The 105,048-nt window shown below is 41.0% G+C and overlaps 25 protein-coding genes across 25 annotated transcripts; 11 read left to right on the forward strand and 14 right to left on the reverse strand.

The window, feature by feature from the left end:
- Positions 1–746: 746 nt before the first annotated feature.
- PCOAH_00002470 (Adapter-related protein complex 4 beta 1 subunit) lies at positions 747–3,887 on the forward strand (the record flags this gene model as incomplete). Its single annotated transcript, XM_020057062.1, has 4 exons — positions 747–776; positions 891–1,098; positions 1,235–2,043; positions 2,232–3,887. 4 exons carry the CDS (start codon positions 747–749, stop codon positions 3,885–3,887), a joined length of 2,703 nt encoding a protein of 900 aa, XP_019912609.1.
- A 712-nt stretch (positions 3,888–4,599) lies between these two features.
- On the reverse strand, positions 4,600–7,230 carry PCOAH_00002480 (Uncharacterized protein; the record flags this gene model as incomplete). Its single annotated transcript, XM_020057063.1, has 1 exon — positions 4,600–7,230. The coding sequence occupies one exon, from the start codon at positions 7,228–7,230 to the stop codon at positions 4,600–4,602; it is 2,631 nt and encodes an 876-aa protein (XP_019912713.1).
- Positions 7,231–7,947: 717 nt separating this feature from the next.
- PCOAH_00002490 (Uncharacterized protein) lies at positions 7,948–8,481 on the forward strand (the record flags this gene model as incomplete). The annotated part of the gene is made up of 2 exons (XM_020057064.1): positions 7,948–8,050; positions 8,252–8,481. 2 exons carry the CDS (start codon positions 7,948–7,950, stop codon positions 8,479–8,481), a joined length of 333 nt encoding a protein of 110 aa, XP_019912776.1.
- Positions 8,482–8,819: 338 nt separating this feature from the next.
- Positions 8,820–23,926, reverse strand: PCOAH_00002500 (Dynein heavy chain-like protein; the record flags this gene model as incomplete). Its single annotated transcript, XM_020057065.1, has 2 exons — positions 8,820–9,065; positions 9,260–23,926. 2 exons carry the CDS (start codon positions 23,924–23,926, stop codon positions 8,820–8,822), a joined length of 14,913 nt encoding a protein of 4,970 aa, XP_019912674.1.
- A 1,776-nt stretch (positions 23,927–25,702) lies between these two features.
- Positions 25,703–25,996, reverse strand: PCOAH_00002510 (Dynein light chain; the record flags this gene model as incomplete). The annotated part of the gene is made up of 1 exon (XM_020057066.1): positions 25,703–25,996. The coding sequence occupies one exon, from the start codon at positions 25,994–25,996 to the stop codon at positions 25,703–25,705; it is 294 nt and encodes a 97-aa protein (XP_019912653.1).
- A 1,831-nt stretch (positions 25,997–27,827) lies between these two features.
- On the forward strand, positions 27,828–30,206 carry PCOAH_00002520 (Uncharacterized protein; the record flags this gene model as incomplete). Its single annotated transcript, XM_020057067.1, has 2 exons — positions 27,828–28,968; positions 29,101–30,206. 2 exons carry the CDS (start codon positions 27,828–27,830, stop codon positions 30,204–30,206), a joined length of 2,247 nt encoding a protein of 748 aa, XP_019912720.1.
- A 149-nt stretch (positions 30,207–30,355) lies between these two features.
- Positions 30,356–31,888, reverse strand: PCOAH_00002530 (Uncharacterized protein; the record flags this gene model as incomplete). The annotated part of the gene is made up of 6 exons (XM_020057068.1): positions 30,356–30,512; positions 30,635–30,738; positions 30,902–31,016; positions 31,142–31,208; positions 31,408–31,619; positions 31,693–31,888. The coding sequence occupies 5 exons, from the start codon at positions 31,571–31,573 to the stop codon at positions 30,473–30,475; spliced, it is 492 nt and encodes a 163-aa protein (XP_019912695.1).
- A 986-nt stretch (positions 31,889–32,874) lies between these two features.
- On the reverse strand, positions 32,875–35,283 carry PCOAH_00002540 (Uncharacterized protein; the record flags this gene model as incomplete). The annotated part of the gene is made up of 1 exon (XM_020057069.1): positions 32,875–35,283. The coding sequence occupies one exon, from the start codon at positions 35,281–35,283 to the stop codon at positions 32,875–32,877; it is 2,409 nt and encodes an 802-aa protein (XP_019912766.1).
- A 1,086-nt stretch (positions 35,284–36,369) lies between these two features.
- Positions 36,370–37,716, reverse strand: PCOAH_00002550 (Brix domain; the record flags this gene model as incomplete). Its single annotated transcript, XM_020057070.1, has 1 exon — positions 36,370–37,716. One exon carries the CDS (start codon positions 37,714–37,716, stop codon positions 36,370–36,372), a length of 1,347 nt encoding a protein of 448 aa, XP_019912747.1.
- A 1,320-nt stretch (positions 37,717–39,036) lies between these two features.
- PCOAH_00002560 (NMD3-like protein) lies at positions 39,037–41,607 on the forward strand (the record flags this gene model as incomplete). The annotated part of the gene is made up of 1 exon (XM_020057071.1): positions 39,037–41,607. One exon carries the CDS (start codon positions 39,037–39,039, stop codon positions 41,605–41,607), a length of 2,571 nt encoding a protein of 856 aa, XP_019912636.1.
- Positions 41,608–42,439: 832 nt separating this feature from the next.
- PCOAH_00002570 (Antioxidant protein) lies at positions 42,440–43,279 on the reverse strand (the record flags this gene model as incomplete). Its single annotated transcript, XM_020057072.1, has 2 exons — positions 42,440–42,946; positions 43,073–43,279. The coding sequence occupies 2 exons, from the start codon at positions 43,277–43,279 to the stop codon at positions 42,440–42,442; spliced, it is 714 nt and encodes a 237-aa protein (XP_019912613.1).
- A 1,102-nt stretch (positions 43,280–44,381) lies between these two features.
- PCOAH_00002580 (Uncharacterized protein) lies at positions 44,382–51,938 on the reverse strand (the record flags this gene model as incomplete). The annotated part of the gene is made up of 1 exon (XM_020057073.1): positions 44,382–51,938. One exon carries the CDS (start codon positions 51,936–51,938, stop codon positions 44,382–44,384), a length of 7,557 nt encoding a protein of 2,518 aa, XP_019912710.1.
- A 1,522-nt stretch (positions 51,939–53,460) lies between these two features.
- On the reverse strand, positions 53,461–54,156 carry PCOAH_00002590 (Signal recognition particle; the record flags this gene model as incomplete). Its single annotated transcript, XM_020057074.1, has 4 exons — positions 53,461–53,510; positions 53,650–53,770; positions 53,927–53,995; positions 54,115–54,156. 4 exons carry the CDS (start codon positions 54,154–54,156, stop codon positions 53,461–53,463), a joined length of 282 nt encoding a protein of 93 aa, XP_019912688.1.
- Positions 54,157–55,109: 953 nt separating this feature from the next.
- PCOAH_00002600 (Uncharacterized protein) lies at positions 55,110–57,716 on the forward strand (the record flags this gene model as incomplete). Its single annotated transcript, XM_020057075.1, has 8 exons — positions 55,110–56,219; positions 56,472–56,525; positions 56,657–56,701; positions 56,852–56,917; positions 57,034–57,126; positions 57,260–57,320; positions 57,434–57,483; positions 57,663–57,716. 8 exons carry the CDS (start codon positions 55,110–55,112, stop codon positions 57,714–57,716), a joined length of 1,533 nt encoding a protein of 510 aa, XP_019912648.1.
- Positions 57,717–57,817: 101 nt separating this feature from the next.
- PCOAH_00002610 (Uncharacterized protein) lies at positions 57,818–59,271 on the reverse strand (the record flags this gene model as incomplete). The annotated part of the gene is made up of 2 exons (XM_020057076.1): positions 57,818–57,850; positions 58,045–59,271. 2 exons carry the CDS (start codon positions 59,269–59,271, stop codon positions 57,818–57,820), a joined length of 1,260 nt encoding a protein of 419 aa, XP_019912670.1.
- A 1,996-nt stretch (positions 59,272–61,267) lies between these two features.
- PCOAH_00002620 (Uncharacterized protein) lies at positions 61,268–63,936 on the forward strand (the record flags this gene model as incomplete). Its single annotated transcript, XM_020057077.1, has 4 exons — positions 61,268–61,318; positions 61,677–62,435; positions 62,670–62,770; positions 63,063–63,936. The coding sequence occupies 4 exons, from the start codon at positions 61,268–61,270 to the stop codon at positions 63,934–63,936; spliced, it is 1,785 nt and encodes a 594-aa protein (XP_019912692.1).
- A 499-nt stretch (positions 63,937–64,435) lies between these two features.
- On the reverse strand, positions 64,436–70,651 carry PCOAH_00002630 (Uncharacterized protein; the record flags this gene model as incomplete). Its single annotated transcript, XM_020057078.1, has 6 exons — positions 64,436–64,459; positions 64,627–64,708; positions 64,818–65,162; positions 65,462–65,711; positions 65,832–70,119; positions 70,175–70,651. 6 exons carry the CDS (start codon positions 70,649–70,651, stop codon positions 64,436–64,438), a joined length of 5,466 nt encoding a protein of 1,821 aa, XP_019912716.1.
- A 1,908-nt stretch (positions 70,652–72,559) lies between these two features.
- PCOAH_00002640 (Uncharacterized protein) lies at positions 72,560–73,831 on the forward strand (the record flags this gene model as incomplete). Its single annotated transcript, XM_020057079.1, has 6 exons — positions 72,560–72,574; positions 72,829–72,920; positions 73,210–73,352; positions 73,470–73,567; positions 73,657–73,700; positions 73,807–73,831. 6 exons carry the CDS (start codon positions 72,560–72,562, stop codon positions 73,829–73,831), a joined length of 417 nt encoding a protein of 138 aa, XP_019912743.1.
- Positions 73,716–74,780, reverse strand: PCOAH_00002650 (Uncharacterized protein; the record flags this gene model as incomplete). The annotated part of the gene is made up of 2 exons (XM_020057080.1): positions 73,716–74,205; positions 74,559–74,780. 2 exons carry the CDS (start codon positions 74,664–74,666, stop codon positions 73,933–73,935), a joined length of 381 nt encoding a protein of 126 aa, XP_019912761.1.
- Positions 74,781–75,267: 487 nt separating this feature from the next.
- Positions 75,268–75,933, forward strand: PCOAH_00002660 (Uncharacterized protein; the record flags this gene model as incomplete). The annotated part of the gene is made up of 1 exon (XM_020057081.1): positions 75,268–75,933. The coding sequence occupies one exon, from the start codon at positions 75,268–75,270 to the stop codon at positions 75,931–75,933; it is 666 nt and encodes a 221-aa protein (XP_019912608.1).
- Positions 75,934–76,507: 574 nt separating this feature from the next.
- PCOAH_00002670 (Uncharacterized protein) lies at positions 76,508–78,358 on the reverse strand (the record flags this gene model as incomplete). Its single annotated transcript, XM_020057082.1, has 2 exons — positions 76,508–78,090; positions 78,295–78,358. The coding sequence occupies 2 exons, from the start codon at positions 78,356–78,358 to the stop codon at positions 76,508–76,510; spliced, it is 1,647 nt and encodes a 548-aa protein (XP_019912632.1).
- Positions 78,359–79,739: 1,381 nt separating this feature from the next.
- PCOAH_00002680 (Uncharacterized protein) lies at positions 79,740–86,297 on the forward strand (the record flags this gene model as incomplete). Its single annotated transcript, XM_020057083.1, has 1 exon — positions 79,740–86,297. The coding sequence occupies one exon, from the start codon at positions 79,740–79,742 to the stop codon at positions 86,295–86,297; it is 6,558 nt and encodes a 2,185-aa protein (XP_019912660.1).
- A 35-nt stretch (positions 86,298–86,332) lies between these two features.
- Positions 86,333–94,110, forward strand: PCOAH_00002690 (Uncharacterized protein; the record flags this gene model as incomplete). The annotated part of the gene is made up of 2 exons (XM_020057084.1): positions 86,333–88,639; positions 88,678–94,110. 2 exons carry the CDS (start codon positions 86,333–86,335, stop codon positions 94,108–94,110), a joined length of 7,740 nt encoding a protein of 2,579 aa, XP_019912681.1.
- A 1,699-nt stretch (positions 94,111–95,809) lies between these two features.
- On the forward strand, positions 95,810–96,981 carry PCOAH_00002700 (Eukaryotic translation initiation factor 2 alpha subunit; the record flags this gene model as incomplete). Its single annotated transcript, XM_020057085.1, has 2 exons — positions 95,810–95,963; positions 96,146–96,981. 2 exons carry the CDS (start codon positions 95,810–95,812, stop codon positions 96,979–96,981), a joined length of 990 nt encoding a protein of 329 aa, XP_019912601.1.
- An 891-nt stretch (positions 96,982–97,872) lies between these two features.
- PCOAH_00002710 (Uncharacterized protein) lies at positions 97,873–103,260 on the reverse strand (the record flags this gene model as incomplete). Its single annotated transcript, XM_020057086.1, has 1 exon — positions 97,873–103,260. The coding sequence occupies one exon, from the start codon at positions 103,258–103,260 to the stop codon at positions 97,873–97,875; it is 5,388 nt and encodes a 1,795-aa protein (XP_019912753.1).
- Positions 103,261–105,048: the final 1,788 nt, after the last annotated feature.

The raw sequence follows: 105,048 nt of genomic DNA on the forward strand, positions 1-105,048 counted from the left end.
CACAAATGTTCACCGTTATGCTTATTTTTCTTTTCCACTCTTTTTATATCTATCCCGATTACTGTTACTAAGCTTTGCTGCCCAATTGTATATCAAAGGTGATCACATCGGAAAAAAAAAAAAGAAAAATTTTTTTTTTTTTTTTTTTGAATGTATACGTTAAAACACGCTTTTATGGCCAAATGGGGGGAAAATACTCTTCAGTGATCATCTTAGAAGGATTGGTGAGCAATTCCTTTTTGCCAGTCGAAGAAATCGTTAACTATGTTTGTTGATGTTTGGTGCTTAAAGAATTGCCCCCTTTTTTTTTTTTTTTTTTTTATTTTCATACCAAGGATATACCAACTGGTATCGTGTTACATTCTGAACGGAAAGTTTGGCTTCTTCTTTTTTTCGTTTCCTTTTCTTCTGATTTGATTTAAAGTAGTTCTGCGGATATTAATAATTGACCAGCTGGCCTTCCTTTTTTCTGTCACTATGTCTCCATGAAGCCCTGCTACTATGTGACCGCACGACTGCGATAAGGATCGCCGTACCCCCTAGGAGCTAACTCCTTTTGAAGCACACATACACGTGAACATATCTACCCACTTATGTGTGTACAAAGTAAATTTCGCAGCAACGCCTATTTGTTGTTATAAGTATACTCAAGGAGCACTTCTCGTCTTTTCGCTTGCAACGTTCGTTGACATGTCTCCTGGCCAAGTAAATAAGAAAAATACGCCCATTCCACAATGTTTTGTAGAATGCAAAAGAGTAAAAATGACATGTCCACCGTATTTTTCTTTTTTCTTTCAAGCCATGTACCCCACGCAGCAGTAGCTGCGAGTATATGCGCCTGTCCACATGCACACACGGATGACATTTGCACCCCCCCACCCTCACTGCAGAGCGAGATAAACAAGCTAAAAGAAGTTTTAAAAAAACTCCCACAAGAAAAAAATGAAGAAAAGAAAAGAGAGGTGCTAAAGAAGGTAATAGCGTACATGACCCTCGGGGTCGATGTATCAAAGCTATTTCCGGACATTATAATGATATCAAACACTAATGATATAATACAGAAAAAAATGATATACCTCTACCTGAATAACTACGCAGGTGAGTTGTTTTGTTACGTCTCGCCAGGAGATGTTTATAACGCATAGTTGTTAGTTGCATCCAATTTGTTGCATTTTTAGAGTCACCCCTTTTATTACACATTTGTACGTCACACACACCACTGTGACCACCGCAGAGACCAACTCGGAACTTTCCCTGCTCACCATAAACACCCTGCAAAAGGACAGCAAAGATGACGACCCAATTATAAGGGGACTAGCCTTACGGAGTTTCTGCAATTTGCGAATTAATAATTTGTTTGAGTATATAGAAGGGCCTTTATTTAACGGACTGAACGATAAAAATTCCTACGTCCGAAGAATCGCCATAATCAGTTGTGTCAAGCTGATTAAAATGAACCCACAAATAGCTATAAAAAACGATGTCATAAAAATTTTGAAAAATAAACTTCTAGACAAAGACTCACAGTGTATAATAAACGCAGTGCATGCATTGAACGAAATATTGGTAGATGAAGGAGGACTAAAAGTAAATAAAGAAATTATTTTTAACATGCTAAATAAAATATCCACCTTCAACGAATGGGGAAAATGCGTTGTTCTAAATATCGTAAGTACCTACATTCCAGAAAATGAAGACGAAATGTATGACATTATGAATATACTAGAAAATCACATAAGAGATTTTTCCTCCGCTGTATTTCTCTCCTGTTTAAAATGTTTTTTAAATTTCTCTGCCAATGATACAAATTTACAAATTCAAATTTTTCAAAGAATGAAGGATCCTTTGCTTACGTTAATTTCCACCTCTTCTTACGAAATTTCTTACATCGTTCTGTTGCACACGAACTTGTTGCTACACGAGGCTAATAAGCTGAACTACAACATATTCGACTATGACTACAAGCACTTCTTCTTTCGATATAATGATCTTACCTACATAAAGGACATTAAGTTGGACATCCTCGTGTCGGTGGCCACGAAGGTGAGAAACTCCTATAGTGGAGTTTATACTCTCCCTTGCTCCTCATAACACCATTGGGAAGTTTCTCCCCTCGCATTGTACATTTTGTGCACCTATCCGGTTGTGACGCGAAAGGGTTCCCACATGATGAGAATCCCCCCCCTCAAACGTGCACTCAATTTGCGCATTTTTTTACCCACACTCCGCAGAACAACTTGGTCATGATAACGAACGAACTGAGCGAATACATCTATGACCAGAACGTGGACATCGCACGGAAGGCCATTTACTCCATCGGGTGCATAGCTCTGAAAATACCCAAAGCAATTTCGAAAATAGTGGAGTTAGCCCTGTCTTCCTTTCTCCCCATGAACCATTCCTACATTTGCAGCGCCACGATAGAAATGCTAGCCAATATACTGAGAAAGTACGAAGAATACACCAAAGTAATTATCGAAGAAATTATAAAACATGATAACAAACTGATAGACAATGATGGAATCAGGTCCTACATTTGGATTGTCGGGGAATATTCAGAATACATAGAAAATGCACCCTACATTTTAGAAGAATATGTTACTCTAACCGACTGCTCCTATTTATTCATGCTGGAATTGTTGACGGCATGTGTGAAGGTCCTATATAGGAGACCTTCCGAAATGGTAGTCATTATTGCCTCCCTTTTTGACAACATTTTAAAAAATTATAAATACCCAGAACTTACGGACAAAGTGCACTTTTATTACAAACTGCTAAGTTATAATTATGAAGAAGCCTTCAAAATTATCGTTTGTAAAAAAAAACTTGTAAAAAATTTCTGCGAATCGAATGAAAATATTTTATTGGATAAATTGTTCAATGAATTTAACACCCTCTCTGTATTGTATAAGCAGCCTATATACAAATTTGTGGAGTATTCTAAAATACGTTTCGGCGGAACGTACGACCCGGAGGAAAATGAACATGACCCGACCCGTGACCATCGTATTCATATGGACGACGCTGGTGTAGAAAATGGTGCAGGTAACATTCCACATGTTAGCGACACGGACAGGGAAAGCTTTGTGAACTCCCCAGAGGAGGATGCCCGAATGGGTGGTAAGTACCCTTTGTCTAGCAGTGACACCCACACAAATCACTATAACAACAGAACCAGTGGAAACCTTCCCAACATGAACGAGGATATGCTCCTAATGGGAGATGATGACACAGATCCTTATCACCACAGCGGGGACAAGCATAACGCGAACGGTCACACGCACGATCATCGAGAAGGCGACGACCTGGGGAACGACCACCTCTCTGCAGAAGCGCCAAAACACCTCAACAAGATGAACACCCCCTTTAGTGGAAATGTAAAAAAATCACTCGTCAGAGGTTCTGCGAACAACGCAACCACAACCACCGCTGGTAGTAACCCCCCCAATAGTAAAAAGTTGGAGAAGAAAAAGTCGCATGAATCGATCAACGCCACGAATTCAGACCACTTGAACAAACTGTCTGACATTTTAATCGATGCAGAAAGTATAAACCCAGAACACTACCAAGAGCAGTGGAGTATTTTACCTGAACAGAATAACGAAAAATTATTTTTAAGAAAAAATTACTACAACTTACAGTTAGAAACCATTGACGAATTTATATCCAAATACAACATTGTAACACTTGCATCTGGGGAAATCGATCAGTGCCTAAAGTTCTACATGTACGCGCAATTCTACACGAAGCAGTACATTTTTATTGAGATAATTTTCAACAAGGCCGAAAATTCGATCAACTGGATACTGAAGTCCCAGTGTGAAGACTCCAACATGCTCGATCGCTTCACCGATTATTTCAGGGACATATTCATGGATTTCATGTGACGTCCTTCCATTTCGTGCGAACCATTCTTGCGCCACGATATTCCCCTTCAGTACCCTCCAATCAAGCGTTGCTATCCCCTGTTTGATGTAATTTTGCCTTTTCCCGAATACTCCCCCACGTGACTGGCAAAATTGCACGCACAATGAATTGTAACCGTCCCCGATGTGTGCTCCCCGTACACACCTCCCCATCTGCCCAACTGCAGCAGTGCAGGGGAGTCATGTCTATATGTACCTCATGTGTATGAAAGCATGCATATGTTGCTGTGCATAATTTTTTTTATTTGTCTGACCACTTTAATTAATATCATCATCGTTTATATATCTTCTTACATGGGAACAGTTTCATAACTCCCCCCCATGTATACGAACTGTCTTTTTTTAAAACCACTTCCCCAAATGATGTGTTTTAAAATGTGTTCCCATGCCGTTCCAAATGGAATGACAAAACAGATTGACGCGCTGTGCACTTTTCTTAAAAGGAAATGCTCTTTTATTTTTTTTTTTTTTTTTGTTCCACGTAATGCAGCGGAAAATGTGAAGCAATATAAAAAACAGATTTGACATGTTTACAAGTCTGCCCTGTGTGGGCGAGGATTCCCTTACATTTTCCCCCTCATTAGTAATATCAAATTATCTAGCACACGAATACCCTATGGAACGCTTTATTATAACCTGCGCAACGAATATATGACGGGGGGGAAAAAAAACGCTACCATATTTTCGTCTTCCCTAGTTGATTTTCCATTCCGTTGTCTTTTCCCATCTCACCCAACATTCCAACTTCTTCATCATACTTCTCACAATTTTTAATCAAATTGTAAACCAACAGCTCATTGTGTTTTCCGTACAACTCCCGCACCAACATGGTGGCATAGGAGGAGGAGTTCAAGCTAAAGCTTAATATCAGGGCACTCAAATTTCCCTCGCATTTTGTCATTTTCTCTTTACTGTTTCTATGACTGCTTGTATCACTTTGAAATTGTTCACTGCTCCTATTTTCCTTTTTCTCTTCTGGGGAAGTATTGTTATGCCCACTTGCAGCCACATTATGTGAATACCTCCCTTCCTTATCCCTGTTTGTCTGTTCAGCTTGATCACCACGTGCAGATATTTCGTTACACAGATGGGCATGTACTTTCCCTTTTGAATTTTCATTTTTCCCAAAATTAGACGCGGCATACAAATCGGAGAGGAATTTCCTCTTCGGCTCCTTATACTGACAAAAGCAGAAATACATATTTGCTGGCCGCGTGACTATGTTTCTAAAAACGCAAGTCATTCCATACTCGTATTCAAACGAATTGACGTAAGTGTCAAACTTTTTTATTGTATGTAAGACTTGTTTAATCGGAATGGAATTACTTAATATATTATCGCTAGCTATCCGAATGGACTGGTTAACATTTTTCTTTTCATCTTTTTTTATCAAATGCTGTAGGAACGCTGTTACTACCTTATCGTCATGCACCCTGAACAGCTTATCTTCGTGAAGGGTATACATCAGGTAGAGTAATATTTCTAAGAAAACGAGTCTTACTTGGCTTCCCCTATACTTTCTGTATAACCTTTTGAAGACGTTTAGGTAGGATAGCCTGGGGGGCATGCTCCCCAGGACGGGCAAGACGACATTATAGATGCTTGCACCGTCCAATTGGGTATCCCTGCTATCCATTTCGCCGCTTTCCTCCTTACCATACAACACAGTTATGTAATTATGCTGCGCTTTTGCTTCCCCCCCTTCCGACTGCATCTCCTTCACAAAAACATAGTCCCCCTTTCCAGGTGCAGCACCGAAATTTTCCAACCGGTACGAGGTTAACATGTTGAAAATCTTCGCGCTGTAAGAGTGCATGTGAAATCTTCTTGTCTCCATGCTTACCCCCTTAACGCATGTCTTCTCGTTCTTGTAAAAATGGGTTTCTCCCTCGGGCAAGTTAGTGTGCTTTCTGTCGCGTTCATTCTGTGCATTGTCGACCAAACGTTTCTGATTCTCCGTTTCAGCGGGTTCATCCGCCTTGCTTCGTCCATCAATCCGGTAGGTGAGATTGCCATCGCCGCTATCACCGCGGCTGTTCCTCTCGCACATGTACAAATTCCGAAGGAGGATGTACGCCTCGTACTCCGAATTGGTCAGATACGAAAAGAGGTGCTTGTTCACGTTAGTTGGGTTGCCCAATTCATCACGTGGAATTGCGTCCCCCCTTCGGAGCAACTTATTCGTTTTGTGAGACAAATAACGAAAAGCAAAGGTGGCGTTTTTCTTATGATATATATCGCATGCATTTTTCAAAAAAATAGTCAGATTATCTTTTGTAACATTTCCATAAAATCTTTTATTTTCAAAAATGAGAGGATCTAAGACATGCCCTATGTATTCCTTATAATCCCTGCGTATTAACGCCTTCCCTTTATTGAAGGTATTTTTATACACTCCAAATCTTTGCATTCCAAAATAATTTATAAACCCATGTTTTTTAATCTGCTCCAATTTATGCCTTAAATAATCCTCATGTCTTTGTACATTTCTCAAAACTACCACAAATCTATTCCCACTATGTGCGCCTAATTCCACTCTTTTGTGTACTTTTTCGAGGCTACAAATTTGTATCTTCTTCATTTTTCCATTATTTGTGTGCCCATTCCTCATCAGGTTCCTTATTTTATGAATGTGCATCATGCTAGTGGAAATGATTTGCGTGGACACACTTCTCTTATCCTTAAAACCTGCGTAGTAAAAATCTTTTATCGGGATGTTGGTACTTTTGCTAATTTCTCTGATGGCTTCCTGTGTGTCCTTGTTCACCTTATACAGAATAAAACTTATCCATTCGTTTTTCTCCTCTGGGGTGTTCACAAAAAAATCCCCATCTGGTTGTGGCGAACTGTAGCACCCATCGTGGTCTCTCCGCTCTTGCACCCAGGCAGGTTTTTTGACAGTTATTTTCTGCTTCCGTTTAGTCTGATCACCGCCATCGACCTTTTCGAGGCTGTCTCTCGCTTCGCCATTGGGGTGGTCAATCCCACGCTCACATTTTACCCTCTCCCTAACATAGCTCAAATTTAGAACATTTTTATCTTTCCCAATTTCATACACGTGAAAATCTTCACATTTATATTTAAAGATACACACCAGGTCCTTTTTTTCTTCTTCCCCATCGAATCCATTTTCACCTAAAAAGTCGCTCATAAAATGGTTGATCCCGACGTCCTCTTCTAGCAAATAGCTAGCTGCAAAATGACGCACCTCCTTTGTGAAGTTCCATTTTCTTCCTAAAGGTAAAGTTACATTTTTTCTGCTCCTCGACAGCAACTTGGTTGTGTGCCACCCCAGAGACATCATCTACTTCGCCTTCGCACCTGTGTGTCATTACTTCATTTTAAAAGGGGTACATTTTTTTTTTACACCGCTTGGCGAATCGATCGTGGGGAAGAGCAACCCACTGTGCATATGTAATCCCACATGTACTTTTACACGCCACTTAACATTTATGAAAATTTTATCCATTGAGAAGTGGCCACATTTAGTGATCCACTTAAATGCAAATTAAAGGAGTGACCCTCTAAGGAGCAGTGAACCTCGCCAATTTTGCCAAGGCTCACAAATTACGGCCGCGTATACCTCAGGGTAAAACGTCGCAAAAATAGTTCTACGGTGCTCAAACGCATGTCCTTCCTGTATGTACGTATAGGTATATAATTATCCACCTGTTTCAGCACTCCCTTACGCACGTGTGACATATCTGCAGCAGGTAATTTTCTAAACAGAGGCGCCTTCGCCAGTTGTCCCCAATTAGCACTTTTTTAAGTAAACGATCGCTCCAATTATCGCAAACATTCCGAAGGAGAGTTATTCTCGTTGTGCCGCTTATCCTTATCTCTGCCCGTTTGCGCCATTTTGTAACTTTGCTTTTTTTTTTTTTTTTTTTTCCTCTTTTCCGCGTTTTATTTTCACCCTCGTTATGTGACCCCACCCTTCTTCAACCCATCCAATGAACCCCTTTTTTGCTGAATTACTCCCCAAGTGTGAACTCAAATTAACCTCAACTTCCCCACCCCCATGAATAGCATAAAGGACAAGCTTGCGAAGGAAGTAAAAAACTTTAAAAGAACTGCGTTGCTTAGGGGAAGTCCTGCGTTCAGGATTAGCGTATGGTTTTCTGGTAAACCCAAGAACAGAGTGCCAATAAGGACATTCAATCGAAAGCATCCCCACGTCTCAATGTTGTGTGTGCTATCCCACATGCGCTACATATGTAAATGCATCTACGCTGCAAGTGCAGATTACGTTCCGCTGTATTCCGCCTATCAGTTCATATGATGCACACACAAACGCACCTCACCCCCGTCCCTCTTCATTTTAGGAATAACCGTTGGACTCGCCTGGATTCTGATCAGCGAGTACAACAACCCGAAGAGCAACAACATATTCATTAAAAAAAAAAAAGCAGATTTTTTTACCACAGAGGAAATAGAAAAATGGAACAAGCCGTACTACTCCAAAGGTGAGGACAGCACAGTGGTTATGGACTCTAACATGACGGCAGACGAAAAGAGGAAGAAAATACTCAAGGGGATAAATAACGCCAAATGAAGCACACAAAGGGAAAAAAGAGTGATGAGAAGGGACGTGTCCTCCCTGCGGTGCTACAAAGGTGTGTTACTACTAAGTGGTTGAATGTCCCTTCCATTTGACGCATTCTTTGTGGGTACCATCGTTCAGTTTTTCCAAATAGGATGTTCCACAAGGAGGCAAAATGGGCACAAATGTTGGTGCAGCGAAGGAAGACACACTTGAGGAAATAACATCACGTGTGAGAAGAATCACAAAATGATGGATAGCGTAGAACGAAAGGTGGTACGAAAGGCGGTACGAAAGGTGTTGCGAAGCTAGGCACAATAATTAAGAGGCCCTTGTTGCAGCCCCACCCGTCAGTACGTTTTGGATAAAAAGATGGCCACCCCTCGCTGGTACCAATTTTCCTTCAGTACCCCCCGTGAAACGGGAAACTTCCAGAAGCCAATAAACGATCTCCTCGATTTGTCCAAATAAATTGGTAACTCCATAAAGGTGGAATTGGATTTTTCGCTTATTTTTTTATTCAAGATATCCTTCTTTTCCCAGGTGATGGTTACTGGGGGGAGGTCGATGGCCAGTTCGTCGCTCAGGATGAGGCACTGCGGAGGGTAAAAAGGGAAGGGTGATAGATGGTAGGTGGTAGGTGGAAGGGTGCATGTGAGGTGCGTGCGAAGTAATGGCAACAAATTGGGGTAGTAATTCAGGGTAACGAATTGGCCGCAACAAATTGGCCGCAACAAATTGGCCGTAACAAATCGGTGGTGAGGAAATTGCCAAACCGCACATTGCTTACCCCCTCCACGTCGCTCCACTGGGCGCCCTCGATGGACAAACAAGTAATCGTAAAATGAACGGTGTCATCGAGCAGATCCCCGGGGCTTGCCCCAATGGCCACTGACAACTCCAAGTCGTCTAGCGAATTCTTAAATTTAGAAGCAGACAGTTGCCTAGTTGCTGTAATAAACGCCCTTGGGTAAAATAAACCACCCAGCCATATAAAATGAATAGACAATTTCTTGTCCAATTTAAAGTGAGCCGTTATTGTGTCGTTATTTTTCTGATGATATGCTTCCAAGGTGAGGTCATTACTACAGCTACGACTACTGCTCCGGCCCCTACCTCTGTTCATACTTTTTTGTTTGTTCAAATTTGCTTTCCTACTTCCGTTCAGCTCTGTAGTTATGACTATTATTTGATAAAAACGATTAATTAACTCTCTTATCCAATTTGTTAAATTCAAGTTAGTTGCATTCCCATCGATGAGCCAACTAGGTGGCACGTTGAATGAGTTTAAGTCCTTAGCCAGTGCTCTCAATTTATTCGTGTATTTTAATTTTTCCTCTAGCACATTTTTTAGCTGATTTAAGTTACCCCTAATGATTTTTAGAAGATCCCTAAAGAGGTGATTCTCCCTTTCGAAGCACCTAAAAACGGCGTTACTCATATTTTCTTCATTTCTTTCCAATTCGGGAATGTACTCAGGCAGGCTATCCAAAATTTGGTTAATGAATAGGACATTTTCGTTCTGTGAGTATCGATGCGTGACCCTACTTGCGATGGACGATTCGGACAGTTCGCTCTCCTCAGAGGAGGAAATACCTTCCTCGCCTTGATCCATCATGGCACCTTTTGTCACATCACCGTCACCCGGGGAAACCATGGGGAGGACCCGCTTATCCCCTTTTCTGTACAACTCCATGCTAAAGTTGTTCTCCTCCCCTAGTGCCTTCGTCAGAGGAGCATGAGGCAACGGTTCATAAACATCGGAGCAGCTTTTACTATACAAAATGTTCCACTTGCTTAGAATGCTAAAATTCGTTCTGGTGGTTAGCAACCCTTCCGCTTGTTTTCCGAAGCCGAGCCATGCAGGTAAATCAGTGTTACTCATATTACTTGTCCATTTTAGGTAGTCATTCAACTGTCTGAACAGATCTGGTGAAGTTAACAAATCCTTTTCAGAGGAACTGTTACAAATGTTTAATTTAAAATCGGCTTCAAAGGAGTTGGAATTCATCAAATGCTCAATGAAGGTGTCTAAAATTTTGGAGTCCACCAAATTGTCCAATCTACCACCGTAGACCACCTCATTTAGTATTTTTTTTATGGCATCCCAAGGGATGTTAGAAGGATCTATATGCTCAATGACGCTCTTCCCTATTTTTGTGGATGCTCTATCTAACCAATTATCTACAACGGATAAAGCACACGCCAAATCGGAGTCACCAAATTCGTATCCCTTGGTCCATCCGATGGGGGTGTATCTCCTTCTTTCCAAAATTATTGCATGCAGGAAGGAAACAAGGAAGTACAATCTTATCCTGGCAATTTTTGGATCTTCTAAATTTCTGTTTTCTAAAAATAAAGAGAATGTCCTCAGTATGGACGATTTAATACCTACAGGTGGTTCGAACATGAAGGTCAGGGATATACGTAGCAAATTGGGAGGAATTTTAGGGTTTATTTCCATCGTGAGGAATAATCGAAAATTGTGGTTTGTCGTGGCTTTGTGTATGTTTTTCTCCAACTGATGAAGCCATTTAGGCGATAAGTGAATATTTTTTAGTAGAACCCACCCTCCATTTTTTTGAGCAGATGATATGATTTTTTCTGCTGAAATGTACCCTTCTTCCGAACCCATTGCGATGGAAAAGAGGGACACCCTACATTTCTCACTCAGCTGTTGCACCTTGTTGCTCGGGTCAAATCCAGGGGCGCTTATCAGCACTATGGGGATATTCCCACTGGCATTTTCCTTCACATATTTCTCAAATTCGTTAGTCGATAATTCAGGAATCCAGAGGAAGTCCTTCCCTAAAATCACATTTATAAGCTTGTTAAAGCATTTGTCTAATTTATCTGGTCTAACTGCCTTAATAATTAGTGACTCCTTTAAGCAGGCTAAAATTTGTTCATCCTTTGTACCATTTTTCGGGTCTACATTTCGACTGAGGACTTCCCCCGATTCGTCACTCTTCCCATTTTGCACACCAAAAATTGGGCCACTAATTATCGACGAAATTAACTGTTCCGGTTCTGTGGAATGAATCAAATGGATCCACTTCTCCTTGTCATTTTTTATACTCTTCCTCAAATTCGAAAAAGAATTATGTTTTAGCAAATTGTTCAATGTGCTTATCTGTTCATCGGTATAATCTGGCAATAACTCTTTTTCAATTTTACTCCCCTCATTGGAAGATACGGCCTCATCTACACGATGACTAGCGTAATGATCCTTCAGTAAAAAGTGCAAATGATTTGGGTCTATACATATACCCGGATTGATAACACCCTTCACATAACACAACTGCAAGGCGAACACGTATCTATCTTCCTGTAGTAACCCCCGAGCGACCCTGCTATACGTTAAGGAGAATAACAAATTTTCTAAACACTTTAACCTTTCTTCGTACTCATTATTCTTCTTCACATTTGAGGAGGATGCCTCCTTGCGTAACATATCTTTCATCAAATTAAAGAAAAAATTCAAATCGTATTGATATAAAAAATTGATGCTTCCTAAATGTTGTAGAATGAAATATATCCTTGCGGATCCTTGCGCTAGGAATAAGTACTGGTTACTCACGTTCTCTATTTCTACCATCACTTCTTCGGCTATGCTTACTTCTTTAGACGCTTCTGCTGCTTGCACTTTTAGTTTTTCCATTGTGGTTATCACGTTATCATCATCCAGTATGTTTCCCTTCACGTTGGACAATTCTAAAAGTAATGATTCTTCTAACTCCCTTATCTTCACTTTGTATTCTCCCTGCAGTTTTAGCAAATCGCACCTCTTCTTATCAATGTCTGGTCTTTCATTTTTTAGGATCATATTTAAGCACTGGTTCTGCAGTGAAGATGGTGTTAAGGTAAAATTCACGAACGTCACTCGGCTGCACAAATCTGGGGTAAACTGAAAATGTGCATCTCTCGACGTAAGAAACAGGTTAAAGGAGGGAGAGTAATCAATTTCTGAATCTCCAATCGTTATTAATAAACGACCGCCTTGCTTGTGCGTTTCCTGATTTAGCACCGAGTTCAGAATTGCATCCACCTTTTCCACATCATAGACGAGCAATGTCGACCCAAATCGTAGTGCACTCTCCAAATTCTTTATAAAATTTTTATCAGAAAAGGATGTTTTCACGATTTTCTTATCCCTATATTGGTTAAGCAAGAACGTGCTGGCCTGATCTGATGGGTCTATAATCATGGGGTACCTTATATAACTCTTTATAATAATGGCATTTTCTATGGACAACTCATCGCTCGGCAATTCATTTGCTATCCACTGCAACCTTTCCGATGGGTTAGACAAAAATTCTATAAAAGATAAATCGTGTCTATGTTTTATATGATGCATTTTTATAATTTCCCCCCACGTTTTCTTCAATTTCTGCCTTTCATAATGTTCAAAGAAGCCAATGTAAGCACAGAACGCTGCCGCTATGAGACAATCCCCCACAAACGTTTCGGAAGCTTCCTCCAAATTGATGAATGTCTCTGACCACCTTTCCTTCTCAGATTTTAAATTATCAATCAGGTTAATAGATCTCTTTATTTTATTTTCCACATTTTCCATTTCTTGCTTAATGCTCTGCACTTGGCTAATTAGCTGGGCATAATCATTCTTATATTGCACTAATTTTTTTTCCAGCTCCGAAATGATATCCTTCTGCTCATTGTACTGATCTTCCGCAATTCTTGTTTCTTCCTGCAGCTTCTCAATTTCATTCTCCAACGGCTGAACCGTTTCTAATATATTTAAAAACGTAATAACCGATTCGACCCACTTCGCCAATGGCCCTGCTGCGCGAGATGCTTTATTTATCCTATCCACGTCCCAATCAGTATGACTTATTCGCTTCTTAATTTGGGCACTAGTTTGAGGCTTTACCATTTTCTTGTCCAAGTAGAGGACTTTATTTATAAAATCCTGGCCCTTCATAATTTTTCTAGCATCTTCCCATGTGACGCTTTTATCTCCTTCATTCATAATAAGTATGGCAACCGCTTCCACTGCATTTCTTACCAAAATGGGAGGATTCGCCATAGCCCTTAATTCGTCAAAATTTTTCTTAGGGATATTTTTAACGGCTTCTTCTGCTTCTCTAAATTTGGGTTCTACTTCACTTAATTCTTTTCTAACAATTTCTTTTCTCTGCTCTATTATGATAAATTGTTCATCTAACTTTTTGGCTAGAATTTCCGCTTTCTTCTTTTTGTCTTCCGTTTCGGCTTGCTGTTCTATCATCAGTTTCATCTTTTCCTCCGCCTCTGTATCCTTTTCGGCTAAGGTCTTTTTATTTATAGCTAGCGAATTCCTCAATTCTGCCACCTGCACTTCTGTATCCTTTAATTTGTTTAACCCTAAATTTAGGTGCTTCTTCTGATCAGAAACTTCTTCCTTCTTTTCCTCGATAATTTTCAAAAAGTGTTTAATGAAATCGAGAAAGTCTCTCGGGGTCATGTAATTATATTTACTGCCTTTCTTGAGAAGCACACCATTTATCCTCACAACAGAATTGTGAATTTCGACTATAGCTCTGGATAGATAATACGACTTGTTATCCTTATATTGGATCTTCCCTTTTATTGGGACCTCCTCTACATTGTCCATGTGAAAATTCTTATCCGGTAGGTCGAGGTTGTAAATAAATTCACTTGCAACTTGCAGGAGGGCACTATAAGGCCAGTCCCCAAACCAATCTATCACACATCTGTTGAACAAAGCTGGTGAAGTTGCTTGCCTATTTGCAAAATCCGGGTTCGCTGGGTTCATGGTAAAAACGATATGCAAATTTTTCTGAACCTGCTTTGTGAATTTTTTAAATATGTCTGACTCGTCTAAACCTACATTGGACCCATACGCAGCTTTACACTCATTTATTAAGGCGGTGTAATTATCGCCTTCAAACAAGCCGGGCACTTCTCCACTAGCTAGCAAGGCATTCATTCTTTCTAGAAAGGCGGGCCCTAAAACGTTCGACTCGTCAAATATGAATGTTATTTTTTCTTCCTTTATTCCAGATCGTTTCATGACACTTCTTAAATCGGCCTCAAACGATTCAGTGCAGTAATTGCGTCCAGCTCGAATTTGAAAAACGGACAGCCCATTAATCCACGAAACGAAGCGGGACAAAATGGTTTTCCCTGCCCCAGACGCACCGACCAGTAGCAGATGTCCCAAAGGCAATCGCAAAACTCGATCTATCCTTGTTATATGATCCAACACGTCGTCAAAAAGGACCAGCTGCACATTTATCTCCTCTTCATTAAAAACTTTTAACTTTGCCTTTATCAATTCCTTCAAGTCTTTCTTGTCAATTTCCTTGTACTCATTTTGCACGTACGAAGTGAACAGAATTGGCCTCTCCAAATCGGCTTCGCCAATGCCAGGGAAGCAAAATTTGAATATATCATCGATAATTTTATCCGTTTGTTTTTTCTCCTTTTTGTAGATAAGTCTATCTTGAAATATTCTTAGCCCCTCGCAGATGCACAACCGAACCAGGTCTCTTTTCTCTAAGTGATCGCAATGTTCTAACGTTTCGTATAAGGCCAGCTTCCACCTGGTGAGTTCTCTCGGGCTGTAAATATAATGAGGCTGCATATCTATTGTAAACGTTTCAGAAAATTTCGTGTAAAAATTTACCATCGCCAGAGTCAAATTGTCAGCCATGTGGGATGCTTCCCCAAATTTGCGCAAAATCGCTCTATTGAAGGTACCATATATTTGCTTCAGAGATTCATACCCTGGGAAATCTACATACAAAATTGCCGTGTGTCTAAGGAATCGATTACTTAATGGGTTTCTTCCTGCATCTGTTGGAGGGTTACACGCCCCGGCAAAGGTTATTCTCTCTATTTTTACCCAATTCCATTGATTATTGTTAGAGTCATATTTCCAGAAACCTTGCGATTCGTAGATCTGTCTCATGAACATGATAATTCTCTGTGTGTCATACTTGTCTGGGGTTGGCAAATTTATCTCATCAGCGAAAATGATCAACCATTTTCCTGGTTGCACCGGTCTTAACACCAATTCGCTAGTCGTTTTTACATACTCACAATAGTGGTCAAATGTCTGAAGCAACAAATTTGGTAAAGAGCCCGAAGAAAAATTTAACGCAGCGATGTCAAATTCGGAGGATTTCTTCAGTACAGATGTTAAGGTCATTGTCTTTCCGGATCCTGGGGGTCCACACAAAATGAATGGCTTCTTCAAATTTAACCACCCTTCCAAAACGGTTGCATGCCTTATCGTATCCATTGTTTCAATCACAAGAGTCGCATCGGATACTTCTCCTCTGTCTACATCTATCATTTCGACTCGCTCCTTCCAGCAATGCCATTCGCCGTCTTCAATGTTGGGTTCGTAATCTAAAAGCGTCCTTGGCGCATCTGACGAATCATTGTCGTCCATTTGTCTACTTCTCGACAAATCGGCTGGCAACGGAATAGAACATATGGACTCAACATATATGGAAAATTTTTCCCTAGCTTCAAGATTTAAGGATCCACCTATTCCCCACAATATGCTCATGACTAGCCATTTGGAGATATACTTCTCTATATCTCCATCCGTTATGCCGTTATTTGTTTTCTCATTTTTTACCACTAAATTGTCAATCCCCTTTTCTAGCAGCAGAAATGTACTTTCAATAGCCCTTATATATTCATAATCCATCACGTGATCAAATTTGTTAGCACCCAAAAGACACTGGTGCACAAATTCGTTTTCTTCAAAGTAGTCACTAATCAGCTTGATCGCCCTACATGCGATGGTATTAGTAGAACATACATTCAGTTCATCTTCATTTTCATCGAAAAATATGTGAGAATTTTTCTTCATATGGTCCATTAAATTGTCACTCATCCTTATATTTTCGTGACTACTGAGGGAATCGTTTGACGTCCTCTGCACCGTCGTGGAGTCATTCATGTGTGCACTCTCATTCCTAATAGCGCTACTTTCATTGTTGTTCATAATGAAGGCCTTAAATCGGTCCATTTGGCGTGGGTAATCATGATTACCATATTTTAGCTTCGCCAACTTATGCTTAAACAGAAGCGTTGGAGAGAGTATGTCCCTAGAAAACCATATCATACCGCATCTACTGACGGTAGCCAATGTTGCATGCTTCAACGTATCGACTTCGAACAAAATGCGAACACTTTCAGGTATCGGCAAACGCTCTCCATTTGGCAAAGTCAACAATTTATTGTCATCCAAGACGCTGTTCAAATTTTCAGCCCATTCAGGATCTACATCTCCATCGAAAATGATCCAGTGTCTTTTTGTAGCATTCCCAGACTGTGCTGAATTGTAAAGAATTTTCCTCAATATAGCTGTAAAAACTCCATCGGTCCATTCCAAATTTATGTTGTCTAATTTTCCATATATTTCTTCCTTGTCTAATGACTTCGCATCGATGATGTAACTCACCCCTTTGACGTTGTCTAACGCTTCCATGGCATCTAGCAATACTTTCCAGGCGCTACTTTTTCCTGTTCCAACATCCCCCACTAACATAACCCCGTGTTGCAATTTCATTATCTGATATATCTGGCATATTTTCGTTACCCATTTCTCCTCGGGGGTATAAAACCTTGACTTGCATATGCGATGTATTTCGTTCACTAGTGCCTTCTCCTCAAACGGGGCTACATTTATGTTCGGGAATACTCCCGTTAGTAAGCTTCTTATCAGAAGGATGTCACTCGAAACTAGCTTCGGATAAACCGTATCACACACTGATTTGAGGAGTAAGTTCTGCTCCATCTCAACTATACCTTCTGTGGAACTCTCCCCCTTAGCGATGCTCCCCCCTTTACTTATTCCCGTGTCGTTATCTACATTTGTTTCATCTTCCCCCCTACCATGCGCACCCTCCAAAAGAGCCTGCCTCTTCAAATTACCTGCAGAATTTAGCACACTCTTGAGTGACCTCAATCCGAAGTCGTAGTGAGGCTGCTTGGACAACTGCTCAGAACATAATTCAAAGAGAGACACAATTTTACTTGATAAATGCTCTGCACTTATGAAGCCTTGCGAAAATAAAGTCACTTCAACGATGAGTTGCTTATTCGGCTCAATCATGGCAAAGCTTCTAAACAGCTGCTTCAGATTATCAGGCAAATTTGACCTCCCAGCGTATCCGGGGTTCATAGTTACAAAAATCCCCACATTTTTATTTAGCCCTATTTTTTTGTTCAAAATTTCAATTTCACTCTTCCTCTGAGCTAAGCTCATTTGAATCGTTAAAATTTGTTCAGACACAGCGGACAGGATTCTCTCCTCCAGTCTGTTAAACTCATCGAAGCATCCCCAAGCGCCCACTTGGCACAAACCAACGAAGATTCTCCCCATAGCGGTAAAATCAAACGACTCATCACAGTTAAAAACTAGAACGTATCTTCCAAGTTGTGCCCCTAGTGCCTTTACACTTTCAGTTTTCCCTGTCCCAGCAGGTCCAAAGGGGTTCCCCCCCAATTTCATCTTCAGTGCCTGGGTTAGGGTTAAGAAGCACGCATCTGTTAACTTCGTTTGAACTAACTTTTCGCACATGCCCAGATATTCATACCCATACTCAAACGTCGCATCTGCCATTTTTATCAACAAATTTACGCCACTGTTTGTTTTGCTAGAATCCCAATAAAATCTCATATACTGCAGCCAGGTAAAATCATGGACGCTTCGAACGTTCTTTTCTATCAAGACACGTATAACGTCTCTCTGGTGGACCAACTCCGTTATCATTTGCACAATTTTTTGCCTGGTCCTGTGATCCCTCTGTTTGACAACACTCACAGCTAAAAATTCTAGCAGGGAGACGCATATCTTTTCGCTCCTTTGGAAAATGTTCCCCGTAGGTACATGCTCACTGGGAGATGTATCACCGGTTACCGACCCACCTTGCATATCCCCTTCAATGTTAGAGGTCCAAAGAATTTGCAGACAGAGTAAAACAATTTGGTTGGGGTACTTGGATGCCCATTCGATAATTTGATCGTTTCCCCTACTGTTGGCGCATTCCAGCACATCCATCTGTAGGATCTCCTTCGCAGCCTTGTCTAGACAGTTCTGCAGGGTAGACTTCATATAAGTCTCCAACGTTATGAGCCACTCTTTTAACGTTTTATAGGCACTTAAACAAATGGGCTCTTCAAAAAAGATTTCCTCCCCTTCTCTAGACGACATTCCAAGTATCACATCACTGGTATTCTCCTTAATGATGAAGGAGCTAATGCCTGCAAACATTTTGTTCACATTTCTTTGTATTACCTTAGCATCCTTCGAATTTCCAATCATTTCTAGTAAATCTTCATCCCCCACAAAGTAGAACCTTGGGAACTGATTTCTTTGCTTCTCTAGGTACTCCCCCAATGCCTTCTGGATCTTAGACAACGAATCGGATAGTCTATCCAGCTGCTTCTGAAATCCTTCCATTTGAAAAAGTTCCATCAGCTTGGGTTTCTCACTAGTTTTCCTCATTATATTAATAAAATCCGTATCGATAATCTTGAACCTGTTATATTCTTGAGGTAGTAGCGACTTGATATCTGAGGACCCTTTCAACACGCCTTCTAAGTATACCCACTTCCTCTGTACATTCATCCAGACATCTAACAAATTTCGTAACCTATTTAACTTTTCATCCCACGTGAGGGTCTCTTCTTCGAAAATTTTCACGTAGGAAGATATCTTCATCGATTGCAGCGCATTTAGATGATCATCTATGGTCGAAAAAATGTCATTCCATCCTTTTATCAGTTTGCATTTATTTTGATATTGTACAAGTTCCAGTTCGTACTCATTCCAGGTGTCTTTCAACCCCCTGAGGAATTCTTCCAGTGCCATTTCTCCTTGTGACTGATTAAGAATTTCCCGTAGAGCATTCTCATGTGCGCTCAAATTGAGGGACCATAAATTTCCTAACGTTAACTTGTTGTAATATATCTTGATTTGCAACTTGTGCAGTATCAATCTCCAATGCCTATCCTTCAGCGATTCCGACTTCAAATCTAACAACAATCCATACGTCTTTAAATACTGTTGTATTTCTTCCTGCACGTTGTCAAAAATTTCATACTGTCTATACTTTGCGGGTATTCTCTTTATACAATCTAGTAACCCATTCAGGGTGTTCCTAACATTTTTGGGTTCTACATTACACCAGAGCATTTTCTTCATTTCAGAGATGGTCGAATAAATCGACTTTAACTCATCCCATATGCCTTTCACGCAAGCTATTTCTTCTTTCAAAATGTTGGGGGATACGTGGAACCCATTTTCCGCTTCTTCGCTGCGAATCTTCATCAGCTTCTTTATCCTTTCTGATATTTCATACTGCCCATTAGTCACATCAATTCTGCTTTCAAATGCACTTATAATTTGCAAAGCCTTCGTACTGTTTGTATTCCCATGGGATGGTTTATTTTTGTTCCATTCGTCGAATAGGACCTTAATACTATTCTGCACGTTGGCATCGAATTCTAGCACTAAACTTTGTATGTATGGAAAATAATCCTTTACTAACTTTATTTGATAACTGCATATTTGATTTACCGTCTCAACCTTTCCAATCACGCTATCTATGTAGATCCAACTGCCTGGAAAGACGTAGCGTTGCTTCTCCAGAAGCACTTCGCTCTGCTTCAGCACATCACACCTACTGTCCCATTCGGCCCCTTTGGTACTAATCTGATTAATCTTTTCTATAAATTTATACACACTATTGCATATTTTGGAGAGAACCTCCATATCGTGTGTATTGATAATTGCTATGATATCCTTCGGAGCCATGGACAGAATATGCATGGCTGTAATTTCCGACTCGTTCGTCACTTCTGCTTGGAGATTTAATTCGTTCAAGGCCTTTTCTATCTCCGCCTTCAACACCACAATTTTTTCTGATAACTTTTTAGAAAATTCAGATACTATTTCCTTTTGCCAATTTTCAAACTTAGAACTCACCTTCGACTGAAGAATTCTATAATCTATAACAATCGGTCCGAAGTTCTTTTCCGTATCGAGTGTATCAAATGTGTATCCAGTTTGTCTAATTTCGTTCATGAACCCTTTCCACGTTTGTATGTCTTCACCAAAGTTAGTGATGATGTCTCCTATTTCTATTTTCCACAGGGTGTTATACTGCAACCACATGGATTCATATTTCCTCGCCTTTTCAACCATCTCATTAATGCATTCTATCGCATCGTCGTACACTTTCTTGTCTATAAAATAGATGATGTGTCTGTATGTATTATCCAATATGACCTCACTTGGAATGCTAGAATCATTTTCTTTCCCTATTTGGATAGTTTCCTTAGTCCTATCCTTTTTCTGATATATGTTCTTAACCCTAGGAATTCCGCAAATGATGTTTATGGCCTGCGCCAGGTTCGAGTACCACATCTGCCTCATCGTATCAATCGATGGGTGTAGATAAAACTTCTGATTGATTATCTTAAATTCGTGTGTCGTTTCCTTCATTATGAATTTTTTCCCCTTCTGGGAACCACTGGTCCAGTTTACAAATTCGCCTGTCCAGGTTTTTATGACCTCCTCCAATCGATCTGTCAGAATTTTATTCAAAAGTGTGTTCAGCTCATCAATCCAGATATGCACATTTCGGTAATGTTCCAGGTACAGCTCATCTGCTTTCTCCTGAATGGATTTCACCAACTTGGTAACTTCCTCCCCCTCAATTGCTATTTCGCACACTTTTATCCTATCTAGGGTATCCAGAACGAAGGAATTTTTCCGCACGGCTTCATCCACCATGGACTCAAACGTGTTAACCACTTCAGTCAACTTCCTTACATATGTCTCCAGCACGTCTGAATCCCAGTGTAGGCCAATCCCCTCCTTGATTTTCGCCTGCACATTATTATGTATGGACGCCACCAACTTGCTTATAGTCGAATTGAAGGGAACTGCTTTCGCTTCGTTCTCCATGAAGAGGCATATTTTCATGTAACTCCTAAACGTCTTCTGCAAAGTTAGGGCGTACGGGTATATCAGTTTCGTCTCATCTGCCTTCACCTTTATGGAGTAGGGGACCCTCAAATTGATGGACTGTAAGTAGCGAACCTCCTTAAAGAGGTTAAAAAATTCAAAATCGTAGTTTGCCAGAATTTCGAAATTTTTTACCCCCAACTTTTTTATCTTAATGATTTTCTCGTACATGTCGAACTTATCTGCGCTCTTCACCCCCTTGAGCCATTTTTCAAACGTCTTATTTTGCGAAAGGAGAGTCTTAAAATTGTCAATACTTTGCCGTAAATTCTTCCCTTCAGAGTGTTGTTCCCACCCTCTTCCCAGCACATTTTCTATCCTTTTGAGGGAGTCTTCCAATTTCCGTTCAATCTGCTTAGCCCAGATGATGGATCCAGCCACCAAGGGAATGTCCCTAATAGTTGACACCTTTTCGGAGGGGCTTTTCACATACCCATTGATATACACCATTTGAAGTTTCCTCAAATCGTCTACAACAATTTGTATTAAACTGTTTTGGTACTCCTGAATGGCGCCTCTAATTTTGGGTCTAAAAAATAACGGGTTGAATTTAGAGAAGGCGTTAAACATTTCTGTCGACGTTTTGGCCCCTCCTAATTGGTCCCTCAATTTGAACGTAATTTGGGACTCCACTTTATTAATTCTTGATTCGTAGGAGAGTTTCGATTTTTCCCACAGCTCTTCCCCCGTTTTGGACAAGTCCAAAGCGTCCAACGGTAAGAAAATATCATACGCTGAATTTATATCCTTCAGGAGATTCACTCCCACTGTTCTGTCGTCGCCAAACACCTTCGTAATAACCGCCTTAAACTTTTGATGCTGCTTCCTGAACTTCCTTATTTCGTCTAACCTTTCTTGCAGATTTATATGTTCGAATACCATTTTGGCAGGTGCCCTCTCATTGAAACTTCTTTTCTTTATGAGTTCTCTTACCATATCCTTGAACACCCTCATTTCGTCATTCCACAGGCGAAACACTTCCATGCATCCAGAAATGAGCACGTCGAATTCTTGGTAATCCATGCTTAGTAGTGCCTGCGGGGACAGTACCTTCTTCAGGGTGTTTCCCAAATCTCTAGACAAGGCCTCCACAAAATTGTACGATCTAGATAGGGGATATTTTGTTGTATTTTTTAACTTCTTCAAATGGGTGAAGATAATTCTTACAGCCTGGATAATCTGCTGAACCGTCTGTGCACCTAGAAGATCATCTATGGGGAAGTCCTTCATTAAAATGTTCACATTTAAGACGTACTCCTTTGACTGCTTCAGTTGGATGTCACTGTCGAAGGACATTGTTGCAAAGTACCTCTTGGCACTTTTCAAAATTTGTAACGTTAAGAGTACTTCAGGAGTTTTTAGCTGATTTTCCAGCTGAGACAGAGCATTTTCATATCCGATCCAAAAATTTATCTCTGCTAATGCACTTCCACTTTTGAAGTCTCCATTCAGTCTAGTTAGCTTCTGTATTTCTTCAACCCATTTGGTCACATCCTTTTGTAACTGGTTTAGAAATTCTTGGGATTCACACAGTGCCTTTAACTTCTCTGGTTTTATTTCATCCACGTTTGGATATTCCCGTACTAACTCTTTTATCCTTCTGTCCACACTTAAGTTTATGATAGGAATGTTCAAATCGATCTGAGCATTCTTCATGGATATGAGAAGTTCGTTCAGCTTCTTCGACACGTTGGTCATTAGAACGTTCGAAAGTTTATTTTCTCCTTCGTATGTTAAGTATTTATTTCCCCCTGCAGTGGTACTCATAGCAGACGTACCAACAAAACCGCCACTCATTTCAAGCTCCTTCCTACCGTAACCAGTTGGAATGGAATCCTTAGCAGGTGCATTGTGGGCAGCACTGGACGCGGCATCAAATATCGTGTTAAAACCTTGCGATAAATATAAGTATACTAAATCCAGGGGAGTATCGCAATCGTGTTGTCCACAGACAAACATGAGCAATTCGTTCGACAAGTTGGTTTTGTTATTTCCCTTATCTATCTGGTCACGCATGGATAAGAAGTTTTCTTTCTTTCGTTTCATGAAAGCTATGGCAACACTTTTGGTCACGCATTTGTAGTTTATGTTCAGCTCCACGAATAGGACATGCCCTGGTTCCTTCTCCAACTTCGTGCCCCGTTCCGCCCCTGCGGTTGCTGCGGATAGAGGTGCGGATACGGTTGATTCTTCTTCTTCAGCCTCTGGCTGGGTGGCATTTCCTGAGTGCCCATTTCTGTCCGACCCCTCATTATCTGCGTCTTCTTTTTTTTCCTTCCCAATCACGATCAGGTTTACATTCTTATCGGCCATAAATCTTCTTATTTTCTCCTCTTCCTTTTTTGCCAACACAGATTGTAGCTCCTTCCTGGAGCAGTCCAAAACGGTTGGACATATTTCAAGGAAGTAGTTTATCAAGTGCGTCTTCTCCAGTTCCATCTTTTGGGTGTGTGTGTGGGGTTTCCTCCTAAAATAGGTTCGTCTGATTGGGTTACCTACCTATTGCTGCTCTTTCGTTTCTCCTTCGTGAGGAATTCACAAGTCGGTTCTACGAATCGCCCAACAAAGTTGCTGAGCGTGCTTACATAGACACACCTTACTCATTGCAGTGCCACTAATGGGTGAAATTACACACACACGAAGCCGCTTCACCCCGTTTAACTCCACAAAATGAACGCCCCAATAGGGAATTCTCACATATGAAAGGAAAGTCTAAAACGGGGGAAAAAAATAATTAACGCGTGACTAAATGTACATACAGTTACATATGCCCCAATGGACTGCACAAGCAAGGGGGGAAAAAAAATACATTAAATGCCCCCTATAAGCCCACTTCTCATCAGAGCAACGAAGACACAAAAAAATTAATGCCCTGTTGTGCAAATACCAAGTTTATTCTTGCATATCTTTTTCCTTTTTTCCCTTTCGCTGAAACAACAAACGTACAGTGTACAATGCAAAATATATATTAACAAAGTACCTTAGATCAAAAAAAAAAAAGCCTGTCCACAGGGACGTAAAAACTAACACAGAAATAATTTCATTGAATTGTGGACTTTCTGATCTGATCGTAAAGTCTTATATTAACATTTTTGCGCATTTTTTTTTTTACCACAAAGGGGTATACATACAGGAAAAGTATCTTCCTTTTTTGAGATAATATAAATCAGGTAGACAAAATATGCTACATATATATTAAGCACTTTTTATGCAAAAATAAAGGTCTTTTTTTTTTTTTTTTTTTTTTTTTCAGGCGTGTGCAAAGATTTCTACTTACAAAAACAGTGCACGGAATGCACCCGGTGGAAAATAACCTTTTTGTTCTTTTTTTCCTACGTTTAATTTTTTACTCCATTTTTTAAGACTGGCCTGTTACACAAATTGATGAAGACTTCAATTTTTTTGTCGATTAAAAGCAGAATAGATCTTCACAAAATAGTCATTTGTTCTGGCCCACGATGGAAATGTAAAAAGCCCACTGTGCACATGTACATATGCACACCTCTTCTGGAAACTATAAGGGCACATGTTCCCTTACACAGCAGAACATGCATGCATATGCACATGCCTCATAGTATACTTGCGGACGACTTTTTTGAGGAGCGCCTACAACCCTTTTGAGGCAAAAAGTTTTTTCCCTTCAAAGGGAAATTCGCAAAAATGAATTCCCTCACCTTTTACGTGTCGTTATTATTTCTTTGGTTATATGTGCATGAACGGCTTAAAAAAAAAAAATAAATATAAAATAAAGGTGTGTAGGCGTGCAGGCTTCAACCGGTGGAAATGTTTCCAACCTATCCACATTGCGAAAAGGAAATCTTCACCCTGCTCTGGAAAAAAGGACATCGTAACAAACAAGAGTTTTTTATTTTTTTTTTTCTTTTTGTTCTTCTCATTGTAGAGAAGTCCCCCTTACAAAATCTTCCTCTATTTTTTTGCTTATTAACATTTCTTCTTGAAGGGGGGTACATGCACGCATTTATGTATGTACACCCGTGTGAAGTAAATAATCTTCTTCTTAACATCAGCACGCTGCAAATTATATAACCTACAATAAAAAAAAAAAAAGATCATTTTCTTCAAATCGTGTAAACGTACCAGTCATTTTAAGGACCCCCCTACACATGCACACGTTCACACAAACAAGTAAATACCCGTGTGCAACATACATATAGGAAGGACAGCTGCTTACTCACCCAATTGCGCCTCTCCCTTTTAGCCGTGCTTGAAAATGAGAAACTCCACGTGATCTAACTTAAAATGTAACGCATTGTACACTTCGTGTGTACAGAAGAAGCCAAACTTATATCCTATAATAATATGCCACCCCTTTTCATTATATTCGAAAATTTCTTTTATTCTGTCTCGCAAAGCTATCGTTGCGCATCTCCAGGAATTTATTTTATTGTTATTTATGTTGTGGTACACTTCCTTTGCCACATTTATTAGCTTTATTTTTTTTTCCTCGTTCATATGTTCATACAGAATGTTACATTTGGGTTCCTCCATTGTTTTGCAGTGTGTGTGCCTACGCTTCAGCATGCACTTGCGTTGGTAATTGTTTATGACCGTGTTGGCGCTCTGCTTTTTCTTTACCCGTGTATCCACACGCCTGTATTTTTGCATGTGCATACTTCGATCATTTTGGAAGAACAGTACCTCCAAATGTAGGCAAATTGGGGGGAGAATAAAAAAGGATTACCAATCGCGGAAAATTGAACTCGCTAAAAAAAAAAGAAAAAGAATAGTAACTCCCTTGTGTGCCTCATCACTTTTCTTTTTTTTAAAAAAAATTAACATCTGTAGACTTGCAAGACAAGTTCTTGCGTAGCGGTTCGTAAATATGCATAAGCAATTCAAAGCGGTATCATCTAAATTTTTTTCAGTTCACATAATTCCTCCATTTTACCATTATGTGGTGAGTAACTTATGCTCATGTATGTTATTGTAAAAAGGAATGCGCGATGGAAAAAAAAAAAAAAAAAAACGAAGCGAAGCGAGGTGGAATCAGTTGGGTCCACTGTTCCCTTCAAGTGAAACGCTTTTTCTGGGCTCCAAACACATAACTGTAAAAACAGGAATTTCCCTATTTTCCATCAAACACATATCAGATTTGCCTTCTCCATGAGGAATACATACGAAACTAATTCTGAGAAAATTACCCCCTCCCCCCCAAAAGGGGTTCCTAACGGGTGGCTGCCTCTCACCGCGGTTGAAATTGCATGGAAAAAACCTTTTTCCAAAATTAAGTTGCAAGAAAAGGTTATATATTTATTTTTCCATGGGAGTGTACCACAAATGAGTAACAGAGCAACATGATTCGACGCTACCACCACTTCCGAAAGGAATACTTCATGGTTCCTCCATCCATTATGGCCAATTCACGTTTCTACAATGCTTCGTAAACGCAAAAGGGTGTTTCTCCTTTAGCGATAGTGCGTCCTTTTTATGTGTACATGCAAGTTGAATGACTCTCAAAATAGTAAAAAAAAATAAAGGGAAAATTTGTGCCACACATCCCTTCCAGGTGTTGGCATTTTGAAAGTACACCCCCCATTCGACACAACTGTGATACCTTAAAAATAAAAAAGCAGTTATTTCAAATGTAGGAACATTACTGCGAAGCGTGTGAAGGAGTAAAGTTTGTCTTTTGCCTATCCATGAAGTCCGTATTCCTGATTATATCTTGGGGATATTTCCCACTCCGCATACTCCGCCAGTGCTGCCAAAAAGTAATCCTCTTACGCTTTTTACACCTTATTTTTGCGGCACCACACGTGGGTCATAAATAAATGTATTTTTTTTTTCCTCTTTGTCCTGCTCTCTTTCCTTTTAACGTAAAAATATGATATATAGATGAATAAAGCAAAAATGAACGGAAAAAATGGGAAAGAAATTTTTGCCACCTCTGAAACGCAACACCTGCAAAAAAATGCAGCATACAAATATGTGTATATGCCCAGGTGTACACACATAAAACATGTTGTATTTTCATCCACCTGTTTCCTGCACCTTCTGTAAAAATGCGGATGGTCAGTATTGTTCCCGATCAGTGCACGCACTGGTGCTATTCTGCTGGGAAAGGGGAAAATATAAAAGTGGTCATTCCCCATCCGCGCTATGTTAATGCGTCTGTCCATTTTTTCCTTTGCCGTCTTCCTTCCCCATTTGTACTCCAGTGTGATGAGGAAAAAAAAAAAAAAAAAGACGCACATGGCCTCTTCACCCCTCAACTTGCTAAACGCGAAAGTAACAACTTTTACGCACCGCATAAAGGAACAAAATTGCACCCCCCTTGTAACTAACAACTTCGTGACGTAGAAAAGGTCAAGTCAAAATTATGGTGCCCGCACGACATAGCGCTCATGACAGCAAAGCGGTTTTAAACTCCAAGGAAGAAGAGTTATTTTACTTATTGAAAAATCGCAGTACGGCAGAGGATCATAGAAAGAGGGTGAAAATTAAATCCTTGGACGTGCTGATCCGCGGGTTCTTGCGTGACGAAAGGGGCATTTTCGAGAAATACAAACCATGCGAGTTGGATTACCAAAATGGGGAGGATTACGAGGAGAATGGCCCAACGGGTGAACCAAACGAGGCCAACCCAGAGGACGAACCGAACGAAAACGCAAACACAGGAACCCAAAAGGAGAGGAATCCGCCCCCCATACAGATAAATGACGACTACAACGATCTCCTATTTTTAACGAGGAAAGACATGGACAGCGAGCGTTTCCATTTGAAGAAAATCCAAGAGGCAACCACCGAAGTGTGCAACAGGTTAAAATTCTACAAGGCAGAAAATCATGACATACATAAATTTAGGCCAACAAATATAGACGCAGACATAATAAAAATAAAACACGATTTGGAAGTACTCCAATATGGTGATCACACAATTTCCCCCGGTAACGATGTCGAAAAAAAGACCCTACGAATGGTACAGGAAAAATGTAAAAAAATTGTCCAAGGGTTAAATTTTAACTACGATTCGGTGGATGTAAATGAAGTTATCGATATTTTAAATGTCATTACCACTCCAGACTTTGATGAAAGGCTAGACAAATGCAGGTACCTGAAATTATTTTTAAATAAATACCATTATGTGTATCCTTATGAGGACATTCCTCGTTTGAGAAAAATTAGAAAGTACATCAGAACGAAGCACTTAACACGAGCAGATTTTTACATAGACCAGAATGACATTTCCAAATTTTACTTAAAAACTAACTTGGAGAAAATTCTAAAAAATGAACAGTTCATAAATAATATGCTAAATTTGCATATAGACAATGGGAAGTTTTGGGTTCAGCTTGTGCACAACATATGGATTCCTCTCGCCATGGAAATTTTCAACACCACGCGTAATTCCTTTTATTCCTACCTAATGAATTATGAGAGTGATGCCTCTGTGCTGGATCAGTATGTCTACTCCCGTGCGAACGGGAAGTTCTACAAGTTCAGTCACTACATTTTTACAGGTAGGTGACGGTGCGTGCAACCACTGCGTGCTCCTACTCATACAGTGGAATCGCTTTGTGCCGAATTTCTAAACTGATAAAATGGTACACGTTTTCCTTTACAATTCTACCCCCACGTGTACCACCCCGCAGGCGCCCTGTTCAGCGGAGTCCCCAGCATCTACCGACTGCTGATGCGCCTCCACGCATACAAGTACAGCGAAGTCCGAATCAACATGACGCTGCAAAGGAACAGCTGCAACATTTACGACGACATGGTCATATCGAGCTTGAACTACCACATTGACGTGATAAGGAACCTCTTCCCCTTCTTCAAGGAGTACATAAATATCGACATGGAAAAAATCGTCGACAGTTTTTTCGATTCGGCCTTTTTCAACCTAATCATGAATTCGCTAAGAAAAGAAAACATCGAAAAGGTGACGGTCAGCCAAAAGTACCTAACCTTTATCAACTCATTTTTCTTAATGATAACAGAATTCCTATACGGAGTATCCAACAAAAACTGCCTAGAAAAAATAAACGAAAATAAGATCAAACTGCTAGACATATTGAAGGAAATTTTCTACGAAGACATGAACATCCTCATAGGGAGAGACGTTCTCCTTTTCGTCGCAGATTTATTGTGTCTATACAAACTAAGATCCATTTATATAAAAAAAAAATATTGCGAACATATACTACAAATGACAAAAATTATTAAAAATTCGTATTATCATAAAAGTTCCCTAACAAATGAGAATACATGGAAGCAGGTCTACGTAATAGCTGTCAAAATTCATCACTTCGTTTCTTGTGCACTCCAAAGACAACAAACAGTAGGCGATAACATTATGTTGCAAGAATTGACAATAGTAAACAGATACTACTTCAATAATTTAAAACAAGAAAACTCCATAGGAGAATTCTACTTTTTAAAAAATATAAATTATGGTATTTACTGCTGGAATTCTGTATGCAATAAATATCTCAATGTTCACCATTTTGAGCATAACAAACATAACTTCGATTATTGTCCTGGTTGTTACATTGCTACTTACTGCTCAGAAAAATGTAAGTTAACTCACTTAATTTCGTCGCACCATAATGTCTGCGTTTATTTTAAAACCGTTCCTTCCTTCCTCAAGTATAACGATCTGGGGGATGACCCTCCCTTCGACCAAATGAAGTACTTAAACATCTTTCAGCACATTGACACCTTCGACCGGGGGAATGACAAGTACCAGATTATCTACTGAGTTCGTCTGTCCCCCTAGGATGGACGCATCGGTATGAGCTTCTCAAAGCATTCACCCACTGCATCCAACCAATATGACTACCATTTCGCACAAATCCGTTTACCCACTGGTTGCACTTATGCCACCTACGCTTTTTTTTTTCCCAAATTTTACGCAAAACTGCTAGGATTCACACCCCCGTGTGAGAAACTTATGCCCACTCTAGCACGTTCTAACGAATATGCGTAAATAGAAAAAAAAGTTGCATGACCCTCCAGGGAGAACCTTCAATATTGCCTTTCTGGGATCCAGCCCTTTTCTTTATCCCTACAAAATGGAAAAAGAATAACATTTTGGAAGAATGGAACAGCCGCACATTTCGCATCAACGGGAGGGGCACACGCGTGTGTGGCACCCCCCTCATTTTGATATTCCCTTTTTCCCCTTACGTGTAAACAAATCTGTTATATCTGGCCCGCTCGTCCGATCTGTGCAGACTCGTTCCGTTTCTCTTCCGCTCCTCGATAATTTGCCGTTCCCGGAATTTTACATACTTAGGGGGGAAAAAATGGGGATGCGCAAATGTCGTCACGTGGGCACGCAACTATGTGTACGAGGTGTGTTCGCAAATTTTGCGATTGGCATTTTTCTTGCATTTTGCATATATATATATTTTTTTTTTCCACTTTTCGCCATTCGCGTTCCCTTTCACGTACCTCCAAATTTTCATACTTCTTCAGGCACTGCCTCATTTTAATCATCACATCCTTGCATCGCAGAATTGTCCACAGCCTTCCCACCGAGCACTCCACGTAGTCGTCAATTTCGGCCCTACGAGAGGTGTCATGTGGAAAGTGAGCATTTCCATGCGGGAGATTGCACCGTCTACATAAGCATGCACACATGGTTATTTTCACGGTGCCCTTTTAACCCATTAACTGCAGGTCCATCTTTACCTGCACTTGTCTCGTAACTCCAGGGACAATATTTTCTGAGCTTCCTTCTTCTCCTTCTGCTCAATCACTACGGGATTAAAAAAAAAAAAAAAGGGGGAGGAGGAAACGATCATGCGATGGTGTTATATTAACAGGTACGTTTATAAGAACGCACATAGCCATGCGGTGATACTAACACCATCGCATTACAGGCATTGCTCTGCGTATCTGCTAAACGGCAAGCAGTTAGCGACTTTCTGTGGTAATACAAAACTAGGTTCACTCACAAGTGGCTTCCTTAATTTCAAAGTATGGGATCCTGTTGTTCCTGTTATTTTCTATAAAATCCTTTGGGAGCGATTTTTCAAAGTTCTCCTTCGTTTCTTCATCGTAGTTGTTCTTTATCGCCTTCTGATCTTCTGTTCTTCTTATGGGGGTCCATATTTTCCTCATTTTACGATGGCATGCTGGTTTGAATTGTCACCTCGGGGGTCCTCAACGGGAAGGGCTTTACCAATGCGGCATGTCGTGGGGAGATAAGTTTCTCCTCCTAAGAATGAACATACACATACCGGGTAATATTCATTTGGGGAGAAATTCCCACAGAGCAGAAGATCTATTTTGACCTGCCCTCAATTTGCGCTTCTTTCACGAATCTATGTCGGCACGGTCAAATTTAATAGGATACTTGGGGGGAATGAAAAGGGCCCCTCCGATTTTTTATCCATGTGAGAAGGATTCACAGAGCGAAGTAGTTATTCATGCGCATGCGATTAGGAATGTTCCTGTTTGTGCACTTGAGCGTGTGGCTGAGTAATCCGTTTGCATACTTCCCGAGGGGGAAAACCCTCCACAGGGCTACAACTCCCAGCTCGCGCTTTGAATAGGCAAAAATGTGGGGATTTTTCCTCCCACTATTTTTCTACTTTCACTAAGAAGTGCTACCAAAGAAGTGGTAACTAAGAACCTTCCCATGACACAATGATGGAGAAAAAAAGTTCCTTCCTTTTTAAACCTATTTTTTGGGACACACTGGCCATATTATGTATCTATTGCACGCTCTCCTCTTCGGCTGAATTGGATCACGCGGACTTCCCTTTTTTCGCCCTTAAAAGTTGTAAAATTTTGAATTATAAAATTTTCACTTTAAAATGAGAATATGCTAACAAAGTGTTATTTTCAAAACGGAAAAAAAGTGGGCATATATTTGCGCAATGCCTCAAATATGGACAATTTTCTTAACAAAAAAAAAAAAAAAAAAAAGGGACAACAAAATTTAACGCTGACCATTGAAGTGGTGGAACTGTGATAAGATTGGACGGTTACAAAATATGGTTAACACAAAAAAAAAATAAAAGTACGTCACATGCGATGTGCACATAGGTATACGTAACTACATATGTTTTTGCTCACATGTGCGACGACGTGGACACTCCAAACCAATGCCAAGGCAATGGCAACGGCAACTGCGCCTGCACAAATGATGGCTAACGGCGGGGGGCGAAGCAAAATAACAGCGCTCCTCAATTTTAAGCGGTCCGCTTCACCCCCTACCCCTACCATTTTGAGTAATCTCCAAATTAGCATCTTCCTAGTTTGTTCCCAGTGTGCACATCACAATATTCCACACTCCGAATGTTTGCCACCTCGTGGTGACCCCCTAAAAGGGTATTCCTCCAGATGGACTACGTCCTTGCCGTGTGGTACTTACGTCATGCAAATGTAGTTGTGGCCGCGTGTACCACGCATCGGTGCTACTCCCCGCAGAGCGGCATGTTGAACTGGGCGGCTACCTTGTTATACCTCTCCTTAATCTGGGGGTGGTGCAAAACCACGCCGTTCAGCTGGTTCCCCAGGGTGATCCAGTTCCTCCTAATATTGTGGGGCCGCCCGAAAAGTTCGATTTTTAAATTCTGTGGACACATTCTCTCTATAAGGGAGTAAATTTCGTCGGGTTTACGAGAAGTTTCTCTCACTTCCGACACGATCACATTGCAGTCAATATTTCTATTCACAACGGGGTTTCCCTTAATGCCCACTAGGCAATGCTCCTTGGAATGATTCAACCAGTGGCCAGTCCTACCAGTTCTTATAATTCTTTGCAAATGATTCGTTTTAACCCATAAAATTTCTTCCACCCTTTTGTAACCCCATATTTGTAGGCACTCCCTTGCTAGTTCCATTGCCCTACCAGTGACCCACAAAAAGATCATACCTTCATCTTGTATTAGCTGTACAGGTAACAGCTTCATTTCATTATCCGTCATCGTCCCGTAGGGTAAATCCATATGGATATCCCACGGAGGGTCTGCCATGACAACACTAACGTACTGGTTAAATATACTCAAGTCGAAGTTTCTTAAATCGCATCGTATCCACTGAGGTCCATACGTATTATCCGACATGCTAAATATGTCGACTTTCTTCTCAGTCACACATTCTTGGTGGCTACCTACTACCTGATCATCTTTATCCACCGCGTAGTGAACAAATTTGCACGTCTCGATGTGCCTGCAGGTGTCCAAATAGGAACAGTCTCCCAATGACACGTCTGTATGCTCGGATATAATTTTTTTAAAATGAACTTTGTTGCATTCCTTGTTGCAATCTTTGTTATTCTTTTGGCATGCCTTTTTGGTTAAATGTGGACATATAATTTTTACAGAGTCGTCTTTTTTTTGAAACTTTTTTATTCGCATTTCTTCTATCACCGTTGGTGCTTCGATTATGGACAGAATGTTGGTCTTTTCCTGTTTTATTTTCTTTTCCTTCGCTGTTGGTTCGTTTAGTAAATTTTCTAGATAACTTATTTTGTTGCCCCCACTAGTGTTGCTAACATGTGTGGCATCTTCACTCTGATTGTATTTGTTTCCGCCTTGGGTATGATCTGCATATTTTCCTTCATACTCCATGGCATAGTTTTGGCCATGAATTTGTTTTTGTTTTTTTTTTTCATTTTCTTGCAGAAGCGAATTGTACGTGTTACTCCCGCTTCCGTCTGACCCCCCGATGGTTCGATACTCATACGGGATTTGCATACGCCCGCCCTTTTTATCGTCAATACATCCCCTGTCACTCCTCTTTGTGCCTATTCCTACACATGATCCACCTCCCCCTCGGGAACCACCCTTACCCTGTTGGAACAAACACTTGGTGAGTAAATTCTTCACATTCTTTATGTAGATAACTTTTATTATGATGCTTATTCCCACATTTTCTATATCAATGCAGGCCTCCTCTATGTTTATTTCTTTATGTTTTTCCAAACTGGGGTCAGTTGAATTCGTACCAATTTGGTTCCCCCCCCCTCTGCTGCTAAGAGACATATACGTGAGTACTTCATTTAGAATATTTATTTTCAGTAACTTTACATTTTTCCTATTTCTGTTTTTTATTTCTCTCAATATTTCCACCGAAGATAGGGACATATTCATCTTACCTTTATTTTCATTTTCCTTCCCACACATTTGTAGCAATAACTTGCAGGTGTATATTAGCAAACTTGCGCTGTCGTTTATTTCTATGTTAGTTAAATTGGTTAGTAATTCGTAAGAGGTGCTACTCCCTGGGGTGGGTCCCTTTTTGTCCCTCTGCTTGGTAGGTTCTACATCCTTGTTAGACGTGTTTTCATTAAACGAGCGAACGCTATGTGCGCTTTGACTCACATTAGAGGAATCTCTCCCTAGTTTCCCAGGGCGGATGCTCCACTGCTTCGCACCATCTGGCGTGTTGCTTCTGCTGAAGACGGGGTTATCCTTATTCCTCGTGAGAATTGGTTTGCTTTGTTTTGCGTCCAACAGGGGTTCTTTCCTCCCCTGCCACGTAGGTTCGTCATAGTGTGAACGGTCGACGTGGTGCCCCCGATCATCCGGGTACCTCCGATCGTTTTTCCTATGACTTATCTGGTTATAGCTGCCAGAGCTGCTTCCCCCGGGGGGGTCCCTTCTTCCCTTGTTCCCCCACTCATCCTCCACGCGGTGCTCTCTATCTCTCCTTAACGTTTGCTCATTTTTACGATCATAGGAATTCTCTTCATTTTTTCCTTCTCTTTTTCTTTCCTCCAAATTCGGTTCCTTCTTTTCTCCTAAGTTACTGTCAATTATGTTTATGTTCCCAAGCAGTTCTCTTTTCCTTTTCAGATATTTCTCCCTGGCCAACGACATTTTTGGTTTTCTGTTTTTTTTTCTATATTTGAAAGCGCTCTTTACGCCTTACCCATCCAGCAGCTATATGGAGGGTACACGCTGAAGGTACGTAAAAGAGTTCATTCGTTCATGCGTACATAACGTGGGGGGGGACATTCATATTCATACACTTACCATGTTTACCCTTCCTTTTGGGGGAAGGAAAAATTTAAGTTGTCACGTATTCTGCCTTAGCTTCTCCCCTTTTAACGTTCTTTTGCCTTTTCCCTTTTTTTACGCACGCCTCGCGCACATTGGTATGCATACTCACATCATGTATGGGTCATTTTTTTTTTTTTCCCAACGCCCCTTTTGCAAAAAAAAAAAATCATTTTGCAGAAAAATCCTTTTGACACATGCCTATGCGTTGTTTCCTTTTTTACCATCAACTGTGGGGAAAAAAAACTGATTCTTTTTAACCAAGGGGAAAACAAAAATGGGAAAGCGTGAAGAAATTCATTGTTACGATGATAAGGAACATCATGGGAACTTTGCCACATGAAAGGCTACCCCCCTTAAGGGTAAAAAAAAGAACATAATTCAAAATTTTCATAGCATTTTATCCGCCTTCCTATTTATTTTTACCAAACCAGTCGGAATGAAAAAGAGAATGTAGTACCAATCCCTTTAAACGCCACTCACATAAAGCAGCCACGTTGCAAACCACACAAGATGCATGTGCTACTATGCACGCATGTCACTTTTTATGGGGGGTTGAAAAGTTGGCAAGAAAGGAGGGGGGGCGTCTACAAAGGCACGCACAACACATGTGCGGCGTTCCCTTCCTCCATGAGAAGGTTTTTAAGAAGGAATGGCACACATATGTGGGGTGGGGGTATCTTCCCCCGTATGTGTACAATGGGTGACGCGCTCGCGCAGCTGACCCGCTAACGAAAAAAAAAGCACAAATGGGTGTAAACAGGTATAATAAGACGGCGTAATAACGCGTAAAAAAGCAGACAAATGAAAAGGTCGAAAAAGTGAACCAAATATTCACATACAAACAGAAATGCCCATTTACGATAACGAGGGGGGGGGAAGGTCCGGTGAGGTGCGTCCCCCAACCTAATAGTCTATGTCCCTCTTAATCGGCGTCCGGATAAACTTCATCCTTTTAAGAATCTTCTTTTTCTTCTTTAAATTCTGCATTTTCTTATGGGCATTCTTTTTCATGCGCATCTGCTGCGGGGAAACATAATTCTTGTACTTGACATTTTCGTACAGAACCCTCCCTTTGAAACACTCCTCAAAGATGCGTATAATATGTAGGGTAAACTTGGGCCCAATTTCCACCAACTTCTGTTTATTCACATTGTTAGAATCTGCCAATGTGATGGGCATTATTTGGTAATGTCTAAAGTATATAAGATTATTCACATGCACAAAAGAGTAGCAGTGATCGTAGAAGGGTTTGCTTAGCGGATGGTAGTTGGGTGTCCCAAACACTTGAATGAAAACCTCCTTTATTAACTTTAGGTGCTCCAATTCGTCAAATGGCTTACTAAAAATTAGAAGCGGCCTTGAATAGAGTAGGCAGTTTCCAGAAAAGAGTAAACTGTGCAGGGGGATATAATCCAAGATCTCAAAATATAGGGAAGGTCCCGTTCTATTTTTACATATCCACAAACAATATCTTTTTTTTTTTATATCGAAAAAGATTATGTTATTGCAGTTTCTGCTGTAGCTTATGTCACATAGGTCACTTTTTTTGGCCTTTTTGTTCCACTTGCTTTCCGTCTTATGATGCGGCAACAATAGCTTTAAATTTTCGACGAACGATTTGCAGTTTTTTTTCTTCAGCGGCGACCTCACGATCAGCACTCTCTGTCGGTTTCTCCATAGCTCGTTCTTTTGGATGTACGTTGCGTCTTTCAACATGTAGGGGTCTTCATCCGCGCCGTCGTCGACCGCGTCTCCTTCGTCATCCTCCTCCACCTGGTCATCTCCATCTTCTTCATCTTCCTCCTCCTCATCATCTTCGTCATCTTCTTCATCCTCGAGGTCGTCCTCTTCGTCATCATCATCATCATCTTCATTTTCATCGTCATTTTCATCGTCATTTTCATCGTCGTCATCGTCTTGTTCTTCTTCCTCATCAATTTCATCGTCATCCAGGTCATCCTCCTCCATGTCGTCGTCTTCCTCCTGCCCTTCTTCCTCTTCTTCGTCAACTTCTTCACCATCCTTTTCGCCCTCCTCCTCTTCATCTACTTCCTCGTCTGCTTCATCATCCTTCTCATCGTCTTCCCCTTCTTCCTCCTCACCCTCCATTTCCCCGTGGCTGACTTTTTGTTTTTTTCTCGCCTTCATTTCGTCCTCTTCGTCGTACTCGGCATCAATTTCGTCATTTTCGTCCTCCTCTTCAACATCCTGGACTACTTCTATACTTTCCTCTTCTCCCTGTTCACTCATTTTATGTTATGACGATGAGGCAGATTGATAATTCTTCAAATGTGAGCTTACATAAATGAGTGCTCGCTCTTCTTGGTTTTCCCCAAAAGGAAGGGTAAATAAATGTATGCAACAGGCGAATTACTAATTACCCCCTTTTTTACTTTTTTTTTTTTTTTTTTTTAAAGTAGAAAATTGTACCAGTTTCGCGAACAGACTAACGGCACAATTATGCGTTCCTTCAATTTGACACAAAATGTGATTCTTCAAGAGCATGCTTAATCCTTCTCCGTGAAAATATTTTTCTCCGTTCATATGTCGACGAAATCGCGTCGTTTTTTTTAAAAAAGCTAACCCCCATATAAAGGTCGGTAATTTTTTTGCCCCCCATGTATATCACGCTTAAGCCGCAGAATAACGTGCTACAAAATGCAACGTATGTATTTTACTTGCGTACTGACGCATTGGTAACAATTAAAAAAAACTCCATGATTGTGGTTACCCGACAGTGGTACAATTAGCGCTGAGGAGGTAAAACGCTTTGATGCCTACATGAAATAACTAATGCGACGCCGCATTGGGTATAGGAATATCCCGGTGCCCCCACCAACCGCGCACTATGTGGCCTATCCGAAGAATTTTCCTGACGCGGTGGGGGAATAAAACAAGTGCGTGCCCACAACGGGTAAACATGTACAATTTTGTGCATACCCCCTTTTACGAGAAAAAAAAAAAAAAAAAAAAAAAACGGAAGCCACAAAGTAACTCTGGAAAGGTTCACAAAAAATAACCGTCTAAGCAAACAGGGCCTCAAGGCATGCGCCTTTTTAATGCTCCTCCTTAAAGGGCGACCGTCGTAATATAATTTTTCTTCCTTCAGCCCCGCAGAGAAAATCTTGCCTTCCCATTTTTGAAGAAACCACATTGGGATAAAATCCATCCAAAAAGAATGGAAATAAGTTGCAAAAAAAAAAAAAAAAAAAAAAAAACGATAAACGATAAACGATAAACGATAAATGGGAAAAAGTAATAATCATACGTGTACAGATAATACGAGAACAGAATACCAAAAAAACGACGATTTTCGAAATATTTTTTAGAACATCATGACCCCTCAATTTTTAGGGGGAAAAAAAAACGGTGTGGAATCTTCCCTCTACCGGCAATGAACAAACCGCATTATGAAAGAAGGACATTCTCAAGTAGAATATTCTCCTATGCAATAAGCTCCCTTTAAACCCATTGGCAAATTATTCCTTTTTTTTTTTTTGCGACTTTTCTTCCCGCCTTGAATAAATACCTACATAGATTTTCCAAAAGAAAGAAGAAAAACAGAGCAAAATGAGCAATTTAAAAAAGGAAGAAACCTGTCAGAATGGCGAAAAGGAAGTAACTGAACAGGCGGTAGCCTTTACGAATGAAGAAACCTCCAGCGAATCGACGCTAAAGAAAAAAGTCACAAAGAAAGTCAGTTTCCTCCTTGATGAGGATGGGGCAAATGGGAAAAAGGAAGACGTAAAAATGGATGGCGGTTCTTTGGAGGGGCACCAAAATGGGGATGCTTCCCACACGGGTGCAGAAGAGGGGAAACACAATAACGAGCAGCAACGTGACGACTGCAAGGGGAACGACTTTGTGAATATCAGTTTTGCCAAGTGCAGCAGCGTCGGTGAACGAAACGGTGGTGAATATTGGGGAAAGGAAGAAGACACCCCTAATGGCAGTTCATGCAACGGAAACGAGCACAAGCTCTTCTGCAGCGAGGACAACCAGAGTAGGCGCTTCCACACGCAGTTCAAGTTTTTCGAAACGCAGCAGATGCAGCACAAGATGTTCGCCCCCCAGGAAAATCAACACAAGCTATTCGCCACTGGCAGCAAACAGAACGAATACAAAGACAGGGAGAGAGAGCCAGTGTATGTTAAATTCGACAAGCGTGAGTGTGCGAAGAATGAGCAGAACTCCGTCTTCTTGAAGGACCAACTGAAGGGGGGCGAAACTGACGAGGTGGATTCCAATAAAAATAACGATGAAGGGGGGAAAAAAGCGGAAATGCAGATTAAAACGGAAGCCCAAATGGAGGTTAAAACGGAACGCACGGATTTTGAAAAGTCGTACAACGAGAGTTTACATAATTTCCGAGCGTCCTCCTTTGTGGACATTCTGAACTCCATGCAGGGGGGTGGAAAAGGGGGAAACGGGGGAAGCAGCGGGTCGATAACAAATGGGACGACCCCAAATGGGAATGCTCCCCATGAGTACTTCCCCCCAGTTTCTGGGAAGGACTACGAAAACGTGGACTCCCTAGAAAACCAACAAAACGACAACATGCAGCTGATTGCGTGCATCCTCTGCGGAGACAGCATAAAGGCGAACGCGTCCAAAATGTGCAGCAACTGCATTTTGCAAAACGTGGAAAGTAGTAGCATTAATATAAACAAGGACACGTACCTTATATACTACTGCAGGGAGTGTAAGAGGTACCTGCACAACAGGTGGGTATATTGCGAATTGGAGAGCAAAGAATTACTAGCGCTATGCTTAAAAAAAGTGAATAAATTGAAAAAGCTAAAAATATTGGACGCAAAATTCTTATATACAGAACCGCATAGTAAAAGAATAAAAATCCACCTTAGCGTGCAGGAAGAATTAATAAACAATTTCATCAGCGAGATGGAATTAATCCTACACTACGTAATAAAATACACCCAGTGTGATGACTGCAAGAAGACTTATACTCCCTACACATACAACACTTGCGTATCGGTTAGGCAAAAAGTGGAACATAAAAAAACACTCCTCTTTTTGGAAAGCCTACTATTAAAATATAATATGAACGAGAATATTATTAATATAGTTTCCAACCCAGATGGTTTGGACTTTCATTTTTTGTCACGAACAGATGCCCTCAAATTCTGCGACTTCATATTAAGCAAGACAATGTCAAAGTGTAAAAATTCAAAACATTTGATAAATCACGATGCGAATAATAACACGTATAATTATTTGTACTCATTTTCCATCGACATTTGTCCAATTTGTAAATATGACTTGATTTTTTTTCCGAAAGATTTATCCATCAAGTATGGAATGAAGAGCTCCTTCTACCTCTGCCTCCACGTATCCATATTCATCATACTGATTAATCCTTTTTGTTCTTCTAACTCTGCTCATATATCGCAAGAGAGGTACAATAAGCATCCGTTCTTGCCACTGCTCAGCAAGGCAGACTCCAAGGTCTTCCTCATACTCAACGTGGAGTACATCGACAGGGATCCGTATTCCAAGGGTGACAGGAAAAGTGGTGCCTCCACCCAAAATGGCAAATGTGTTGACACTATTGGGGACGATATGCTGGAGGATAATGCATCCCTGAAGGGAACGTCAAACCGGTCCATCCGAACCAAGGGTAAAAATGTTAACCTGAAGAGGAAAACGAAAAATTCGGTCAGCTCAAACATTGTAGAAGAATTCTCCTCCGATGACCTCTTCCAAGTGAACGAAGAGAATGGCTCACTTGCCGACACGAAGAGTTGCAAATCCTCCTCCAGAAAAGTAAAGCTAGACAAACTCGTCTACGCATTCATCGAGTTGTACGACGAATCAGAGGGAAACACAATACTCACCAAAACGTGTAACGCTAGGCATTTAAAACCAGGAGATTACGTAAACGCTTATGACCTAAGAAAACACACCTTCGACAATGACATAAACTTATACTTGGAAAAAGAGGACAACTACAACATAATCATTATTGATAAGGTGAAGCCAAAGGAAAGGCAAAAAATAGAAAACGAATTAGAGGTCCAAAATAATAATATAGAGACCATGAAGAATATTAATGAGGAGGATATTTTTAAGTCCATCCTTATGAAGAACTGTGCCGGTATGGAGAATATTACCATCCTTTGAGGGGGTTAGTGTTTTTGCCCGTCAAGTTGCAGCTGAATGGGTTGGCATTCTTTCCTCCCATCCGATGGGTGTGATATGGAAACGCGTTGATATATTTGTTTACATGCGTGGGACAATCCATAAGCGTATAAAGCGTGTAATCGTCATCTTCACCACACCTCCATATATGTGCATTTTACACACGTATGGATTGTCGTACCTTATGGTGACACCCCATTCACCGCTTAACAAGCCAACCTTTAGCAGCAACTGTCAAATTGGAGTATACACTTTTGGATGCTTTCCATTCCAATTTGCGCTTTAAAAATGGGCCTCCACGTATACCAACCCGCGGCCTGCCCATTGCTGCAGTAATGTTACCATTGCTTGTGGGGAAATGCTCACTAGCCAAACCACAAACAATAAAACTTTTTTTTTTTTTTTTAAAACTGTTTAAGTGAACACTCATTTATGTTTGCCAAATTAATTAAAAATAGTCAACTGAACAAATGAGACTTCGCACAGGCGTTCGGTGAAAGTTACCACCTGGGTCTGGTAGAGCCCCTGTGCACACACAATTTCACTCCACCGGGGGAGAACTCACCTCCCGTCCCCTTATCATATCTGCGTGTCAAATAAAAAATGCAAAAAAAAAAAAAATAAATAAATAAAATAAATACGCTATTGTGAACAAATGACTGACCAAGTTCACATCCATGAACAGCTAGAGAAAGACACTTCGACCAAATGCACCTTCCGTTTGAACCCACAAAAACGGTTGGACGTCCCAAACACTGGGAAGTGTCTGAACAATTCGACAGAGTAAACGCATGCCACTTCTCCTGCCCCCCCCTCAGAGCTGATTCTGTCGAAGGAACTCCTTAACCGCCGCAGCGGACGAAACTTCATACGGGTCCGTCTGTATATTATGCTGCTTATCTTTTTCCTGGAACATTTTTATTAGGATGTTATTTTCCACTATAGCAACAAATCTCCAAGGTCTCATGCCCATAAAAAAGTTGGACTTATCCACAAGCATATTCATACTCTCGGTAAAGGAGCTATTTCCATCACTAACATACTTCACCTTTTTTATATTCATATCCTTAAACCAACTTTTTAACACAAAAATGTCATTGTTGGTGATGCAGTAAATGTCGTCAAATTTGTTTTCCTTAATGAAGAAGTCATATTCGGCTTCATACTGCGGTATCATTTTGGACGTGCATGTGGGGGTGAAAGCTCCTGGCAGGCTTATCAGTAATATTTTTTTGTTCTTAAACAGCTCGTGTGTGTCAATGGCTTTGAAGTCGTTTTCCTCCCCCGGCTGGTCCGTGCCATTCATGTTTTTCACATCGATCTGGGAAAAAAAAAGGGGAAAAAATGAGGCAGATTACAGTGCAGTACTAAGAACAAAGCAACCTAATGTACAAATGGACCGGAGGAATGGCCGCAAATTCTACCGCAGCGTTCACCCTCATTGTACCATAACTTTGACGTTCGGAATCACGTCATTTTCCTTGAGATCATTGGCCAGATCTATGCTCTTAGACTCATGCAACATTTGCGAAGACCTCCTACTTGGGCTCCCCCTTCTGGACACAACATGCATAGCCTGATTGGGCGTGAATTTCTTAAAGCCAAAACAGAGGTGTGCCAGAATGAGGTAAAGGAAAACGATAATTCCTTTCATCTTTCTGTCCTTCTGTTCTGTTGAATAGGGGCTCGTTAAACGTCAATGGGGATGCACCTATGTATCTGTGTGTATGTGTTTATGTATGGAAGGGGGAGAAATCCGAATGCTTTTCTTCTCCTATTTGGGGTGGTTCCCCTTCCGTCGTGCTTCTATCGTGATGTATATATGGCCGCAAAAAATGACAAGAATGCACGCGAGCACATACGTGTGCTTCAAAAAGGAGTTGTACGCGTAGGGACGATAAACATACGGGGGATGTTATCTATATGGCGTAAATAATAATTAACCCTCCAATCGGAAATGCTTTATTTTCCGTAACGTTCCACTAACCCGAATGTTAATACTTCCTCCCGTTTGCAGTGTAGGAGAGGGTGAAAAGTGCACATAACTAAATGTGTTTTCCGCCTGTCACACACTGCCGCTGTGACTATGTTCTTGCTTTTAAGGGGCTACTTCTCTTCCTGCGCTTTGCTATTTTTCATGCTTCAAGGGACCGCTTAATCGCGGAAAATACCTCTACATTGGCAGTTCCACTTTCCTACGTACATGTCGCATTATTTCTCCCCCCGCAAAGTATCAACGTAGCAAACTCACACTGCTCCTTCACCTTTGGAAAAGTCGCCGTTCCAGTTGAGCAAATTGGCAGCTCGTATCCAAGTGGCCAAAAAAAGAAAAACATTTTAATGCTACATAAATGAGCAAATAATTGACACACAACAAAATAATAACACGCTTTAAAAAAAAAAAAAAAAGGGACAAGTTGCAAGAAAAAAAAAAAAAGCCATCGCCATGTGGAACCATTTCAACGGTTCCACGTTCGCACGTAGCCACTTCTTCAACCGTGGACGTGTTTAAAACATACAGGTAAACAAAACGGATCCACATATACCCCTAAGAAGAGTGTTCTAACAGCGGCGTAGTGATCCTGGCGAGAAGGGTAATTTTAATTCAAACAAAGCAGGTTACCCAGGAGCACGTATTTTTCTTCTCTCCGCAGTGAAGCATGTAAGAATGATAAGCGAAGAGTCGTCACGACGTTTGCACCCGATAACGCAGTGTGCATCGTCACGAGCACTTGTTCATTTTCATTATTTTTCCGCTACACCTCAACCACCGTGCCGTACGCCTTAATCGTGTTTATGCCCCCGTCCGGGTATATGTTCAGACGGAGGTGCGAAGACACAACGTCGGGCAAAGGTGCCTCATCAGCGCTGCTCCCATTGACGGTAAAGAAGTTGATGTGGTTGCCCTTAATGTAGGACAGGGGGAGAAGCTCCTTCCACTGAATGTTCTCGATATTTTCGCCAAAAAATTGAATCTGCTTGGACTTCTCCTCCGAGTGTACTTCCTTCATATAGCAATAATCAATCGAAACGCACAAAGGAAAGTTGTATTCATAAAATATGGTGTTAATTTCTATGTACTTAATGCTGGTGATAAAACTGAGCTTAATTATGCAATAATTGTTGTTAAAAAATATCGACGACATGTTATTTACCGTCAAATTTTCAACGTAACGTAGAGGTCTATTTATCAGTCTTCTTGTTTGCCACCCCATAACGTACTCAGAATTCTGATCGATCAATATGTTTTCCGATTTTCCATAGAATTCGTCAGTTGTGTAGACCACGTGGGATCCATCCAGAATATCACACACGTTAATGGTCTTTTTGTAACTTTTTTTTCGAACTTTTTCACTTATTTTTATCTCTCCATATACACGCAATTTGTTTATTCCTCCATCGGGGAGTAGACACACAATGAGGTGCGTAAATATTTTGTTACATGTGTTTATGTTGAAGCAGTTATGATTGTAGTTTTTGAATCCGGGGTTCATCCTTTCATCCTCTAGGATGGATACCCATTGGTACTGCTTGTGCAGGTCGTTGTAGATCTTCTTTTCTATTGAGTAGTCGTTGTCTAGAAACAGCGTGTTCGAGTTGTACGAGTTGGAGAGGAACGCGTTCCCCTCCTCCTCTTCGCTATTTTCATCATTGTGGCAAATTTCACCATTTAAATCACTTTCACGCTGTTCCCCTTCCGCTGCGCTACCCGTGCGGTACTTCGCATGGCGCTCTGCTCCGCCAAGGCCAGCTCCCTCCACTCCGACGAAGCGATCTCCATAACGATTGTCATAACGATTGTCATAACGATCACCACTGGAATAACCCCTCCCTTCGTCCAGTGGGGAAGAGGAACTCCTTAACAAGCACCCCTTGTGGATTCCAGGATACCTACTAGCTATCTCCTTCGTCACATCCACAAGGGTGTACAACTTATTATCTATATAGCGGTACTCATTTCCGTTCGCCACAAAGGAAGTCGACTTCGGGTTAGTCCTCAATTTTTTATACTTATCATTATACCTTAGAATTTCCAAATAATTTTCATACTCCTGGTCCGACTTGTCCAGGGGATCTATCAAAATGGGTTCATAAAAATATTTGTTTCTTTTAAAATACGTTTTCCCGTCTATCACCAATTCTACCTCTTCCCTATTGTTCAGCACATGGTCCTCCAGACTCCTTCGGTCATTGCTCCAGTAGCGGTTTTCCCCGCTGCTGTTTCGGCTCGACAGGAACATATCTTTCCTCTCTGCGTCAGTGCTAATATCGTTATTCCTGTTGTTGGGATTACCTGTCTTTCTGTATTCACCATTTTCCTTGTGCACACCCCCCCTTTCGCCTCTCCCCCCACCAGGGGGGTGGTGCGAAAAAAAGTCCCTCTCAAATATGAAATCGTTTTTTTTTTTGTTGTTGTATTTAACTTGATCCACATATTTAGAAAACGACTCTGCACTCATTAACATGTCGTCCTCGATGTACGCCCCTTCGATAGAAACATACGGAGCGTAGTTTCCCAAAAAATTATTCGTGTCAATGTCGATACCTTTTATGAGGGTCGGTTTGCACAGCTTAACAATGCAAAAATCGAAATATTTTTTTATTCTTCTTTTGGTTAGCCACCCCGGGCATTCCCCCAATTTACCTGATTCTTCTGACAATTTAGGGTAATCGCTTCCCCCCCCGGTTTTCTCCTCAGTAGAACAGTTCACTCGTTCGCCCAGAAAATTGGCAATCTTCCCCCTATCACCTATGTCGTCCAAACGCTCCCTACTATTCCCTATGCCAATGTGCAGATTACTATTCGCCACGTTGTAGAGGTCGTTGGAGTAATCTTCATAGTACCCCCTTTCCACGTTGGCCGTATTGAACGGTTTGTCTTTTAAAATATTTTCGCACTTTCCATACGTCTCATCTGTGACGTATATAATTTCGGACCCTAATACGATTGAGCTGCAATTCACAAAGTTAAAAAACAAAGGGACGTCATCACAAAGGGAGGAAGCATTCGAATGTTTTAATATATATTTGCTCCTCTTCGATACGATGGTGTGGCTACTATTTGTTGTTTCGTTTATGCTGCTATATAAAACAGCTCCCTTGGAGCATTCACTGTTGCCATAGGATAAATGGCTACATTCTATATGGTCAATTTTTTTTATTTTTTTTTTCACATCCTCCAGGAATTCATTATTGTTACGCGGCAAATCAAAATTCTGTTCATCTTTGCTATCATTTATCAGGCTGTCACTTTCGAATATATTCTTCCTTTTCCTTTTGTTTAAAGTGAGCTCATTTTCGTTGCTGCTTTGTTGCATTTTATTATAGTTATTCACTCGGCTTTTCCCCCCTTCATATTTATTGCTATGTTTTCTCCTATTCTTTATGTAGTCCAAATAGTAGTCGTCACATATGACGCTCTTCAAGTTGCTATTGTCACTTTCCTTGTTTCCGCTGGTTTCCATTCTGCATTTAATGCTTTCATACAAATTCATCATGTGGGAGGTTCTCTTGCCACTCCTTCCTTTCCCTACGTAACCATAATTGTAACTATCGCTCATAGAGTCGAATAAATATTCCCTCTCTTTATTTACATCCAACTTCCTCCCATAATGCATGTCTATCAGTTCTTCATTCATGTGGGACTTTCTTTCGTTTGTTTCCCTTTCTTTTTCCTCAAATAATTTGTCCTTATAAATTAGGAACTTCTTATCCTTGTATTTCCAAATGGCGTTATTTTTCTTCTCACCATGAGTTTTTTCGCTATGTTCATGTGTTAACTCATTTTCTGTGTTCGCTGCTCCGTCACTGCTGCGTTGCGCTTTTCTCACCCACGACGTTCTGTGAGGTTGCATGGGATTATCCTCCTCCGTTCGACCTATCCTTAGTTCTTCTCTGATGTTGTTTCTCCCTTCCACTTTTTCCCCTTTTATGTAGTCCTTATAACTGCGGTACTGCCCACCTTGATTGTCCCTCCTTGTTTCATACTTCCCTATTTCCTCGTCTATTTCTTTTCTCTTCCTTTCGCCTGCCTTCTGGTTCACCACAGAGAAGCCTTGTTCATACTCACCAATGTAATGATCATATGCATGTTCGTTTCCTTTTCTCTTTTTTGCAAAGGGTTCATCTGTTCGTTTCCCTTCCTCCTCATTTGGTACTATCTTATTAGCTTCTTCCAGGGCTGCCTTCTCACCCACCCCATCAATGTTGATCATTTCGTTTTCGCTATCCGGTTCTTCCACCCTCATCGCATCGTTACTCTCCCCATATCTGTTTCCTACACCGTCGTAATATTCTCCCCACCCTTCCGTCACAACATCACGCAAATGCATTGCTGGATCCTGTGCTTTGCCTACCGCCACGTGTTCGGACATTTCCCCCGATGTATATCTGCCTTCCTTATATTCGCTCGAAAACTCACCACCATTATGCGTTCGCTTATCGTCTGTGTAATTTGGTGTGTCCTCAACATTTCGCAGACCTTTCTTTTTTAAAAGGGCATCACCGCTACGGTTTCTATCTTTGTTGCTATTGCCCCCTGCGGTGGTGTCCCTAAAGGTAAGAGATTCGTTTTTTGCTCGGCCCATTAGCACACTTGTGTTATAACTACTTTCACTCGTTTTGTCGTTAAACAACGGTTTCGACAAAATCAGGGGGGAGGAATTCTCTTCATACCTTTTAAGCAACGAGTCCTCCTCGTTGGCTAGCTCACTTCCAAACGAGTCCTTTTCCACGCTGTTACTTTTATCCAACTGAGACTCGAACGGCTGGTGAGTACCTCCTCCGATCGGTTTGTTGCTTATATAATTGTCGTACTTACCATCGCTTATCATTGCAGCGTTTTTGTTCGACGGCTCCTTCTCTGTTGTATCCTCGTGTGGGTAATTTTGCGCCTCTTCCTCGTTCGCCTGTTCTTCCTCGGGGACGTTTCCCGTTTCATCCACGTCGTCCCCGCCGCCCATCACATTGCTCGATTCGTTCAGATCATTTTTCAAGCTGGACTCATAATTCGAGCCGAATATCTCCTTCAAAATCATATTCTTGTTTATAAGTTTATTGTTCTTTTTGTTCCCTCCTTCGTGGGATAGCTTATTATTGTACAACTTTAATACGTCCACATGGTAAGTGTCGTTGGAGCTGCACAGGAACTTGTGTTTATCCTCATCCTGCTCATCTGGCTTATCTGGACGATACTCTTTAACTTCCTGATCCCTGACTACTGCGTGTCTGCCTGCGAAGGACTCCCCACCCAACTTATTAAATTGCACAGAACCGTTATGCGCGTCTTTCCCATTTACTGTTAGAAAGACCCTACTAGGAATCTTCGCACTTTCGGGCACGTCGTACAAATGTTCCTTCTCCACTGAGTCCTCATTAAAGCTCTTGTCAAAATAGCCTCTGTTAGGCTCCTTCAGGTGTCCTTCATCCACGTATGACTGTTCCTTTGGGCTACTCTCATCGGGGTGTTTATCATCCGCTTCGTCTTCGTCATCGCCTGGCAGGTCGGTGAGTAGTTCCCCTTTTTCGTCTTCTTTTTCTTCCTCTTCGTCCTCGTTTACCTCATTTTTTTCTTCCATGTCGTCCTCCGTCGATTTATTCTGCGTTACCGATTTATAGTCTTCATCGTCACTGTGTGCATCGCCCTGATTCGCGTTGCCGATGTTTCCCCCTTCGGTCAAATAATTTTTATGCAGAGGAGAAAAGTTACTTCCAGAAAGACTATGATTCGCTTTGCGCGAGCTCGAAAACTCGTAGTCATATGAATTCGCAAGCTCCTTCTTAAGTATATCCTCATTTAGTGCATTTCTTTGCTCCGTTGGGAAATATCCTTCCTGGATCACATTCTCCAAATCGTTTCCACATGTGTGCATCAGCTCGTTTTGCACTGAAGGAGGATCCAATAATCTTTTACCTGATCGTGCAGTGTCACTTTTTTTAGCGTACTGATCGCACGCCCTATCATCTATCTTTTTCATTTCACTAGCTATCATTTCGGGCTCATTATCTCCATAATATGTGTTCACTTGTTTCTTATATTTAATCTCCTCGGCTTCCTTTTGCCCCCCTCTTTTGACATTATTATAACTACTTCGATCGAAGAGGAAATTTTCTCCACTCTGGATGGATGTCCTTGTCATCCCCTTTGGCTCCTCCATTTCGTCACTTTGCTCTTCCCTATATTTGGCAGGAAAATTCTCCTGCATGGATTTTCCTTCATCCATTCGATACTCATTTAAGGAATAATTATCACGCGAGGTGAGACCTTCTTTTGGTCCCCTAATCGTTGTAGTACCATTGTGGGTGTCTTCTTCTTTCCCCCTATTCAGGACAGACATTCCATTTGGTGGGACACCTTTCCCGTTTAACTTGGCAAGCCGCCTGGAAAGCAATTCGTCAAACGTTCCAATGCTGTTTCTAATATTTCCTATAAATTCGTTCACATTTTTACTATCTGTAGGTCTTCCTTCATTTGTTTTTTTTCCAAGTGAGTCCAAATGTGCATATCTAGAAGAAAGAGTTTTATCCGTTTCGTTGTGCACCGCTTGGGACGTATAGTCAGCGCTTCGCAGTTTTTTACTTGTTCCATTTTTTAACTTTATTCTGTCCCTCCAACTTTGATAGTCCTTCTTACTTTGCAAACTGTAATTTGTAGCCGTATCGAGGGAAGAATTATCGTTTAGGCTTATCGATTTTTCTGGGAATTCCTTTTTTCCTGCCCCTGCGTTATTGTTACTACAGATTGGTGAAGCTATCTTATTGGCCTCTTTCTGCAGGGCGCCGTCTCCTCCACTCTCCTCCGGTTCCTCTACGACGGCGATCTCCTCCTCGTTATCCTCATCCGCTGCGTCCTTTTCCTCATTTTCATCTTCTCTAGCATCCGATTCGCACATCTCATCTATTCCACCCTTTTCAACGCCACCTCCACCGTAATGGTAACCATTTGGCAGATTATTTTGCGTGTGCATATGCTCCTCATCTGTTTGTTTATGTTTATGTTGTTGGTTCGTGAAATACATATCCGCCCCTTCACCAGCACCATCATATTCTATCTGTCCAATATCGTTGTCTTCACTTCTCTGACTTTCCAAGGTACCCTCACGTTTTATTTTCCTGTCCTTTACATAGTCGCTTCCTCTATTTTTCATATCATGCTCCTCATAAGATGATACTGCATTTGAGCCTTCCTTTAATTTTTTTTCCATTTTTTTTTCTCCTTCATTTGTGACATGTTTATCCTTATCTGTGTGGTAAAGTGCGACTTGTGCATTGGTTTGTTCCTTCTTCTTTTTGGCTACCTCCTCCTGGGCGATGTTATTCCTTACATCAATCCATTCGTTTTTTTTTACCATTGAGCCGCTTATCTGTGCGTTTTTCCTCAGATGCGTTTCGCTTCTTTCATGACCTGCTGCTCTGCTAGTGATTCTTGTGGAGGATGCTTTCTCCTTCCTATTCTGACCTGCGGTGTCTTCACCGAGAAGTGTTTTCTGCCTTCTCAGTGGAGCATTACTGTTACTGTGATTCGCGATTGCATGCTTGGAAGAAGCATGACTCACCGTACAGCTGCCAAGCTTAGCAGTGGAGGCCGCCCCGCCACCGCCTACGTCGTAGTGCCTGGCAAAGCTTTTGGACCTCTCAAAATTGGTGACCACGTACTGTCTATTCCCCCTCTCTCCTATTCCAGGGAACTTTCTTGCATTTTTCAGAGGCTCCCCCGCTTGGTTATAACCATTCGTAGAAGACGTTTTGTTTCTTGCCGAATCGCACTCTGCGCTTTTGTGTTTTGCGTGGGCGAGTGTAGTTTTGTGTTTCAAATGGTTCACTGGGGTTTTGCTTAAAATGTTCTTATTGCCGTTGTGATTGTTATTACCACTGTTCCCAGGAGTGCCCCCCGTTGCCCTATTTTTTAGTGGGACGGCACCAGAAACTGTAGTGGCCTTCTCCTTCATGTCTTTCTTTCCATCCTTGTGTATATCATAACCCACAACGTGGCTCCTGTTACATGTCTTTTTGGTCTTCAAGAACATGTCGTTCTTTTTGCTTAAGCTAGATATCTTTTCAATGTTTCTTTCTATAAAATTTTTCGATTTACTAAATTTTTTGCTTAAACTATTTGTGTAATTTTGCGAATTCCCCTCCCTGGAAACGGGTTCTTTTCCTCCTGACTCATCGTTAATTGGATTTTTTTGGATGAAAAATTGGCTGCCTAGACTGACGCTTTTCCTTATCCGTTCGATCTTTTTAATGTTCAAATTTTTGTACGGGAACTCGGGGTTATTAATATACGCCCCCTTCCCAGACTTGTCCTCTGCCATTTTGTCAAGCCGGTTGGCCTAACCGTCTCACTATGTGCACAAATTCCTGCTCAGTTATGCTGAACCATGCGGCTGTGCATCCCTTTACAAACGCGCTACACTTTTATGTACGAAAAAAAAATTGCCACCTTTTCCTTTCCTTCCTTTTGGGATAACATTCAGCTGCGCTTTTTCTCGAGATTTAACTCGTTCCTGTTTTTTTTTTTAATATTTTTTTGGCTTCGTCTCTATTCTCCTGCTTATAAACAATGGTTAAGAAATAAACTGGCGCGCATTTGTTACCGCGGTAAACATACAGTTGTGCGGGGGGAGGAGGAACTAATCGGATGGGGTTGGTGGTACTAACGAACATACACGCAAAGGTAAACCTATTGCCATTACTGAAACTTCAGACTACCGTGTGTGTACTTAAAATAACCAACCACACGGTGTATATGTGCATGTACACATTTGAGCACATCTTCTTGCCAAACATATCAGTTGTGCCTCTAAAATTTTTGTAAAAGGAAAAGGCGAAGTAGGGAGTGTGTTCCGGTTTACCTCATCCCTCCGCATGCATATTTCGTTCAATAATTTTTTTTGTCAAACTTAAAAAGGAAATTTACAAAACGGGGGGAAAAGCTGAGGTGAGGAAGGTACTCTTATTGAGAAAAAAATGCTTCTCCTCTTTTGCTTGCCTTTTTTTTTATTTTTTTCTTTGTGCCATTTGCTACATGTCCCGTATTCTCAAATACTTATGGCATAAAATTCGATATCTCCTAGCGATGCGGTCGAAGGATGCTTATGTTTGACTTCTTTTTATTGGCACATTCCATCAGCCAACCCTCCAGCTACGCTTGTACACTTCGCCAACTGAACGAAGCGCATGTTCCAATTTTTCAGCTTCGCATACCACCAGCTGTTGATTTTTTTTCCAGCGCAGATTGCACATCATATGTATGTAAATATGCGCGTACACGTGTAAGCTGCTGCGGAAATGTAGGCAGGCACACTTTACATTTACCCTTTAAGCTAAACAATGCAGGCATAGGAACGTAAAAAAAAAGTATATATGTAAACTTCCAAAAAAGGGCAAATTGCTACGTATATTTATTGCATAAAATTGTTAGCGTTAATTAGTGTATATGAGAAAAAATGGGAAAAAAAAAAAAAGTTATACACTTTACACTTGCAAAAATGTATACCAAAAATTATGACCGTGTTCATATTTCCCATTACACACAAAAAAAAAAAAAAAATAAAATAATAAAATAAAGTAAAAAAAATAACATCGAATTTAGCATACACATGCGCGTAGTCCTATTCAAGAGAACTGTAGGACGGGAAATTATAACCCCTGCTTACTTACACGTAAGCATTCGGACGATCTCCCCAAAATATCTAAGTTCCAAATGAACGTAAAATAAATTACTTTCATTGCAGTGAGGGAATCGTAAATATTTCCCCAACTGTGCAGCAAAAAAGGGTATTTTCCAAATGGGGGCTTTGTCACAATTCACATGTTGGTCTTCTTTTTTTTCCTCTAAGTGGACTTTTTCGCCTTCAGTTCGTTGGTCGTTTTATCCGCACTTCCTGTAGAGGGGGTGAAGGGTTAAAGCGAGAGGTCATTTGGGAAGGCATAATTCACAAAGGGGTAGCTCCATCTATACACATTTACTTATTTACACGAACACACAATTGCATGCATCATTTTGTGTGCACGCATCCGTACTGCTAAGCTTGAGCGGGAAGGCCTCATCCGCGTTTTCGCTGGAACCCCACGTTAGAAATAGTGAATTTAATGCTTCAATCTTTTTTAAGTTGTCATTTTTGCTTAACCGGTACATTATGCTCTGCGAGGATTTCGGAGAGGGAGACACTGTGTAGGTATGCACTGCACAAAATGGACAACCATAACGGAGTGCATATGTTGAACCAAAACACACGCATGATCATGGAATATTTAAGACGTGTGGTTCGTTCCCTTCACGGTGATCAAATGACCTTACGTGTTTATTATCCGTGACTTTCAGAATAATTCCCTCACTGGGCCTATGCAACTTTATCACATATCTTGTCTACAAAAAGGGGAAGAAGTTAACACTTTAGTTGTAGCGTGCAAACACAACTGCATGCACGCTGCGCCTCTCTCCTTGTGCATCATCACATTTTTGCACTTTCCTTCCGCTCCGCATACCTTATCTGGCGATTTCGAAATGATGTCCCTTGACGCCTGCATGAAATCCCCCCACGATATCGCATAAACCACTGCATTGTAAAGAAAAAAAAAAGTAAATACATTCAACATTGTTACGACGTCCATACATGCATACGCATATCTACTTGAAGAGACTGTGCCAGTTTCGGTTTAATCACTCAAATGGCACAAGCACATATTAATGTGCGACGATTGGTGATGATCTTAATCCTTCCACCATTCGGTTTCATCGAACAGCACATTGCTGTCCCAACATCAGACGTTACACGGGGAGGTACACTCATATGCATACATAGTCGTATGCACTCGTTCCTCTCAGGCATTACTTTTTTCTTCCTCACTGCGTTCTCCTTCACGTTAAATTAAGCAGGTTTGGTTTCTCCTCGGTAGATAAATCCCACTCCTCAATTGGAGGCTTGTTAAGAAATATCCCCTAGTCAGCTACTACGCACCTCGCGTATGTATGCATATGTGGCCTTGGTTCAGAAAGTCGCAAAGGAGGAGTATGCCAAACTGAAGTTCACAAAAAGGGAAACTCCTCTATTTTCCTCAAAGTTGGATGTTTTCTCCTCATTCGAGAAGTAACGCATTTTAAAAAAAAAAAAAAATCTACTTCTATTCTATTTATTGAATATTTCTATGCAAAGAGCGAAAGAGATCATTATACGCAACTGCGTCGTCGAAAAAAAAAAAAAAAAAATTAATCAACCAGTGAATCAATCAATGAACCAATGATCCAATCAGTGCATATGATAAAATGGCAACGCGTTCACCAGGGTTGTTCCTGTCGGGAAAAAATTAAAAAATGAAGTGGTCCCCCGCACAGCACTTCGCGCATGGAACAATTGCACTGTCAATCAAATTGCCAATCAAATTGCCAATCACATTGCCAGTCACATTGGGAAACTTTTTAACTACAACTGGAAAAATGTGCCTCTAATAAATTGCACAAACAAGGAAAAAGAAAGAAAATTATGGAAGAGGAAGAGGCGAAGGAAGTGCAGTCCATACACTCCTCCCCCAGAGGCGATAATAACGTTAATCCAGACCATGTAGCCAATGTTCAACGGGAAGACGAACCCACGTGCGTACCAAATGAGGGAGAAGCGAATGAGGATTATAACCCACAAGGGGTGGAAACAAATGAAGGGAACAAGACACACGAAGAGAATAGCCAATGGCTAGTTTACGTAAACAACCAGTCCTATGGGCCCTACAATTTAGACCAGATGAAAAAACTATGGAGTGAAAAAAGATTAAACATCATGTCGGTAATATTTAAAAAGGGAGATCAGAACTGGAAATATGTGTACAACGATGATATATTAAAAAGGTGCCTACCTTTTAACACACAAAGTGGTGATGACACAACGGAGGGGTTCCAGGGGGGCGCCACATCAAAGGAGCATCCTACTATAGTGCAGCAGGACACAAATCGTATCTCCAATGTTGAAGCAAATACGTATACACTAAGCGGTAACACCAGTAAGTGTCCCGACGACAGCGACGAGTGTGACCCACCCGATGGGGCCACCGGGATAAACCCCCTAGAACTAGAAAAAATGAAAAAAAAAGAGAAAAAAAAAAAGTACCTAGAGAGAAAGAAAAAAAAAATGGAGGAAGGCCTATGCGATAAAAAAGTAAAAAATAGCTGCATTTACATAACCGGATTACCTAGTGATATAACAAAGGAGGAAATACATAATGTGTTTAAAAAAGCGGGCATTATTAAAATAGACGCAGAAACAACAGAACCGAAAATCAAAATATACTATGATGAAAACAACCAAGTGAAAGGAGACGCTTTGGTTACATATGTGTACACGCAGAGTGTAGACATTGCCATAAAATATTTTGACAATTTTTACCTAAGACAGGACTGCATGATTCGTGTAGAAAAGGCACAATTCAACAAAAAAAAAGAAGCTTCCAAAGTTTCTAAAGAAGAATTGCTAATTAAAAAAAAAAAAATCAAGGCGGCGAAATATGAGCAACTGAGGTTGCAAAAGTGGGAAGATGGGTACACTGGAACGAAAAAAAAAATCGTCATTTTTAGGAACGTCTTTTCGTATGAAGATGCAGTGGTAAGGCAACCTCCCCGGGAAAATGCCCAAACGTATGGGTACCTACGAACACAGCAATTGTGCATTTCTGCCATGTCCTCATTTAGCTCATTTTTGCACAAATGGGGACAAATAGGGGATAGCTAGCGTGACATTGAAAAGATCAATTTATGCCACCATTCACGCGAGAATAGTACTTACATAAATTTACTTCCTTTATATATTTTCTCCCCTTTGATTTTATACCCTTCCCCCCCATTCCCCCAATTGTAGAAGCACGATGAGGGAGACCCCTTCTACGATTTTATAAAAGACCTGGTCGAAATGGTAACTACGAAATTTGTCCAAGTGCACTGTGTAAAGGATCATTCCCTGTTGCAATCGTGCAAAGGAGCGATCTGTTCATCATCACCGTTATTTATTAATTTTTTTTTTTCTTTTTTTTTTTTCCAAAACAGGAAGTGAAGAAGTACGTGCCCGTGCACAAGGTATATCCCATACCGGTAGGCTAAAACGAAAGTGGCGAAAGGAAAGATTCTCGCAAGATGAAAAAGCGCATTCGTTGCCCCATCTACCGTGTGCACTTTACGTACGTTCTCACGTAGAAATATACACGCCTGCACATGCATGCCCCCTCCATTTCCCACTTTAAGAAACACCCCAACGGAATTGTCTGTGTCAAATTCAAAGGAGTGGAGGAAGCCGAAATGATAGTATCGGTATGAGATCCCCAACAAAAATGAAGAAGCCAACTGTGTATATGCCTAATCGAACAGTAGCACGCTGGGGTGATAAACACGGAGAAATATAAATAATCATTTCCCCTTTCTTACAGTACTTCAAGGACATGGAGCTGAATGGTAAAAAGCTGGAAGTGTATTTTTACGATGGAAAACAGGACCTGAAGGCGCAGTGCCTGCCTGCACAGGTACCCCAAACAAAAATGAAACGCAGTTGGATTTATAATTGTGAAGCGTGCCAATGTGCTACATAGTTTTTTTCCTCTTCCACAGTTTTTTCTAACTTCACCCTGCTGTTATTTTTTTTTTCACCCATATCAGAGTGCTAACAAGGCGCGTGCAGAAGACGCACCCGAAAATGAAGAGCCGGATAAGCATACAGGTAACTGCAACATGGAGTAATGTGCAGACACACGAGGGAATGCCCATCCCCCCTGCATGTGTATATACTTCTGCGCGTAATGTAACGTCCATTTTTTTTTTTTTTATTTGCAGAGGATAACCAACCGTCGTTTTTGCAGAACAACAATTTGCAGGCGTTTCATGTAAGCAACGAAAAAGCAAACAAATAAAAGGAACAAGTTCGATGTGCAATCACACATGTGTACAGACATAACGTCAACAAAAAAAAAAAAAAAAAAGAAGAAGCGCACGCTTTTATAGCCCTAATAAAAATATCAACCCTTCAATTCGTGTGGAAATTTTTTTCTCTTTTTTTCTGCAGGACTGGATTGATAATCAGAGTGAAGATGAGGAACACGAAATTATGGTCGAATGAGTGAAGGTCTTTTTTTTTAACATCACTCCTACATCATATTGAAGATTATTTTATTCCCATTTGTGTCAATTTTTTTTTGTTCATCCGTTCACTTGGTATGATTAAAAGGGGCCATTAATGGACTTTTCCTCGAGCTACAAAGAGGGGGGGAAGGGCGCATGTATAGGTGCACACGTGTAGGTGCATATATACAGTACATGTGCAGAGATGCGTAAAACGTGGAGAATACACGAAGCATTCCACGTAAGGGCACCCCCCAAATGTGGCAGAAACTTCGCCAAGGGATGCCACACTTCCCCCTCTGCAACTGCTAAACTTTTTAAATTACGTTTTTCATAATCAAGGAAAGCACATCTCCGGGGGGCTTTTCAAAATAGGAATTAAAAATTTCTGCCAAGTGGACAACCCCATTTTTGTCATAATTTGTATTGACCACGTCAAAATTCATCACATTATAAAAAACGCTTTCATCTTTCCCTGTTAAAAAGTGATTAATATTAAACATATTTTTACCCTCCCCTACCACTTTATAAGCTGTTGAAACACCTAGGAATTTCCACTTTTTTATCCCCAAAAAGGAATCGATTTTTTTTTTATCTTTCCGAAATCCTGGTATTTTTTTTTCCAAAATGGCTAGTACGTCCTTAACTTGATTCCCATTCATATCGTACACTTTCATATTTGGCGGGATTAACGAAACATCCTCTGCATTGTCATTATTTGCAAGAAATAAATTCCCAAATATTTGGCACGGCATCAAACGAATGTTCCTGTCATTCAGAGCGTTTTTTTTAGACACAAATAAATACCCTTGCAGGATGACCATGTACTTGCTATTCATTTTGTTAACAAACTTTACTGTGCATTCGAAAATATTGTTTTGCAAAAATTTGTTAGACCAGTAGGCCCGCGTCGATGAGGAGGCCGACACGATATTTTCATAGTTATACACAAACATGGGTAGCGGTTGCATCCGTTCCCCTCTCAGTAGGTTCAAATTTGCGTCATCGGACGCGTCTTCATTTGTGGGGCTCTCCGTTTGGCTTGATTCTTCTCCCCCTGTTCCGAAATCTTCCGACTGATTCGCGGCGTCCAATTCGTCCAACTCATCCAAATTGTCGGGATCGTCCAAATCGCTGGCCCTGCCCAACTCTGCTGCCTTCCCCATCTTTTCACTTTCGAAGGACTCCCCCTTTGCCGCCTCAAACTCCGTGTCCATTATAAATACGGGGAAGTAAAACTTCCAAACTCCTTGGATGTCCTTCACGGCATTTCTTTCCTGCTCCTTTAAGTGCTCACCCGATTTGTACTTCTTCCCCAGGTTTACATCGTTGTAAGGAGAAAGGTGTATCCTGGTTTGTTGGTGTTTCACCCCGCCATTTTCACATTTCTGGCGCGCAATTTTCTTTCTGCATAGGCAGTTACAGGACGTGCTAAATCTTCGAAAAAAGAGGTTTCCTTGTTTTGGAATTAAATTGAAGCAGTAGTATCCTTTTTGAAGGTCCCATAAAATTGCGTCACCTAACAATGTAAGAACGAGTGGTATCAACCGCATCGTACGTTTTTAAAAATGCATTTTCGTAAAGCTCGGGTGATGTTTGGGCAGGGCTAATTAGAAGCTTCATAAAAATATATCTCTCCCTGGGTAACATCCAATCTCTGTCAACCTTTTTTCGCGTTATTATACTTTTTTTCAGAGCCGTTTGGGGAATTCTGCTAACCCCTGTATAATGTTTCCCCTGTTCGTGTTTTCTCCAAAATGGGGTCTCGCCCGTTAAAAGAAAAAAAAACAAAAGAACAAAAAAAGGAATATGCACACAAAAGGTGCAAATGTTGAAAACGGACCCGTTGCCTGCACATTTTTGCAAATTTGCTTTAAAAAGAAGCCTCATTTAGCACCACTGCTTTGGCAGCCTAACAGTCAACACTTTGAAGGGAAATGTGTGCCTCTTAAATGGGCAGACCTTACGTGAACCCCCTGATCACGTCACACAGTAGAGAGTACAACATTTTTCCCTTTCTTCATTTTAGCTCGTTCGTCCTTTTGGGATAGTAGCTGACGGATATTCCCATACACCAATGTTTGCAACCAGAAGTGAGCCATTTGTAGCGGCCCCTTAAACTTAAACGGTGCATAATACAGACGCATCGCAACGGTGTGGCGACATACGAAAAAGAAAAGGACTTATTCTTTTTATACTGCTCAGTAGAAGCGAACCCGTGGTTAACAAAATGTGTGCAGCAAGTGGTGAGTACTAAAAATGATCATTCCCCTAATTCGCAAAATCGCCCATTTTGTGTTGCCTCACATGACCTGTTATTTTATTTTTTTTCCTTTTTGACCCTTCCCCTTCAAGTTTTAATTTGCTATAAATGGCTTCGTTGTGTTTTTTTTAAAATCACCATGTGATACTATCTAGCCCTTTAAATATGGGCGTCCCTTTTGACCACATTTGCTTGTCAATCTATGCGCCACGCTGGGCAAATGGTAACATACATGCACACCACGCCGTGTAGCGGTGAGAGGAATGTACCGCATATGCGGGATGGACATGTTAATTAACGAACAAAGGGAGCACAAAAAAGAATGTATACACGTTCCCAGGTGTACATAGCAACACCACCATCTCATTCGCTCAAATTCACCTATGTGCAATGGAATAGCCGTCTCGTTCCCTTCAACACGTTTGCTAATTCCCCACATGCAAAAAAAAAAAATAAAAAATCCGTTTGGTAACACGGCGCTCAACAGTGCCATACAAATGCAACGTTGCAAAGTCCTGTTGTCTTGCAAACGATCTAACAATCCGGCTAGCGAAGCAGCTTCGATAATGTTGGCATAAATAAAACGCAGTTCACCCTGTTGTCCTACTCCTTTAAAATGAAAGCATTTCTATGTGCTCCTGAGGTGGGCCGCATTCAACCTTCTCCCTTTTATCAGGATGAAGAGAAAAGAACTGCTAGCATGCGCACGTACAAACAAAAAAAAAAAAAAAAAAAAAAATGTATACATATACGCATATAAGTACATATATACTTGCCCAAATGGCAATTTTTTTTCACGCCGTAAAACTGTTTGCCTCCCCGGGGGGCATTTTAGCCACTAAGTGGAAATTAAAAAAAAGACGGGAAAAGAGGTGAACGCGCATGTAGCACACATGTACACGTATTATAAACATATACATACTTATATACTTATATACTTGCTTATATATACACCCGCTCACGCGTACGCATTGCACAAATATTACCCACTCGTCAGTCGAATTTTTCGCAACAGAACAACCGCAAAGGGGTTAACGAAAAATAAAACGCTCGCACATGTATACGTACGCAACAAACAAAATTGCAATTGTTTTTTTTTTTTTTTCTTTTTTTGTTTTTTTGGCCTGCCCTCTCTGTCAGCATTTCCCCCCCCCTTTTTCACATTTTTTAAAAACACGCATTCACTAATGTAAAGGGTTTATGATTGTTTTCCCACACCATCTTAACCATAACAAAAATCGGGAAAGGAAAGAAAAACTTAAAAAAAAAAAGGAAGAACAGAAATCATGGGGAATTCCCTGTCCAACACGGCGTTGTTTCGCCCCACCGAGCCAAGTGTCCGTAAAAAAAAAAAAAAAAATAATAAATAAGAATATAAATGCGCACATATATGTGCCGATACGTGTACTGGACAATGTACCCCTGTGCGGCGCTCCCCCCCTTTTGTCACCATGTGCGATGAGGACAAATGGGAAAGGGTGAAGCGAATGCGCCCGCAACTGTACGCCTTCGATCTGTCTACGTGCCTGCACGTGAAAGTTTTCGGAAAGACAGTACATGACGGAAAGCGGCACCACATAACTACCCATCTAGTGTGACGCGCTCGTTTGCTCCTTTTCAATGGACCGTAACTGAACACATATGTGTACCGACACATAATTTGGCATACCTGCACACCCCCCCTACCCCCTGCAGTACGGAGAAGAGCTGCAAAACCTAGTGTACATCCCCGAGCTACTGAACATCGACGTCGAGAAATACTGGGGAGACGAAACGTTCGAAATATTTAACAAGGAGGAAAATGTGAAAGAATTGCAGAAAAGGAAATTTCCAGCCATATTTTTATACTCCAAAACGTTAAGGAGTAAACACACCATTATGTACTTCCACAGTAATTCGTGCGATTTAGGACAGATATATGACGAAATGTGTAACTTGCATGAACATTTACAAGCTAATATACTCGCCATAGAATATATAGGGTTTGGATTGTGTTATTTGTGGGGTTCCCCTAATCAGTACAATATAAACAGGAGAGCCCTAGCAGCGTACAACTTCTTAAGGTCATTAAATTTAAAAAGTGAACAAATCATACTTTTCGGAAGATCCATAGGCACAGGAGTAGCTACAAAATTAGCATACAACCTAAACATACTTGGTGATCACATTGGAGGAATTATTTTACATTCTCCTTATGTATCTATCGAAAAATTAGTAGAAGAATATTTTACCTATTCTTCTTATATTATTGAAAATATCTATGACAATTTTAAAAACTTGTCTGCGCTTAGTAAAGGTGACGATAGTGATACTCCTCTTTTGCTAATTCATGGAAAAGAGGATGAAGTTATTGGCGTCTCTCATTCAGAGTTTCTGATGAAGAATTTGAACAACAAATTCAAGACGGCCTCTTACCCCGCTGACTCCTACCACAATTATTACTACGTCATTGATGTAAGTCACTGCGGGAGGGAAAGGGGGAAATGGGAAAAATAACAAAATAGCAAAAAATCTTCAATAATGGACACAAAATAATCCCCCAATGTGCACAAAATTCCCCCTTTTCCAATTCGTGCGCCTTTTCTTGCCCCCGTATGAGTCCTCAGCGGACCGCATCTACGCACAAACATGATTCACCTTGCCACACATGACACCGGTTGATTTATTTCTTCCCATTTTTTTCCAAAGGACCTCGGTGTGCCGAGCAAGACCTTCTTGGACACCCAGAGCAAATCACGCCACGAAAAGAGTGTGGACATAATTGTGCCCAATTCTTTCTTCAAAAAAGAGTATTGAAAAGAAAAAATGAAAAAAAGGAAAACGTGTGCGACAGCAAGGGTGGCAGCACTTGTGGCGGTAAAACATGGTACCAGATGTGACAGCAAGTGTCACGGTAGGCGTGACACCACATGTAACTCTTCAACATCCCCATGGACTGCGAACTGCCTTGCACTTTCGTCCGTATGGGAACAAATGGGACACCTCTTTCACGCCTGCAAAATTGATTAATACGTATGAGGATTAATGCACATGAATATACCTGCTGGATTTACCAATCACGTGCTGCTTCCCCCTTTTTAGGCTCGAGACACCCAAAGCAGCAACCGCAGGTGCAGCGCGGACGCAACTACAAACAGGCAGAAACAAATCCGTAGGCACATTTCCCGGACGGGACATAGAGCAAAAGAAGAAAAAAAAAAACATAGCAGATAGTGAGAGGAAGAAGAATAGCGTGAGTTCTCTGCCAACAAAACGCACCAATGAAAACGATTCGAAGAAAGGAGAAAAAGAGTATAAAGAAAAATGGGAAGCGAAAAATGATAAGCATGTCGGGGGTGCCACACCACGACGTGGAAAAGACAAAATGGGAACCATCGAAGAGACCTTTTCCAAAAGTAGTGACAAAGAAGAGTACAAAAAAGAACCCCCAAAACATAGGAACAAAATTGACATAATAATATCTTCGCTAAGTGGTAACGGATTAAAAAATTTGAAAAAAAAAGAGCAAAAACATAGGGAAGATCTTAAGGGGACACCTAAAAATGGTCTAAGAACCCCCAGGAGAGATAAACTCAACGCATCCGCACCCCCATCGATATCAGCATGTTCAACGGACAGTGTGAGTGAAAGGAAATGGAGGAAAAAAATACCAAGCGATTCGAAAAATAAAAATGAGGATTATGGCAAGACTGAAAAGGGGGAACATAAACGGCAGGCAGGGGAGAGGAAGCCTGGTGATGAAGAACCATACCGCAAGGAAATTAAAAAAAAGGAAATGCTAAACAATAAAGATACATGTGACAGCACGAAGGACATAAAATATAATAAAAAAATTTTAAGTGGTTGGAAGAAATGCAAAGACGAAAGGAGCCATCGGAAACACAAACCGGATGGACAGCATAAGGATGATACTGTCTCCACAATTGATGAAGAAGGGAAAAGAGAACACACTTAACCAAATGGTGAACAGGGTAACAGTGCCGTGTGTGCCTGATTGTATTCTGAAGGGGCATATATCCCCTTATTGGCAACACCCCGATCTGACACGAACCCCTCGGGGTGGAAGAAGGTTGGAGGGTGTGCTTCGCACCCATTGCGTGTTTGGAGCGAAAAAGCGGTCTCTTCGCTTACATATGCACATGTTCTTATGCGCTTCGTTTTAATTATTGCTGCTTTGATAGGACGAATTTATTTTTTTACTATAATTAAACTAAAAAAATGTGCCAAAGGCTGTCGCTAAATGGCACAAAAGTTGAACAAAAAGAAAAAAATGGCAAAAAAAAAAAAAAAAATTGTTTTGTCTTTACATATTTATAAGCTCAATTTAGCCCATTTTTGGTCAGTGAAAAAATCCTACACATTACACCTTTTTGGTAAATGCTCCATGTGCACTACGGATTGTGCGAGCGAAGTGTTTTCACCGGAAGGAGTAAATATATTTCGGGGGCGGATGGTTAGTTAAAGTATAGCGGAATTATCTGAAGGGAGGTAGAGGTGAACGCAGAAATTATAATGATGGAGATGGATGTGACAGGAGGGCAATTCACACACATGTATGTGCGCAGCTTGGCTTATATATGTGCCTTCTCCCCCACTGCTGCAATTTTAAACAGCATGAAGGGAAGGCACATAGGTGGACTCCTACCTCTATTAAATGCAGGTATTGCGGGCACATGGGGCATTTGAACTGTCTGGACCTCTGCGCGTGAATTTTGTCCACGCAGCTCCTAGGATGGGGGAGTGGGAAAAAAGAAATGCAAGCATGAGTTCGGCAGAAAATGTATATAGTTGTTAAGGAGTGCACCACGTGCGATGCCCCTCGTATTCAGTGCTTACTTGCAAATGGCGTGTCCGCATCGCAGCACGTAGGGCGGATTATCCTTAGACGATTTGTCCCGACTAATGGGGCAGGTAAAGGAGGAGTGAAAAAAAAAACATCCACTCAAATCGACTTCTACCGCCAGGGAGTTTGAAAAGAGAGCACCGTTCCCCTTGTTCTTTTTATTTTTCTCCTTCCCAAATTTATCAAAGGATTTTTCTGCATTTCTCTCGCTGGGAAAAGTTAGAGAGGAGCTATTCTTCGCCTCCTGTAGTCTTCTGTTATTTTCCTTCAGGATGGTCTGGGCCTCTATAAGCTTCTTCGAGGAGATCAGTCCTCCGCATACAAGGACGGACAGGGGGCTAAACGGGGGAGAGGTAAAAAAAAAACACATAAGTACGGCCACCTGTACAAGCATATATAAATGTACTTATGACGGCCCTTTTGATTTTCCTCAGGGGAGGGCATTTCGCAAGCGGCACATTGAATATCGAAAATGCGGTCAAAAATGCAGAAAGATACAACGGGCAAAGACCATACGCTAATCGGTTCTCGGGTAACACCCACAGGACATCCTGTTAAATGAGAACATCGTTTGCTACAACTCTTTCAGGTGCGTCCTATTCGTCCGATCGCTCCTTCGTTTGCTTTCCTTTCTTACCTCTCCAAGTGGATGTAAACCTTTTTCTCCTTGCAGCTCTTTTTTCTTCCCTTCTCCATTTTGGTATCCTCACAACTTGCGATGTTCTGCTCCTTCCCGGGGTCCTTACTATCTTGTGGCTCTCCTTTCTTGTCGTTTTTCTTCTTTTTCTCTTTATTTCTTTTTTTGTCCTTTTTGCTCGAGTCCTTTTTCTTCTTTCCTTCACCGTTGCTGTCGCTGTCTCGGCCTCTTCCACGAGGTCCTCTTTTACCTGCGGGGTGGAATGTGCACACATTAAGCGATCTAGAAACTTTTCACGTGAATGAAAAAGTGGAAAATTCCCTGATTCTGCACGCTTCTCTGCAGGCATGCCTCATCATTTCCACCCTACCTGCTGAGCACTTGGCGCTCCTGGAGCCCCCCCAACCGTCCTTTTTACTCTTAGCGACCTTGTTGTCACTTTTCTCGTTTTTTTTTCTCTTCATCTTGACTTGCATCTTTTCGTCGTAAAAAAAATTGGGGTCATACCTCCTCTTTTTGAAGTTCTTTTTGTAGGACCCCAAGAAAACTCCCTTTTTTTCTTTCCTCATTTTTGCCTCGGCGTTTTCCTTGCGTTTGACCTTTTCTCCGTCCTTCGGGTTATCCGTTTCGTGTGGTTTTTCTTCTGAACCTGCCTCGTTTTTCTTCTGCAAATCCTGCCTTTCCCCCTCGTTCCGGTTCCCTTCGACTGCTTCATCCTTGGGGTGTTCTTCTGCTGGGGGGTCTGTCCTTTGGCCTGCTGCTTCCACCGCTTCTACCAGCGTCACTCCCTCGTTGTGCACTGCTTCCTCCCCTCTCTGCTCAGTAGCATAGTTCGCATTGTTACCAGCACCACTTGAGTTGTTCCTAGTCTCTTCCGTGCTGCCTTCCGGAATGACTCCCTCTTCCTTTAAGGCACCATGCGAGTCTTCTTCCTTTTTGGCAGATTCGCTCTTACGATCCTGCTCTGCGTGCACCTCATCACCATGACCTTCTTTTCCTTCTTCGCATTTTTCAGATAAAACGATTGCATCTTCTTCCATTTTTGGTTCGCGCTCTTGAGCATTTTCGGGGAGGGTCCCTACTTCCGAATGGGTTGGTAAAACCTCGGCGCTTCTTCCTTCCCCGGTAGAAGGGGCACCCTCGGCATTCGAATCCGATGGAGCAATTATTTTTTCCTCCACTTCGACCTTTTCCTGAAGCTTTTCCTCTACAGATGGGACATTCTGCCCCACTTGTGATTGCTCTACAATTTGTTGTTCTTTCTTCTCTTCCACTCCCTTATGTGATGTGTCTGTCTTTTCTCCCTCCTTGTTCTTATTTTCCTTCCCCTTATTCTGCTTACCAATTTCGCTACCCTTTGTACTTTTTTTTTTTTTTTTTTTTTTTTTCTTCTTCTGCTTATCGTCATCGATACGATTGCTCTTGCCCTTTCCCCTGAGTCGCTCCTTTCTCTTCTCCTTCTTGGCTTTCCACTTCAGACAGATACGTCGAAACTCCGCATTGTTTTTATAGTTAGACAGAGAACTATGTAGGGTATACATTTCTCTATTGGTTAAAGCATGGGTGAGTACAATTCTGCTGACATCGGTGGGGGTTTTGTTTGCCCTCGTGTTTTTTGCAGCTAATATGGCCCTATTGTATGCCTGTATATTATTCGTGTTCAGCAAAGCAATGGCAGTGTTTTTTTTTATGAAATCTTCCTTTATCAAATCTACTTGTTCTTTCACTTTGTTCAGGTCTTTTTTTGCATTTTCGTCCGAACTGGCAGAGGTGGAGAAGTGAAACTCGTCTTCACTTGAATCCATCATGGCTCTGTCCGAGCTGGGGGTTTTATAACTTTGTGAGCTACTACCCCACTGCTCTGTGTCTCCCCCCAGATGCTCCTTAAACGACTCAAAATCTTCATCCACGTTTTTAACCTTTGTTGACGGGGTAGCGCTACTGCTGTTCATTAGGTCACCCACTACTACACCATCATCATCATCGTCGTTGTCATCGTCACGGTAATCTTGTTTTTCCTTGTCTTTCCCCCTCGTATTTTTGTTTTTCTTCTGTTTGTCACAGATGGAAAGGTTAGTAACATTCACGGTTTTTCCTTCACCTATGCTGCCTTTTTTCCCCTCTTCTTGTGATAATAACGCTGCACTACTTGGGGAATCCCCCACATGCACGCTGGCTGCACACTCCGTGGAGGATAACGTTGTGTCCATTTTTTTTATCTTCTTTTCGCTCGTCTTTTCACTTCTACCATTACGCGCTAAATATTTACACTTGGCAAATTTCCTCTTCAAACTGTTTGGCTTTTTCATAAAGCACGAGTTCGTTAGCGCACGAAATGAATGTGTTTCCGATATGTTGCAACTGTAACCACTTGGTTGTTTGGAATAATTAACACATTCACTACCTTTATTTTGCAGAAAGCATAAACGGGAACCCCTCTCATAGTAGGAATTGCTCGTACAATATGTGCTACTCACATTTAGGAAGTTTATATAGCCACTATTTAAATTCTTATTAGTGCTTCCCATAATTTTTGTGTCATTATGGTCATAAAACTGTGCTGCTTTTTTTAACGTTTTGTAGGTAATATAGGAGCTATCATTTTGGTACATGTGCGAAAATTCATTTTCGCTCAGTTCGTACAAATAGACAGCTTCTGGTTCCTTCTTCTCATTCTTACATCTGCGATGATGGTAATTGTAATCGTTTTCCCACGTTTGGTTTTCTTCCCTTTCGTTTTTTGAAAAATTGGCTTCTTTTTTTCCTGCATTTACTTCTACAAAAACATCTTTCGTACATTTGAAAACGTGGCTGTACCATCCTTTGTTCAGTTTGTCATCCGCTTCGCTGTCTCCCTGGGAATTTGCTCTTCCAACAGAAACGTCTCCACTGTGTGTTTTCCTTCCAAGACTGGCGTATCTTACATTGGGCAAAATCAATCTCTCTCCATTTACATAATGCTCATCTGCTGGGTCGTAAAAAAATGGGTTGCTCATCCTCTTTTCGTTTCTAATAAACTCATCTATTCGATTTTCTATAAACGTTTCGCTTAACGGGAGAGTGGCATCTTCTTCCTCCCCCGTGTTGCCATACGTATCGTCCGAATCGTAGTGAACGTACTTCTCCTTATATATGTCGTTATGAATTAGTGGCCCCTCAGTACTCCTTATTTTGTTGCTGAGGCGGTACACCTGCTGATGTGTCATACTTGCAGGGTGTATATTTTTTTTTTTTTTTTTTTTTTTCTTCTTGGATTTTTTGCCCATCACATTTTCTTTATTTTTCCTTATTTTTCTCTTCAAAATGTTCTCATTTGTTTTTATTTTTTTCATTTTTTCCTTTCTCTTTTGTACCAATTTGGCCAGTTTTTTTTCCTTTCTTTTTGACAAAGCGGCCACAGTACGCTTATCCCGGCGATCATCATCGGAGGCCTCATCCTGGTTATCCTCACTATGTCGGGAGGTTACTTTTTTTTTTTTTTTTTTCTTCCGTTTTTTCGACATTTGGCTAGCCAAACTGGTTCCTTGTTTATTGTCACGATAATGTGCAGTCCCATCGTGGGGTAGGCCATCCTTCAGACGATTTGGACAATTTGCACAATTTGGACAATATGGATAATTTTGACGATTTTCACAATTTGGGCAATTTTGAAGGTTTTCCCTTGCCCGCTTGTCTTTCTTCGGCACGGGGATGAGGATCCCCTCCTCATTGAAAGCTCTCTTGAAAAAATTGAAAACCTTCGAATGGACATTGGAAAACATACTTTTAAAGAAAAGGTTATCCACACCGATGCAAATGAACGTGCTCAGTCTCGATATGTGTGATTTATTTTCACTGTAGTTTATCATGAGGTCCCTTAAGCAGCTAAGTGCCTTCTCCTTATCCTCCCTCGAATACGTTAAATAATTAATACAGTGTAGTAAATAAATTAGTTTTACATACTTCTTCCTTGTCGTTTCGCTACAGTTATTGTACCACTCGATACATGTGTCCACTTGGAACCTCTTCAGGTTATACAAAATCCTGTGCAGTTTTGTATACCCCTCGAATACTTCCTTCTCAATTAATGCATGCTCAAATTCGATCTTTTCTGTGTCATTTTCAAAAGATATTTTGCTTATATATTCTTTTTTCAGCTGGGAAAATAGATCACTCTTCGAGTACGCAACCTTGGCACTCTTTATGTTGTTAAGGAGGACTGTATACTGTTGTCCCTGGGGATTTTTTTTCTCCTTCTTGGGACAATTCACCCCTGAGGCTTCAGTGGTGTGAAGACTCGAGGGGGAGCCATTTTCGGAGCCATCTCCATGACCATTTTGAAATGTCCCCCCCTCGACGGGCGCACCCGGAAATGGGTTCCCACTATACAACGCTCCGTCCCCCCATGGCGAAGTTGACTGCCCAGATTGGACGGTCCGCTGCGCCTTTCCGCTTTTCCCATCGCCACTGTTAGCTAAACATTCGGATGGCCTATTACTACCGCCCGCCTGCAACCCGTCGGTGGCCACCTTCCCTTCATTGCATAATTGTATCTTTTCATTGGGGACTGAATTCTGACCCAATCCACTCACCACAGGCGTATCCTTTTCCATTTTTTTTTTTTTTCTTTTTTCCAGAATTTCTTTATTTAACACATAGTACATAAAGAAATCGCCCTTCTGCAAAAAGTGCAGTAGAATTAATCTAAGGATCACGCTTTTTTTTTATGTTAACGTTGTTGAAAATTTCTGGGGTTTCCTGTTTTATCAATGATATGATGCCCCTATAAGATGACAACAAAATGTTGTAAAATTTTTTATTTTCTTCACTCACCTTTTCCGTAATTTTCAGTTCTTTGACGTCCTTTACTAGCTCCTTAATATCGTACTTGTTTTTTTCCTCACTTGTAGTCAGATTGGTGAGATTAATCTGGGCAGTACTCCCATTCACATTTGCATTTTCACGCATTTTATCATTCTCCACCTTAATGGTGTCTTTTTTTTTTTTTATTTTTTCTTCTACATTTTTTTTGGCCTTTTGAACTTTTTCCAGCAATTTGTCAATACTGTCTAAATAAAAATTGAACGTCTCGTTTTGCTTAATTTTAAATTCGCTTATTTCCTTTTGAATTTCTCTAAAATCCAGATTCTTTGTGCCACCACTGCTACAGCTGCTAGTGGAACCATCTGGTGTGTAATTTTCTTCCCCCATTTTCGCCTACTTTTAGCGCATATTCGGTGGGGATACATAAACGTGAGCAGAGAATTTTGGTAAATAAAAACCCAACCGATTTTTTTTCAACAGGTATGGGAACTTACCTAAATGTTATGCGAAAAATGAGCAAAATATATCACGCATTTGGGAAGGGGGCGCATCGAATTTTAAAAAAAAAAATCAGCACTGAAATAGTTCGACGGAAAAAAAAAAAAAAATACACATAAATGTATCTAAGCATATGATCAGGCAAAGAGGTTTATATGCTCACATGCGAACATAGGAAAATATGCGCGTAAAGGTACAAGCAAAAAATAACAATTACTCAGGTGTATAATTATCCGAATGCGCTAAGCCCTCTTATTTTGCATACAGGAATGGCAGCCATGCACAAGTAAATCCGTACATACGTAAATATATGCCTTATATGCGCCCCTTCGCCGTTCACTTCTTATTTTTTCTAAACAACCATTAGTGCAGTGACTGACACATTGTCTACTCGCTTGCTCGGGGGAGGCACCTTTCTCTGTCAATATATCGTGCTTGCCAATATTATATCACCAGAGGGGATTTTTTTTTTTTTTTTTACTCTTTCGATTTATGGCGCAGACGAAAGTTCACGGGCGTGTGGACGTCTGCTTATGTAAACAAGTAAGCATGCAAGCCGTCAATCACGAGAGCGCCGCAAAACAAGCGAACAATTGAGTAAACGCGTGGCAATTTTTTCTTCAATAGCAAAAATTGAAAAAATCATTACACCGAAATGGAAGGAAACAAACAAAAAATAAAATAAAAAATAAAATAAAGCAGCAATTCACATCCCAATGTACGTTCTTGTCTATAAATGAATGTAATTGTACATATCGTTAAAAGTGTACTCTAAAAAAAAAATGTCTGTGACTTCTCTTGATACAAACATTATAAGACATGGCATTGCATTAGGAATATAAAAAAATAAATTGCACAAATCTCACAAATTGTGCAAATTGGCGAAGCTGGGCAAAGCTAAGCAAACTCTGCAACGTTAAACAAAATTACACAAAACGCGTGCAGGGGGAAGCATCAAAAAGGTAAAGAAAAAACAGTAATAATGAGGCAATAAAATGTATAAAATAAGAAGAGCACATATCCTTGCATTCGATAATTGCACTTCATTTTTGTATAACATGAGAGGAAAAGCCACTTTCAGCAGAAAGGATATACATATGCATTCCTACAGGAAGCGTTTAAAATGGTTAAGCCCTTGGGGGAAGCATCTCCACACGTATAGGCGTATGTACACTTATAGGCATTTCCATTAACTCCTTTTCCAATTCGTCTCCGCCAAATAGCCATACCACACAGGTAAAAATGAAAAAAGGAATTAAAAAAAAATATATATGACAATTAAACATCCCTTATCACAATGTTACATACGTACAGTATGCACATAAATAGTAAAAATGAGTAAACGATAAAAATCGTGGGACAGTATGAACATATGCACATGTGGGACGACAATTTTGTGGAAAAACTTTGACCAATTTTTTAGACCACGAAGAAAAAAAAAAAAAAAAAAAAAAAAACTATATATTTTTTATCAGCAATAAAACAGGTTAAAGGTTACGCCGTTCACACACACTTGTACACATGAGCCTTATGTATGCAGTGAGTACCACGCATATTTACAATAATACTTACACGCGTGTAAATCTTTTCCCCGTTTATCCTCCCGTTCTATGCGCATACGCTCCGCGCCCCACAGGACTGCAAACGACCTATGAGACCGACTTATACACAACCTGTGACGAACAGCCCCCATTCAAAAAAATAAGATCAAAAATAAAATAAAAAAATAAACAACCAAAAAGTAAAGGAAAAAACGAAAGGGCAAAATAATAGACTCAGGATTTCCCCCTTTGCAGTATGGACGAAACGCAAGTAATATTCCCATTGATTGTTAAAAAAAAAAAAAGAAGGGGATTAATGAGGCCACACTGGAAGGGGGAATGTTCTGCGCAAAATGAAAGAGGCTACCAAGCAGACACATGCATTAACGCTGCGCTAGATTGGGTTTATTCGTCCATGTGTTGCTTTACACGTAACCTTACGTGCCTGCATATGTATATACATCACAGGTGCATAGAACCGTGCTCCCATTCTGCCGCAAACACTCAACACGCCCCGCCGTGCAGAGCGCCAGAATTGTAGACCTCTTTAATTTAAAGAAAAAGGACAAGGATTACGTCGACAAGCAGGACCTAATAGTAATACTGAAATCGCTCGGGTATGTGAAAAAAATAATTTCATCGTATCGGTTGAGGGTTGTCTCTGTCATGTTCGTAGACTAGAGAACTTCCTATTTCTTTCAGTTAGATTGTCACTCCGTTGAGTTGTACGTATGTCGAGAGGTTCCTATCGTCCTAGCGAACGTTCGCAAGGGGTAGCTCCCCCCCTTCGTGTCTTCTTTCTTAGAACAGATGGCTGCACAGTGGTATATTAACAGTGGTATGCACACCTCAGGCCCTGCGCTTCTGACGGTTTTCCGCCCCCAAATGGCCGTCAACAACCCGCAGGTTTAAAATATGCTACGAAATATTTGAAGACAGCAAAAACTGCTACAGCTTTGAGGAGCTGAGCGATTACGTGCTCAAATTTCAGAGCAACTACTACGCGAAGGAGAAGGTGGAAAAGTGCATTAGCTTCCTGAACCCACAAAGTATGCGTGCACATGCACACACGTGTGTGTAGGTACGTATGTACACATATATATTATTATATGCATGTGTGCATGTTCGCTTAGATGCATGCCCGCATAATTGCCCCTCCCCAATAGGCGAAACGATAAGCAAAAATTCGCTAAAGGCTATCCTGTGTGAACACGGGAACAAGTTCACCGAAAGCGAGTTTAAAAAGTTTTTAATTGACCTTCCGGTAATGCAAATTGTGTTTAACCAATTTTACAAAAAAATATTATTAAAGGGAATGGTAATTTTTTTCATTCTTCTATGTTAACAAAATAGGTGGACGCACAGGGAAACATAAGCCACGCCGACTTGGTTCAAATGTAAGGCAAAGACAACACAATACGGAGGAAAAAATGGGAGAGTAACCAGCGGCACGCCCAAATAACTCCCCCACCACCTCTCCGATCCGCTTCACCAATTCTGCAGCTTATCCAACTACGTCGAGTACTGATAAAAAAGTCCAACGAAGAGCAACACCACCAAAGTGGGAACCGAATGATGATCAGGTAAATTTTTTCCCAATTTTGCACTTCTACCCTTTCTCTATATCCATCACGAACGGACAATCTTTTCGTTATTATGCAAAATATCCATTAGCAACTTGAACGTGTCTTTTATTTCCTCCTCGTCTACGTTCTTTAAATACTCTGCTAGCTTTTCCACCTTCTGATTTTCCTTGTTCGAATAAAAATAAAAAAGTTTCAACAAATTTGTTGTGTCGATATCCATCAGATTGTAGAGTAGCTTTGCTTTCTCCTTGTTCATGCTATTTATGTTACTGTTTAGGTAGTTGTTTATCAGCGTGTCTAGCTCGAGCATGCCGACCTGCAGCAAGGGGGGGTGGGAAAATAAGTTCATATATAAAGGAGGTACACGTGTATACATATGTTAACTGGCTACACAATTGTCCTGTGTAGACTCTCTGGAAGAATTCCCTACAGGAACAGAGTACACATCGTTAAGGCCACATTTACGCTCATGGGAGGGCTCTACACAATCGCACCCCTATGCTATGTACACGCCGCTTCGCACTCCATGCGCATTTAAATAAGGTTTGTAATTATTCCCCCTTTTCACATTTTTCTTTCCACAGTTTGGCCCCTCCCCATTTTTTCACACCAAATGGCCATTTTTTTTTTTTTTTTTCTGGCAAACTATATGCCTATTCCTCAACTAACACTTTTAAATTTGCATCTTAGCTTTTTCTTCAAAATGGTGATATCCTCCTCGTTGATGCTCTTCTGGGTGGAGGAAAATTTCCTCAAAAGTCTCACAACCGGATACATATGTGCTCGGCCAGGTTCTACTTTCACGTTGTTACTCTGTGCTATTCTGATTTGTCACCTTTGTTATGCCTGCTTAAATGTGGTAGATGATACAAAGCAGAGCATTCTTTATGCGTTTTTTTTTTCCCTCGCTGAAGGAAAAGCATTCTAAATGAACTTTACTCATACAGGGGTTCCTACACAAATAATATTTCTCTTTCCTCGCCCCACTACACGCAAACATATCATTGCAATCTGACATCAGTCGCTACGCCTTATGCCATTTTCAAGTGTGCAAAAAAAAAATATATTTCCATTTTAACCGCTCCTTTGGGAAAATAAAAGCTAATTTTTCGTGTGACAAATAATGTAAACAGGGAGTTAACAAATTTAGAAAAAAATGGGGAACTCCCATTTGAAGGGGAAAATCGAATTGGCTCACATGACATCTCCAATTGGGGCTTTAATTCCACCTGCGCAACTGGGCGAACGGAATGTGTGAGGGGAGTCAAGAGCCGGTAAGCAAAAGGTTTTATTAATGACACATAATTCGACTGGCGCAGATTGAACCCTACGTCCCTATGTTGCCTAGTAACCGAAGCAGTGCCCCTCACCGACAAACATGGGGAAGGGCGCTGTACACCCAAATGGATCGAACTTCTGCAGGGCCCTAAAGTACAACATCGTGGATAAGATGAGGACGCTGGTGGAGACCAACCTGTACGACCGCCCTCGGTGGCTGGAATGGGCAGAGAGAGCTCCCCCAATAGAAATACACAACATAAGCCTAAAGTCAAGGTACAACAATAACAAGTACATTGACTTGGTGAAATTTCTGCTAAAAAAATATCCTCATCTGAGATTCCAAGACTGTTATGTGGAGGGCAATAACAACGTGAAGGGCTATGACTATTTTAGGAACGATCACATCATTACGCAGATGGCTACCCACCAGCTGTACTATATGAATAGAGGGTATGGGAAAAAGGATGCCCTTGAAAAAGTGGAGAAGGAATTCTACAACAGAAGAATGGAACTGGAAAAAAAGCAAAAAATAAACATGTGCCTGTCCATTGATAAAAAAGTCAAGCCGCTTTACACCAATGGTTACGCTTATCTGTATGAAAAAATGGCAGACAATGAGAAGGCCCATCTGGCTCTTATCCTTAAGAAGCTTAGATCTATGAGGGAAAAATTGGAGAAGGAGCAGCGACCGGCTGCTGAGCAGCCGAACACGAATAGTAGCAGCAAGAATGAGTCAAATGAGGAAAACGCCAAAAAGGATTAACCAAATGGACCGTAGCACTCACCCACGTACACCCTGTGGAATTATCCTTTTCGAAATATTTGCACTGTGGAAAAGAAGCATTCCCTCCGATGACAGAAAATTAAGGGATGACCCCGGATAACTCAACAGAGGTCCAAAAAGGGGACCATTTCCCCCCCTTTTTTAGCCAATTCGAATGGGGCATTTTATATAGGAAGGCCCAATCGAATGCACATTTGTTTTCTTCCCCGTGGAAGAACCCAAAATAAACCATCTTAAGAAATCGTCGTGTGCAAAAATTATTTTATGCTTCCTCCCCTTGGGCTGTTAATGAGCTGAAGCGGGAGGTGCCCCCGCTTGCAGAGGTTCAGACATTTTTTTTCGTCCGAAAAGTGGAGAACGGAAAAAGGTGAAGTCCACAACAGCATGACGAGCTACACTTGTAGGCCCACAACTCCACCTCCTCCAGCGATCCGATCCGAGGAGGTGGCGGGGGTGGCCGTTGTGATTACACTAAATTTTGGATTAACCTGCTTGAATGGCAGATTATCTTCCTTTTTTGTTATTTTTTTCGCGTTTTTTTTTTTTCCCCACGTCACCGCTTAAAGGTGAAGTAGACGTCTTCATTAAGGTGGTCGTACAGCACACTGTTATGAATATGCTCCTGCGTGTAGTCGGGCAAGTTTTCCAAATTGGAGCAGATGGAGGCCCCTATGAATTGGCGCAAATTGGGGGATATCTTTGGAAAGAGAAAGTTGACTTTATTTTCCAATTCTTTGACGGATGTCTTTTTCTTCTCACTTAACGCGTGGAAAAGGGATTGAGCAATTTTCGAAACGATCCCCTTGATGTTACTGCATCCACCAACCAGCAGCACATTGTGGAAAGCGGAAAACTCAAACATGTGTAATTTAGACAGTATACATGCGAACATAGAATTTATATTCTGCTCATAATCTTTCGTAAATAATATTTCGCAGGCCATCCACCTGGTATCCGCTTCTACGACAATTTCGTAATTTTGAAATTCATACAAAACCATTTTCTCGCTGTACAATTTGGCTTGTTCATTTTTTAAATAAAAAAATTTCCTCTTCATATTTTCTATTTCATCATCTGGCATGCTGTCGATGATTTTTAATATTTCCTCCAGTGGGTATAAATCGAGGTAATAATTAAGCAGTCCATTCGACATGTTTATTTCTCCCTCCGTGGGTTTTTCTTCATGGGGGGTTGCCGTATAACCATCATCTGTGCTTTGCCCATTGGTGAGGATGTCCCCATTTCTGACCTGTACAAATGAAGCACTTGAAACTTCACAATTGTGCACATCTTTCCTCCTGTGAGCCCTTCTCATATACTGCTCCTTCAGTAACCTTCTAATTTCCATGTTGATGTAAAATCCCCCGTTGTCTACATACGTGTAATGGTGATATAATGGCATGCCATTCATTACGGGCAGCAACCGACAGCTTAAGTAACCCAAGTCGATCACCACACAAGTGTTGCAGTTGCACAAGAAAAGCGGTGACACTAAGTCGTTTATGTAGGAAATGGAGGCGTATTCATAATTCTCGATCAAACTCTTGCAGAGGGAATATTTAATTACCGTTGGGATGAACATGTTCAAAAGAACGATGACTTTTTTTGCCTTGTTATTCGTCTTTATTAAATTGCGAAATATTTGGAATGTAAACTCCTCGAAGAATTTGCTCCACAGCTTCTCATCCTGATGGAACTTGTACTCGTAGTGGTAGATAACGCTACCTTCGTGTTTGCTGCCCTCCGTGCTGGGGAGGCCATCGTCCCGGAGAACGCTGTTCTGAGGTTGGTCCTGGGGAACACTGACCTGGTTTGGGTCCGGGTTAGCACCTTTCTGACCTTCGTCCTGTTGGTCCGGGTTGGCATCTTTCTCCTGTTGATCCGTGCTAGCACGTTCCTCCTGTTGATCAGGGTTAGCGCCTTTCTCGCCTTGGGCCTCGCTATCCTTGCTCCCACCTGCGCATCCCCGCAAGGAAGTCCCTCCCCCCTCCGAAACAGTTCCCACCACGTTGTATACCCCCTTCTTATCCTCAGCATAATTGTGGAAACTTTCATTGTACCGAAAAAAATCGGGCGTCCTATAAACTGACAGGGGTTTGTGCAGCCCTGAAAATCCTACGTAGGTGTATTTTCGCCCTATAAAAAGGTGGTAAGCAAAATGCGCATGGGTAACTGTAGGTGAAGCATTGCTCACATGTCGGGGTGCACCTTAACATGGATCTTAACACACAGGTTACCTCATTTTGCACACAAAAAAAAAGGGGAGTAAAAAAAAAAAAAAAAAAAACACCCGTTGGGAGACACTCCACAGGTGTATGAACGTCAGTTGTTCTTCCTTACCTATTTGTAACACATAATACTTGTAGTCATTTTCGCTGTCATTTTTTTTAAACCTGCTTTCCATTTTTCGGAAATGTTCGCTTGATTGCTTGATTCCTTGCTTGCGTGTGTGTGTGTGGGGGGGGGCGCGCCTTGTAATTTTGGTAGACGCTGCTATGCGCCTATTACAAAACTAAAAACAGAACGTGGTGTGTATATCTGTATGCATGCCTCCCGATGTTAACCTTTTCGCTTTTTTCGTTCCTTCCATACTGTTTACTTTTTTTTTTTTTTTTTTTCCGTTACACCTTTGTTCTCATGAGTGGAGGGCGCAACGCACCAGGTCTATTTTCACACAATTGCCTTTACAATTAGGGGTGCACATGCACAAGCACTTGCAATTTCCATTCGTAAATACCATAAAAATGTGCAACGGTGGGTATGCTTAAAAAAAAAAAAAAAAAAAAAAGACCAATCGTTTCTCGCAAATCTAGCCGGGGAATATCATTCTCAATTTGGCCCATCCCTCCTTCCCAAGGAATAAAATTTTTTTTCCCTACTTTTCCTTTAGTTAAGCATACACAGGGAGTGTAAACAATTTTGTTAACTCCTAACGTATCGATGTATACCAGTGGCTTATTGCCCTATTTCTCTGGAACCATTTACGCAATTTTTTTTTTTTTTCCCTTATGTTTTTCCGCGCTTTTTCGCGTATTTTTTTTTTGTTGGTAAGCCTTTCGCACAAAATCTATCACCTGACCCTTTCCATTTGCCATCTTTTCCATGTTATTTTCCCTTTAATTTCCCCAACATATTTCTTACCTTCCAAATTGCGCTTGGCATTTGTTCCCATTAATTTTTAAGAGCACAAGTTGGTCCTCTTCCCTTGGCATTTTTGACTTCTGTCAATTGCGTAACTTTTTTTTATCTTAATTCTTGCCCTAGCAGAATGTCAAATGGGGGGGCGTATAAACTGTCACAGTGAAAGGACACACCAGATGGCGCATCCAGTGTAACAACATGGGAAGCACCTAGCTGACACAGGGAAACGCAAATTGTTTCTCTGCGCGTGATATTTTTCCCCCCCGTTTTTAAATTAGCACGTTTCTGGTTGTTAAGACAGTGTCCTCATTGCACGTACACGAATCTTGTACCGTCATGTATATGCACACGCATATGGTGACCTTCCTTTTTTGTTCAAATTGTCAAAGTTTTTTTCTACACTCTGCCGTTCCGTTATGACGGTTTTTATTTCAGCTCATTTTTCCTATAAATAGCTTCCCCTTGTTGTAGGAACAAAATCTTTGCCATTACGAGAGGCAAGATTTCATCCACGAGAAGGAATTTGCAACGAAGGGGGGGGTTACATGTACCTGCACAAGACGTGCAAGTAGAACCCTACGCACTTCACCCACTGTGCCGAGCTGCAAAGCCAAAAATAAGGCACACCGAGAAGTGACCCTAAAATGGTGTACGCTATTATTATAAAAGATGGCGAGTCAAAGAAGAAAGTTAGCAAAAGCAAACAACCCATTTTGGGAAAAAAAGAAAAAATCGAAAAGAAGAAAAGTACCAGTCTATGCAAAAAAGGGGCCGCAAACTCCACATACTGTTACAAGAACAATCAGTATTCAATATTAAACTATTTTGACGTAAAAAAAAAAGAAAAAAAAAAAGACGAAGGGCATAAAGAAGAAAGTACACCCAAGAAAAATGTAGACACGTATATAGACAATTTTTATAGCATCGACGAATGCAAAAATGACTCGAAACAGAACGGACATCACATCTTGACGTACATAAAATGGCTATCTGAAGAAAAAAAAAAAGAAAAGGGAAATATGAAGGAGCACATTTTAAAATTACTAATATTGCTAAAAAAGGAGGACATTTATTTAAAAAGGTACTTCCCCAAGGTGTACAATTTTGAGCAGAAGAGGAAACAAAAAGGAGATACAAGCAGAAAAACAAATTGTAAAGAAAAGATTTACGTTAATAATATTTACAATAGGAATGTCAAAAGGACAAAATTTTATTCCAACATAGTGAATGACGCTTTGTATGAATACAAGCTGACGTACTGCAAGGAAAACAGCTTAATGACATTTCACTATTACGATGGGCTTAGGAAATCATTCCAGCTTTCCAGCGGTACCTTCTTTTACCTCATATCGGATGATAAGAATGTGTTTCGCCGTAGTGTCCTTAACAATGAGGGGGCAGTTGAGCAGGACGACCTACTCCCCCACAAGAACAATTACATATACACATTTGAGCGGAACTGCGAAAATAAGATTAACGTCCAAATAATAGACGTTTTCAGCAAAACAAGGAAGACAGAATTCTCCCTCGGGTATATGCCCCTTCGAGTATTTTACCACAATGATCATTTGTTTTTTGTAAATTTGTTAAGTTCTACCAACGGACGGAAGTACTTCACATACTCCATCTACAAGAACAACGTGAAGGAAAAAATTCGAGTGGTCTACTTGTCGGCGGTTCACCCGTTCTACACGAACATACTTGTAGAAAGGAAGGTCTATCCCTTTTTTCGGAAGTGCAAATATTTTCACCGTGAGGAGAGGGTTTTTATGTGGACCGACCGGCTCTCGCAGGGATCGTCACTCACCCACACGGCGGCATTCCCACCGGATTGTACCACTTCATCCGATGGCTCCTCCTCGGTTAGGGAACAGCCCTGCGAAACGCGGCTGAACCAAATTCCAAACATGAACATCATACATATCAACTCCAACGTGAACATTTGCATCGCGTTCGAAGAAAATACGGAGACGTACTTCTTCTTTTACATCCTCTACAATGTGGTAAAGTACAACAAAAAATACCTGAAGAATTATTTCAAGGCGGAGAAAGTGGACAAGTTTCTCCCTTTCCAGCACTTCCTTAGCATTGAGAAAAAGCAATTTTCTTACAAAAAAGAAACCTACAGAAATATCAATTTTAATACAGAAGCTTACAAACCACAACTTGTGATCACCGCTGGAGGAAATAAAAGCATCCAAAGTAGAATCAAATTGTGTGTCTACGATAATGCCAATAATTTGCTATTTCTTATCCCAATATATCACAAATACGTGAAGGATAAAATTAAGGTTGTCCCCAATGTGTTAAATTTCACCACGGTTAATATAACAAGGGATTTCTCCACCCTTAAGTACTACCCCTACAATATTTGTGCCTCCCTCAACAACCAAATGAACACCACCCATTTGGAGTGCAACCTGAAGGAACGAAATTACGATCACACCATTGTTAACGTTTCTACTGGGGAAAAGAGGATCCACTATTTTAAGAAGCTCCTAAAGCAAAAGAGGGAAATACTAAAGTGGAAAGGTGGCGAGACAGAGAGAAAGGATTCAGAAAAGAACACACAGTTAAATAGACTCATCCTAGATGTTAACAAAATGAACCACTTCATTATCATCCTCAACAAGGATGGAATGCTCTACCTACTCTCCGACGATGTCTACCTATCCAGCATATATCTCTACAATAGCACAGCGCAGATATATAATTTGCAGAACTCAGACCTCTGCCATGTCACTGTTGACACGATAGACTATGACAACAAGAAGAAACTCCGCTTGAAATCTTACAGAGTTCATATCGATATACTACCCAAAAACCCCACCCTCAAATTTGTCCTGTACTTTTTCTACAACTATATATGCAAAAAGATTGCCACTCAGTTTTTTACCCTCTGCGTTTATGAGTGTAGGAGGGGGCAGCAGAACAAGGGCATTTTCCACTTTATCAACATTGACATATACTTTTTGGGTCACCACGATTTGGGGTACTCCCCGAGCAGCATCAATGCTAAAAAGGAAAACGAGAAAAGCGCAAACGGGTTAAACGGGCAGGGGCGAAGGCTAAACGTGTGGAGTTCCAATTCGCAGGTCGGACACACCCAGACAGAGAAATGCCCCCCCCCAATGGCGAAGAACACCTGGGTAAAGAACCAAACGGAGAAGTACGAAATGTTCAACAGAAACTTCTTCGAAGTGGACAATCTGTCCCACGTCGAGTTCAGCCGATTTGTGTACCTCTTCATGCTTATCTGCGTAGAAGACTTAAAAATGTACAGAAAAATGGAAAAATATTTGTACCTTAAAAAAGGGCAGAATCTCATACCGACAGAGGAGTACATCGAATCGAAATTTAACTGCTTCAGGTTTGGAGAAGCGGAAGAAAGTTCAAACAGCGAGGAGGATCATGTGTCTTCTTCTAATTCCTATGCCAGTGATGATAAGGTGGAGAAAATCACACATGGAAGGCTCCTCCCACGTGGTAGCAAAATGAATAAAGACGTGAACATCCCCTCCAACAGCTACTACGCCGTGATTAACAATTTTATTACCTACCTACATGACAAGTACAAGCATATTTACCGCAACAAGTATCTCCTTTTAGCCTATCTACACTCCTACTGTGACGAAATCAGCATGAGCGAGTTGGTGGAACAAAAGATTAAAGACGATATTGTATTTTTAATTCTTGTCCTGTCATACACGTTGAAGCTGTACAACTTTTTGTTTCACTACTTTAACAAGTTGAGTTCATGGCGGAAAAGATACCTGCTCCCCTTCTATCAGTATGTGTGTAGAAGGTACTACAAGGAAGAATTGCTAAAATGGTGTACATACGGTGTAGCACGTGAGAGGTTCCCCCTAACGGTAAGCAGAAGCGATGGATGCTCTCTCAAAATGAAGCAAACGGGGGACCCCATTTGTGGAAAGACACAACGAGTTCATTCCCCCCTCAGTAGAAATACAGTCATAGAGTTAGAACAAAACCACCAATTTGACAAGTACGCATTTTTAAACAACTACCTAAAGGGAAAATTCATCAGACTGAGTAGAATCCCAAACACACTGGAACTCCTCAGCCAAATTGCCAATTGCTGCTATGCAGAGGAGGGGCATAGCCACCTGAACCATTTTCTAAATGCTACCTTCTTTCTTCAACATAATGAGAGCAACACAAAGAAGCTGAAGCTCAAATATGAATGTTACCTGAAAGAGGTGGAGCAACTTTTCAGGGTAATCATGGAGGAAGAGCAAAATAGGAAAAGTAGAAGAAGTAGGAAGAAGAATATTAAGAAAGGGAGGTATAGCCAAAGTAGAACGACCCTTATAGAAACAAACGAGAGTCACATAAAAGACTGCTACGCAAACTTCCAGTCCTTCAAATCGCTCATCCTTCTTGACAACAAAATGAAATTTCTGTACTATTTTTCCCCGCTATATTTTCCGCTGAGGAATTTGATAATTGCCTCCCATTTGAGTCTACTCTATGGACAAAATTTGAAAAAAAAAATAATTCAAGATAACTTTCTCAGGAATGTTGTTAAGAACGAGTTGGACGTAATTTATGTGCCCGCTTTTCCAGTGAATTTTATGAAAAGCGCAGAAGAGTCCCAAGGTAGAGGAAACAGCTGTGTGCATAATTCTCCCCGGGGTGAAGTCGCCAAGGAGGAGGCAACTTATGGAAGGCAGTCCACATATAGGAGGAAACACAATCATCGTAAAGTAGCAGTCGTTCCATCCAAACAGGGCAAAAAAACACTCCGTAATGGAAATTCCCTTGAGAGACCTCACAACAGTAATAGTACGTGCAACTGCCCATCCTCACAGCACTCGAAGGAGAAGCAACAAAGCAGTAATCCCCTCTTTTTTTACCAAAAGCAGATTCACTTTCATACGTCCAACATAAAACACTTCGATTCGCTAAATATAGACGACATGAATCTGGTTAACATACTACTCAAGTGCGTCTTTTACGAAAATTTATATGCCCTGAACAGGTACTCCTATATGTTGTATATCCACCTGCACAGTAGTAACAGTTCTAACCATGTATTGCACAGTGGTTTGACGGGAAGACATGTCCTCAGAGACGCGCTATTGTTAGATGGGCACAAGGTTAGCAAAAAAGGGGAAGTTTTACAGAAATGCGCGAAAGGTGCACTCATTCCAAGTAAAGATCGCCTCCCCATGGAAATGATAAAACTCTTCGACTGCTACGAGATGTTCAATTTTAAGAATGCCAATTTTTACATCTGCATAAACAGGGAGGACCTCTACTTCAACAAATGCTTCGACTCCGCAAATACAAAAGTGAAGAAAAATTTTTACCAAGTTTTAGACATTTTGAATAGAAGTTTCCACAGCGCGCTCCTGAACGATGGTCCCCTCCATCGGTATGGAAAGCACGACTCACGCAGTGAGGAGAAACGGAAGAGGGCCCAGAGAGAAAACCAAGCGAATAACAGCTACGATAAAAAGAACCTGATTGTGCAGAAGAGCTACCTAAGCGAGTACAAAATATTGAAAGATTGCTGCTTTTTCTTCGATACATTTAAAATGGACCGAAATATCTCTTCGTGTTATTTTCCGCACAACAAAGATCCCGTGCTCGTCTACCTGAATAATTTCCACAACTATTACTTCTCCAAGTATTACAAGAAGAGGAAGATACAGCTGTTGAAGGATAAGGAGGGAGACGTTGAGGAGTATGACGATGAGGAGGAAGGAGGTGCACAAAATAAGGACCTAATCGACTTGATAGACCTGGAAAACTCCTCAGACAGTTTAGAAAGCGCATATATTCACAAACACAAGTACAACAGGAAGAATGTAAATAAGCATTTAAAAAAAATCATCAAACTGGTAAATTTAGACAAATTAGAAGAGAAAAAAATACTTATCGACACCAAAATTAACGGAAATATTGACAAGGTTTTAGATTTAATGCACCTTTATTATACCCTAGAAAAATTCTACAAAATGAAATATATCTGTATGTTTAACATTAGCGAAATTAATTTTTTCGATATTATCAATTCGATTCATTACAAGCCGGATATCAATTTTAACATAAAGTATGATTTGTATGTATATTTATTTGAGTACAGACAGAACCAAAGTCGCCTTAGCAATATATCCATTCCGCCAACTGATAGCTTTTCCCTTAATGTACCATCTCGTGGTTATAGTAGGGATCCAGTGGATGGCTCCAATAGGCGTCCCAGCGGGACCCTTTACAACTACGCCAATTCGTTGAATGAAAATGGATTTCCTGTGAATGGGGAGGTCAACAATGGGGCAAATCGTGCAGATACGAACTTAACCAATCAGGTGACGGAGATGAATCCAAACAATGCGGTTAGTGCACCCCACCCCGTTGCTCCCCACAGCGCCTCTAACCCAGCCGGTGAATCCCCAAGGAACAACGCCCCCGGAGCGGGATACCCAAATGGCGCTCCCCCCGCCAGCATGCCCCGTAGGAACAGCAACGTCCTAATAAGGGACAACTCCGAAAATGAAATTCAAAATATTCACCTAAGCAATGCTGCTTCTTATCACTACACACGATTTGAAAACAACCAGAACAACATTAACAGAACCTTTGGGAGCAACATGCGGTTTAACACAGACACCTTCAATGAACCATCCGAGGTCACCATGCTGAACAGGAGAATACGGGAATTCAACAGCTACTGGCATATGCGCACTAATGAGTTAAGGACAAGTCATAATTTAAATTACCGAAGTTTGCTTAACACCTCGAGGAGCATGCAGCGTGAAGGCAACAACTCGGGGAACCGCTTCAGCTACAACCGAAATAGGACACCGGAAAGGAACACAGGGAATGTGGTTTATAGAAATTATGGGAATCACTTAAATGTGCTACCTCTGAACAGTAGAGTTGGTAACTATCGAGACGTGGGTAGAGCCAACTCGTACAATGTAAGTCGGAATGTGTCAGCCAGCATGGAGGAGAGCCCTCCAATCAGTCAGTTTCAAAACAGCCCTGTGCATAGCCACCGAATGAATGGCAACCAGAACCCTCACAACGACAGCTCCGTGCACCTCGCAAGGGAACGCTCCTTTCTTCCCTTTATTCCCACGCACAGCAACAGCGCAAACCTAACAGATAAGCTACACAATTTGAAATACTCCTTAAAAAAAAAAAAAAAAAACACATTAACAAAATCAAACTAAACGTGAATAGCCTGCTGAATTCTCTGAATGTCCACATGAAGACAGACAAAATCGAGAAAATCTTCATCCTAAATAAAAAGCTTAAAGAGTTAGAGGATTGTAAAAATGTATTACGCAATTTTAACACCATGCCTATGAGGGAGCTAGCCAATAAAATAGGTATACCAGCATCTACACACACGGGAGACTTCTTCGATAACTTCCAATTTAATAATAGCACGTCCCAAAATGTGCTGACACATAGAGATTCGCTCAGAAACAACGAAATGGATAACAGGACTGGTGTTCCAAATGAAGTACAAGATTCGACGAGCTCCTCCTCATACCAGGAAAGTGATTACAATAGCGACTTTAATAAAACTTGGGAAGTACCCGAATGTGTGGGTTCACCCAAAAGTGTCATCGATGTGGAAGGTGAAGCAGAAAATGGGCGCCCCAATCAGGATCAACAACAGGGTGATAGAAGCGACGCCCCAGGAGAAGACCCAATTGGGCGAGTCAATACGCACTCGAAAAAACTTAACAATGCCAGTTACAACCCCAACGGGAACGACTCCTCTAATGATGAGTTCTATTCGAGTAATTTTTTATACACGCCGAACAAACCTGCTAACGAGACGACAAGCCAACAGAAAATGAACGACATTTCTTTCGATAACATAAATCGCAGATACAGCTGCAACGGGTCCATTAACGACACGGAAACGAGGAGGGACAGCCAAATATCGTTTCTCTACTACGACAGAAGAAACAGCTTCATGCTGAATAGCCTCCCTAGGAGAGAAAGCAACGGGTCGTTGCCGGTGCTGAATGGGGTCGACTCGAATTTAAATGGTGAAACAAATGGCAGGCATAGCACCGGTGGAGATGATCCAGCTAACTATGCCGGTGAGGAGGACCGCCGAGGAGAGCGAGTCCCGCCCAACCGGCCGTCCATCAACTCCAGCAGGAGCATGCGAAACAGTGCAGTGTCTAGTGTAATTCAGAGAGGAGAACGAACCCACCACACGAACGACGCCATGTCCAGCTACAACAACACACCAATGGAGGAATATGCCAACAACCTGTACGACGTAAACGATTTTAAAAATAAAAAAAAATTAAATAAAAAAATTGATTACTATGATTTCACATTTGATAAAGCCAAGTGTATTAAGTACAATAATTTTGTGAACAGCAAAATCAGAAACGCCTTCAAATTGCAATGCTCCCTATGCCAGACCATTTTGTACAAAAAGTATGACGACATGCAGAAGAAGAAAAATTCCATCCTAGTGAACATTATAAACCATGAGAATTATTTGTTTAAATTTTTGAATAAAAATTATAAATACTGTGGGATGTACTTCCTCGCGGGATTAATATACGGACTAGGATTATTACAATTTTTTAAAAGTTTAAAAATTTCCCTATTTTTACAGTACATTTTAAAGTACAAAAATAGGTGTCTCTATATTTGTTCCATTTTGGGCATATCTCTATCCTTGATATCTTCGAAGAATCGCGAATTGACGTCCATATGTCTAAGTGCTCTCTTCAAAGAATTATATAACGGAAAGAAGAAACTCAACTTGGACAGTTTACTATTTCAATGTTTTAATGAACATGAACAAAGTGATGACAATTACAAATTTGTTTTTTATAAAAAAAAAAAAATTAACAAAACAGACAAGGTGGACATAAAAATTGAGCACCTCAAAAAAGAGGGATACGTGGAAGGGGGCGACTCCCACTATTTTAATCTGCTCTATGCACATGACAACGAGTTATCCGATGAAGACACTTCAACGGTTCCGATGACGAGTGACGATGCGTCGTCCCTTTCGGGCAACACCCTTGATCGAAATATAGGCAGTGGGGTAGGGAATCCCCTTGGTGGATCCACCAGTTTTCAGAACCACCGTGAGGGGTACGTCGAGGAGGGCATTTACAACCTCACAGGAGGAAGCATCGACGTGAATTACTACCCAAATGGGGATTCTAATGCAGACCCGGGGATGCTAATTCGGGCGGACACCCCTCAGAACGGGGACCCGGGGGTTAAACAGGACGATCAGGAGGGAAGTTCAAAAGAGGACTATGATTGGGGTGCCAAGGAGCATTACCATGGGGGTGCTAAACAGGACCACGACAAGACGAATCCCCCACATTATGACCTTACGGGTGGACAGTGCGACAAAATGCAACACCTCAATGAGGGAGTTTTAGCCTCGGAGGAGGGAACACCGCATTACACGTATCGCCCGAGCAAGGGTGCCAACATGGACCCATTCAGTGATAAGTTCAGCGAAGAGTGGGAGGAGCGAAATGAATATATGCGCCAGTACATACGTGACCGGGGGGTAAGGGAGACGACGTTGACCCAAACGATGACGACGAGCAAAGCATACAGGACGACATAGGGGACAACATAGGGGACGACAAAAATGTTTTTTCAGATGATTGCGGTTTGGGGGATCTGCTCCATGGTGACCCAGCAAACCGACCAGATAACATAGACGACGTGTACTCCCTTATGAACTCCCCCATAGGCAATTCGATTTGCTCCGAAAATTCTCAAGAGAAAAAGAAAACCAAAAGGGAAAACCACAAATGGCACAAACTTAAAAGCAGTAGTAGAAGGAAAAAAAAATCTTTAGACAACCTAGTCCTCAGTACGAACTTCCTTTGTCTAGGATACCTCCACATGAATAGCAACAACAAATGTTTAACAAGATACATTTTTAAGCTGTTACAAAAGAGCAATTTGAGCAAGTTAAATTTATTGTGTATTTTCTGGTCCATAGGAAGTATCAATTTTAAAAAAGGGAGTCTTTTCCACACCATAATAATTTCTTTACTATATTTTATAAACGCAAATGTACCCTATAAAATGCACAAGAACGATTTTATTAAAACATTTTCCATGAAAAGTTTACATGCAGATGATATGTCCTACGATATTATGCACATGATTATCTCATCCGCCGTAGCTGTTTCGTTAGCCTTTTTCAAGACCAACAATATTCACGCCTTTAATATGATTTTTATGCCCTCCATAATGGACCACATATACTACTTCAATCAGTACGAAATTATGGTAAAATCGTTTGCCCGCAATATGATCATTTTCGACTTTGTGGATTTATCTCATGAATATATCCTGTCGAACATTCCCCTTTTTTTGAGAATTCTTCCTAACGATTGGAGTAGAAGTAAGAAGAGTAAGCTACCCTATATGCACTTGATTAACAAAAATGGAACCTTCAAGGATAAAGAACTGGAGAGAAAATTCATCCTCCTAAATGGGCACCTAAATATGGACCACGATTTTGTGCGTAACGAGATGAACAAGATGTATGAAGATGGCCGCTATTTTCGTCTAACCAAGCAAAACTTTGTCCATTGCTACAGGGATAAGCTATCCCCGGGGGGCGCCCCCCTGAGGTATTATTTTCATGGCGCAGACACCAGCGTAGATAACATACATGACGTATATAGTGGAGGAACCCACCCCAGAAGCAATGACCACCCCGACAGTCCAAGTATATATGTGGAAGACACAAGTAGCGATCAACAGACAAAAGCAAAAAGGAGCAATCACGAACAGAATTTGCTAAAGGATTACACCTTCGTGTATAACTGCGAAATGCTCAGGTACTACATCATCATGGGGGTGCTGCAAGTCCTCAGTCTAAAATACCTTTCGACGCACCACGAACATTTCAAGAAAATATGCTTCGAATATATCTCCTACTTTGAAAATATTAACAAAGGAATTTACGCCAAAAGGAAGCTGGAAAAACTATACAAAAAGGTAAACTATTTGGTCCAGAAGATTAAGGATAAGGTTACGAGGGAGAATGTTCTGCAGGACCTCCTTCCAGAAGTACAAGAAGTTACGTGCGAGACGAATGGGAAGAAGGCCCAAGAAGGTGTCCCCACAAGTGGGGTGGTTCATCATATCGAAGCGGAAAGTTTAAGCGGCAGGGAAAGCGCAGTTATTGTTAGCGATTCGATAAATGGGCAGCTATGTAGCGATGGTGGTGAAGATGATGATCATCACGATGTGGATCAAAATGAGGATGGCCTATATACGGATCCCCCCCATAGCCTAGAAGAAGAACAGCGAGAAGACCTGGACGACCAAATCGACAACCACCTGCATGACTTCATTGCGCATCTGCAGTGTGACGACTGCTCCAGCGATTTAGAGGGCGAAAGAAGGAAGATCGACTCATCGCACGTTAGAAAAAGGAACGAAACGGATGCAGTAACGCAAGGACAAAGCGCAGATTTGACAAACCTCGTGGTGGCCACGTCCGTTAAAAAAAATTCAGTGTACTCTCACATCTACAAATTAATTCTAAAGTATGTTAAAAAAATAAAGAAAATTAAAAAATGCATACACGATTCGTGCTCCCCCGTGGAGGACGAAAATTACATAACCAGCCGATTGTTAGGACAAAAGTACCCAAATGAGGAGAACCATTTGTACAAAATAAAGGAGGAAGATGTAAACGATATAGTGAATCTGATTTATCAGTGTCTTTCCCTCGTCTTTGTCGGAAGTTGCGACAAAATATTAAATAAAAAAATAAAAAACAAAATAAACAACCTGGTGAATATCAGAGATAAAAACACCAACAATTTATACTACTACTACTTAGGGTATATAAACCTAGGGTGCGGAAAATATGTTTTAAAAAGACACACAGATGTGTCCACCTGTATACTCACCTTAATTCTGTTTAGCTTCTTTCACATCTACGATTTGTCATCCCATTTTATTATTCATCTGATTGAATTTATGTACGTTCTCCTAATTGACAAACGCTTTTTAAAAATTTACGATGTGACGTCAAACCAATTTGTTAGCCTCCCCATTCAGTTAATTTACACGGAGAAGGTCAGCACTTACCATTTGAAGACAAATCGAGACAACCCAAAGCAGGTCAGCAATCATATCCAAAGAAATGCACTTAATAAAAACCTCTATTTGCACAAAACGAATTACACAAGTCTTAACAGAAAGGTAATCCTCTCACCCAGTGCTATCCCCCACTTGGATATCGTAAACATTTCCATCGTGAATAATGAATACTACCACTTGAGCTTTTCCTGCTTCGATACGAAGGGGAAGAAAAGGAACTTGTCCCGGGGCACCGTGGAGGCTGACCCCCAAACAGATACACACATATGCGAACTGAAGAACGGAACGCGCATCACACCTGAACACACCTACGACAAGGACAATATTGTGAGAAAAATAATCAAACGGGGAATCCTCTTCGTTAAGAGGCGGGAATATAACAGTGTGCCGCTAGACTATAAGCATTTATTCATAGCGGAGACACTTCGGGGCTTTTTTGAGGGGGGAGAACAAATAGGTATGAAGGTCATCCAGCGTGAGAACTTCACCAGGAAGAACGACACCACAAGCATTCGCGCATACAAGCAGCCATGTGGAAAACATATCTGTAGTGGGGTGCTCCCGTTGGAGGAGTTTAACCCCATGCGCGAAGAGAGCGCCCTCGTGATGAACCAAAAAGGATTCCTCCTAGAGACCACCGAAAGGAAGAACATCCTTAGGAACACCCTGATGAGGCATAAAGACAGCCAAAGCAGCATAGGGAAATTTTTACTGGAAGTGCTAAAGTACTATGAGAAAATTCCGTTCACCTTTTCGGACGACACAATGTTGCTATTTCAAACGAAGGGAAATTACACACATAAAAATATCAGCGAGCTACTAATGCTAAAGTACTACTTAAAATTGGACGGAGAGAGATCCTCCTCGGAGGAGGCCTACCACGAGGACCACTTACTAACAGAGGGAAAATTTGCAAAGCTCTTTCTACTCTTCAATGAACAATTTAGTAGGCAATTTATCGAAATTGAAAAGTTTAATAAACAAAAGAGAAGTAAAAAGGTGCAGTTCCTTCCGCTAATTTATGGTGTTATTGTAAACTACTACGAGAGGAAGTGGTCCGCCCAGTGGGGTAAACAAATCTATTCATCAGTGCATTCAGAGGAACATAACAAAATGGTGGACACCTATCATAGCAATTTCAATAGATCAAACATTGCAGATGATCATGAAGAGGATAGTAAAAGTGACCTAATCACCACCCATGCGATGTCCCCCGCACCCATCCTCATAAACAATATATACAACAACCAGCGTGCACAAAACAATATATACACCTTTTACTACAAAATAAGGGAGAAGAAGGAAAACATACCGGTCAGTGAGCTGAATCACCTAAATCAGCTGAACCAATTGCTAGTCCAATATGCCCTCAAAAAGTTGAAACCCTTTGTGAAATACCAACTGGTGAAGCAAGTGCAGAACAATTTCGACTACTTTCTCCTGGTCCAAAATTTACACATCGATCGAAGCGTCAATTATTTATATTTCCTCTCAGATGTGTATCATTCCTTTTACCCATTTTATCAATTCTTTTACAAGTACTGGGAAGACCATTACTTTGGCACGTTGGCTTCACCAAAAAGAGCAGAGAAGAAATCCATTTGCGATTTGGAATTCTTCGATTATGTTGCCAATCCGGGGAGGGATACCAAGGTCGTAATAATAGGTAGGGGAGTGAATCATATGGACGAGCTACCTGCCTATTCGTTCCCAGAAAAATCGAGCAGCTCCTACTTTTTACGCCTCCCCAAAGGGAGTAAAAGAACGGGGCGTGGTGCGGGGGGAAGGACCGAAAGGGGGGGCAATACTTGCAAGGTAAAGGTTACTTGGATGGATGAAGTTGGGAAGGGCGTATCATGGGAGGACGAAGTGGGGAAGAACACATCATGGAAGGATGAAACTGGGAAGGACGCATCATGGAAGGAGGCTACACCCCCGGACGGCACGTTTGACAAAGTGAAGGATCTGCTCAGCCTCAATTTTGACTACCTCAAAATCATGCAGGGGATCTACAAAAGGTCCAGCACAAGAATGAGCCTGATGAGTTACCTGCCCTTCTTGGGCACCGACTACCATTTTGTCTACTTCTTTGAAAATAACCTAAAGGTTATAAAAAGGATTTTCCAGCAGTATTACCACATGGGCTACCCCCACAAAAGCATCCTTTTTAACAAGAGAAAAATTTCCACCAACGATTCCAGCAATGTAGTAAATTTATTTATACAATATTGTAACTTCCCCAATTATTTCTCCTTTTGGAATATCGTTTTATCTGAAAAGGAGGGTAATTTCCTTTTCGTGCCTCAGGGTAGACACCTCTACGATCACAAGTATAATAGGTACATTCGCTCCGTTATTTCAAAAGCGGACCGGGTGCTCACCCACAATAATATGTTCAAGGGCGAAACGGTGGGGAAGAAGCACAAGCATACTTTTCCAAAGGTACCAAATAGGAGCGCGGTTAATTGTGGCCACTTCAACGCTTCTCGTGGGAATATTTTTCCTTCACATGGTGCAATTCCCCCCAATGGTGAAACTCCCCCTCATCGTAAAAAGGGATACATAAAAATAGCGCTCAAATGGATTGACAAACGTAACTCAGCATCAGCTGGAAGGGTCGATACGGAAGAAAAGTACCACCCCTTTGTAATCCTCCAGAGAATAGCACACACGATTCAGAGGAACGCAAAAAATGAAGTCTGTCCAATTAGAAGAGCATTCATAGAAAATACCCATGGAAAAACATCCCTCAGTGCATACAACTTTTTCAAACAGTGGATAAGCACAAGTGAACACTTATCTAGCAAACTAGTTACCACACATAACATTTCATTAAATTCTGCATGCATCAATTCCTTCTTCGCGGATATATTACTTTGTTTTTTCATTGGGAATTTATAACTCCACTTTAGCGAGTGGGCACGAGGTCCATTCATTTTTTTTTGGTCCACGGCACTTGTTCTGGTTCGTCCCCCCGGGGGGGCCCCAACATAATATATGTGCACACGAGCATGCACATGAACACACATATAATTGTGTATGTTTGCTTTTTGGTTCTTTTTTTTTTTTTTTTTTTTTTTTTTTTTGTGTCCATAAATGCGCCTGCCATTTCGGCTTTACCCCCATTTGTCAATCATGTAAAAGAATTATTTCCCCTCTTGGCGTTTGCGTTTGTCCTGCCTTTGCGAAGATATTTTTCGTTGAGCGTTGCGGCATGCACCTATATATATGTATGCCTGTTTGTTTCTTTCCCCGTGACGCGTCCTTCACACAAAGGTAGCAAAACCTTTTGGTGACTTGCACGTGGCTACTAGCCCCTTTTTTTTTTTTTCCTCCAACCTGTCAACTCATTTGTCAAGACTTTTCACTGACGTTCTGCAGTGCGCGTCCAAACATTGCATCATACGTATGTACGTGCAGCCGAATATTTCATGCCATACAAATCTGGAGCGGAGTTCGTTAGGGATGTGAGGTCCCTGACTCCCTGTTGAGCTGACGGCCTTTCCTTTTCAAAGAACCTGGAACAGTTGTGAGGGGATTCGGTTCCGCCTCAGGAAGTTTGTTTTAATACACTATTCTGGTAGTAAGCATAAATTATCAATGCTATTGTGCAGTTGCGATGGCGGAAAGAGGGGCAGAAGCAGGATGCACCACGTGGTAGGTGCATACTTATAAAACTTAGCCTCTTACCCTTTTTTACACGTGAATACTTGCAACATTATTGGGTAAAAATATATGCGTATATATACTTACATAATGGCCCATGCTTGCACGATATTTTTGATTCTTTTTTCAGAATTTTCCAATTTGGCGTAACGGTGATTGTTCCCCCCTTTTGTGCACCATCCCCGAAGAAACGGATTTTTCTTTTCAAAAGGCTAGCCGTTGGTAATGATCTCACCGCGTAAAACCGCAGCACAGCATGTCACATGTTGCTGCAACGGGGGAGTCACCAATATTAAGAAGCGCCATATATATACACGTGAAAAGCACTCTTCGCAAAATATTTTCATCGCCGAATAGAGGCTGACGGAAAGGAAAAAAAACGGTCGAGTAGAGTGAAAGGAAATAAAAATCTGCTATATAAAGGTTACGTTCTGACGCATCTACGTACGTATGTAACAAAGCATACATTTTTTTTTTTTTCCTCCCCAATTTTTTTTTTTCCACTGTTTATGTACCCCCACAGTATTAAAAAGAAAATAAAAAAGCTTAAAAAAAAGAAAAAGAGCAATAAAAGCATTTTGTTACGCCTTTTCAGTTCGAGCTCTTTCCACTTCGCATAGTTGGAGGCCATTCCCCCGCATCATTTGTAGCATTACAGGTATACCACTTTTTGAAGGCACAAAATACCCCCCGCGTGAGGAACACTGGAGAAGCGCGTATGAGCAAATTTGGAATAACCTACAGTCCATTAAATATGCTCATTTATTTTCCCCTCTCGTCGAATAATCACTTTTGCCATTTTGTGTATAAAGCCATTCATAGCAAGTGGAGTAATAGTAGGAGTACTAGTAGGAGTAATAATACTAGCACGTCGATTAGCCCTTTTCTACCCCCCTCAAAATTGGAACGCCTTTACCGCGCAACGTGAGCCAAGATGGGTGACCTTCTGAGGAGCAAAGCCGATTTAGGCGACTGCCGTTTTTATGAGAAGAAGTTTCCAGAAGTTGACGACTTGATCATGGTCAAGGTTAACAGGATTGAAGATATGGGTGCCTACGTCTCCATCCTGGAATATAACGACATGGAAGGTACGCCAAAAAGAAAAAACGAAACAAAGCAAAAAAAACAGAGTACTGTGTGCAACGGAAGGGTTTCCCGCGTGTCAGCATAGCTGTGTACGCAGTGCAGAAAATATATATATCTGTGCTCACGATTTACGCCTGCAGCACCGAACAGCCACACTTCCCCATCCCCCCTTTTCCCCCCTTAGGAATGATCCTAATGTCCGAACTGTCCAAGAGACGCTTCCGAAGTGTGAACAAGTTAATTCGAGTTGGGAGGCACGAAGTAGTTTTAGTGCTAAGAGTGGATAGCCAAAAGGGCTACATCGATTTGTCCAAAAGGAGAGTGTCGCCAAAAGATATCCTGAAATGTGAAGAACATTTTTCCAAGTCGAAAAAAGTACACCAAACTGTTAGGCATGTTGCACAGAAGCATAATATGACCGTGGAGGAATTAAACAGAATAGCCATATGGCCACTCTACAAGAAGTATGGACACGCCCTAGACGCTTTAAAAGAAGCAACTGTCAACCCGGAAGCCGTTTTTAAAGGCATAGAATTAAATGAAGATGTGAAAAATTCCCTTCTGGCAGATATTCAACTTAGACTGGCCGCACAAGCCTTAAAATTGAGAGGAAGAATTGATGTGTGGTGCTTCAGTTACGAAGGAATTGATGCCGTTAAAGAAGCTTTAAAAAAAGGGAAGGAAGTTTCCAACGATGAAGTGTCCATTAATATTAAGCTAATTGCTCCACCTCAGTATGTCATTGTTACATCGTGCCAGGATAAGGATCTCGGAATGGCAAAAATACAGGAAGCCATGAAAGTGATCAGCGATAAGATTAAGGAATACAAAGGAGGGGATTTTAAACAACAAGGAGAAATTTTAGTCATAGGAGGAGATGACGAAAAACGATTGGAAGAACTGCTGGACAAACAGGACGACCTTTCCAGTGACAATGAATACAACAGCAGTGACGATGATGATGAAAACTCCAGTGATGATGACGAAAATTCTAGCGAAATAGAAGAGGAAGAAGATTAATTGTGGAACAAGCGGGAAGTAACAAAGGTGCTGTCAACGCGTGGGTGCAGATAATCAGGGAAAAACATTTTTTTTTTCTCTCCCGAACAACATATTTTGGAAGGCATTTTACTCGTTATGTATCATAACCCTGAACAGTGCATTCCCTCTTATCCTTTTTCTTCCCCCCCGGAGAAGGCACATTTACTTTGTTACGTCTACACTGTTGCACTTGTGCCCCTCCCCATGAGTAGGTACCCATTCCCAATATGTAACATCATTTGTGCGAATTTTTTTTGGCCATTTGTTATTACATGTCTAAATGCTGTTTCTTTCCACCTTTTTTTTCCCCCTGGACATATAACGCGTAACACTAATATGTGTCATTTTTCTTTTTTTGCCTGATTGGTATGATCACATTGATATGTTTATCATCCACAAGGACATTAAAAAGTGCTGCATTTATGTTTGCATTTGCATATATTTCTCGTCCCATTTTCACAATAAGTAAAAATTAAATTTTTATGTATAAACTTATAAAAAATATTTTTTGACAAAAGTTAAAGGTTAAATTAAAAAAAAAAAAAGGCAAAACAAATCGACGAAGGGACGATTGAGAAGGGGGACGCAGTAACGTAACGTGTGTGCAATACGTGGAACTGCTTCCCCATTAGTGAATTAAAAAAAAATTCGTTTAAAAATTTTTTTTTAAAACTGTAGCCATTTCAAAGACACGTTTCATTCGAACGGAGACCGTTTTCTTCAAAGCGCTCTGTCGCTCGAGATGAACAAATGATTAACTTTGTAACAATTGGGTGAACGGATGTGTCACATGCACCCAGTTCGTGATGCAAACTCGTCGAAGCTTTCACAGGTGGGTGTAGTCCTACCACTTCCCCAGTAGAGTCCCCCTTAGAGGGCCTGCTCGATGCTGAATGACAACTTGGACTGAATTAAATTAAAAAAGTTCTTCAAAATGAGGACGTCCAGTATGGCATACTCTACACTGACGGAGGAGAGGGGCCTGAAGTTCCAGTTCATGATCTGGCACTCCTTGTTAACTTCTTTCTCCGGACATAAAGCTTTCCCGAACATTTTGACAGAGTAACTCATGTTCTTTCGTAGGTGGGGAAAGTACCCCTTCAGCTGTTCATAATATTTCAAATAAATAAACTCCAAGTCGTAGTACTTGTGTATGCAACTGTATATTCCAACCTTCCCACAGCCACTGCACTTTGAGTTCAAATGCTTATCTATCAGTGCGTCATTATTTTTGTACTTTACAAAATAATTAACAGGAAAGATATTCTTATAACTTATGTCGTTACTGAGAATGGCGTTTTCTTTTCCATCTTGTTCTTTCCTTCGGTTATCTGTAGAATGAGGCTCACTCCTGTTGATGTGTTGGCCCTGCTCCCCTTCGTTCAGATGGATCCCACAATGATTTGCGCTTGCACTTGGGTTATCACTCTCGTAGACGCTCTTCATGGCCCGCCTTAGCAACACATCCCAATCACTCGTGCTGTTGCTAGTCATTTGATCCTTTCCTGAAGGGAATTGGTATGTATTCCCCAAGTCGGTATGTTCTTCCCCCTTATCAGTACTGTCCACCAATATGCTGTGATACTTTTCCCATTTCAACATAGTAACAATGTCGTAGTACTTTCTAAAATGCAACATGTCATTGCTTAAAAAGGCCACTCCAACTTTGATAATATTTGGATCGCGAAAAAGGTCCGAAATGTAGTAATTTATTTCGTAATTTTCTACTGCAATTTTTTTCAAGTCAATTATGTACGACACGGGGGTATCCTTTAAAGCCACTTGAAAAATGGAAACGATGGCATTCTCACGAAATATAGTGCACTTCCATTCCGCGTCGATAAATATGACTCTCTCCTTTTTCTTTATGTGTTCATAAAGGGTAAAGAAATCTTGAAACGTTTCTAAAACTTTTACTACTTTCAAAGATGACCCTAAGTCTTTTATGCAAATAAAATTCTTCGTACAAGAACACTTCCCATTTCTCCTAATCAGATAATCAAAAGAGTTCCTAATAATTTCCGTGTTAATTTTTTTTAACTTTTCAAATATGTCGAAATATTTACACAGGTCTGTCAATTTGTACACCTTCCTCGTGACGCTATCAAACGGCATGACTTCCTCATTTTTGAAACAAAAGTTCAGGTCATTAATAATTACGCATTCATTCTTCAGGAAGGAGTATATAGCGTTGTAGTTCTGACTGCACAACGGGTTACTACCTGCAGCAGCAATTTCGGCCCCATTTTCGTAGGCATTTCCATCACAATTGGGAAGCGCACTACCGCTGTTCCTTCCTGCGTCACGATCTGCATTTCTGTACTCATTTTCGTACTGCCTCAGGTACGGCTCGTTATGCACAATGTTGCTGTTGTAATTCGCCTTCTTCATCTTCCTCGGTTTGAAAAACAAAAAATAAAACATTCGAAAGTCCACATCTTCGGAGGAAATATACAGGGGGTACAAAAAGTATACAGCCAGGAGACACGCCTCCAAATTCTTCTTCTTCAATAGAGCACTAAAATACATTTTCAAATACTTAGGGTTGTCATACAGGTAGTAAATTATGTACCTCCTGTCGAAGGTGTTCACCAGATAATTGTAAGACTTATAATTCAAGTAGTAGAATAGGTTTGGAAATTGTAGCAACTCATAATTGAACATTTTTAGTAATTTTATTGCGTACTTTACGTTTCCGTTTTTTAGCTGCTGCTTGATCAGTTCTAGCTCTAGCGTTCTGTTTCCCCTGCAACTTTCGACCAAGTGTGAAATACGCACGTCGCTCTTTAGGATATCACTCAGGTTCAGGCTGTACGGCACGTTCAATTTGATTGGGTACGCCTCACGGTTTAGGAAGTTTATGCTTCTGACATATGCGGGGTTTAGTGGTGCGCTACTCGGGGAACTGCTAACTATACATTCTTTCTCCCCCGCACCAATGCCATGGTGCCAATTCCCTGCTACGTTAAACATTTCATTTGCAAAAGCATCGCCATTCTTGTCTTGCCAATTTGATGGCTCCATCAGCTTCTCCTCCTTGCACCCCTCCGAATAACACATTTTCACCCTATTCTGTGCATCCTCCCTCTTACACATGTTATTGCTACCAACCGCGTAGTAGTACTGTTCACCTTCGCAATTGTTGTACGTAAGATCCGCGTAATATTTCGTGTTGCTAATGTGGTTGAAGTTTGGGGAATGGACTACCTCTTCGATTCTTTTGTTTTCTGCTTGGTCGCCTTGTTGGGTTGCGCCCCCATGGAAGGGATGCTCCCTGTTGGTACCTCCACAGGGAAACCCCCCGATCTGTCCAGCACCCCCTTTTGCGCTCCCCCCATCAGATGGGAACAAAATGGAAGTTGTTACATCGGATATCATTTCCTCATTCGGGTTGTTTACAGCGGAGTGGCTACTTCCTGGTAACACCATTCCCACCATTTCCCTTGACTGCCTACTGTGTTTCTCTGGCACTACCAAAACATTTTTATTACCACCTTGCATGTTTTCATTTTTAGTCGACACGGCGTAATTAATATGTTCGTTGTGGCTATTCCTGTAATGGTTCGACGTGGAGTACACTTTGCTGCTTCTACTTTTGTTGCCGTCACTGTTACTTCCGCTTTGGCTTCCCCTACTGGTACCACTGTTACTACTGCTCGTGACGCCCGCGTCTCTGCCCCCATTTCCAGTATCATAAGTGTGGCCAGTGTCCAAATTTCCCCCAAGAGGATTCCCTTTATGGAGACGCACCGAGTAATTATTTATCCCCCTGTTACCGTTCGCATTTGCAGAGGTAGCCAAATAATGTTCAGTTTCAATGTCTTCCAAAAATTTCAAGTAGAGATCGTTGTGCCTTCTCCCCATTTCACTACACTTGATTTTTTTGTAAATAAAATAATTCTCCTTCAAGTCCCTCTTGGAAATATCATTTCGAAAAAGATAACGGTAAATTTTGTACTTGTTAATAAAATGTAGAATGTTTGAATTCAGCTTATTCGCTTGGCATATAAAAAGGTAGGAGGTCAGATCTAGGTACCTGTTCGGTATGGTCATCTTATACCTCTCGATTAGGAAGATGGCAATTTTTGTTACATTTAAGCAGACATACGAAATGAACATATAAAGATATTCACTAACGAATTCGTTTATCCCTATAATGACATGATTTGGGTTCCTTCCCCGTTGAAATGGACCAATTTGCGCATCTTTTTTTCTTCCCCTTTGGCATTTTTTTTGCTGACCATCCATTGTTTTGCCGTTCCGTCGGTAGTTATTTTGCCCTCCACACGGTTGGACTTGCTCCATTTCTTCACTCACATGGTTATAAGTAAAATGCTCATCGATTGATACACTGTTGGTGTTGTTTTTACAGTCGGGTTCCCTCCTTCCAACTTCTCCCTCCTGTCCAAACACTCCACTGGGTGTGTAAAACATCTTAACATATTGATCACATTCTGCTGCATCACTTTTATTTTTTTTTTCTTCCTCTTCGCTTTCCTCCAGGGAAGGCGAAGTATTTCCACCGAGCAATTCGCAATCGATAAATTTCCTAAGCGCAGCCATTATGTGCCCCTTTTTCAAATTGTTATTTTGGTTAATGAATTCGACCAGGCCACCCATATGAAAGGAAACGCAGCTCCTCTTATTCACATGCTCCTCCGGGTGTCTACTCCAGTTGGAAAAAAAACTGTTCACATGGTTTCCATTGCAATTTTTGTTAACCTTGGTAGAGTCATACGCTCCTTCATCAAAACATAAACTGAAATTTATAATTTTCCAAGTTTTCCTTTTTGTGCTCAAGTGATAAAAATCAAATGTGTAATTTACGTACAGGCAGAGGGGTATATAAAATTTGCACGTCTTCACGTTCTTCATCCTATTGTATAGCTGTTCAAAATGCGACTTCACTTCGTTGTAATTTTTTACCTTCCAAGCATATGCGCCAGTATAACCCAACAACTTACTCGTATCACTCCTCAATTGGGCATACCTTCCTACGTCAGCATTTCCCCCGTGAAGTGAACCAAATGAAGGTCCAACTCCGTTGTTCATTCCATATGACAGTACATACCTATCCCTATCAGGAGTACCGTTTGGATAATTACTTCTCCCATCATCTTGGTTATATTTCCCCCCTATGTTCGTGCCTCTTCCCAAATGGTTACTTAAAACTCCTTCGCCATTCATCCCAGCATAACAATTTTGCACCTCGTCTGGATGGCCGAAGAAAATCCTCTCAATATGTTTTCCCCTGTTTAGCATGAAATTAAAAAATTCTTCATCAATAATTGGGTTTTCTATTTGGACGATTGTGCTTCCCATCTGGGGGGAATTCTCCTGCGGATGGTTCTGCTCTACACACATCTTCACAAACTTGTTGCCTACAACCTCTCTGCTTCTTATAAAATCCGCATTGCCACTGCTTCCACTTTCAAAGTGGTCTTCGTGGCCATTTTCGCAGATTGCCACGTTGTTCCGGGCTACATCGGGACTATCCCCTTGCGCCGAATGGTATTCATCACTTCTGTCACTTTGGCCAGTCCTACCAGGTTGGCCATTTGGTCCACCTGTACGCGCCTCTCGCAGTTTCAAATTCTTCAAAACGAACAACTTAATGTCATAAATCCAGCTGAAGAAACCAAAGGCGCACTTGTCACTTTTTGCAATCTTTACATTTTTGATTCTGAAAAACGAGTGGAACTCGTATACATAGCATATAACGCTGAAGGCATAAATGACGTCGCATATTTGCTCATAAGTCGAATGGAGAATTAAAAGTCCGTCACTTAATTTGTGATACGGAAGATTCTCCCTTGTTATGTATTCAAGCGCCTTCTTCGACACTTCCTCTTTCCTTCCCATCTCTTCATTCGTGGTTACATATACATTTGCCTTTTCTGTACATTTGGGCTGCCCTCCGTTCAACCTGTAACCGTCACTTCCGTTGGACCCCTCCTGCAAACCGAACAGCGGGTCGCGCTGCACCAACTTTCCAATGACATGGTAAAAGGCGCATAGAAAAATCTGTTCATAAAATTTATTATTCTTGGCATATCGCATATGATGAGATAACTTCGATGGGACATTTTTATTTAGATACTTAAGAACAAATTTGTTCAGGAGGTCCCTCCTTTCGACTATTTTTTTCTGCGTGTGTTTCCTCTTGATATAATCACTCAGCTTTTTTATTAAGAATTCCACTGACAGCGTGTACTCATAGATAAGTTCCAGTTCGTTTTCTAACGATACTTCTTTCATTTTTGTGTTAACCAAAGAGTGAATTCGTCCTTATCATTTTTTATGTTGCCTTATTGCTGTATGACGCTTGGGGAAGGGTCTCTCCGTGGGCACCTGTTGCTTCTTCTGCGCATGTGCGGTTAAGCTGTTAAGCGCTTGTGTGTTAACCTGCTGGATGGCTTGTCTACGTTTTTTTCTTTGTTGTTTACCTCCTTGCGTGTGTTCGATCTCGTTGCTATGCTAGCGCGTCCAGAGTCTCACTTAACCCTTCTCACCGTTGCATTATTCAGCACGTGTTATATATGTACCTACCTATTTAGACAATCTTATACCTACCGTCGTCGCCTTCCACTTGTTCTCTTCTGTTCAAGGTGGGTAGCCAATTTTTCTTTTTCCTATTTCTTAGAAGCAAAGCCCTTATACGCTCTATATGTGCATATGATTCCAGCCCCCTTTTCCACAGTATTTCATTATAGTTATAGTAAATATACGTCACATTATATAAGATTGTAATTGTGATTTTCTCTTTTCTCCCTTTTGCTTTTTAAGCGAAACTATTCCGCATGCCCCTACTGGGTAGGTTTACCTCCTTGTTAATTATTTTTTTCTTTTCAAGGGCTTTACATTTACGCCTTTTCCAAACAGGTTCTCCCTAGAAGGTGCTTGCTTGTGGCCTACTTTGTACTTTAAGCTCTTTCCTTCTCCCTTAAATGTAAGGGGATTAATTTATAAGTTTCCTTTTAACCCCTTTTTTTTTCTCCAAATATGTCAATTCAATTGCAAAATGGAATAAGTACCCTTTTGCTGTTTTGTTGGTCATACGAAAAAAAAAAAAAAAAAAAAGAGGGGTTATGTAGGAGTGGGAAAATGAAAAATATACAAAAAAAATAAAAAAAACAAATGAACAAACAGACGAACAAATATGCCAAACAAATGCGCCAAACTACGAAGAACAGTTAGAGATTGTTTCTACAAAAAATAACTGTACAAATCTTAGCGCCAAATAGGAGTGTCGCAATAATTGCCATATACGCCAACGCGCCGAGGGGGGAAATGCGTATAAGAAATAAACACCAAATAGGGGAAAACGTGTTTTAACGAACAAGCAGCTGAGAGTGAGTAGTACCCAATGGAAACTATACACTCGAGTGGGAAATAAATAATTTCTCCAGTTCACGCGCAACCCTATTTATTACAATAACCCTTATGTGTTCAAATGTTGAAGAAAGAATATGGGTAGAGAGTGCAAAAAAAAAAAAAAAAGATCGCGGGAAACTTGGGAATGAGAAAGGAAAATGGAGAAAAAAAAAGTGGGAGCAAAAAATGGAAGCAAAAAGTGAAGGCAAAAGGTGGAAGAAAAAAATGGGTGAAAATGCAAGTGGAAAAGTCCCGAATAAGAACTGACACACCTTTATATTTGTATGTAACTAGTGTGCATTAATTAATCTTTCCGTTACCATCGCATTACACTTGAAGGAAAGAATAATTGCTTCTAGCGCCAGCGATTTTACTCCTGTTGTGCACCACGGAAAATGAGAAAAAAAAAAAGAAAAAACAACCCCATAATTTTCACTTCTCCCTTTTAGCGAAAATCTTATTTTCCACTCGTTACACAATTTTCTCTTCTCCAACACAAACGAAAGAATTATGCCATTTCACAGTTAGCCCGCGCGCACTGCTCTGGTACAATTCCCTATATGACATTTCGCGAAGGGTGAAATTCCTCCACCCCGGCCTAACTTTGGAAAGTTCCTTTTGCCGTAACGTGTACCTTACTTTCGCCACCAAACTGTGGGCAAGTGATGCATA

This window comes from Plasmodium coatneyi, chromosome 2, assembly GCF_001680005.1.
Source record: "Plasmodium coatneyi strain Hackeri chromosome 2, complete sequence".
Lineage (NCBI taxonomy): Eukaryota > Apicomplexa > Aconoidasida > Haemosporida > Plasmodiidae > Plasmodium > Plasmodium coatneyi.